The sequence below is a fragment of the Mauremys mutica genome, chromosome 2 (genome assembly GCF_020497125.1).
Source record: "Mauremys mutica isolate MM-2020 ecotype Southern chromosome 2, ASM2049712v1, whole genome shotgun sequence".
Lineage (NCBI taxonomy): Eukaryota > Metazoa > Chordata > Testudines > Geoemydidae > Mauremys > Mauremys mutica.
In genome coordinates, this window is record NC_059073.1 from 218,875,711 (window position 1) to 218,996,063 (window position 120,353).

The 120,353-nt window shown below is 42.7% G+C and overlaps 1 protein-coding gene across 3 annotated transcripts; it reads left to right on the top strand.

Moving 5' to 3' along the window:
• The first annotated feature begins 22,851 nt into the window (after positions 1-22,851).
• TRIM71 (tripartite motif containing 71) lies at positions 22,852-108,957 on the top strand. Of its 3 annotated transcripts, none has more exons than XM_045003055.1 (5): positions 22,852-23,112; positions 29,023-31,495; positions 88,247-88,414; positions 104,290-104,424; positions 107,206-108,957. In XM_045003055.1, the coding sequence occupies exons 2-5, from the start codon at positions 30,611-30,613 to the stop codon at positions 108,655-108,657; spliced, it is 2,640 nt and encodes an 879-aa protein (XP_044858990.1). In that variant the 5' UTR covers positions 22,852-23,112; positions 29,023-30,610; the 3' UTR covers positions 108,658-108,957. The 3 variants fall into 3 exon arrangements, with proteins under 3 accessions (XP_044858990.1, XP_044858991.1, XP_044858989.1); XM_045003056.1 differs by having other exon boundaries at positions 29,035-31,495; XM_045003054.1 differs by having other exon boundaries at positions 23,091-23,112; positions 28,951-31,495.
• Positions 108,958-120,353: the final 11,396 nt, after the last annotated feature.

Sequence of the window (120,353 nt, forward strand, 5' to 3'; positions counted from 1 at the left end):
GCATTGAAATAACGCCCTCCACTGTATGTTGTGCTGTGTTCCATCCAGTCCAGAGTGACATTTCTTCATCACAACAAATTAATTGCCTGAAGTGCCCTGCAAGCATTACCTTGTATGTCTCCCTCACAAAAGAAGGGCCACGAAAGCTTATGCTCAAATAAATTTGTTAGTCTTGTGGCACCTTAGAGACTAACAAATTTATTTGAGCATAAGCTTTCGTGGCTCTTTTTGTGGATACAGACTGTTCTTTTTGTGGATACAGACTAACACGGCTGCGACTCTGAATCCCTCATAAAGCTATCCTTTAACTCAGGGGTCTCAAACTCAATTTACTTTAGGGCCAGTGCCAGTCCTCAAATCCTCCCAGTGGGCCAATGTCACTCATGTCGCCCAGAACCCGCCCCCCAAAACTCTGCCCCCCACCTGCCTAAGGCTCTGGGATGAAGTTTGGGTGCAGGAGGAGGTCTGGGGTAGGGAATTGGGGTGCAGGCTCTGGGAGGGAGTTTGGAGGTTGGGGTGTGGGGATGGGGTGCAGGCTCTGGGAGGGAGTTTGGGAGTGGGGGGGTGTGGCTCTGGGACGGAGTTTGGGGGCTGTGTGTGTGTGGGGATGGGGTGCAGGCTCTGGGAGGGAGTTTGGGGGCTGGAGGGGGTGTGTGGGGTGGGGGTGTAGGCTCTGGGAGGAGGTTGGGGGTTCAGTGCTTACCTGGGGCTCCAAGGTGGGGCAAGCTGGGGGGCCTCTGTGCGCTGCTGCCCCCAGGCACCCCCCCCACCAGTGTCCCATTGGCCACAGGGGCACTCAGGGTGGGGTCAGCACACGGAGGCACAGCCCCGCCCGGCGGCCACAGGGAGGGGCCGGTAGCCACTGGAGCAAGCAGGAAGATGCTGCTCAGCTCCACTGTGCTGCCGGGGCCCCTGAGAGGGAGGCACCCAGGGGCGGCAGGTGGGGCCAAGGGAGAGACCTGGCCCCAAAACTGCTGGAGCCCCATGGGCTGGGAGTTTGAGACCCCTGCTTTAACTTATCAAGATAAAATTTGGCTCCAGTTGCACCCATCCTTTTCTTGGAATTTAAATTAATCTTTCCCATTAGAAGTTAATAATCATTGCCACACTCAGCACTTCTATACTTTCCATCATCCAACAGTGATGGTCTATGCCTTTTACATATAATAATTTGACTAATATGGTTTTTGGTTTGACCATCTGATGAATTCCATAGAAACCTTGTGCGTGTCTTTGTGAGGAAACCAAGTACCGCCAATAATCAAACTGTGCATCTCACTGCAAGTTCTTAACCTTTCCCCATTATTGTTTGCTGTCCCAATATCATTGGGTCAAACAGTATTCATTTGCTTATCATGTTCGCTACCAAGCTTTGCGTTCATGTGATTTTGGTAATGGGAGCTATCGTGATCAGGAACCTCATCTACAATGCTACCAATTGTTGATAAAATCTGTCCTTCTCGTCCACTTCTGCTGGTGAGTAACAGCAGATCACAGTTAGCCATAGTGCATTGTAGGCAATAGTAAACTTGGTTATAACCATCTTCTCAGACACTGGTTTCCAGCTGTTTATTTTCATAAATAAATAAAGAGCCATAGCAACCCCATACCTATGCTTTGCCTGTCCACTTGAAAGTCTGGAATAAAGGAAAGTATAATTTCCAACAGTGAACTTTCTTGTAACCAGCGAATGTGTCTCCTATATGGCAGCAAAAGAAACTTGTAACTTCTTTAACTCTTCCGCTAATAACTCAGTCTGGCCTGGAGCAAATAGCATTCTAACATTTCAGTTCACAATACGTGTAATATGTTTAGCTGTTATCCGAAATCCATGATCATTTCCATTTGCTAGGCTTGACAGACCTGGGCTGAAACCATATTAGTCAGTCTGGCTTACTGTACTGTTTGCATAACAAGTAAATTTCAGATGTAATAGCTTGTTAAGCCAATTCTCCCTATGTAGCTCATGGGCATGCCATGCTGGCCTGGTAGGAACAGGTATTAGTGGTTCCACCCTAATCCAGGGCCGCCCAGAGGGGGGGGCAAGTGGGGCAATTTGCCCCAGGCCCCGGGCCCTGCAGGGGCCCCGCGAGCCACTTTGGGTTTTCGGCAGCACTTCAGCGGCGGGCCCTTCACTCGCTCCGAGTCTTCAGCGGCGGGTCCTTCAGTGCAGCGGAAGACTCGGAGCGAGAAAAGGACCCAACACTGAAGTGCTGCTGAAGCCTTGGAGAGCCGCCCGGTGAGTACAAGCACCGCTAGCAGCAGGGGGGTGGAGGGGGAAGCCGCAATCGGCAGCACTTAGGCTGCTCTACTGCTGCCGCTTCATTCTTTGGCGGAAATTTGGCAGCGGGTCCTTCCCTCTGAGAGGGACCCGCCACTGAATTGCTGCCGAAGACCCAGCCCTGCCCCAGGCTACTCCTGGGCGGCCCCGCACTTAATCCTCTGGGCGGCCCCGCACTTAAAATCTACTTGCTTACAAAATCAGACATAAAAATACAAAAGTGTCACAACACACTACTACTGAAAAATTGCTTACTTTTATTTTATAATTATTTGATAAAAATGAAAATCAATTGGAATATATGTAAGTACAGTATTTTTCAGTATAGAGAGCAGTGTAAACAAGTCATTGTCTGTATGAAATTATACTTTGTATTGACTTCACTAGTGCTTTTTATGTAGCTTGTTGTAAAACTAGGCAAATATCTAAATGAGTTGATGTATCTTCTGGAAGACCTCTGCATACCCCCAGGGGCGTTTGTACCCGTGCTTGAGAACCACTGATCTACCACTGCCATGCTTTGGTGCTTTCATAAACCATCATTTCCCATTCCCCACCTCAAAAAGCTATGTGAACTGTGAAATGTGTTGGTCTGGCCACAACAAGAAAGTTGCCCAAGTGTGTTTGAAATAGTATATTCTGGAAAAATCTGGGCAGCAATCCCATACCGCTTAAGACGTTGTTGTCAGGAGCAGAGAATTTTGGATGTTTTTCTGAGACACACGCTTTCCCATGGGTGAACAATATTCTGGGATTTTTGTTTTAGAAGTCCCAGACTTTATCACCCTCACTAGGTATACTTTCCATCAATATCCACAATATCCTTAAAAGGAAAATGTGAACATCTAAAATGCATAGAATGTTTCCACTTCATAAGCAAAATGTTATTCCTGTGTTAGAGAGACGCTTTCATAGTTATGTATTAAGCTATACCAAAGTGAGATACAAACGTAACTACAAGAATTAAGATTCAGTCTAATGGGGATTCCAAAAAACACTCAGGAAGGAGGAAGATGGGAGGGAGACTGGCTCCAGATTATCATCACAACTAACTATTAGAAAATATTGCCTGCATACCAGATGCATAGAACCTCAATACCTCCAGAAGAATAAACATAATCTTCAGCCACTTTGACTGTCCATGTTGTTGTAGTGGGGAAGGCACCCTTCTTTACCTGTTTGAAGCATGCCCACATTTGGGGTTTTTTAGATCAGTGCTTCTCAAAGTGGTGGTCCGCGGACTGGCGAGTTTCCTCATAAGAGCATTGAATAGGATAATAATATGGCACCGGTCCCTGGCACATTGGAAAAAAAAACTGCTGGTCCCTCACATCAGATAGCTTGAGAAGCACTGTTTTAGATCACATCAATTAAAAAAAATTAATATCCTTCCAGATCCAAAGCTATGGATTTCTTGCTCTATATGGAATATGTGTGCACAAACAGGAAAAGGTAAGAGGAAGTTCATACACATCAGATCACTACCCACAAACATGTATGCTATTATGTCCTTTGCTTCTACTGGAGGAATATCTATGAGCAGTTGGCAGTTTCCTCAGATTTAGTTGTTTGAGAAATGTATTTAACTCTCTAAATTGACCATAGACTGTACTTGTCAAATTTTCTGGTTTGAGTTGTGTTGTGTTCTGTTCTTTATAGTTCTTACAATGTGCTTGTCATTGTGGCATCTGAGTACCTTTAGTAGTTAGTAAAGTTCCTTATTACACATTTGTCACTTGTGGTTTGGTCTTTCATCCTCTACCTTACGGGAGAAGTGTACAGTAGAGTGTAGGATCATAGGCATGTGCAGGCAGGGCCGGCTCCAGACCCCAGCGCGCCAAGCGGCTCCGGCGGACCTTCCGCAGTCATGCCTGCGGGAGGTCCACCGGAGCCACGGGACCAGCGGACCTCCCGCAGGCATGACTGCGGAGGGTGCGCTGGTCCTGCGGCTCGGGTGGACCTCCCGCAGGCATGCCTGCGGAAGCTCAACCGGAGCCACGGGACCAGCGGACCCTCTGCAGGCACGTCTGCAAGAGGTCCCCCGGAGCCACAGGACCGGTGACTGGCAGCGCGCCCCCCACGGCGTGCGGCCGTGCTTGGGGCGGCCGGATTCCTAGAGCCGCCCCTGTGTGCAGCACATTTCATTAGGGTGTGCACCCAAGGATTTATTTTTTTTTAAAGACGAACATTATTGAATACTCAATCATAAAGGACATTTTTTTTTAATTAACAACTAAACTTTACTTAAAAAATGAGACACAAAATACCAAATTTTTGCTGTAGTGATAACCAGGCATATACAAAGATACAGTCAATTTTCATGATCTTTATCTTTAACCAGATAATGCAAAACAGATTAAGGTTTCTTCATCTTCCTGTCCTAGAGAATGAGACGTCACTCACCAGGTGTTATGGACTTAAATTCCCCAATCACATCATTGTAATTAATTGACGAAGCCAATTCTTGTTCAATGTACAAAATCATGAGTGAGTTGAGACACTGTTGGGACATTGTACTTCTCAGTTTGTTTTTTTACATGTGCTAGTTTCGAAAAGGCTCTGTCACATGAACAGCTTGTAACAGGTAAGACTGCAAAGCATTGAATAGATTTGTAAAAGGCCTGGAACATGGAAGACCGATCCGATTCCTTTAGCCAATTAAGCCACTCTCTGGTGGTGTTCGTAGTGCTACCTTTAGGAACAGATCCATCATAACCCTGAAGCAATCCAACTTCAGCTTCCAACTCATCCAAGGACACTTTAAAGTTGTTGGCAATGATTCTCATATCGTCCCTGCCAATGTCTAAGCTGAGCAGTTTTCCCATTGCAGTCACAATTTTACAAGTCTCCTGTTCAAATTGCTGGTCAATGCTGGTAATCATTGAGTCTAGGAGTGGGTAAAATGAAGTTATTCTCTCCTGCTCCTCTTTTGTATCAAAGTGATGCTGGGACTCAAATGTGTCATCAATACGAGTGGACGTTTTTCTCTTCTTAACTGGGGGAATCGATATATCATTCTCTACACACATTTTCACACTGTCATTGAAAATAGATTGAAAATATTCTGGGCCACTTCTCATCGCAGCCAAAGAGTTATGCAAGCTTTTCACCCCTGTTATTGCAGTAAGTAAGTTGAGATCTGGAGCATGAAGAGCCTTACTCACTTTTACCACCATCTGGAGAATAGGGTGCATCATGTGAAGGGCAAAGATGAACTTGAATGAATTTAGTTCATGGATAAGGCCCCTGGCTTTTATTTTAGCGTCAGCAAGGTGAGTTGTTTCGATAATCTCTTGTAAAGTTGTAAAATGATGGAGTAGTTTTGTTTTACAGCAGCCACTGCTTTTGCTCTGCAGGCCCATCTTGTATTTTATAGTGACTTCAAAGTCTTAAACTGGGATCCTACTTCTTGTGAAATCTTCTCCATTACTGCATGTCACACAGGACTCCCCTCCATGAAAGCATAAAGAGTCTGAATAACACCAAAAAAATCAAAGACAGTTCTGTTTTGTTTACTTGAAGTGCATGCATCTACTAGGACGAGGTTCAAACAATGTGCATAGCAGTGTACATAGAGTATTTCACTGTTTCTTTCTTTACATTTCATTTGAACTCTCACAGTACATCCAGACATAGTAGATGTGCCATCAAAACAGACAGACATCACTGATGACCAGTCAATTTTAAGAATGCCAAGGACGTCATTTAACTGGTCAAAAATAGACTGAGCACCAACTAAAGTGGCTCGGGGTGGCAGCAGCGTGCTCCCTATCTGCCTGCCCTGGCCCCATGCCGTGCCACTCACCACGTCCCTGCACAGCCTCTGGGGGAGGGGGGACACAGGGCTCTGCACGCTGCCCTTGCCATGCCTCCAGGTACCTCACCCGAAGCTCCCATTGGCCATGGTTCCCCATTCCCGGCCAATGGGAGCTGCGGAGGGCGGTGCCTGGAGCAACACACAGAGCTCTCTGCCCCTCCCCCCCGGGGCCCCAGGGACGTGGTGCCGGCCGCTTCTGAGAGTGGCGCGGGGCTTGCGGCACCATGGAGGGTAAGGTAAGATTTGTAATGGTCCTTGGTGCCTGTGGGAATTCATGCCACAGTCTTGGACTGGCCCCTGAGAAAGTTCTGCCTCCCGCACAGATGAGCTTTATCCATATTGTAGAGAATTCCATTGTGCCAGAGGAGCATAGCTGTCAACCATGGTCTTCATCCTGGAGCCTTGGGTGGTCTTTTAAGATATCCTGGGACCAGGTTGTGGAAAGTTTTGAAGATCAGGAACTTGATTCAGTATTCTATGGGAAGCCAGTGTAGAGAAAGGAGGACAGACTTCATGCACTCTCAGTAGCCTGTGTTGCTGAGGAGACATGCTGCAGTTCTGCACCAGTTGGAGTTTCCTAAAGGCTGATGGCTTCACGTCGATGTATATTGCATTGCTGTAGTCCCGCTGAAAACTGACAGAAGTGTGAATAACTGAGGCAAGGGCATTGTCCGCTGAGTCTCCTAGCCAACAGAAGAGCATAGAGAGCACTAATCATGGATGCTGCTATGTGGGAGCAGCAAGGAATCCAAGAGTACTCCTAGATCAGACTGAATTGACCAATTGTGGATGTGTACCTTCCAACAGCAGAGACTGCACCCTGGCAGCAAACTCTTCAAAATGCTTTCCTCTGACCACCAGCCACTTGTTGCGCATCCATGAGCTGATCTCATCCAAGCACAGGGCCATCTTGTTGGTAGTGGTGTGGTTGTACCTGGTGAAAGATAGGTAGAGTTGAGTCATTTGCATATTACTAGCACTTGAGTTCATGTTGTCTGACCAGTTCACTTAGTGGTCATATGTAGATGATGAAAAGGACCAGAGAGAGAATTGATCCTTGTGGGACTCTACAAGTGAGGATTCTAATGGTAAAGGGCCAGTTTCCCATCACTGGCCATTGGTATCTACCTCTGTTTTAGCTCAGTACCATGGACCCCTGCTACCTCTCTCATGTGAGACAGCAGTAACTCAGTGTTGGTTAATTGTCATTGGTCTGCGTACCCTTTTTGGCCTGTGTGGTTAGCCAACGTTTGGGGCCTTGCCAAGTTGTTTCTATTAGGAGCACAAATTGATAATACAAGCCAGGTATTTTTTGGTGCAATCCTATCTGATTACAAAGAATGTATACCATGTCATATTTCCCTGAATACAGTAGGCACTAGAAAAAAGAGGGTTTAGGGGTTTTTAAGAAATCCAACTGTGCCTTTCCAATGAGTACTGTTCCGAAAGATGTTCTGTCTTTTGGCTTGCTCCTACTGCCATATTCATCCCTGCTTCTCTTGCCATCTGCTGGCTTTCTCTCACTTTCTGGTTGCTTCTGGCCTCTCTAATACAGCTGCAACAAATCAGTACCCCACCCCCTGTATTTGCAATCAGTCTCCTGGGAAATCCCTCGGCCCACATGGCTCAGCTTCTGCTCAGGCCTTTCCATGTGGGCAATGCCTTGGATGGCGACTTCTGTTTCAGTTGTCACTACTCAAAAGGCCATTTAATTGCTCTTTCCATTTAGCCTGAATGAAGGGTGCTTAATATACCTACTGACTTTAACCAGGTCTGTGATTGATCCATGGAATAAGGACTCACTTAATGGCACCTATTAGGATCTTCCAGCATAGCAGTCTGGTTAGTTTGGATTGGTCAACAGGTAACATGGCATTGTTTCTTTTTTTCCTGATGTACAAGCTCATCCCTATCCCTGCCACTCCATGGTGGGGGGACAGTAAGGACAACCACAGCTTCACATACATGGACCCGTGAGAGCCACAGTTGCAGTATGTGCAGGTAAAATGGACATGTACGTTCTTTCCCCTTGTTAAGTTCTGTTCCACTAATTAAGTTTTTAATGTATTTGTTTTTAACTTGGGCAACTTCTTCTTTGCCCTGATTATAAAATTCTATAGTTTGGAAAATAAATTAATCTTTATTAGTTCCCACCATATGCTGTAGAGTATCTAGTGGTACTGAAACCACCCACTTACTTGTTATTGTCCAGTGTGACACAAGTCATCGGATCAGTGAATGTAATAATCATAAATGTACAGCAAGCACCACAAAATAGATGCACTGACAGTGTTATAGTCACAGATATATACCAAGCAGCACACACTTCCTAACAGGCCCCAAAACATCAGAGCCAGCTAGATCACTGTGGTTCACTGTCTTTCAAGGCCTCCCTAATAGCCCTTGTGTCTGGCTGTTCAAACTTAGCAGACAGCTGCTCCACCTCCATCCTCCACCACCCCAGCAGCAATTTTTCCTCATTTGCTTCACAGTTATCATGCAGGATAGAGCAGACAGCTATAACTATTGGGATGCTTTTTCGCTGAGATCCAATATTTTGAGTAAACAACGCAGGCATCCCTTCAGTCTACCAAAAGCACATTCAACTGTCATTCTGCACCTGCTGAGTGGGTTGTCAAATCTTTCCTTGGTCCTGTTGAAATGGCTGGTGTATGGCTTCTTGGGCCCAGGAGGCAAGAGGTATGGTGGGTTCCCAGGATCACTGTTGGCATTTCAACATAGCCAATGATAATCTGCCAGTCAGGAAAGAAAAAGCCCCTGCCTGTAGCTTTCTGGACAGTCCTGTGTTGTTTAAAGATGTGAGCGTCATGCACCTTCCCTCACCAGCCAACAGAGATGACAGTGAAGCATCCTTAGTGATCTACCAATGCTTGCGTAACCTTAGGAAAAATAGCCCTTTCTGTTGATGAACTCTGGGGCAAGGTAGTCTGGTGCCAAAACAGGGCCGTGTGTGTGACGGGATCCCAGGGGTGCAACCTGAACTGTGGGACTGCTGAGCCCTCTGACTCACCAGCCTGGGATCCCTCTCACACTGTGATGCTGTATCAAGCTGCAAATCTCTGGCAGGTGCAGCTCATATGCAGATATCCGCAGGAAGGGACACACACAACTGAGTTACATGAATGATCTCCCAGCCAATCATGAAGTAACAATAGGGAAGCTTCAGCCACTTCCTCAAAACTCCTCAACCTTGTACCCATGCACTGTACCATCTTGCCCTGGTCAGAAGCTTGGCCAGTGTAAGTTTATTATCCAGTCTGCCCCTCCCTCAATATGGAAAGGACATGCACCAACCTTGTAAACTGAGCTGAGATTTCCCAAGCACTTCAAGCAAGATATACTGTTTTAGGTAAAGCATTAAACAGATTTATTAACTACAAAGGATAGGTTTTTTAATGGTTATAAGTGATATGCATAAAAGATCAGAGAAAGTTACCAAAGAAAATAAAATCTTAAACCTTCTTACAGGAGGCAGTATTTAGATCAGCAATTTTCTCACCCCACTGGAGGGGAGGGATAGCTCAGTGGTTTGAGCATTGGCCTGCTAAACCCAGGGTTGTGAGTTCAATCCTTGAGAAGGCCACTTAGGGATCTGGGGCAAAAATTGGTCCTGCCTAGTGAAGGCAGGGGGCTGGACTCGATGACCTTTTGAGGTCCCTTCCATTTCTAGGAGATTGATTGATTGGATGTTACAGTTCTTAATGCACAGGTTTCTCCTTAAGCCTGTACCACTCTCCTCAGACCTTTGTCATCTCGGTGTTCCTGTTGCTTCCAGTGTAGGTGGGGGAGGAGAAAGGCAAAAGCATGCAGCAACTGTTCCCTGTTCTATATCCTTAGTCCATGTGCCTAGAAAACACCAACATGGTGTTGAGGGTGCTGTCTTGAAGTGGATTCCATTATATACAGGGTTTACAGTTTAGTTCAATGGCTCTCAGTATCCCTGCTATACAAATTGGTCCAGCACCACTGCTTGCCCAGACATGTCCTGGTGGGCTTTGCTGAGTCACTTGGTTGAGCAATCTCCCTGGTGTGGTCTTGTGCAACTGAGGGTACGTCTACACTACGGGACTATTCCAAATTTGCATAAACTGGTTTTGTAAAACAGATTTTATAAAATCGAGTGTGCGCGGCCACACTAAACACATTAAATCGGTAGTGTGCGTCCATGGTCCGAGGCTAGCGTCGATTTCTGGAGCGTTGCACTGTGGGTAGCTATCCCGTAGCTATCCCATAGTTCCCGCAGCCTCCCCCGCCCCTTGGCATTTCCGGGTTGAGATCCCAGTGCCTGATGGGGCAAAAATCATTGTCGCGGGTGGTTCTGGGTACAGCCTCACCCCTCCCTCCCTGAGCAGCAGACAACCGTTTCGCGCCTTTTTTTGCTTGGTGAACTGTGCAGACGCCATAGCACAGCAAGCATGGACCCTGCTCAGCTCCATACCGCAATCGTGAATGTTTTAAACACCTCGCGCACTCTCGTGCAGTCTATGGTGAACCAGGACCTTCAATCCGAGGCGAGGAGGAGGCGGATACGGCAGCGCGGCGATGACAGTGATGAGGACGTAGACACAGAATTCTCTCAAACCGCGGGCCCCTGCGCTTTGGAGATCCTGATGGTAATGGGGCAGATTCTATCCATTGAACGCCGATTTTGGGCCCGGAAACAAGCACTGACTGGTGGGACCGCATTGTGTTACAGGTGTGGGACGATTCCCAGTGGCTGCGAAACTTTCGCATGCGTAAGGGCACTTTCATGGAACTTTGTGACTTGCTTGCCCCTGCCCTGAAACGCCATAATACCAAGATGAGAGCAGCCCTCACAGTAGAGAAGCGAGTGGCGATAGCCCTGTGGAAGCTTGCAACGCCAGACAGCTACCGGTCAGTCGGGAATCAATTTGGAGTTGGAAAATCTACTGTGGGGGCTGCTGTGATGCAAGTAGCCAAAGCAATCACTAAGCTGCTGCTACGAAAGGTTGTGACTCTGGGAAACGTGCAGGCCATAGTGGATGGCTTTGCTGCAATGGGATTCCCTAACTGTGGTGGGGCGATAGATGGAACCCATATCCCTATCTTGGCACCGCAGCGCCAGGGCACCCAGTACGTAAACCGGAAGGGGTACTTTTCAATGGTGCTGCAAGCACTGGTAGATTACAAGGGACGTTTCACAAACATCCATGTGGGATGGCCAGGGAGGGTTCATGACGCTCGCGTCTTCAGAAGCACTACTCTGTTTAAACGGCTGCAGCAAGGGAATTACTTCCCAGACCAGAAAATAACAGTTGGGGATGTTGAAATGCCTGTCGTTATCCTGGGGGACCCAGCCTACCCCTTGATGCCATGGCTCATGAAGCCATACACAGGCAGCCTGGACAGTGGTCAGGATCTGTTCAATTACAGGCTGAGCAAGTGCAGAATGGTGGTGGAATGTGCATTTGGCCGTTTAAAGGCGCGCTGGCGGACATTACTGACTCGCTCAGACCTCAGCCAAACCAATGTCCCCTATGTTATTACTGCTTGCTGTATTCTCCACAATCTCTGTGAGAGTAAGGGGGAGACCTTTATGGCGGGGTGGGAGGCTGAGGCAAATCACCTGGCCGCTGATTACGCGCAGCCAGACACCAGGGAGATTAGAAGAGCACACCAGGAAGCGGTGCGCATCAGAGAAGCTTTGAAAACGAGCTTCATCAATGGCCAGGGTACAGTGTGACTGCTGTGTTTGTTGATGAACACCCAACCCCCTTGATTGACTCAGTCCCTGTAAGCAACTCCCCCACCCCCTTCGAGTACAGCTTACTTATGCAAATAAAGTCACTCTCATTTAAAAAGCATGAATTCTTTATTGATTCATTATAAAAAGAGATAGAGAAGTAAGGGTGTGGTTTGGGAGGAGGATAGGAGGGATGGAGAAGGCCATTAAAAAAAATTCACAGTAACGACAGCCTTCTGGTTGGGCTGTCCACGGGGGTGGAGTGGGCGGGTGCACGGAGCCTCCCCCCACGCGTTCTTACACGTCTGGGTGAGGAGGATGTGGAACATGGTGAGGGATGAGGGTGGTTATACAGGGGCTGCAGCGGCACTCTGTGATCCTGCTGCCGTTCCTGAAGCTCCACAAGACGCCGGAGCATGTCAGTTTGATCACGCAGCAGCCCCAGAGTTGCATCCCGCCACCGCTGATCTTCCTGCCGCCACCGCTGATTTTCCTGCCGGTCTTCCTGCCGCCACCTCTCATCTCGGTTGTCCCTCCTGTCCTCACGTTCATCCCTCCTGTCCTCACGTTCAGTGGCCTCTTTCCTGTAATTTGAAACCACGTCCTTCCACTCATTCAGATGAGCTCTTTCATTGCGTGTAACTTCCATAATATCCGAGAACATCTCATCTCGCGTCTTCTTTTTCCTCCGCCTTATCTGTGCTAGCCTTTGGGATGGAGGAGGGATGGTTGAAAAATTTGCAGCTGCATGAGGGAGATAAATATTTAGAAAGATACATTTTACAGAACAATGGTTATACTCTTTCACAGTGAAAAGCAGTATTCACCTAGCACATGTGATTTCCCTACAAGGTCGCATTTTTCATCTTAATAGTGAGTGCCTGCAGCTCTGGAGTTACAGATCTCTCGGTCCAGGCATCAGAATTCAGCTTGCATGCGGCCATGGTAAGCCACTGTCTTTCGGCTTCTGCAGTGATTTACCCCTCCCCCCAACGCATGGCTAATACCACGCTAGCTCCCTGCTAATCAACACCCTTCCCACCCCCCACCCCCTGCGTATCTGGTAGCTTGGGGAAGATCGCTGGTGACCAAACACAGAAAAGATCATCGGCATTTCACTCCTCCCCTCCCCCCGCTTCGCTACGTGCAGGAAAGTTTTTTTTTAAGCTGATGCATTCCACGAACCCAGTAGAAAAATGGCCACCCCCTTACTTAAATTCCTGATTTTTAAACAGGTTATCCTGAACAATATCACTTTGCTGAGGATAACAGAACAAGATAAAGAACGGATGCTTCTTGAATGCCAGCAGTCACCGGGACCATACGCTGCTATGCTTTGCCACGCAATGATACCTGATTACTTGCTACATGCATGGCGTGGTAAAGTGTCCTACCACGGTGGGCGGAACAAGGCTGCCTTGCCCAGAAACCTTCTGCAAAGGCTTCTGGAGTACCTACAGGAGCGCTTCATCGAGATGTCCCTGGAGGATTTCCTCTCAATCCCCGGACATGTTAACAAACTTTTCTAAGTAACTATACTGTCTGCGAATGCATCCCAAGTCCTCAGGGCAAATCAATCATTAAAAAAGGCTTGGTTAAAAAAACAGTGTTTGCTATTTGCAAAGGTACACTCACCAGAGCTCCCTTCCATGGCGTCATTGTCTGGGATAGTGGCTTGTGAGGGCTGGGAGGACGGTAATTCCGCTTGTGAGGGCTGGGAGGACGGTAATTCCGTCAGGGTGATAAAAAGCTCCTGGCTGCTGGGGCTCACAGAGTGCTGTGTGCTCTCTGCTAGGTCTTCCTCCTCTTCTTCATCTTCATCTTCCCCGTCTGCATAATCCTCAGCCATGGAAGAGATTACAACCCCCACCTCGGAATCCACGATCAGGGGTGGGGTACTTGTGGCGCAGCCCCCTAAAATTGCATGCAGCTCAGCATAGAAGCGGCATGTTTTTCGACCAGCCCCGGACCTTCCGTTTGCTTCTTTGGTTTTCTGGTAGCCTTGTCTGAGCTCCTTAACTTTCACTCTGCACTGCACTGAGTCCCGGCTGTGGCCTTTATCCGTCATAGCCTTAGAAATTCTTTCAAATACTTTTTCATTTCGTCTTTTGGAACGCAGTTCTGTTAGCACTGAATCCTCTCCCCAGATAGCGATCAGATCCAGTTCCTCCCGTGCAGTCCATGCTGGGGCTCTTTTACGATTCTCAGGAGACTGCATTGTTAACTGTGCTGATGAGCTGTGCGTGGTCACCTGTGCTGATGAGATGAGATCTCCACGCTGGGGAAGCAGGAAATGAATTTCAAAAGTTCGCGGGGCTTTTCCTGTCTACCTGGCCAGTGCATCCGAGTTCAGAATGCTGTCCAGAGCGGTCACTGGTGCACTGTGGGATAGCTCCCGGAGGCCAATGCCGTCGATCAGCGTCCACACTAACCCTAATCCGATATTTTAATACCGATACTAGCGTTACTCCTCTCGTTAGGGAGGAGTACAGAAACCGGTTTAAAGAGCCATTAAAATCGATATATGGTGCCTCCTAGTGTGGACGGTTGTGGCGTTAAATCGGTTTTGCGCTCCTAAAACCGGTTTAAACGCCTAGTGTAGACCAGGCTTCAGTCATAGAGTTGAGCAGTCCCCATTATGTGGTGCTTGGGCAGCTATCATTGAATTGTAAATCTCTTGATTACAACTCCCCTGCTGATTAATGGTCGTTGAACACCTCCTAGGAAGGGTCCTTTGTATGTCATTAGCAAATTTACAGCATATTTCAGTAACAACCATACAACAAAATCTCATAACTTTATACACACTAATGATATGTATATTTGGACAGAATAATGGGTTTCAGCAGATCACGACCATTCATGTACTATCTTATATGGCGTGCTTTGTATGAAATATCACAACCATATGTGAATGATGAATATGAGGGTTACTGGGTGCCATTCTGAGGTACAGCATGTCACAGTGTACCATCTATTGCCCCACTGCAGTTCAGGAACCCCATTGCTGCAAATCCATCCACTATGTCCTGCAAGAGTCACAATCCTGCATAGCAGGAGACTATTAATAGCCCTGCACACTTGTATGACAATGGCTCTCACAGTGGATTTTCCAACTCCAAAATGATTTCCCACTGACCAGTAGCGATCTGGCATTGCAAGTTTCCACAGTGTCATCGCCATTCACTTCTCCACTGTTATTGTGTTATCTCAAAAAGAGTTTTAGGGCACTGATACAATAACCTACCTATTGCCTCTTTAATCTGTTCTTTCCAAAATACAAGTTCTCAGGGTTGCTAAGGAAACACTGAAGGACACAGATATAACCTTTTGATAAAGTAATTGACACAGGCATTATTCTTTCCACAATAATGTATCTTTTTATTAAAGTAACTAATAATCCCTAATACAGTATATCCTAAAAATCCTAAATAAGGTACAAAATCCCTGAGACAAATCCCTTTTTGCAAGTTAAAGAGCATGTAAACTACAATAGCATGCAGTTTAAATTATTCTAAGTGAAGCAATTTGTTGCAAGGGGCCAGTTTGCAACAAATTGCTGATAGCAGATCTTAAATTGCTTTCAAGTTTACATAGATATGGTGCAATTAATAACAGAATTGTATTCATTCTTATCAACACACACACACAATCCTATATATTCTCCTAAACTATACTTATATTGAACTATAATTAGAATAATATTAAGGTGTGATGCATGACCAGAAAGGGTTAAGCATCCTTCAGGATAAATGATCTAAATTCAACCCTTAAAGACATTTTGGTAGATAATGTTTGTGTTGTTGTGTATTTACATATATAGTGTTAAAGATTAACAATGTAATAAAAAAAAACAGGAGTACTTGTGGCACCTTAAAGACTAACAAATTTATTTTAGCATGAGCTTTCGTGAGCTAAAGCTCACTTCTTTAGCTCACGAAAGCTCATGCTAAAATAAATTTGTTAGTCTTTAAGGTGCCACAAGTACTCCTGTTTTTTTTGCGGATACAGACTAACACGGCTGCTACTCTGAAACCTGTCAATGTAATCAAACAGTCCCTGTCTATCCTGTATTCTGTTAATTCAGAGATCAAAAGGATATATTAACATTTAGATGAACTGTAAACAGAGGATATCGCTTTATTCATCTTTGAAATGTATAGCAAATCACCTCAGAATGATGGAAAACGGGCAATTGCCTTATGTTAATCTGTGTAGATAATTACCAGTGATGCTTAGGAAATGGATCTACTTCAGTTGTCTATTGTTTGCTGAAGGACTCCGAGCTGTCACAAGAAGGCCTGAAACTGTATAAAGATGTTTGGGTCCCAATCCTTTTTATCTCAGATCTGCTTGAAGCTTCATGCAGGGGAAGCCTAAGCTATAAGGACTGAGATCCCAGTCCTGACTGGACCACCCTGAATATAAACACTGGACTATAACCTAAGTCCAATGAAAGAACTCTTTGCAACTTCAAAGCTCACCATCTCTGCTATGAATCTGAATCTCAAGATTGTACTCATGTCTGTATGTACTCTGATCTTTTAACCAAGACTCTCTCTTTTCTTTTTAAATAAATTTTGGTTTAGTTAATAAGAATTGGCTGTAAGCCTGTATTTGGGTAAGATCTGAAATATTCATTAACCTGGGAGGTAATGTGTCTGATCCTTTGAGATTGGTAGAACTTTTTTATATGATGAAAAAGATTTTCAGTAACCCTCATCATATTTGACTTGGGTGTCTGGGTGGAGGCCTGAGGCTGGATTACTTTAAAAGAACTATGTTGTTGGCTTCTGGTAACCAGTGAGGTATTATAGAGGCTGTTTTGTGCTGGCTTGGTAAATCTAAGTATTGGAATATCCACCAGCTTTTTGGAGATTGCCTGCCTGTGGTCTTATTGGAAACCCTGGGGGTGGGCGGGTGGCTGCCTGTGGTGGGGCAGCTGCCCCACTCCTGGAGAACAGGGGAAAAGCAGTCAAGCAAGGCTGATTGGGGAAGCAGCCACAGCTGGGACCACACCCAATCAGGGTCCAGCTGGCCCTGATAAGAGGGCTGGGGGCCAGGAGCTGAGGATCCTCTCTCTAGCTGTGGAGAGAGAAGGACCTGGCTGCTTGGGAGCTCAGGGTACAGGCAATAGAGCACTGCTGGGGAGCACCAGCCTGGTAATTCCCCAGGCTGCAGGCCTTAGGAAAGACCAAACCAGGTACTGGGGTTGCAGAAGTGCAGCCCATGGTTAGGCAGAGGCAGCTGGTCCAATCCCCTTGCCAATCATGAGTGGCCTTTACAGACTGCAGTTTGCCCCAGTGAGTTGGGGCTAGAGGACGACTGGCAGTAGCCACTGACGCAAGGTGGGGGAGAGGGTTCCCCTGGGAGAGGAGACCCAGAGCCAGGTGGGGTACTTCTGGGGCAGAACCCCGAGGTAAAGGGCACCGGGTCTGGGAGGGACACGGGGCCAGCGGCAGGTGAGACACTGGCTGCAGAGGGCGCTCTGCATGCTGGAAAAGAGCTAATTCCCAGACGAACAGCAGGAGGCTCCGCACCCGTGAGTCTCAACCTTGCTACATTGCCCCATTCTTTGCAGTTCACCCTAACTGAATGACCTCAGTGAGCTCCCCTGGAACCTCAATCACATAAGCTTACTCTATAAATCCATTGCTGCTTTCTTCTAAAAATCACATCACTGCTGCTGTTCAGCTTCAAGTCAGTCAGCTCTTCTGCTCCTGCTTTCTTTTCTCTCTTTGCTGCAGCTTTTCTTTGGCTTTTCTTGCTGTCTCTCCGGCTCTTCCTGCACGCCTATCTCCTTTTCGGATGCAGCCTCTGCACTCCAAAATTGTTGCTGACAAAGGGCCTTTTATGCTCTTTCTTTATCTAGCTTCCTATTCTTAGAACAGTTACTAACTCGCACATGCACAGTCTTGACCATTATCTCAGAATTCTGATTGACAGCTCTGACCTTTACAACAAGCTGTGACTGGTATGAGTGGGTTCTGACCAGCTAGCTGCTTCTCTGACTGACCTGTCACCCCTTACTGCACATGCTCAATATTTGCCATTATTGCATATGCTCACTGTTGGCCTTTACCTCAGAGCTGTGATTCTGCCAAGCCATACCCATACCAATTTGGCTCTGTGCCAGGGCACTTTTTTTTTTATCATTTTTGTTTTTTTAAAGAAATCCTGTGTTCTCACTGAGCATTCTCAGGGTCAGCAGTGTCCATCTCACAATGGAGTGATTTTTGTTTATTCAGAATAGGGATCAAAAATACAAAGTAGAGACTGGAGAATTTTCTCTGGTAATAAGTGCCGCGCTCGTTCTGGTGTTCCTGCACTGCAGGGCTGGGGACAGTTCAGTGTACTGAACTGTCCCCAGCCCTGCAGAGCAGGAACTTATGATAGCATCCCACCAGTCAGTGCCCTTTTCTCAGGCCCGGAAGTGGTGCTACACCATCTGCAGCTGCTCTTTGAACACTACCAACAACCTTGAATTGGGTCTGACTATGTCCCACAGCCATCTGTCCTCCATGAAATTGTCATTTTCTCCACTGATTTGGTGGTTCTTGCAGCTCTGCAAATACCAGATGATCGTGTGTCTGTGCTTACAACGCTCATGACAATCAATAGTGCAGAGCTGTGCAGGCTCCATACTTCTGACAGAGATTGAAGACAGCAAGGAGGGCCATGGAGGTTCATGGGGAATTTTAGCAAAGGTGTGAGAATTATGGGATATACAGGACATTATGGAATGGAGAAAGTTGCATGCTGGGAAGTTGATCCCTTGTTCCCAGTCACCCCTGTGAGTCTTGTTTCTGCCCCTACCCCCATCCATTGCCACAACTTATGGCAAATTGCACTCTGGGTTACCTATTCATGGTGCACCACACACTGTACATCAACACAAGCTCTCCCGGTGAGTACACGCAGTGCCGATGCAAGGAGCCAAAGCATGTTCACAAGTGATGTACCAACTGTGGTGGCTTTATGCCAACATAAGTTGTGGGGGCAAAAGTTTGTACTGTAGAGCTGGCCTTGATCTAGTTACCCAGCACAGCTCTTCATGGCCTATGTCTCAGATGGAAGCCGCATTTTGCATTCCTTACACTCCTCAGATTGCACATGTGAGGTGATGCCATTGTCATCACCAAACTGTGATGTGCGAGTTGCAAAATTAACCTAGAGAACCAGGAATTCAAAGGAACTGCTCTTTTCCCTCAGTCTGCTGCGGGATACTGTATCTAAACACTTTCACCTGACTCAATTCTTCTTAAAGCCCGTCAGGAACCATAGTAACAAACTGCACCATCTATTGACTAAGGGCTAAATTATCCCTTAGGAAAGGAAAAGCCATAAATGGCCTAGAAGGGATTTAGGATGGAAAGACAGGGAAAACAGCACAACAGCATGGCTAGCAATTATCTGACATTCTGAGGTGTGGGCTAGATTTTGGTTCTATTGAAATCAATGGCAAAACTCCCATTGATTCCATTAGGGTCAGACTTTGGCCGTTAGTAAAGGCAATACAAACAAAAACTGCTTCGACTGAGTTATTAAAAAAGCAGCCTGTCTAGTGAAAAAGAGCAGAGCCAGAGGGAAAGAAGGGAATATGAGATTATTTCCAATGGCTCACAGAAGTATTTACGTAAGACTTCATCTAAATTAATGTTGGTAGAAATTACTTCAACAGGGTTTAATGTGCAACCGATTATCTGCCAGATACTTCAGTGAGGTAATATATTTTATTGGACCAACTTCTCTCTCTCTCACCAACAGAAGTTGGTCCAATAAAAGATATTACCTCACCCACCTTGTCTCCCTGATATCCTGGGACTTAACATGGCTCGAGCACTGTAAGATACTTCTGCAATCCTTAATGCCTTGAAATGCTACTATTCCTTCAAGAGGTGCTGAGATGGAATTTGGATATACAGCTTTGTCATCACAGTTGCAAGCATGGGGGACCCTTACCTCCAAACACAGTGGATTTATTGGGCTTCAGTAATTTCTACTACTGCTCTTGGGCTTTTTGCAATATATCTTATGGGGTTTTTGATAAATTTCACTCCTCAAACAATGGGGTCAAGACCACAGATTTTTCTTCCACTAACTTTAGTCCCCTAGTGAGGTTTTTCCATCCAATAGAATCTGGGCCTATATAATATAACCTAGCATAATGTACAACTTGTGGGAATTACTGTATAACCATTTATTTTAATGCAAAAGAAGTTGCCTGCATATTCCTGTTAAATTATTGTCAAGCTACTTGCAGAGGGCTCTACAAGGCCAGAGCTGCTACTTTCCTGATGATAAAAATAATCACTGCAAATTAATCTTTAATGATTTTTCAGCTCACTAAATAGAGCAAAAAAAATGTACCTTGAATATATCCAGTTCTACAATATACTCTCTTATTTTTGCTATACAGGAAAAGAATGTGGTGCCTACGGCACAACTTCCCAGTGAATTCCCCATGTGTCTTCTCTCTGGTTAATGGCAGAGATTGGCATCTAATCTATATATAGTGTAGCATAGCACAATAAAAACAATACCTGCATTCAGCACATATAGTTGATGTCAGCAGTTGATATTTCATGGCATCATGGGAATTGAGAAGAGAAAGAAATGGAGAAGAAAGAGAGAAGAGGCCCCTTGCCCCCTCACTTCACATAACTTCCTTTGCTGCCAGATGGAAAAGCATGGGAATCCTTCCCCTGAATCTTGAGATCGCCATCCTCAGATCCTGGCATAGTCACATCTGTTTCCCTGATTTCCTACTTTTCTGCTTTCCTTCACCTGCACTATACCCACTGTCTCTGTAAAGCTTCCTGAGATGCAGCTTCTGCCATTTGATTTTGCTTTGTGATTCAAAGCTCTCTCCTTCCTCATGAGTACTACTGATTTGCAATACCACCCAAAAGGTGCTAGGCACTTTTAAAGCACAGAGGAAGACAGTCTCTCTCCTGTAAAGCCCTCACAAGCTACTTAGCTGCTTTTATTTCAAAAACAACCCCCCTCCCACACACAAACAGCTATCCTTAAAGTTACTGGATAATAAAAGGGTCTGTCAGATTTTACATAACCCCAGGTCTCTCTTTTAAATAAAATAGATACAAACAATCTATAGCACGCCAGCAGATAGCCTTTCCTTTCAAAGGAAAAATAAATTTATGTTCTTCTTTGTAAATGGTGTAATCAATCAGTTATAGTTTCCCAAGATTGAAACTTGCAGCTGTGACCAGATAGCTGATGTCCTGGATCAGTAGCTGTAAAGTTTGCTTGAATGGGGAAGCACTGTCTTTCTTTAATGTTTTTGCACCTGAAATCTATACCTACAGCCCCCTACATTTTCAGAAAGTTTCCCTTTGTTTTTTCAAATAGCCTAGTTATACCTCCCATGCCAGGCCCAATCAAGGTGTTTCAGAATAGGAATATGGAATTATTTTATACCACTATTCCTGTTTGCATTTCTGTACACAGAAATTAAAAACACAAGAAACAGATGTTTAATATCTTCCCTAAGAACAAGTGTATACATAGGTGCTTAAAACCTGGGCCAAATCATTCACTTCAAGGGAGCTACACCAATTTACACCCACTGAGGATCTGGACCTTATGTTTTGGAAATCATACATGCCATCCTCTGAGGCATGCAAAAAGAGTTTTGTACTGTACATGAGTAATATGATTCCTTTTGAAATACCTCTGTCATAAAGGGAAACCATGCTGCCCACTCAGGAAAAGTAGTATTGAGGGGACACTGCCTGAGCAGGATTGCCTTGCAACATGGCTCCTTTGGAACCAAACTGTCAGGGAACTGAATCAGGGGCCAGGAGGAGGACTGACAGTCAGGGCCTCTACACAGATCATCCTGTATCTCCAGAAAACCTCTGGAGATCCCTGGGACTCAGGGGTGGAACCCCTTGCATCTTACATGGGTGTAAATACCTCACCCCATTCCCTCCCCAAACAGAAGAATCTGGAGGAAACTCTACAAGACTAACCTTGCAAAAACTTCTCTGTCCCCTTTTTCTACAGGAGCCTGATACTATAAGATTACACTGGAAGACTTCTGAGAAACTTCAGCTAACGCAATATGTGGCTCTCTGTTTATTAAGCAGTATTTCACTTAATGAGCATGTTACATTTATGTGCACTAGACTGCACTGGCTTCCAGTTAGTTTCCAGTTGAAGATTAAGGTGTTGTTTTTGACCTATAAATCTTTAAATGCTTTTGGACCTGATTATCTCAGAGACTATACCTCTAAGAGTATATCTTTGCTGCAGAGTTAATTTAGCTCACTCTATATTCAAGTTACTCCTCTCAAGTTGGCCTACCTCAAATGTAAGCAGCCAGACTGTGAAATAACTAGGTGTGGAAGGATAATTGAAATGTAGAACTTATTAAAATTTGATTTAAGGACATTTACTTTGTATATTTTGATATGTGATGCTGACAACTTGTGTTTTAATGGTTATAAAGCTTTCCCTCTTTGAATCAACATCTACTTTTATTAAATAATTGTCTAACTCTCCCCTCATGATTTCTGCAACTGTGAAAATTTAAATAGATAAAATAAAAATGACATACAATCCAATTTTGTGCAACTGAAAATCTAAATTGATAAAAATTGAAACAAATACTTGAAAATAAATATAGACATGTCAAAATTATTTTAAAAAAATCAAATTCTGTCAAGCCTAGAAATGACACTCAGGTTGCTACATCCACACTCACCCCTTCTAGAGGCACATCCCAGGATTGTTAGCACAGCAGTAAGCTGATCTGCACTGAATTCTTTCACAGTGCATTATGGGAGAATTAGTCTGGGCACACTGGGGTGGGAGGGAACAGTGGGAAGGCTTTGGAGGAGTAGCAGCACTTAGTAGAACTAGTCTGGATTCACATTGTGGTGTGTGGATATGTCGGCAGCTGATAAGTTGTATTAACTCACTGCTTTAGCCCGTAGCCCCTGATTGGACAGCCAGCTTGAGTTTAAAGCACCACCACACTCAAGTTAAGGATTTGTGTGTGTGAATAGGAGATGAGTTAGTGGCAACATTTGAGTTATAACTTGAGTTAACTGTGCAATGAAAGCAATCCCTAAGTGGGATACCATAGCAGTTGCAATCTCCTGGAGTGCTTCAGTTGATAGCCACCTCTGATCCCCTCCCCCTACCCCATGCACTTTAAACAGCAGGGGGCTGGCAGCAATACATTTTCAATTATAAGCCCTCAGTGCTGGAACCTGCTCTCACCTGCTGCCTGCCAAGAGCCTGGATTTCTTGACTTTCATGGTATGTTACAAGGCCTATCTTTTCTCCAAGCCTTTTCTTTAAGTGAACTGAAATGTGGGTTGATTGACATAGAGGGAGAGATCTTATTTGGGGTGACTATGATGTTTGTTGAGTGATATGAAGGGGGCAAAGTTTATTTGGGATGGGCTTGGAAACTTTTAAATATTAATCTAGTGGCATTTTTGTATGCATTTTATAAATTGTGAATGGCATCTAGTCAGTGGGACTGTGAGCAGTTGGTATCTGAAAACCAGGCCACTTATTTAGGAATCTAGATCTTAATTTAGCCATACTTATATTTAGGCACCCAAATTTGAAAACTGTGGTGGATTAAGTGATTTTCCCAAGGCAAATCATTGGTAGGTCCAGGATTAGAATTTAAGGAGTTCCCCAGCTCCGAGCTTTGAGCATAATTTGGAGAGGTAATGGCTACAGTGCAGTCACCTGGGATTAAAGCCGGTGCAGGTGTTCAATTTAACAGGATGCGCAGTTTGATCACAGATACATAGTAAGTATTAGAGAGGTTGTATAAGAGGAAATTGTGACAACAGAAATGCACTCAGTGTTAGAGATATCTGGGAACAGAGGGGATAGAAGTCCTTGTGAAATTAAATCACAATACATTCTCAGCACTGGATGGCACTCATTTGACAGTTCTGAGGGACTTTCTGAAGCATTAAAAAAAATCTGTATTTTCTCTCTCTCTCCCAGATTGTGTGTGTCCCCACCACACACACAGTAGTAGCAGAGCTGGAGGGTGGCCAATGTTGTTTTCATGTTTGAAAAAGGTGCCCTAGGTGATGCAGAAATTACAGCCCAGTGAGCCCTTTAGAACACACACAAATGCAGGCTGTTCACTTGCAGGAGACAGGAAACTGAGATTCTTCTCATTAAATTCCCTACGTGTTCTTAAGGGGAGCAAAGTTTTACTCTCCATGGAAGTGAGGAGAGGGAAGATTAATCACTAAAGCCAGTTGATTTTAAGGGACAAAGACATCAATTACCTGGATGAAGGCCCTGTGTCTCTGGACTGGCCCCTCTCTGCCAAGTCAGTATGACTTGTACAGGGGCCATTCTGAAACAGACTCCCTGCTGGCCCCTGAAGGGTGCACAGGGGGAAGGTGGATATGCTAACTTACCCTCCACAAAAGTGCCATAGACTTGGTGTGGGGGGAAGGCTCTGCCTCTCCAGCCATCCCTCTTTCCCAGCTTGCAGCCTAGCTCTTTCCCACAAACAGATCCCAAAGCCCACTAAATCCACCATAGAGTCTTGGATAAATCATGCTGAGTAGACAGTTCCTGCAGATTCAGGAGAATTATGTTATGTAGGCAGCACTTGCCATTTATGTGCCCCCTAAGTCAGGATCCACTGGAGCTTATAAAGGTAACTGGAAAGTATTTAGGGAAGTATCGCAGAGAAATATAGAGAAAGTTGGAGTTATTACTGTACTTGCTCATGGATGGATATGTAGCTGAGCAAGAATCAGTGTACAGATGGGGAAATCTTGTACTTTCTTAGCTGACACAGTAAACTTGGAATCTGGAGTCACTTTAGCAGTTGTGAGGATCAAGCCAGAAAGAGCTCAAACCAGAATTGGTTTTGCTGGATTTAGATGGTGCAGCTGGGACTATCAGTTGTTCAAATGGTGTGCAAGCCAAGCAGAGACCAGATACTTTTCATGATATTGTGCACTGTATCCACTGCAACCATACGCTTGCTATTTTGGATCTCAAAAATATTATCCCTGTTTAGAGTTAATTTTGAAATATGGTGTCAAATTTTATTATTTAAATCCCAAAAGATGATGCCAACTTTGAGCTCTTGCTGAGGCCTTTGGAAACAGATAATTTGGATTTAACCACTAAATATATTTGGTTGTTATAGCATTGAAGGAAATGATAAAAAGCTATGATTTGTCTGTCACTTATTTGTAATACAGTGAGTCAGGGGCATTCTTAAGGAGATCAAGACAGGCAGGTTTGTGGGCACATTGTGTTTCATGATGGACTTATTCACCAGGAGAGGATCTCCTAGAAGCTAGAAACTATTATACTAGAACTCAAAGCAGTGAAAGGCAAGCCTGCCTTTTATGTCTACAATCTTATCTCCAGGGATAGATAATATGAAGGGGTAAACATTTCTGGGTCTTTGGAGGTAGAGAAGCAAAAAACAAAAACAAAACCAAAAATCAGTATGCTTGTAGATGTATAGAGATCAGATTCCCCAGGCTACAGCAATTACCATTCACATGGTTTCAGTGCTTTGACTCTATATACTGTCTTGTTGCTAAAATAAGAATTGGTCCAGTATGGCAGTGTACAAATTGACAATCAGCTGGACTGCTTTACATAGGTGTTGAAGGAGGAGGAAAAGGAGAGCTCCCTATATCAGTGGTTGCCTCTAAAATTACAGTTAAATGCCACCAAATCCACAACAAATTACAGTGCACATTCATGTTTACAAAAGCTTTTAACCAGCAGGTAATCTGCCTTTCAGGATGTATTAGAATACAATAATAATTGTCCTGTAACATGGCAGTGTTAGAACATGGGCTTTCCATGATGACATTAATCAAAACAAGTCTCCGCATATATTGACAAAAGCATACTCCAAGATGTGATGCAGATTCTAGTGAATAGCTCAAGTGCAGTTGCTTCCCAGCCCCATCGTGCTATTCTCCACCGGTTTGAAGAGGGAACGGAACAGAACATTCATAGACACAGTTATGATGAGCACGGGGGGGACAGCACAAATGGAGTACTAGACAAGTGCTATTGTCCATTCAGTTGGAAATCTATATCTGACATTAACTCTAATATTGTTTAGGTATTAGAATTTGTACTTTAATTCAAAATAAATTATTACATAGTTTCAATTCTAACTCATGGTCTCAGACTAGTATTGGTAATGATGTTTTAATTTATACTTAAGTCAGGACAAAATAAAATTTAAGACCAAGTGTGAGTCAAACACATTAAAAAGAAAAAAAAGCGGGGGGGGGGAAACACTGGCACAATAGTCTAAAAGAGAATTAGCAGAATGCAGAGAAACATCTTTAGACAAACAGAGAAGCATCAATATTTCATTTTAGCTTACAGAAGAGAATGAGGCTGTGGCCTGAAAATTAGGACAATTTTCATAAGCAAATTTTAATTACCTGCCCATGAAAAAATTAATAGAAAAATTTTTCCAATCCTGTTTTCTACCCATGAAAGTGGAGGTTCTTAAGCTGCAGCCATCACCTTTAGACTATTACATCCCCTTTTGCAAGATGAGGGTTTTAGTGAACAGTAGATGATTTAACACATTAGGGAGAGGAAGTGTTTTTTAACGTAACAAAATGTTGCTGATTCAAAAATGTAGGGGCAAGCATGTTCAGCAGAAAAATCCATTAAGCTATTAACTGTGCAGTTACAGATAGATGAGGTGTATATGAATGATCAGTTAGCTAATACTGGAGTGTGGATCTCACCACTTTTAGAACTAAATGCAAAACTAAGTTTAGCTTTACTTCAATATTTTTTGTACTCAAAATAAAAACCCACCCTTAATCAAAACAAGTAACTTGCTCTGATCTTTAAAGGGTGAGGGGGAGATACAATTTCAATTTAAAAAAAATTGTAGATGTTCAGCTCTGAAGGTGATGATTGTAGCATAAGAAACACTGTAGATAGCTAATTGTTTACAGCAGTTTAACAGCTCTGTTGCTGAAACAGGAAGAAACAGTGTGCTGTAAGGCTTAGAAGGTTTAGCACAAATGCAGTGGATCTTGTAAGTGTTGAGGAGTTTACAGAATGTGTGTGTAACACCGGGACCCTATTAAAGGCACTTGGAGCATGGAGGGGCAAAATTCTTTGTTCAAGTTTGTTAGCTGAAAAAGCCAAATAGTGTCAATGTGCAAAGCATGGGTGAAAGCTGTACATGGAAATAGTCCACCTTGGAAATTCTGTCTGATTAGATGACTATTTCTGAATGAAGAAGCTGACAAGATCCACTGAGGAAGCTGGTGGAAGCTCTTATCTGAGCAACCAAGTGACCATGTTAGCAAGTGTTAGCTGTTTGGTGAGCCAGTGCACCTTGCAGTATGAATCAGTCAACTAGCTCTACATTAAACAGAACAAGCTCCCTAGTAGTAGAGTCCTCTGGTGGTCCAGTAGACCTAAACTTGTTCAAATTTTGGGGGAGACAACTGACTTTCAGATAACAGAATTCTGGTCAACCAGACTTCAGATAACAGAGGTTTGACTGTGGCACAATGATTTTGTAATCTCCTCTGGTCAAGCCTGTAGTGTGTTTAACCTGTACACAATTGATAGCTCAATATTTTTCCTTTTATTCCTTTGGGTGAAACAAAACAAACAAACAACAAAATGGATGTCTTCTGCAGTATTAACTCAACCACATTGGACATTTGTATATGTAGTATAAATGTATATAGCATCAGGAAGTCCTTTATAAATAGGTCCTTTATAAATATGACAAATCCCTGCTCTGAAGATATTACAATCTAGGGCCATGATCCTGTACTGCAGTGTAAACATTTGTGCCTATACATAGATTAATGCATGTGAGCAGTCCCATTGACTTTACAGCCCATTCCCATAGTCTGATCTGTATGTGTGGACTTTTATGTTCTCAGGGAGTCCCACTCTTGTCAATGCGACTGTGCAAGAGAAAGGGTCCTCATTTTGCAAATCTCTTTGCAGCATCTAGGACCATACAGAGTAAAGCCCCTGTTCTCCAAATACTTAAACATGTGCTTACTTCTTGGCACAAAAGGAAAGCATGTGCATAATATTTGCAGGACAGAGCGAAAAGAGGAGGGAGAATGATCTACAATCTGTTTACCCTGTTTTTCTTTTTCCTATTTTGCTAATTTATTTTATTAGCTTTTGCCTTTTAGCTGTTTGTTTCATACCCTGTTTATGTCATGATTTGACTGTTTCAGCACTTTCTTAATATTTTCATTTATATATTTGTACCCTTTTTGGCTTTGTAGCTCATTTCTAACTCTAACCGTACCTCATTTTCATTTTTTTAAATCTCGTCAGTATTTTGTCTCCCTTATTATTTGTAAAACATCATGTATCTTTTCATGTATGGTGCATTAAGCACACCATATATACAGAGGACAAGCAATGTAGCTGAGTTAACAGTGAAGCAGCAACTTCAACTCTTGGAATTTCCTGCCTTTTGAGAGCTTGGTTAAAACACTAAACCTTTAATTTTTTTTTGGGTGCAATCTTCATATTACATTAAGGCTAGTTTTGTGTATTTACTTATCTTCTTAAAGAGCTCTTAAATACTAATCCTAGAATCCTTTCACCCACCCCTTACATTTTGATACAGGATTCCTTGTTGTTTTAATTTTAAACTGGACCACAGGTATGGGGTTTAGTCAATAAATAGTTGTCCAGGACATAACAAAAGGGGTTATTTAAACGGAGTGATTTAAGGCTTTGAACTATATTTTAATTAGATGTTTTCAAAATGTAATCAAAGTTGTATAATTGTTCTCTCCATAGCTTTTAATATCAAGTCGCTCCTTCTTTACAATTGAGAATCACATGATTACACGTATAAAAGACAAAAAGTAAAATAATCACAATTAGTACATATAAACGTATCTCGCAGTTATAGGACTAATTAATATAAAGACGGACAGACAAAGCATTAGAAGCCTTAAAATAATATAAGCAGCCCTCGCAGTCTTAAAAAGCCGAATTACTAGAAGATTCAGGAATCCACGGCTGCTAGGGAAAGAGGCAGTCCAGAAAAGCCAGCACTAGTAAGAGGGTTAATGTTTCCTGTTTGCCTTTAAACCCCCCTCCCCCTAGCCACCCCCTCAGAGCTCAGGCGGAAGTGAGTTCGCTCCTTTGGAGATTAAAAGGATTCCGAACTCTGATCAGTTTCAATAACAGGCGTCCAGAGAGAGGGAAAAGGAGAAGGCGCGTACCCAGAGCACGAGCTGCCCAGAGCCCCTGCAAAAGCCATGCTCTCAAACTCAACCTGAGGAGAAAGCAACCACCCCAAGCCCCACCGCGACAAAGAGGGGAAGGGGAGAAGCCACCCATTTCCCCCCCCCCCCTTCCCCGTGCGATGGCTCTGCTGGAATCCAACATTATCTGTATCACTTGGGATTCTGCTGCTGCTGAGTGAGTAATTGCTATTGCTGCCGCTGTTGCTAATTCAAACCTGGTGCCAATTGCTAGTGGATTTGGTTGTGCAAATTGCGGGGGAAGCGCTTTTTTTTTTACTTTTGTTTCTTAATATAACACTACACGAAGAGGCGAGATGACAAAGGAAATGTGATCCCAGTCGTTGCAGAGGCTCAGGCGAGCGAGCGAGAACCGGAGAGGACGAGGGGGGTGAGCGTGGGACTCTCGGATAGCATTGCACAGCGGCTCCAATTTGTGCAAGCGAATATAATACACCCCCCATGAATAATTCAGGGCGGCCGGCGGGGACCTGCCGCTGCTACTCTACCCGGCAGCTACTGCTGCTGCTACAGCGTGTGCGAACCACCCCGAGCCTGCCCGGGCTGCGCGTCTAGAGGGGAGACCGCGTGCTGGAGCGAGCGGGTCTGGGGCTGACCCCGAGCGGGAGAGGAGCCAGCCCAGGAGGGCGTGTGGGCAGCAGCTCAGAGCGATCCGGGGCTGGGGAGAACCGAAGCGACTTGCTGCAGTGCTGGGTGTCTCTCTTTATTGCATCCCGCCAGCCTGAGTGTCTCCCGGGGGGGGTCCGGCACCAACACCGCCCTCCATCCCCATCCCCCAGTCATGCGGTGGTGGAGCAGGCGTCGGCGGGGGAGGACTGGAGCCGGAGGAGTCTGCTTGGCCACTGTGTTTCAGTGTCTCTGCCTCTCCTAGAGCTGGACTGAGCCGCCAAAGGGGGAAAACAATAACAAATTTTTTTTCTCCCCACCCCCACGAGAGGAGCTAACTTGGAAGCCCTTTGCCTCGCCGCCCAGCAGCCCCTCGGGGTCAGAGGGGGGCTTGCCCCGCAGACCCCCCGGCGCTATTCTCCTGCTGCTGAGGAAATCGGAGCCGAACCTCCCGCAGCGCTAGGTCCAGTTCACACTGGATTGGGGAGGGGGGAGGTTACAGGAGTGGCGCCCATGCACTTGAAGAAGAGCAGAGTCACCAACCACGTTGTAGAAGTGCCGACCCCAGGGGGAACCAGGCAGACTCTGTGTCAGCCAGTGACTAGTTTTGGGGAATCGATACAATTTGTCCAATGCCGACCAGGATCGGAAGCTAAGTACGGGTAGGGAAGGCAGACTCCATTGGCCAGCAGCGAACGGGACAACCGCACCCAGCGCTCCCCACCTCTTCTCGGGGGCGAGGCGCTCCAAGGATCCGGCTCCCTGCAGCCACCGACTAATAATCGATGCCAAGCGACTTGCAACCCGGCTTCTCCATGAGTCCCTGCTGCTGAGGCGCTTGCACCCCGCGGCTCGTGCCCCCACCCCACCCCCGGCAGCCAGGCCGCTTGCAAATGGCTTCGTTTCCCGAGGCGGACTTCCAGCTATGCCCGCTGTGCAAGGAAATGTGCGGCTCGCCGGCTCCCATCTCCTCCAACTCCTCCACCTCCTCCTCCTCCTCGCAGACCTCCAACTCCTCCTCGGCGGGGGGCTCGTCCTGCGCCCCGTCCCGCCGCCTGCACGTCCTGCCCTGCCTGCACGCCTTCTGCCGCCAGTGCCTGGAGGCGCAGCGCCAGCACCCGGGCGCGGGGGACGCGCTCAAGCTGCGCTGCCCCATCTGCGACCAGAAGGTGGTGATCTCGGAGCCCTCGGGCATGGACGCGCTGCCCTCCTCCAACTTCCTCCTCAGCAACCTGCTGGACGTGGTGGTGGTGGCGGCCGCCGCCGCCGAGGAGCAGAAGAACAACGGCCGGGGAGGGGGAGGCGGCGGCGGCAGCAACAACCGGCACCACCACCCCCGCCCGCAGCAGCAGCAGCACCGCGCGGCCGGCAGCGGCTCGTCCCCCGCCGCCGCCGCCTCTGCGGCCGCCCCGTCCCCGTCCTCCTCCGGCGGGGGCGGCTCGGCCTCGCTGCTGCTCCGGCGGCCGCACAGCCGGCAGGGCGAGCCCCGCTGCAGCTCCTGCGACGAGGGCAACGCGGCCAGCTCGCGCTGCCTGGACTGCCAGGAGCACCTGTGCGACAACTGCGTGCGGGCGCACCAGCGCGTCCGCCTCACCAAGGACCACTTCATCGAGCGCTTCGGCGGGGCGCCGGGCGCCAGCAGCGCCGCCGCTGCCGCCGCCGCCCCCGGGCCGGCCGCCCAGCTCGCCCTCGGCCAGCCCTACCCCGCCGCGCCCTACAGCATCCTCGCCTCCGTCTTCCCGGACCGGGCCAGCTACTGCCAGCACCACGACGACGAGGTGAGCCCCGCCCGCGCCCCCCACCCCTCCCTCCCCTCCGGGCGGCTCCGGCCCCTCTCTGGCAGCGCTGGGCTGGAGCCCGCGGGATTTCACTCCCTCGGGGCTGCCCCGTCCCCCTCCCGCGTCCCTGCTCTCGTGGAGCTGTCCGAGCTCACCCGGCTGAGCCGCCTTAGAACCGCCCCCCCTCTCAGGGGAACGCCGGGCTCAAGTGTGCGCCGGCCGCCTGCGCCGAGCTGCCCGCTCGCCCTTCTGCCTGGGGCCCCTTCCCCCAGCTCTCCCCGCTGGGTGCCATGGAGTCCCACCCTGAGCCCTGCTGGGGCTCCAGGTTCCCTCCGCCTGCACCCGGACAGGGCAGCCGGCTGCTACTTTGCCTGGACTCTGTTCGCACCGGCCAGCGGGTCCCCTTGATTCCTTTCCCTTCGGCTGGCTAGCCCTGTTAGCCCGTGGAAACCCAGCCGGGACTGTTCAAGGGGGCTGGGCGGGAGCTGGTTAGAGGGGCTTCATTTCCCCACCAGAAACAGTGTCACAACAAAGCGTCTCTCGTGTAACGCTGGCTACGGTAAACTGGGAGAGGAGATGTGCTTGTTCTGAACGCAATTCCGAATGGGCCTGAAAGCCGGATGAGCCTTAAGTTCTTCCTCAGAAACGTGTTTACTGGTGGGCAGGGGGAATGGGCTGGTTTGCTTTAGACTGTCCTGTATGGGAGGCTTCCCGTCTCAACTGCACCCTCCTGCCTTAATCAAAGGGCGGGGAAGAGAGGAATTCTAAACCTTCTTCCACTTCCATTTGGTTTCACTTGGAGATGGGCTCATTGTTTCTAGTCCCCATGAGTGTGGTTTCATTTTTTTTTTGGTTCGATTTGTTTAAGAGCACTATCTATAAACTTTTATTGTTTCATTGGCTCCGAACTGCTACAAGACCCACCAATGTTCTTTTAACAGTTCACTTGGTATTGTAAATATAAATATTTCAGAGGAAGAAGTATTGACTTTAGGGATCTAACATCTATTTTTGCTAACCTAAAAGTAGGTGAAAGTTGTCATTGGGTCCCATTGCTTACTTCAAAAGATGGTGTTGCATTTTTTAAATTTTTGTTTTTGTGGTGGGGAAATTAGTACACATAGGCAAGGAGTATGATTGTGACTCTGAGACCTTCTGGTCAGACTTGTGAGATGGGGAATGTGTATAGCTTTTTTAAAATATGCAGTGTTGTAGCCCTGTGGGTCCCAGGATATTAGAGACACAAGGTGAGTGAGAGAGTTTTTTATTGGGCCAACTTCTGTTGGTCTCTCTCACCCACCTTGTCTCATTTACTTTTTTGTGGAGGAGAGGGGTGGTTGGGGATGAGGTGTGTGGAGAATGTATCCTTTCCACAGCACAGACTGCTTTTATAGGCTTAAATGGTTTGGGTAATGGATTTCCCCTAGAACTTGAAAATGCATATAGTGAAATTAGAAACAGGGTCTTAGTCTCTGAATCTCAAGTTTATAGCTGATCAAAATTTTAGAATACATGGTAAGCTGGCTTGAAGGGATGGGGAATCATACACTTTTTTTCCCCCAAAAGTTTAAAAACCAAATAGCATGTAGAACTGCATTTTTAAAGATCTGGAGAGATTTGTAGGAATGCAGAGAATATTTAGATAGTCAAATTTACTGTATTTAACTCCAGGAGTAAGATTCCTTACTGTCAAGACTGAACACCATCAAAATGGATACTTAACAGTAAAGATGACAGACTTGTCTACAAGATATTGATATTGATGTTAGCAAGACTATGAATACTCCACTGTAGAAGCAGAAAACCATTAAAAGGTATTGGGAGAAGTGAATGTGATGTAGCAGGAAAAACAAACTTTCAAAGGAAGTAATCAGTTTTGGCAAATGTATTCATACTTGTCTACATACTCCTAGTTAAGATTATAGCCATATCTTTATAATAGGAGTTTGATATTACCAAACTCTTGCTTAATCTAGTCTAATCTTTTTTTTAAATAATCTCCTTGTATTATAATTATTTTTGGTGGCTATATTTTCTTTCTTAAAGGCGTTAGTTGAAGGCAAACATTTTCAACATACAACTGAAATGTCTATGCCTGTTCTAAAATAGTAGCAATGTGTCAGCTTGGACTGACTTAATTTAAAAATGGAAAATGGCACTCCTCTCTTTTCCTTAGCGTGATGCCTCAGTGGAATTTTCCATTAACTTCATTGTTCAGGATGATTTACTCCCTTCTAGTTATTTTTTTGTTGATTCTGTACTACTTTTGGAGATAAGATCCCTGCCTGAAGACTGAATGAGTGCAGAAAAATTCCATGGACGCTGCTGAATAAATATCTTTTCAATTGGTTGAAAAACTGGATGTGTTAGGAAGTGTTAGTTCTATTTAGTAGGGACAGCTAGGCTACTAGAGTTTATGCCAATGCAATTCTAACTGATTTATTCTCTAGTTCCAGTTTTTTTTTAAATAAAGTTGTCAGAGGAGCAAAGAACAGAACATTTAAATTGAATACAATGAGTGTTTTTAAAAAGGCATGTTTTGGAGAAGGGGGAGGGCCAATGAGAGGAAATGCAAAAATCTCCTCATTAGCACTTGGACCTCCTGTAGTGCTTGCAAAATTCCTCTCTGCCTACTAGTGGATGTCCTAAATAACTATCAGTGTAAAATCCAGAATGGGGTAGCTGATGATTACCCTTTGAAACAATACTTGTTCAGCGTTAAGGGCCAGATAATTTCCTTCATTTTAAAAATTGGCCCATAGTGCTTTAGTTTAGACCAGACTTATTGGTAGTGTGATAACTGTAGTGAAATTCATTCACTCTTTTAAGTGTTCTTAAAGTTCTTTGTCACAATTTCCTACCAAAGCACAACCACATGCAGTAAGACTATGAGAAGAGTGGTTTTACAGCTTCCAAAGTGAGTGCTCCATACTCTCCAGGAACAAGCTACGGGCAGTTCAGGAGCTCGAGCTCCCACTTGGTTAAATTCCAAGGGAGGAGTAAGCCATCTTGCATTCGTCTTATTTTTATTTTAGATGTATGTCCTTTTCTACATAAAAACGTTTTCTGGGGTACTTTTTAAAAATTTATTACATGAGCAATGGACCTCCTCCTGTGGTGATCTTCCTCTTTTATAAAACTTCACTCTGACTTCTTTGTAAAATGTCAGATGTTTTATTTACATTACAGCTTCGAATGTAGGAATATGGATCTATGAAATTAGTAATATATTTGTAGCATTTCATTATTGAACAACTAATTGATTAGCTAGATGGTGTGGTGGTATATTAACTGGTGTACACGTGGTTTCTGATAAATGAATAATTAGAACTTTGAAAATACTAAGACCGTCTTATGGTTGAAACCTCGTAATCATTCTACAGAAACATAACTGACCAAGAACTAAAAATATATGGTAGCAGAACTATACTGCATGGGGAAGAGTGGCTGAGAAATGGTGAGAATTGTCATGTTAACAAAATGCATTGTTAAATAAGGGTTTTTACTTTTGGTAGCCTCTAATGGCAAAACAGCCTTCGGAGGCCACTTTTTAAACAATCCACTAAAAAGAAAATATTCATTCAGATAGCTAATGATGTAAGTGACAAAAGTCAGGAAACTCCAAAGGAAGGCTAGAGTGGCAGTCTCATCTTGGAATCTTCTTGCTCTAACAGTGGTTTTAAAACAAACAATACACATGCATTAGAGTTAGGATAGAGGTGAGTATTATGGATAGTTACATCTTCTTCAGTTTCAGAATTGAAGTACCCAGGTTCCTTTTGACTGGAAGTTAGTTACAAGATCAACATAGTCATTCAGCCTTTTACTGTAGATACGTGAAGTTTCTTGTGGTCTGTTTGGGAGGGTCTCCTTAGATAAGTTGGGTTTTGTTCTGCTCTGTGCTGTTGGTGCACAGAAGACTACACAGCTGTGTTGTGTACTATGACTATTTCTATACAGTTATTGATAGGGCCCTACCAAATTTATGGCCATGGAAAATGCATCATGGACTGTGAAATCTGGTCTTGTGTTTTTTTTACCTTATAGTATACAGATTTCACGGGGGAGACCAGTGTTTCTCAAATTGGGGGACCTCACCCAAAAGGGCATTGCAGGGGGATTACAAGGTTATTTTTATTTTATTTTTGGGGGGGGGGGGCGGGGAGTATTGCCACCTGTACTTCTGTGCTGCCTTCAGAGCTGGGCAGCTAGAGGGTGGTAGCTGCTGACTGAGGTCCCAGCACTGCAGGCAGCAGCACAGAAGTAAGGGTGACAATATCATACCATGTCATTCTTATTTCTGCGCTGCTGCGCTCTGCTCTGAAGGCAGCGCCGCCGCTAGCAGCAGCACAGAAGTAAGGGTAGCAGTACTGCAACACCCCCCCCCCCCCCGCAAACACTTGTGACCACCACACCATTCCCCTTGCGTCAGGACCCCATCAATTACAACACCATGAAATTTCAGATTTAAATAGCTGAAATTATTAAATTTACTATTTTTAAAATCCTGTGATCGTGAAATTGACCAAAATGGACTGAATTTTGGTAGAGCTCTAGTTATTGACAATTCAATGAGACTTTATGGCAACACTGAAAATTGTTTAGAGCTCCATTTTCTTTAATGTTTTAATGTGATGTAATTAAGAAAAATGAAGCAAACTGGGCTTTAATCTTGTTTACATAGACTATTTCTGTTCAGGACTAAGGGTGTGTCTAGACATGAAGTTAAGCCAAATTAACTACAGGTGTGAATTTAAAGTGCATCAAATCCCTGTGTGAATGCACTCATTAAAAGTAAAGTGGCCTTTGTTTAGCTTAATTCACAGGTGAACTAAAACCACTTTCTTTCAGAATAAAGTGTTCACATAGGGGCTTAATGTGCTTTGCTTTGAAAAGTGCCTTGAGATTTGTGGCTGAAAGGTGCTATGTAAAAACCCAATATTAAGCAAAATTTAGTGTCTGGGTTTGTTGACAATATCAAATTTTGAAGAATTTCTTAACTATAGTAGTTTTGGGCATTATTATAATTCTAAGCGCTGCACCCAGATGCATCCTTATTAAATATGGCTCTACTTCAAGAAGTAACTTTTAACAATGCATTGTGGGGTTCAGTGTTTGGGTCCCAATGATCACTATCAAGTGAGCCCAGCTGATATTCCTTAGTTGGCCTGCTATTTAAGAGACCTTTTACATTTTTTTTCCCCCACATAATTGACAGTTGTTAAAGTTCTTCACCTCAGATCAGAATCTTGGCTATGCTTCAGCTCTCCATTGTCTCCTAGGATTTGCAGAGGGCTAACTAAATTGTCACTTAAACCATTCTCATGAAGCACAAAATTGAAGTGGTAACCACACCTCACTCTTAAGAGTATCTACACCAGGGTTGTTTTTGTTTCATGCACAATTTTTAATCACTACTACCATGCGTTCAGTGGTGTTGCTGGTAAGGATAGGCGGGTTAGTGTAGACAATACCATCAATTGCCAGGAGCCATCTACATTAGTGTCCCCATTATTACTGGCTTTGTTGCTCTCTGTGGCTCAGCTCCATCTGAAAATGGGTCTGGGAGAGAGAGGGGGAAGCCCAGTGTAGTCAAGGTCTTTGCAGTGTTGGCTCTTTGATCACAGGTGCCTTAAGTAGTGTTTAAAAAAAATAGCAATATGATTATTACTCAGAAAAATTCATTTTTCTTTTGTTTATCAGAAGATCCTATTTTAAATTTGCAATGGAACCCGCCCCCCCTTACTTTCTGTAGTCTATCATGTTTTCCCTTATTTTAAGACTCTTTTCCCCCAATGTTTCCACATGGGAAGTTACTCCAAATTAACTAAAGATATGACTTTTAAGCACATTTAAACCCTTGTGTGAACACTTTCTTTCAGAAGAAAGTGGTGTTTTTTTTTAAATTCACCCCTGGAGTTCATTCGGCTCGTCTTCTCATGTAGACATGTCCTTAATCCTGAACAGAAATATTTTACATAACACGATTGTAATCCACTAGGGGCAAATTTTTGTTTGTTTGCTCAATACGTACTTTAATATAGAAGAATACTAAACCAGGATACTGTAGGCTATTCTCTCTCCTCCCAGTGCACATGTTTAGAGCAGTGCTAACCCTCTTCATTTTACAAGTGTAGAAGTAAATATCTTCGGTCGCCCACTTTTGTAACATAATGCACAAATTTTACTTGTTGCAGAATAGTGCTCTGATATTACTATGAAAGAATCCTCTGTGTCTGAGGATTAGATGGATATGTATTGGACTGCTGTGTTGCTTGCTGATTCTTCCAGAAGTTTCTCTGCTCCCAAACTTTTCATATCTATCATACAGTGACTTCAAATGAATCTTTTGTGTTTTAAACATCAGAGGGGTAGCTGTGTTAGTCTTTAAGATGCCACCGGACTCCTCATTGTTTTTGTGGATACAGACTAACAGATTTATTTGGGCATAAGCTTTTTGTGGGTAAAAATCCTACTTCTTCAGATGCATGCTCCTCATTGTTTTTGTTTTAAACGTGTAACTTTTCCTCTTTCATGCTTCATCACACTGAGATTCTTACTTTTTACTAGTAAAATGGTTTTTTTTTTGTTTTGTTTTTTTTTTTAAAAACAAACCATGACCAGTTTGCTTTCCTTGTTATGGTAGCAAGCACCATATAGTCTTTGTCCAAACATTCCTACAGTAATGCTCAGCATTTTTGGCTAAACAAACTGGAAATCTTATTATTCTGGTGTCAGTAAATTCTGATATCACTACTTTATTTGCCTAATCAAGCATGACTTCAGACAGTTTCCACTGAAACAAAACTTGAAGAAACTGTCCCTGAAACTGTTTCGATAAGTGTGTTTTTGTGTGTGTGGGTGGCTGTGTGTGTTTGTGGGTTTTTTTTTGTTTGTTTTAAAAGACCGAGTCTGTCTCTTTTAGAAGCTGGCAACACTGGCTAGAAATTGTATGCAGACTAAACTACAAATTGCGAGTATGTAATAGATTACACAAAAAACACAGTGAAGATATGCATATTGTGTGCATGTACAAGTCACTCATTGGTGTATATTGAAATTTTTGCTTCTCTGGCAATGCTTAAATTCTGCAGTTCTCAAGAGATCAAAAATCATGCGTCAGCCCCCCTTGTTCCCCCCCCCCAAATTATGCTTTATTTTGTTAAAGAAAATTATATTGTGGGTTTTTTAGTCTCTTGAATTTTTAAAAAATTCTGTTGGGTGTATGTGAGAGAGTTAGTGTTGCTCTTCTCCCAAGTGTATTAGGAAAGGTGGCTTTTATTTTATTGTATTTTTTTTTTTTTTGGCCCTGCTGCAGGAGCTCTCATCCCCACATCTGCCCATTCCCTGACCAGCAATTCATCGTGTCCGCCATTCTCTCTCAGTTCAGCCCCCAGCCTCATCGCTCCTCCTCTTAGGGTTCTTTGGGTGCAGAAGGGGAGGAGGAGAGGCACTGTCCGGTCCATGTTTCTCCAAGTAGGGGAATAGGGAGTGGAGCTGTGCTGAGCTGCTGGTTTGTTCTCCCAAGAGGGAGCAAAGAATGAGCAATGGGGAGAGACTGCCAGCTTCCAGCAGGGCTGAATTTTGTGGAGAGATCAACTCCTGCACCCTCTGAAATTCTGTTGCTTGCAAGAGTTGGCAACGCTACATATTTACCACACTCATCAAAACCGATTGCTTGCAGTACAAATCCTACGCTAGATGGACAATGCATGGTGACATCAAGACTGATGCGTACATGTGTAAGATGTAAGGGACCATCTACTATCTGGGCTTCAGTATGGCATGAGTATGCAAGCTATTTTTAATACAATGTTAATTATTTAGAATCTTTGTTTTTTAAAAAAATCTCAATGTATTTGTAAAATGTTTTTAAATATTTGACTTTTTATAGATTTGATCAGTTATACAATGACAAATCCATATGTTTAAAATACAATTAATGTAATCATAACTGCAAGTAGCTAGGTGTAATTTTATTATTCTTGTTTCCCTGGGCCCTCCCACAGCTCCCTTTCTCCTGCTGCCATGACCCTCTGCTCCTTACATAGGGATGAAGGCAGGGCAGTGGCAAGGACAGGTCTGGTCCTCCACAGGGTCTCTTGCCCACAGCTGTGCACCCCTGTTTTCAAACTAACTCTGAAAATCACAGGAGCAAAGGAGCTTTTTGCATCTTCACAAGAGCTCCTGCTGCAGGCTCCAAAACTGTGTGACTCATAATTAATTTGCAAGAGTTGGCAACATTAATATCAACACTGAACTCCTGTCTGATTCAGTACTGTTTAACATTAAAACCTGTGAGTTCAGATGCCTTTCTTACAATTGTTTTTCTTCTCTTCAAAAGAGAAATGAAGAGATGTCAGAACTGTGGATTTTGTGGGGGTTAGGTTTCTTTTGCTGTAGCAGTTAGATCTTATATTGCATTACAGCAGAGGTAGCAACCTATGACACGTGTGCCGAATCCGGTACATGAGCTGATTTTCAGTGATTTCATGCTGCCCGGGTCCTGGCCACCAGTCTGGGGGGCTCTGCATTTTAATTTAATTGAAGTTTCTTGAAAATTAAAAAAAAACGTATTTTACATACAATAGTTTAGTTATATATTATAGACTTATAGAAAGAGATCTTCTAAAAACGTTAAAATGTATTACTGGCATGCGAAACCTTAAATTAGAGTGAATAAATGAAGACTCGGCACACCGCTTCTGAAAGGTTGCTGACCCCTGCGTTACAGTTTACCTTTTTAAAGGTTGTTTTCATACACAACTAGAAAACTCAAATGTATCTGCATCTGCTACATTAACAGCTTAACACCTTTTAAAATTGTGCCAGCTGGTTGTGTGGCGTAACTTGGGCTCCCCCTAGGACATACTACAACCAGATAGCTTATGTTAAACTATGCCTATACTAGGTGCTAAGTTGTTTCAAATTTAACTTGAGTTAAATAAATTTTAAAAACACTTTTTTCCCCTAGCCTACATAATGTCAAGAGTGTATGATCTTCAAATGGCTTGCTATGTTGCTGTTATGTAGGCTTGGCAGTATTCAATTTTTCTATTTTTTATTATTTTGATGGATAATAGAGGCTTATTCTTAAGCAATTTAAAAAAAATCTCTTAAATTCACAGTTGCAGGAAATTGTGGAGGGGGCAGACAATTTAATGATACATTGAGATTCAAAAAGTTAAAGCTTCATACATCCATTATAATGCAAATTGTCACATCACATGACAAAATTTACAAAGTAAATATCCTAAACTCAACAAATCATACCTGTTTTACTAGTAATTCACTGGTCCATTTCGAACCAGCCTAATTCAAAAGTCTATATCACTGGATTTTGACTAAGTTCTGAAGCAGCATTTTTTGGTCTACATTTCTGTTTATTATCAGTTTGTGTGTACAGTGAAATTGATGAGTACCAATTAAAAATATGTAATCCTTCCAAGCCTACTGTTACTGCTTTCCTACCAGATCCATTGCTTATCTCTTTTCAAAAATAATGCACACACATGCTGATAAACTGCAGGAACTGTTGCAGGGTTTGTTTGTTTTTTCACCCCTGCTCTTGAATATGCAAAGAAACTGTGTCTTGGGATTTTTGCCTAGGGTGGCAGGCTGATGCAGGTAGACTTTTTTACCCCTTCTATTTAGTTCTTAGTTTTCTACTATCTAACACTATTCAAGTTAATATAGCTACAAAGTTTAACATTCCCCCCCCGAAAGTAGCTTTAAAAATAAATATATATTTAACACCCCATCACCCAAGCAATCTTTAGAATATGCTGCACTAGAGAACCACTTATTTGTCTCTGAAACATAAATTATGACTACATAATACAACTTACTATCGTGTCAAGGGACCCGGTAACATTGTTTTCTTACAGTATGATTCGTTTAGTAGTATGGATGGATTATGAGTAGCCATTGGACTAGTCAGTATTGGTCTCTGTCATGGGACAAGCTTAATATTAATCTTCTGTGATCTTGATCCATGTCATGTCCGGTAACTGGGTGCAGGGTGTCAAGATAAAGACCTTCTAGCACTTCTGTGTTGCAACTTTTACATGGTACTGGAAGTAAACTATATGCTTACAAATAATAGAGCAAATGAAGCCACCTGACTCTCTCACTGTGGAAGGGAACTTGTTAGAGCTAGTATATATCGAATTTTAATATGCTCATTGCTAGGGCCCTACCAAATTCACAGCCATGAAAAACATGTGACGGACCGTGAAATCTGGTCTTTTTGTGTGCTTTATACTATACAGATTTCACGGGGGAGACCACAGTTTTTTCAAATTGGTGGTCCTGACACACAAGGGAGTTGCAGGGGCATCACAAAGTTATTTTAGGGGGATTGTGGTATTGCCACCCTTCCTTCTGCACTGCCTTCAAAACTGGGGGTGGAGAGCGGTGACTGTTGGCTGGGTGACCAGCTATGAAGGCAGTGCCATGCCAGCAGCAACTCAGACGTAAGGGTGGCAATACCATACCATGTCACCCTTACTTTTGCGCTGCTGCTTTTAGAGCTGGAGGGCCATAGAGTGGTGACTGAGGGCCCAGCCTTGCAGGCAGCAGTGCAGAAGTAAGGGTGGCAATACCATACTATGCCATCCTTACTTCTGTGCTGCTGCTGGCGGCGGCTCTGCCTTCAGAGCTGGGCTCCCGGCCAGCTGCTGCTGCTCTCCGTCTGCCCAGCTCTGAAGGCAGTGCTGCTTCCAGCAGCAGTGCAGAAGTAAGGGTAGCATTACCACAACTCTGTTCTCGCCCCCCCCCCTTCCAAATAACCTTGTGAACCCCACCACAACTCCTTTTTGGGTCAGGATCCCTACAACTACAGCACCATGAAATTTCAGATTTAGATATCTGAAATAATGAAATTCATGAATTTTAAAATCTTATGACCGTGAAATTGACCAAACAGAGCCGTGAATTTGGTGGTGCCCCTACTCATCACAGTAACTACAGGAAACCATGCAAAATAATTATTGAAACCATGAGATCCTTGAAACTGCCTTAGTCCAAGGTTGGCACCAATCTAATTTTTAAATAGGAATGATTACAAGTGTCTTAATACTTGACTATTTTTGCTTTCCTTTGTAGAAAGTGTGACCTTCAATGGCTTTGCCACATGGGCAAAAAGGTGGTGGCTATTGACAAACCTTCAATAAGAAGCAGCAGAATATATCTACTTTGTTAGAAATTCAGGTCATCTGTCCTGATCTCCATCTTAGATGCTCCTGTGTGCACTTGTATGAATTGTCCGTATTTAGTTTGTGGTGGGTTTTCTTTCTCCTGACTCATAATCTACTGGTTTCCTTTCTAGGGACTGTACAGAGATTCTTAAGGTATTTCTACACTGCAATTAGACACCTGCGGCAGGCCCTTGCCAGCTGACTCAGGCTCATGGAAGTCGGGCTGTGAGGCTCTTTAATTGCAGTGTAGACATCTGGATTCAGGCTGGAGCCCAGATTCTAGGACCTTTCGAAGTGGGAGGGCCCCTGAGCTTGGGCTGCAGCCTGAGACCAGAAGCCTACACTGCAAACAGACAGCCCTGCAGTCTGAGTCATCTGGCATGGGCCAGCCACAGGTTTTTTTTTTTATTGCAGTGTAGACATACTCTCAGTAGAGAGAGGTGCTGATGAATGGCTGCAGGCAAGCTCATTTGCTTGGCGAAGGCTTCACTCAGGTCTCTTAGGTGTTGTCATTATCTACTAAAATGAGTAATATTTTCATCTTCAAACTATCCATTACAGGGCTTACTTTAGGAGTGATGAAGTCGGTCTTCCCTCGCCATACATGCCAAACAGCAGGGTGTAGTGACTTTGAGTCAGATTTTTCAAATATATTTAGGTGACTAAAGATATGGATACGTGCCTAGTGGGACTTTTAAGAAGTGCCTAACGCCAATCTGAGTTACGCTTGTAGGTGCTTCTGAAAATCCCATCTGCCTCTTTAGGCACCTAAAATGCCTTTGAAAATCTGGCCATTTGTTCCTGAAATGGTAAGTAGTCTGAAATGAAATTTCAGTCAGCAGAACATGTAAAAAAAGATGAGTGAAAAATTCTTGAGTTGAGAATCTTTAGATGAGGCTTAGATGAGGAAAAACTATTAATCTCACTGGAGAAAGAATTCATCTACCTTCCTTCCTTGTGGGCAGAGATGACTTGAAATCTTTTGGAGGTTGAACTCCTAGTTCCCTATTCTAGCAACCATTGGCAACAATCAGCCACCCACTGCTGCCCCTCACAGATTATCTGTCAGTCTGAAAAAAGTTAAAGAACATTGGCTGTATGTCTGATAAAATGCTTAGCAGTCAGATAATTACTGGTGCTGACATTTTATATTGTCATCATTCGACTTCAGAGTTAAAATGAATGGGAGTAGGTCAGGACTGAAACAATATTCCAAGAGGTAATTTGTAGACGTGAGCAGATGGGATAGCAGCAGTCAGAGTCGGAAAGTTATGTTCTTGGGCTAGAAAGCTTAATTTTGTAAATGAGAGCTTCCGATGAGACAGATTCTGCTTACTATTCTGTGGCAGGATAATTACAATGAACATAGACTCATTGCCCATCTTGGTATGGGCCTTGTGGCATTGGCTGCATATTGGTGAGTTCAGCATGTGCAACCTAAATAATACTTTGTGGTTGGCCACTTAAATTTGTAGCGACATGCTGTACACAAGGGTTTGGACTGGTTCCAAAGACTTTTCTTACACTTATCTGTTCTTTCATCATTGTGTCATGTCCATGATGGCCAGTGATGTGAGATGTGTCAGAGATTGCTCACAATATATACTGGTATTCTGACTTTACGTTCCTTGATAAAGCCACACTGAGAGTTGTAGATCTTTTTGGTGTAAGAAAGGGGGAATCGTGTGTGTATGTGTATATATAATAAAATAAGCTTAATGTTGCCATCAAAATGAAAAATGTATTACACTTTGAACTAGGCTTAAACAATTAGACTAATGAATATCCTTGTTTTCATATCACAATTCTGTTCATTAATCATGCATGTGGCAGGGTAATTGCATACTGCATTGTATTAAATGGACCCTTCTGTTTGTTATAGTCTGTTTGATTTGGAGGTCATTCAGGGTGTCAAAACTGCTTTCTAGCTTTATTTCATTACAAATGTGATTCCAGCTGTTGCTTCAAGCCCATACTTATACAGAGCAACACAGCTAGGACCAAGACCTAAGACATAGTAAACAATAAATTTCTTGAGACCCTACATTTAATTCTGGCATCTCCAAATCAAATACAGTTACTCACGAAAAGCTTCATTTTGTAATAACTAGTGTCCATGCTTAAATCTATAGTGTAACCCTTTGATTGCGTCTTTTCCAAACTGAAAAGTCCTAGAAAAGAGGAGACTAGGGGGGATATGATAAAGGTATATAAAATCATGAGTGGTGTGGAGAAAGTGAATAAGGAAAAGTTATTTACTTGTTCCCATAATATAAGAACTAGGGGCCACCAAATGAAATTAATAGGCAGCAGGTTTAAAACAAATAAAAGGAAGTTCTTCGCACAACACACAATCAGCCTCTGGAACTCCTTGCCTGAGGAGGTTGTGAAGGCTAGGACTACAACAGGGTTTAAAAGAGAACTAGATAAATTCATGGAGGTTAAGTCCATTAATGGCTATTAGCCAGGATGGGTAAGGAATGGTGTCCCTAGCCTCTGTTTGTCAGAGGGTGGAGATGGATGGCAGGAGAGAGATCACTTGATCATTACCTGTTAGGTTTACTCCCTCTGGGACACCTGGCATTGGTCACTGTCGGTAGACAGGATACTAGGCTGGATGGACCTTTGGTGTGACCCAGTATGGCCATTCTTATGTTCTTCTTGACTGGCCTGATTTTCCTAGCCAGTTCTCCCCTCTTACATTTACCCAATGGGGAGCAAAGGGAGCAACTGCAGAACTAAGGCTGAGGGAATCTCTGCTAAGCTTGCAAAGTTGGAAGACTGGGTGAGGAAAAAAGATAAAGTGCAGTATTCGGACAGGAAGTTGAAATTAACTGACAAATGTCTCTGAGCAAGAAAACATTTTGCTTGCTTTGATTGCTATATAAAATAAAAGGTAAAGGTACCAAACTATAGTTTCCTTCCTCTCGTTCACCTCTTCTCCCCATCCCCCAAATTGAAACCTAGTCCCGGAGGCCAGGAGAAGGGAGTAAATGACTCAACTATTCTGAAATAATTTTTGGACAAAGGAGCCATAGCTTCCATTTTTCTGTCATCCTTTTTTTTTTTTTAAAGTGGGGAGGCATATTACTTTATGGGATCAGAAATCAGCAGAAAGTCTACTTGATCTTTACTGAGTACTTTGTTACTTCTGTGTCCTCTCCTTGCTTGAGCAAATGACTGCAAATTGTTTGGTATATTAGAAGCTTCAGTCATGGACCAGGCCTTCATTGCACTAGGCTGTGTGTACACAAACCATGCATGCTCCCTCTCTCCCTTTAACCCCAGTTATCTTTCCATCCCAGCTATCTCCCCCCTCCCCCCCTTTGCAGCCCAAACACAAGACGTCAGCTCAGACAGAGACCTCCAGGAGGCTCTGGAAGTCCTATTATGACCCGTACTATGGGGTTAGGGATCAATGGTACCCTGCCGGGGCCTGTATCTGTTCCCTTATATACCTACTCCCTGGCCATATGTGGGCTCATGGAATCTATACATTTTGGGACCCAGACTATGAGGACCCTGGGCATTGTCTTCCAAAGATCACCTCCAAGGGAGGAGTCTCAGCCCTCTGTTGCTTAACAGCAACAGTTGGTATTGTCAGATTCACTGACAGCATCTTCATTTTCGTGTGAGGCGGTGGCATCAGTCTCTCCTCTTCCCCCAGATGATTATAGACATGCCAGGAGCTCTTGAGGAGGATTATAGAAACTTTCCAGTGGGATCTGGAAGATGTTCAGGCTCCTCCCACCCATAAACTTCTAGACATTCTCCCAGGGCCGCCCAGAGGATTCGGGGGCTTGGGGGAAAGCGGTGGAGCTGCGGTGCTTGTACTCACCCAACGGCGGTTGGGTCTGGGCCTTCGGCAGCACTGAAGGGCCCCCCGCCACCAAAATGCTGCTGAAGACCCAGACTGCCGCTGGTCAAGGGCTCGCGAGACCCCTGCGGGGCCCAGGGGAAGTTGTCCCACTTGACCTCCCCCGTCCCCCCGGGCAGCCCTGCATTCTCCACTCTATGGCTTCTTCTAAAGTGGTGCTCACAGTCCATGAGTCCATATGGGAGCTTGCTAAAGCTGTTTGGCACACACCAGCCACCTGTGCCCTGTTGCTAAAGAGGGCTGAGAAGAAGTACTTTGTGCCCTCTAAAGGGACTGAATTCTTATTCACTCACTCTATCCAGGCTGTAATGGAGCGACAGCGGCTGTATCAGTCCAGTCCCGCTCCCTTGGTCCATGTGACAGTTGAAGATCTCCCCTTTGAGGGTAACAGCCTGTTTCGTGAAAAGACTGTGTTGCTTCACTCTCTCTCAAGGACTCTCATGCCCATGCTCTGCTCCTTGGGAACATACACCCTGGCACCTTGCAAGAAAAATTCTAAGCTGTCACCTCATAGGTACTACCAGCCCCCAAGGACATGCCAGACGTCTCACACCATCACAATCCCCTCTTCAGACCCCAGCCGCCTATCAAGAAGGCATTTTGACAGGGCACTTGGGCCATCAACCAGTCCTTGCACAACCAGTGTCCCATGTCCCCTTTGATGTCTCCCTGATCTGTTTTCTTCTAATGTGTCAGCATATAACTTCAGGTAGAGCAGTCTTGTACATTTATTTTAATCAGCTACATAGTCAAATTCCTGTCTCTCCTTTCTCCAAAACTCCCTTGCCTGTCTCTCTTCAGGGGCCCCACTCATGAGACGATTTCCAAACAGGAGGTGGGCTCCTTCATCCAGCTGTTGAGCCTGTATCGCCTCAACCCAGGCAGAAGAGCCCTTAATTCAAATACTTCCTAATCCCGAAAAAGAAGGGGGTCAGGAGGCCTAACCTGGACCTAAGCAGCTGGATATCTTCATCCGTCATTCAAGATTCAGGATGATTACCCAGGCTCCTATAATCCCTTTCCTGAATGAACACAATTGGTATGCAGTCCTTGGTTTGGAGGATACTCGCCCAGTGCACAGGAGATTCTTCTGCTTTATGGTGGACCTGGAACCCTTCAGCCTATCAACTGCCCCAAGAGCCTTTCCAAAGGGTCTGGCTGTGGTAGCCAAGCACCAGCTCTGACAATGCAAACCAATATTTCCTTGCCCAGATGACTGGCTCTTCAGGGGATGGTTGTATCAGAAGTCTCCTCCTTACTTCACCTGTTTCACTCCTTGGGACTCCAGATAAATCCAGAAAAGTCCACTTTAACCCCTACAAGAGTTTTATAGACTTTATTTGGCATGAATCTGTTCTCAGATGAGCCAAGGCATACCAGCCTCAACCAATTCCTCTCCATGAGTGACCTCATGACTCAACTTGAACTCAGTCTGCAATGAGAGTTTGGTCCTACTGAGCCATGACCCCCTTTGCCAAGGCACTGCCTCCAGTGCCTCTAGGCATGGCTGGGAAAGGTCTGGGCCCCAAGCAGAGACCCCTCTGGATAAATGGGTCTTGCAACATCTGTCATCACTAACCTGAGGGGAAATAAAGAACAATGTCTGCAAAGGGGTTCCTTTTGTTCCGTTCCACCCGTAAAGACTGTCATGATGGATGCCTCCTTACTGGGTTGGGGAGTGCACCTGGACAACCATACACCTCAGGGTTCCTGGCTGCACAAGAGTCTGCACAGCCAGATTTCTGCCCTTCATCATGTCCCCTCATGTCCAGGTACTGTCAGACATTTTGACCACTGTTTTGTTATAAACGGGTTGGGTAGGGATGCAAAACCATGTTCTGAAGTGTCCCTAGCCTCTGTTTGCCGAAAGCTGGGAATGGGTAAGAGGAGATGTATCATTTGATGATTACCTGTTCTGTTCATTCCCTCTGAGTAGCTAATGCCAGGTGCTTATCGGAAGACAGGATACTGGGCTAGATGGACCTTTTGGTCTGACCCCCAGTATGGCTGTTCTTATTATATAAACAAATAAGGGGCAGCACCTCTTTTTGTAGAGAAGCAATGAAGTTCTGTAATTCTGTGTCCAGCATCAGAGCCCCATTTCTGCAGTGAACGCTGTGACAAACAGCCTCTGCAGACACTTTCATGAAGATCACAAGTGGGAGCTCTGTTCTTTTGGTGGTCCAATAGAATTTTGGGGCAGTGGGCATTCCCATTATGGGACCTCTTTGCAACCCAGGGAAACAGGAAATGCCTGGCCTATTGCTCTTGGGACACCTGGAGTACAATTCCAGAGGGGATGCCTTCCTAGTGCAGTGGCTGGACTTGTTGATGTACATCCTACCTCGCATCCTTCAGAAGATCAAGCATGACATGGTGCTATCAGGATTACTGCTGCTACAGTGGCCAAGCCGTTCTGGTTCTTCACTATCCTGCAGAGGCTTCTTACCCATGCATACACCTACAGCCCTTCCTGTGTCTACTGTCCCAGAACAGAGGCAGAACAAATCACCCCAACCGTGTGTCCCTCCATCTGGTAGGCCTAGATTTTTGGATGGGCAAAGGCCTTGTCTTGCTCGGAGGAGGTTCAATCCATCTTCTCAATAGGGGGAAATCCTCTACAAGGAAATGCTGTTGCCAGGTTGAAGAGGTTCTCCCTATGGCCTCAGCAGTATCACTTCCCTCCTATTATGGAATATCTTCTCCTCTTGAAGTCACTGGGCCTATCCATCAGTTCACTGCAGGTACATTTTATCAGCTATTAATATTAATCCCTTTTATCTACCAGTGGAAAAACTGCTCGGTTTTCACCCATTCCACAGTGGTAATGTTCTTAAAAGGCATCAGAACATTTCCGCTGGCATTGAAACCTACGCCTGTCTGGGACCTGAACCTGGTGCAGTTGACACTTATGATCCCTCCATTTAAGCCCTTAGCCTCCTGGTCTGTCTTACACTTATCGTTGTTTTGTTTTAAAGTAGCCTTCCTAACTCCTATCACCTTGGCCAGGTGAGCTTGGGGCCCTTGTGACAGACCCGCCTTATGTTTTCTTTCACAGAGCTGCCCGAGATTATACTCCAGGGCTTAAAAAGACTCCTTTTGATGTTTTTTTTTTCACTAGAACCAAACAGCTGACCTCTTAGTATTCTGCCCAAAACCTCAGAGTAGTAGTGAAGACAGGAGCCTCCATTCCCTGGATGTATGCAGAGCTCTAGCCTTCTATCTGACCAGGACAAAGCCCTTTCAAAGATCTGAGGCTATTTATCTCTCTCTGAGAGAATGAAAGGGTGAAGCAGTCTCTTCCCAAAGACTTCCAAAATGGATTTCCAACTACATCCTCCTCTGCAATGAATTTAAGGAAGTAATTCTTCCCTACTGCCTCTCATGCCGCTGGTTGGGAGCATGAGGATGCAAAGAGTGCAGGCACGGACCAACAACTGACACTGCTGTTGAAGAGTTTCCAGTCTCAAGTGTGTGCACACCCACAGTGAGTACCCAGAAGGATCATACATCTCAAAGAACTCTAGTTAGTATGACGTAAGTAACCTTTTTTTGGAAACTGATTTAGCAATTTTCCAGTTAATTGTGTAGCGAGCTGTGCTGTGGGTGTTAATGGTCTAATAGCAGCACCTATGCTAGCTCTCATTGGAGGAGGTGGAAGAAATGTCCATGGTTACTTCTAAGGTATGGGTCCAAAAACCAATTTTTAAAATTTTTAGTTTAAATTATTACATGTAAGTCCTTTAAGCAAAAAATGGATTCATGGCCCTGAGGGGTGGGTGTGGGGAAAGAAGAATACTATTTTTTTTTAAATGAATTGAGAACTAGGAAAAGAGAGAGAGCATTAGATATTGATCATAGCACTTGCTTGACAGTGTTGCCTGTTGCCCCGTGGCTAGACAACAGGAAGGCTGTTTTTTGCCTACAAAAGTACTGCACAGCTTTCAGTTGTGTGCTCTCACTCATGTTCCCGGGGGGTGGGAGGGAGAGAGAAGGGAGTTTTAAGTTCTTGCTGAACATGAGCAGTGTAGCTGAGTTACTATAGCAAGCTTTTGTGGTTCTCTTTCTTTTTTCTGAGCAAGTAAGGTAGAACTTTTTGAATGGGAGCGTACCCATTTTAAACACTCTTTTAAAGCTCCCTCCCAGTCCAAGAAACTGCTTTTCAGAGTAAGCTGTCCTGCCTGTCATGTTCTTTTTCCCACGGGGTGTTCTAGAGGGACCCCATTCCTTGAGGTCTGGGGTTCTTCTTTGTTAAATATCCCTGTTGCCATGAATTAACGCTTCCCTAAAATGTTTCTGATCGTGGTGTGGCAGGGCTTGTGACCTTGAAACCTATGGCTGAACATGTGAATTGAAGCTGCATCTTCCAATATATGGTAGCCACATAAAAAATGTAGTGGTAAGGCAGTCTTGGGCTTTCCCTAGGCTAGCTGTTAAAGGTTGGGTTTTTAATACCTGTTTACACTACTGCCCTTTCCTTCTGTTTGCCATCCCAACCGTAAGCCACAAGGAAGAGAATTAAGGGAAGATAAACTTGAGAGAAATGTTTTTTCATAAGGTTAATTGAGAATTTTCCTTGTCTATCAGACTGACATTCAGATGATGTCCTGTGACATTCATATTTACTAGACACTCTAAGGAATAGCAAATTGCTGTCTTTATCTTAATATACTGTACTTGTGTGTTACTGTTATTGTATATACTTCTTTAGAAACAAGGAAGTTGAAGTTCTGAAAAACACTCGTGTTCATATTGTGGTAATGCTGTTGTACTGATGCATTGTCTAAAAGTGCTGCAATCTTTTCTAGCTGTAGCATAATCTAGGTTTAGAAGGGACAAAAGAGGGTTGAAAACTGTCTCATCTCATGTTGCATCCAGCTACGTTAGATTAGATAGTGGTATTAATTCTTGTCTAATCTACTATAAAACATGTAGAATTCAGTAATACTGTGGCAGGGCTAGTGAAGGATTTAGCTCCTTGTTTACAGGCTAGCAACCACGACCCCTTTAGTTGTTTGTTACCCACGGTGGCTCCTGAATGTACTTCTGTGACTACATTTCATGTCATGAGATGGGACTGTTCAGAGTCTTGATACCAAATCTTGTTCGATATTGGGTAAAATTTTCAAAAGGGCCTAAGTCCTGTTACCCAGAATAAGATTAAGTTAAATGTTAACGGGGGAGGGGAAGTGCATTGCCTGTTTTTGGTGCATCTGGTAGAGTGAGTGCTGGAAAAGTTCCATGTGGACCCTGAGAGGATCAAAGATATAGGTTGAGATAAACTTCTACAGTGGCTAGATTAGAGAACCAAGCAGGGCTGTGTGAGCAACTGACCATGATCCTGGTACCATGAAAGTAATAAGGGATATCTGGAATGAGCTAGCTTGTTCACTGACCACTAACAAAGGAGTATTGGCAGCAACTGGCTACAGTCCTGGCCACCCCAAAATCCATTGTCAAAAGCCCCTGCACGTTGGGTGATTGAAGGCTGATAATTGACTGTTTCATTTTTCCACTGTGGTGTAATTGAAATCAATATATTTAAAAATATGGAAAACATCCAAAAATACCTCTACCTCGATATAACGCCACCCGATATAACACAAATTCAGATATAACGCGGTAAAGCAGCACTCTGAGGGGGCGGGGCTGCATGCTCTGGCAGATCAAATCAAGTTCGATATAACGCAGTTTCACCTATAACGCGATAAGATTTTTTTTTGGCTCCCGAGGACAGCATTGTATCAAGGTAGAGGCGTATTTTAAATAAATGGTTTTCTATTCATTTTAATAGCACTGTTAAACAATATGATTTAATCGTGATTGTCTTTCATGGTTTGACAGTCTTAATTTTACAGTAGGAAGCAGGGGCGGCTCTAGACATTTCGCCGCTCCAAGCATGGCGGCGGGAGGCGCTCTGCCGGTCCCCGGTCCCGCAGCTCTGGTGGACCTCCCGCAGGCGTGCCTGCGGAGGGTCCACTGGTCCCGTGGCTACACCGAAGCTGCGCGGGACCAGCGGACCCTCCGCAGGCACGCCTGCGGGAGGTCCACCGGAGCCGCCTGCCGCCCTCCCGGTGACTGGCAGAGCGCCCCCCGTGGCAAGCCGCCCCAAGCACGCGCTTGGCGTGCTGGGGTCTGGAGCCGCCCCTGGTAGGAAGAACAGGATAGAGTGGGATGGTTCAGGATGTCCACACAGCAAATGGAGTTGTGTGTGTGTGTGTGTGTATAGCCACTTAGAGGAACTAAACACTGTGCTACAAGAGACCTCTAGCAAGGACAGCACACAATTAGAATCCACCAGTTATCAGCTTTGGAGCTGCAGACAGCTGGGGAGAGTGGTGTAAGATTCTCCATGCCTGTGAATCAAAAATCCTTAGCATGGATACCAGTAGTAGAATTCTAGGCTATGTTCCTATCTTTTTCACTGATTCACTGCTTTGGGGGGGAAAGGCTTTTTACTATAGAGTGAGTAACGCACATGAGCTATCCTGAGATGATGACAAACCCAGAAAAGGCACTTTAGTTTTACTCGTGAGGTCAACCCCAGGCTGGTGTATAGCACTGACTTTTTGCCTACTTTTATTTCATTAGTAAAACCCCGAAGTGCTTTGTCTTCACTGTGGTTTTTTACCTTGGGATAGCTTATGCGCCTCAGTTACATTGAGGTAAACAAAACAAAAATATGCCGCGCCCTCCCTCCCGTCCCCCCCTTTTTTTTTTAAATTGCAGTGAAGGCAAGGTGTTGTGTGAACCTGGGAAAGTTGCTTAACACCACTGTATCTTTGCTTAGCATCCGTACACCTCTTTTCTTACAGATGGAGATGCGGCAGGGGGAATAGAGGAGTGGAGATGATACTGTTTTAAAACAAACACACACAAAACAAAAGAAACTTTGCTATACTTTTCCCTCAGTTTTGACAGTTTTCTGACCAGCTCAAACACTTATCCACCTTTTGAAGCACTTTTAATTTCAACATGCTGTGAGAGTGCAAAGTATTTAAAACAGAGATATAAGCAAGTAGCCATATTCCTGATTTTAACAATCCCAATTTTCTTCAACCAACAGTGCACAAGTACTCAAGTATTACATGTTTTCTTCCACAAAACCAAGAGAAAATAGTAGTGTTCTTTTAAGAATCTGTTTTTAAAAAATGAGTGTTGTATTGGAGTGCTGTATTTGTCTTGCTGATATTTGTCTTTAACAATATCACTTCTTCCCAATGTCTGTATTCTAATGTTGCTGAGGCTTTCACATAGTACAAGCATTATAAACGTCACTTTCAAAACGGGGTTTGGTGGGGGATGAAGGATTTTAAGGCTGATGTTTAAATCTCAAGCAAATCACTCAAAAAAAAAATCCATATTCTCCCAAAAGATGTTTCCATAATGAAACATTTGTTCAGTAGCTGTGTAAATGGATTATCTTTTCAAATTCTCTAAGTATCTATCTGTGGTGGATTTAAAAATGCAAAATGTTCTTAAATCTGTAAAAAGCAACTGAAAGTAGCTTTGAAACTATTTTGAAGGGGAGGGGTGGGGGGAAAAACTAACTTCTTGACAAATAGAAGGACAGGAGTTTAACTCTTCAAACATGTCTGACCTCCCACCCCAAAGCCATTTTGACATACATTCCCTACTGAATTTGAAAGAAAGATCCTTTTTAGTAGCCAAATGGCTTCCTCCTCTCTCCCCTCCCCCAGTCCCTGCTCAGTGTATTTGCAATGCTCAGCCTTCCGTTGTTGCTGCATGGTTGTATCTCTTACGTTGATGCTTAAATGGTCCTAAGGAAAACTTAACTGTACAGAATGTGGCTGAAAGAATTATCGCAAATGTTTCATGTAGTCCAAAACAGAGTTCTCTTGCCTCTCTTACTCTTCCCCCTTTCCTCCCCCCTTTCAAATTATGTGAAGTCCTAAACCTAGTAGTCATACATAGAGCTGGTTGGGAAACATTTCCCATTTGTTACTGCAAAAAATTCAAAACCTTTTGTTGTTCAAAAAAACCTCCAATGAAAAGGTTTTATTGGGATGCCAAAAATTTTATAAACTGAAAAGCCTTTGCGTTTTTTTTGTTGTTGACAAAAATGCAGTTGAACTTTTCTACAGAAACTTCTGTTTTGATGAAAAAGGAGTTCATTGGGGGGGGAAAAGCTTCAAACAAAATTTGTTCAGGTTTTTGTTACGGATGGCTTTTCTCTACTGCTGGTGGTGGTGATTTTTATTTAGTTGCACTTGCATTTATGAAAGCAAGCTAGGTCTTTTTAACACCACCATTTAGGGGGCTGAGATTAAAATTTGTTTTTCCATAAATTTGTTGTTTTCTGATCCGGTGAGGAGAGGCTTGCCTGGCAGTCATCTACTACAGAGAGGGAAAGAGTGTGACAGGATATTGGGGACTGGGTCTCAGGCCCTGATACTTCTGCGGATTGACTTCTTGTTTAAAGTATGGGGATGAGAGGTTATTGGGATTCCATTTCTGACTGTCGCAGACTAGTTACTCAGTTAACCTGCCTGAGTTTGCACCATCTGTAAAATTACAGGAGTTGAGGACTGGTTTGCTGTTCTAAAAGAGTTTGGCAATCTAGAAGTGCAAAGCGTGGTGTTCTGACCTGGCACTTGTGGCTGCTTGCTCATGCTCTCCTTACCTTTAATGGGCAGTCACTGTTGTGAGCCCAAAAGCACTTTGCACATCTCATGAAGTGTGTGAGTGACAATGGACCTTGGCCTGTTGTGAACCCCAGTCACAAGACAGGGCAGCAGAGCTACTAGCACTTGTGCCAGTTAAACCAGAGTACTTTTCCTCCAACGAATGCTAAGACTGATAGATGGAACTACAGGGAACAAATGGGAGAATATGAAAGATAATGAGAGGAGAAAATTTATTTTGTACAAGGAAATCGTGTGTTGTCCTGCCACCTTCATTTTAAAGTCACCTTTGTCCGGCTTGTCGCGGTCCCTCCACAAACACAAGTTGATGCCCCACCTTTCTGTTTTGTTGCGAACACGTTCTTTCCATTTCTGGCCAAAGAGTTTTGTCATTTTAAAGTGGTCACTTTGAAAGTACAGCTTAGATCTTTCAGAATGCATCTGTGAACCTATAAAGTTAATACTATAACCTATTCGAAGCAAGATAAGACCTCCATAACTATTACAAATACACTGACACAGTTGGAAGCTAATTTTTAAAAAAAAAAAAAAAGCTTGATGGAATGAACATGAATTATTGAGTATGTGGGGCCTGTGGGTTAAGCCTCAGTTGTGGTGACTCAGCTGTCTGGAAATTTCAGTGCTGTGTGTCTAGTCTAAGGACTTGCTAGCTTGGGTCCTTTAAAAAAAAAAAAGTATTTATAAGTCAGATGTTGATTCTCCTCAATAGCAGTGCTGCTTATTCTTGGCTGAAATCTGCTTCCTTTACCAATGGGGAGGGAGGCAGAGCAAAGTGAGTTTTATGTACTTGAGCGTGTGTGTTGGAGTCAAGGGTGTCTGGATTTCTAATGTCCCTGTATTTGGCATGCCAGGTCACAATGCCATGCCAGTCCTGTGCATCAGCACATTGAGACACAGGAGGGGGTAGGGAATTCTAGTTATCTGGTCAGTTTACAGATGCTTTAGCTTTCATTAACCCCCTGCTGCTGGAAACTCTTCTTCTTGACACTGCAGAGATGGAGAACTAGCTCCAAGAAGCTTCACAAGAATAAAAAAAACAAATATCTGAATACACCATAGATTCTGGGATTTGGTATGCAAGAGATCTGTGTTGCATTTACTAAGGCTGTCTACACTATAGCCTATGTTGGCAAAACATATGTCGCTCAGGGGTGTGAATATTCCACTCCCAAGCGACATAAGTTAACCATTGTAAGAGTTCCCGTGCACAGCACTATGTCAGCGGGAGAGCTTCTCCTGCTGATATAGCTTATGCCACTTGCAGAGGGTTTGTGGTGTGTGGTTTTTAAATGCTAACTGGAGCTTCCATTGGCATAGAGCATCTTCACCAGACACACTACAGTGGCACAACTGCGCCGCTGCATCATTGTAGCTATAGAAATACCTTTAAACTGCCTATATTCCTTTACACAGTCTCTCTATCTTAAATTGGTCGCCTGTGTATGTGACTGAGTTAGGCCTGAACAGCTCTTTCACAGCGAAGACTTAAAAAGGAGATGTTTTTTGTTTGTCACTAGCAAAACCAATGCTCTTCCCTGCCTTAAGTTTTAAAGGTAACAATGAAAACTAGAGGGAATAATTTTTGTTATAAAATTACTGAATTATAAATTCTTAAACGTTTTATCAAGTGACTTGGAGTTAAATTGATTCATAGTGAATTAAACATCAGTGCCTTGACTTCTTGTTTTTGTTTTGTTTTTTGTTTCCAGGTATGCTGAGCCCCCATAGAAGTCCCAAATTAGAATGTTATACTAGTATAACTGTGCCCACCTTAGGTGGTTTTTATTTTGCCTTAGTAATGCTGACATCAGAGTTTTGCCATTTTAACCTAACTGTAAACAAGCCATAAGTTTCCCTTCAGAACCATAAAAGCTGTTGACCCTTCCAAACGTAAATAGGATGCAGTGTTGTCGTCTTCAACCAGGAAATCTGCAGAGTGTTCCAGAGGTGTGAACTTCCCCAACTCCAATATTAATTCTGAAGCACCCCCATACCCATCTGCCAAAGGCTCCAGCTTTGCCTTGCCCCCTGACAACTGCTCCAGTGAGCTTGTATTTGGAATGCAAAAATCTGGAATGCTGAAAATGTTGGGGCACCAGAAAATGAATGCACATCACAATAAATAACTGGAGGATTACTCTACTGTTAATTAAACAGGAAAATGAATAAGGTTAAAACGTGGGTGCTCTGAAGCTGCCACAATCTTCTCTCTAATGTTGCACAACCCCCCCCCCCAAACACACACACCAAATACAAAAATCAAGGCTTTCCTGTGAATTTTAGGTCCAGCTTTCCAAGGTCGTCATCTTCATATTTTAGGTAGTTAAAAACAGTGTTGACTCCTGTTGCTTGGAGTGGTATGATACAATATTCAGGCTAGGGAAGGAGTGGAACAAAAAAAATGTAAGCATTCCTAGGGCTTGTGAAAACAGAATTTTCTGAAATGATCTCACCTTCGCTCTGGCACCATTAAACCCTACCAGCATGCACATTTGTGTGGGAGCATTAAATGGACCAAGCCTATAAGTTGAGACCTATAAGTTTCCAGTGACACCTACAAAGACCAGACGTGTCACTTCTGAGGTTTTAAGTGTGTGGTTTTTTTAAAGCACACACCTTTTTTGCAAGTCATCTTTTAACTATTGTCTGCGTTGAATGTTCTTTAAATTGTTTGTTAGATACCACATATATTTACCTAAATAGGGAAGAGTTTCTATTTCCCTAGTTTGCAGTCACTTGTTACTCTTCAGTATGCAGAAACATAACAGTTGCTTGGAACTGAAAGTCCAGATGAATTATTTTAGCTACTTCCTTCTCTCCTGATATTTCTGCCTGATTTCAAAGCTTAAAAAAAAAATGCAGCAGTTAATGTACTTTAAGATTAGTAATGATACAGTGCTGACAAAATTATTGCAAACATACCTTAACTCTTCTAACTTGCTGGTTGCATTTGACACCAAGTTAAATTTTGCCTTTCAAAATACCTATCTTCTGATGATAGCTGGATTCAAATAAAACAAGTCTTTTATTCACTACTTCCAATACATGTAACTGTTGGGGATGAGAAGAATATTAGTGTACAGTGTAACCAAGGCTTCTGTTCATTATAAGGGTCTTTTGACCTATGTATTAGTGAGGGCATTGTTTGGTAAGCTAGTCCAGGACCCATCCCGCCAGGCTTCTGCACTCGAGTAATCATTTCCTCTTGACCTTCTGCTCTTTTTTTTTTTTATAGCAAGCTGCATTGATCAGAATCCTTAACTCTCAAGCTTGCTGCTTTTTTTTTTTTAAAAGCAGAACGCCAAGAAATCATCTAATAAAAGTTTCCTGCTATTAACATTCTTAGTAACTTTCCTTTAGCCACTCATTCTCTCCCCCTTCCCTGTCTGTATCAGCTTTTGCTCAAGAAGCATTTTGGGAGCTGTTGTCTCACTGGATGGCTCCTTTAAATAAGTTCAGTTTGAAGGAATCCTGTATGCTCAAAGTAGCAGCATTTTAAGGCCTTGTGTACCCTGGGGTTTTTATTTACCTGTATAGTTGTATAGGGACTGTCTTCATATTGCATCTTACACATACTGCCAACACTTAATAGTAATAACTGTGTATGCCAAAAATTAAACCATTGTCTGGAGTTCTTTACTTCTGTATAGGTGCAAAGAGCTACCAGGATTGAAGGATGGATAGTGCCTTCAACTGCAAAAGACTTGCAAGTTGTTCTCGCTAGTAACCTCCTTACTATTTCTTTATCATGGTATAAGGCCCAGGAAGCTAGGGGCAATAACCAGGTCTATTTGTCACCAGCACACCTCTAGTTTTATCTGCCTCTCTAGTGGCTGACAGCTCTGCTGCTGAGTTTTTCTGAGGGCGATTCCAAGCCTTGCATCAAATTCCAGAACATTTTTGGCTCAGTAATTTGTCTAATTCCCAGCTGTGTTCTAGGTCTGCCTTTGCCTTTGGGAGAGAGTTGTTTTTTCAGCTCTGTTCCCTGTCTGAAACATTTGCCCCCTGCAGGATTTGGGGGAGGTGAGGCAAAAGAAGGGTCTGTGTCTCCTGCTTCATTCCTCTCTTTGGGGAGCTCAGCTGGCTTTGGGCAGAGGTAGTCCCAACCCCTTCCTCTATCAGACCAGGCCCGATGAGATTGTCTTGGGTCCCTTACCCCAGGCCGATAAGGAGCCAGACAAAATTGGGAATAGGCTGGCTTTAGGAGCTAGCAGCTCCCCTTTCCACATCTCCATGAGAGGAACTCGGACAAAGGGCATGCCAAATGGAAGATGGTGCCTATGTCATCAGCAGCCATGTTCTGGGCTAGGGAGCTAGACACTGCTGATGCGAGTGTGTGGCTAAAGGGCTTCAGTCTCAGCTCACTCCCACTTCTGTAACAAGCCTCCTGGGGACCTCTGCTGATCCCAGGCTGGGGCCTCCAGGGGGGAACATACCATCTGCCCCATGTAGATCCCAAGAAGTACAGAGAGGTAGCGCTTCTGGGGAGTCCATCCTTGAGGCCCAGAAGGGACCCCGGTGGGTGTGAGGGACACAAGTGCAGCCTTAATAGGGAAATTGTTAGTTGCTTGAAATATACATGGAAGGAATCTGTGCCCCATTTCACACTCTCACTCCCCAAAGCAGAATTATCAGAACAAACTCCCAAAGGGGAAAGAAATAAAATAGCATTGTTTCACCTGCAGCTTGCAACAAGGCAGATCAATTAAAAAAAGACAAAGCCACGAACTTGCTGATAGTTCTGGGCATGGGCATAGCTGCATACTTCCCGGGTGAGCAAAGCTAGCTGTCTGAATCAATTAAGACCTAACTGATTGGGGGGGTCAGATAATAAATACCTATTTAAAAACAACTCCCATCAGAGGATAGACACTTTCAGGCAGAGTACTCAGTACTGTGAAAAACAGCTTGGGAGATCTGCATTTGCCTTAGACAAGCTAGGTAGCTATAGATCCCTTCCCATACCTGCTGGGAAAATGTAATAGCAGGATGGGAATTTCCTCCCACGTGTAAGACTGTGAAAACATTGGGCTTTTGTTCCCAGCTGCTGCTGTGGGTCACCAGGCCTGAATATCTAGGGTATTGTTCCAGCTTCTGCTGCAGGTTGCCATTCATTGACACCACCTCACCATAACAGCTAGCGAGTGAGGGAGGAAAGGAGCAATACTCAGTGGTGGAAGAACAAGTAGGCAGTAAGGCACCATTTATTTGTTGCCCCTCAGCTTGCATTGTAGAAGGCCATAGGTTTCCCCATGCTATTAATTGGCATTAGAGCAAACCCCCCCTTTCCATCCCCAAAAATGAACTGTCCTCTGACACCCTAAGTGTCTTAATGTTGCTTGTGAAAGCATGCAGACATGGGTGGACAGCATTGAAAGTATGGTCTCTCACAACCTAAATAGCACATGGCCTATGGGCTTCTCCTGGGAACAGATGGTGGGATACAAATCTTTTATTCGCGTGCACAGCGGGGCCTTTGAGATAAATGCTCAGGCAAATCCATTCCCAGATCTTTCTGATTCAGTGAGCACCTTTGTGGAATGAGGCTATTCACAGTTACCTGGAAAATCAACTTTGAAATCCTGGCTCCTACCAGATAGAAAGGAGTAACTGTTATATGGCACATTAAAGCAGACCATGAAGTACAACCGGAGAAAATATCACTCTGCAACTGGTAGCCAGAACAAGGGCTGTGTGCTGAGGCGATGTCACTGGCTGCCTCAGGGCTGGTTGAGAGTCATCCAGGTAATCCTATCTGAAGTTAGACCTCTGATTGGTGCCAGACTGTCATTTTGTGAGATCTGGACAAAATGAGGTGACTGGACATTACCTGGTTGGTGGTGGGAGAGAAGAGTACTCTATATGGAACTGTGTAAGAATCAGAGACAGATTTGTCCTATTCCTAACTCAACCAACTCATGGGAATGCTGGGTCATGAAACTATCCATCTCCTTCAGATTGGAGCAATACAACCTCATTCCAGATCCTGTTTCTAGCCTCAGACAGTCTAACAAAAAGAACAGGGGTCTGTCTGAAACATCTGAATAAATGCCTATAGTGGAGGATATTCCATTCCCATTTTACCATTCTACAAACAGTTCTTCCATTTTGAACATGGAGGGCTGTTTTTTGTTTTTCCAGTTGTAATTGTTGTCACTTGATCCGACAGGTTATCTCAGAGTCTCTTCCAAGATTATGGGAGAATTAATATTGACTCTAAGAAATTCACTTCTTTCTTCCTGGACCATTTTTCTGATAAGGGTTTTCAAAACCCTTAAGGAAATGCACAGTTGTATTGTTCCTGGAGTACCTTGGATTCATAATAAACAGACGAATGGCACTAAGGTAGTCAGTCATAGGCCTGGGCTGAGAGTGAATGCCGTCAGGATACAAGGCTTCATCTCAAGAATGTTAATGGACAATGAAAATGGCCTCGGGAAAAATAAGTGTCAGAGAAACAAAAATCCAGTTCCTACTGGAGCCTGTTGGGAATGCTGATCTTGTACACAGACGTACTTCACTGAACCAGATGGCTCATAAGCTACCTACCCAGTAATTTATGTTGTCTCTACCTATAGGGCCAACAGAGTGAAATGTGATGGAAACAAGGTCCCATTGTATATTCTCTGCTCTCTCAACTGTGGTGCACACAGTCATACTCTGAAGAAATCCACTCGTTGGTGAACCAGGCAGAGTGATTCTTCTGTCAGATGCCATCTAGGGATATTGGAGGTGGGTTATTCAATTCCCACTCCCTATTAGGGAATACGTACCAGAAAGAGAACACAGCATCCATCGGCTGGAACACAGTGATTCATTAAGGTCTCATAGCACTGTTCCTATCATGGATATAATAGACTTGTTTTGGTTGTAACAGTTGTCTTTGAGGTTTTTAATAAATAAAATAGGAAAGAACATGATCAGCCTGATTCCAGAGAGAAAATCAACTTCTCCTGCCCTCGGGGGAGCAGAGTTTCCTATCTTGCTGCACTGCCCATACCAGGGGTGATAAATGCTAAGATTTACATGTTGGATTAAGCAGAGTAGAACCTGCACCCAGAAATATTTCCATTGTAAGTCAATTTGGGCTGATGATTGACTTAGCTGCATCTGCAAATAGCAATAAAGTGTGGTCTCTTCTTGTGCCAGGATATGGAACATGAGGTGGTGAATGGCCCTCCAAAGCTGGGCCATGTCTCTGCTGTATGCCTTCCCACCTTTTCCACTGCACCCCAGGAACATACAAAAGATAAGAAAGCGATGACTTCTGGTCTGAAGAGGCTGTAGCCTTCAGGTCTGATTAACCTAGCATTGGACTTTCTTATGTTCTCCGTCTCTGAGGAGGTCTTCTATTGCAAAACCAATCCTCCATCCAGGACTAAACCGGTCCGAAAGGATAATTGGATGAAGTGATTATCCTCAGAGAGACGTCAGATAGAACTTATTCTACTATAGTGAACCATTGCCTTGAGTTCTTCTGGAAGGGCCTCAGTGCGGGTGTCTGAGTGCCCAAGAGAAAAGCTCAAGTCGCTGTAGTATAAGGTTTGTGTCCAAGCAAATGAAGCTTGTATACACCAATGTAAATGTTTCCTTAGAGGAACAATCCTTATTCCATCTCCACAAGGCCATAGAACACCACCTCATTCTGCTGCTAGCAGTCCCACTTCAGGAAGTGCCCTTATGTTACTTATTCATTAAAGTAGACTTCCCTACTCTCTCCAATCAGATGAGTTTTTAGAAGTTGGGAATTTCTTAGATGAGACACAGCATTTTACTTTTAATTCAGATAAGTAGCCCTTACACTGTCCTCACTTTGATTCCCAAAGAAAATTCAATAAATATCCATCCTTCTGTTAAGCATCAAAAGTCCAGTGTTTGGGAGCACTGATAATTAATTCCAGGGCAGAGAAATCATGTCTCCTGTATTGAGATGTATTACGTGGCTTCTGGGTCAATACATAAATTCACCAAGATTCTCCAGATTGTACTCTTGGGGGGAGGGGGGAATTCTGCACCACTGTGCAAGCATAGAATTAATGCCCCCAGCGGATTTTACTATTTCCCCGCAGACTAATTGATTCACATGCCCCTGCCAGGCAGTGGCCTTGAGCAGATGTGTCTGGTCTGGGCTTCAGGAACAGCCAGGGGGAGCTGTAAATCATTGCCTCGGGGAGCAGGGCTGTTTGTGCATGCAAGACTCTGTCCCTCTTGCCCATTATCATGGTGTGCCTGGGGATGGACAGGGCTGGTGCCCCCTACAATGCTGGGCTCCAGCTGCTAGTCCGAGGGGGTGGGGTGGGGGAGGGATGGGACTTCCTCTTTCCCTGCACAGGCTGCTCACGGAGACTGGTCAGATCCACCCCAGGGAACCTCCCTGCAGCTGCAGGAAGGCTCTACATCCTACCCAGCACGGTTCCCGGTTCCCTATCACTCCCCAGTGGTACAGGGAGGGGTCAGTGTACATGGAGCTTCACCACCACCACCCCGCATCTGCCCAACTTTGTGCATCCCAATCCCACCAAGCTCCACCCCTGCGTCTGGACCCCCTACCAAGCCCCACACATCTGGATCCCCACCCTGCTGAGCCCCACACACCTGCATCCCCACCCCACTGAGCTCCAGTCAGTTGAACCCAGACCCCCACACTTCCCCATTGAGCCCCATCCCCCTGGATCTGCACCCAGACCACCATCTGCTGAGCTGCGACCACCTTCACCTGGACTCTTCTCAGAGGCCCATTTGCCCTGTACCCAGAATCCCCAATGAGCCCCTAGGCATCCAAATCCCCCCTCAACCTGGACCCCCCACTAAATTGCTCACACCCAGATTGCCTCACACAGAACCCTCTCACCCCACACCTGGATCCCCTCCCCACTAAGCCCCTCCCCACTTGGATCCTACGAGGCTGACCCTGCCTGCCTGCCTACACCTGGATTTGGGGGAAGGACTGGGCATGCAAGCAAGACTCCTGGAGGGGCAGGGCCCTGGGGTGTTCCTGGGGCTGACATGGTCCTTGCGCTGTGCCTTACTGATGAGTCTCTGTCCTGGGAGGGCGGGAGAGAGGGGACTGCAGGGTGACCTGCACTCCTCATTGCTGTGCTAGAGCCTCTACTCCCATTGCCTTTCTAATCTATCGTCTGTAACGATTTCAGTTCTAGTCCAGTGACTGTACAGTGGCATGCTAAGTACTAGTAAGTCTATACTACGTGTTCGATGTATCGGGGATCGATTTATCGCGTCTCGTCTGGACGCGATAAATCGATCCGCTAATTAATGCCCATACTCCACCTCGGCAGGAGGAGTAAGAGTAGTCAACGGGGGCGCCATGGCAGTCGACTCACCGCCGTGAGAACGGCCAGGTAAGTCGAACTAAGATGCTTTGACTTCAGCTACGCAAATAGCGTAGCTGAAGTTGCGTATCTTAGTTCGAAACACACACACCCCCTCCAGTGTAGACCAGCCCTTAGTCATGCTATTCACTAAAGCCCCAATCTGACAAAGCACTGGTTTCAGTGTGGATACTCAGGTGCTGAACTTTATGCACATATTTAAGTGCTGTGCCAGATCATGGCCTAACTTCACTCCTATGGATATGCTTCCCTTTAGGTTAGGTGACCATATTTTGAAAACCAAATCCAGGGAGAGACAGGGTGGGAGCACAGCAAAGTTGCCAACACTGGATCATGTAAGTTGTGGAGCATAGTGAGGAAAATTTTTTTTAGCAGTTACTATTTTAACAGTTGCACATATACACTAAATACAAAACAAATATGCATATAATCACCCACAGACGTGATATCACACTAAAGATATGCTTTCAGACACTGGTTACAAATAATACGCACTATTCAGGAAAAAGAATACTTCATCCCATCTGCCACATACTGTGATCATTGTAGTTGTGTCATTGCATTCATGTGGTTTCCCTGTCACAAACTCATTTAACAGAGTTTCATTATCAAACAGTGCATCCTCATTAATTGTCACATTCGGGCATTTCTTCTGCAGTAACTTGACTACTGTTCAAATCTCTGATCTTAAAGGACATCTATTTAAAAGCAGACGCTTCAAATTGCCAGTATGCTTTCCCCATGCACATATGTATTCTATGGATGTATCGAAGAAAGATTTTGATACTTTAATATAGCACTGATGTGTCTCGACCCCCACTCCTTCTAGGTCTCTAAGTAGTTTTCTGACTAAAACAGGCACAAAGTATTCATACCTTGCAACCAACTTTTTTGAGATTAAGATATCGGCTAACCCTACAGCATAGCAATCATCTCCCTCAATCGATTTGATTGTGTCATGAAAAAGTGTCATGTTTGCATGGATAAAAAGCAAGCCAGGGTTTGGTACATGGTTCTTCAAATATTTTGTGAAGAACTGCTGGGCACTTTTCCTCTGACAACAAAAATGACTTCAGTGACTCAAAGTTGAAGGATTCTCTCTAAAGCAGGTAACATCAGCAGCAATCTGGCATTACGGTATCCTAGTATATTCCAATATTCTTGTCCCATGTACTCTCAAAAACTTTTCTGTCTTTCCACACAAACAGTGAAATATTAAAATATCCAAAAATCATAATTAGAATCCTCTCAATGTCTACTAGGATTGTATCCTTTGCAGTTCGGGCATAGTTGTGCATGACGTGAGCAGGGAATCCAAGGCCAATTACTTCCCTTTTTAAACTTGTCATTGGTGTGCAAATTTTCTCTTCCATGTCTGCACAGGCCACCAAAGTTTGTGTTCGTATTATCTGCTGAGAATGCTGCAACCTTATTTTCAGTTCCTTATTGATAACAGAATTTATTGTTCTGATGTCTCTCCTTCAAGTTTGGTAAAATCCACAGTTTAATTTGCACACATACACTGCTGTCATAAGCCTTGAAATAGTGAAGCAAGACAGGAAGCAACTTTACATGTCTGTGAATCGATGCATCAGCAGTATCTTTCCAGTCATCAATTTGTTCATCATTTGTCCATGGAGCAAAAACATTTATAACAGTTGCTTCACACTTTGTCCACATACGTGAGAATTTTGGGTTGCTGAATTTTATTGGAATTGGAAGTAAAGTCCATTGACCTGTGAACTGTGATTTTTGTCTAACGGTATGATATGTACATATTTCTTTTTGCAAAGCAAGGTCATACTCTGTTGGGTCAACCTTGCCAAAAAAAAAAAAATCAGTAACAGAACTTGAACTACCATGTGCTATACAAGCAACTTTATGGTTAGTGGTACCTTCGTGTTCTTTTGTAGATGTCTTCCCTCCACTCAAAAGGGAATATACTAACTGGCATATTGAACATAATACAGATGTTTCTTTTCTGGTTCATTGTAAATATGGAAAATCTTTTTGAAGCTGGTTGTTAAAGCAATATTTATGGTTCTTTGGCAATGCCATATTCACTTTGCACTCAAAGACTGCTTCAGTGTCTCTGGTGCAGCCCGTAGCTCTGTCAAGCAGCAGTATTATAAAACTTGGCTGCAGTGAAACTGCCCACTACCTAGAACCAGGTGGGTGGTAGTGGAACTGACAGCCATCCAGCACAAAAACAAAAAGTGGAACCAACTACAACAACTCCACAACCCACAGAGCACCACATCTGGGAGAAACCGTGACACGAGGACCCACCACATGGATGCCACATGACAGCCCAACATCATCACTTTATCAAGACTACCCCTAACCAGAGGTGAATTATCTGTACTCCCCAGATTTCTGCCCCACCTCAGAACCTGATACCATATGAACATTTGGAAAACTAAAAGAATTTTCGCCAACTCTGCCTCAAAGAATTCTTTCACAGCAATGAGGACATCACCTACAATTACCACGTCCCTACGACAGTCATTATTCACACTCGGAGTTGCAGTTAGCAAGAGATGTTAAGAGTAACAAGAAGGGTTTCTTCAGGTATGTTAGCAACAAGAAGAAAGTCAAAGAAAGTGTGGGTCTCTTACTGAATGAGGGAGGCAACCTAGTGACAGAGGATGTGGAAAAAACTAATGTACTCCCCCCCACAAAAAAGCTTTTTTATTTTTATTTTTTTATTTTTTTATTTTTTTTGGCCTCTTGTCTTCACGAACAAGGTCAGCTCCCAAACTACTGCACTGGGCAGCACAGGATGGGGAGAGGTGACCAGCCCTCTGTGGAGAAAGAAGTGGTTTGGGACTGTTTAGAAAAGCTGGATGAGCACAAGTCCATGGGGCCGGATGCGCTGCATCTGAGGGCACTGAAGAAGTTAGTGGATGTGATTGCAGAGCCATTGGCTGTTATCTTTGAAAACTCCTGGTGATCGGAGGAGGTCACGGATGACTGGGAAAAAGGTTAATGTAGTACCTATCGTTTAAAAAGGGAAGAAGGAGGATTTCGGGGAACCACAGGCCAGTCAGCCTCACCTCAGTCCCTGGAAAAATCATGAAGCAGGTTCTCAAGGAATCAATTTCGATGCACTTAGAGGAGAGGAAATTGATCAAGAACAGTCAGCATGGATTCACCAAGGGCAAGTCATGCCTGACTAACCTAATTGCCTTCTATGATGAGATAACTGGTTCTGTGGATGAGGGGAAAGCAGTGGATGTGTTATTCCTTGACTTTAGCGAAGTATTTAGCACAGTATTCTTGCCGGCAAGTTAAAGACGTATGGGCTAGATGAATGGACTACAAGGTGAATAGAAAGCAGGCTAGATCATCAGGCTCAACGGACTGTGATCAATGGCTCCATGTCTAGTTGGCAGCCGGTATCAAGCAGAGTGGCCCAAGGGTCAGTCCTGGGGCCGGTTTTGTTCAATATCTTCATTAATGATCTGGAGGATAGCGTGGACTGCACCCTCAGCAAGTTTGCAGATGACACTAAACTGGTGGGAGTGGTAGATACGCTAGAGGGTAGGGATACGATACAGAGGGGCCTAGACAAATTAGAGGATTGGGCCAAAAGAAACCTGATGAGGTTCAACAAGGACAAGTGCAGAGTCCTGCCCTTAGGACGGAAGAATCCCATGCACTGCTACAGACTAGGGACCGAGTGGCTAGGCAGCAGTTCTGCAGAAAAGGACCAAGGGGTTATGGTGAATGGGAAGCTGGATCTGAGTCAACAGTGTGCCCTTGTTGCCAAGAAGGCTAACGGCATTTTGGGCTGTATAAGTAGGGGCATTGCCAGGAGATTGAGGGATGTGATCATTCCCCTCTATTCGACATTGGTGAGGCCTCATCTGGAGTACTGTGTCCAGTTTTGGGCCCCACACTACAAGAAGGATGTGGAAAAATTGGAAAGGGTCCAGTGGAGGGCAACAAAAATGATTAGGGGGCTGGAGCACATGACGTATGAGGAGAGGCTGAAGGAACTGGGATTGTTTAGTCTGCAGAAGAGAAGAATGAGGGGGGATTTGATAGCTGCTTTCAACTACCTGAAAAGGGATTCCAAAGAGGATGAATCTAGACTGTTCTCAGTCATACCAGATGACAGAACAAGGAGTAATGGTCTCAAGTTGCAATGGGGGAGGTTTAGGTTGGATATTAGGAAAAACTTTTTCACTAGGAGGGTGGTGAAGCACTGGAATGAGTTACCTAGGGAGGTGGTGGAATCTCCTTCCTTAGAGGTTTTTAAGGTCAGGCTTGATGAAATCTGGCTGGGATGATTGAGTTGGGGATTGGTCCTGCTTTGAGCAGGGGGTTGGACTAGATGACCTCCTGAGGTCCCTTCCAACCCTGATATTCTATGAAAGTCAAAAGAAAAAAGAATCATCTGACTGGATGCTCCACAGTGGACAAAGCCACACACTTGATTATTCCTTTGCTTAAGGATTTCACAGATAATATTTCTCCTGAACAAACATTACGTCCATCACAGTTTCTCCTCCACTGAGAAGACCGCTGTACAGTCTCTGAAACTCAATCACCGGATAGTGATCAAACTAGCAGACAAAGGAGTGCCAATGTAGTTCTCAACCTTGATGACTACTACATCAATGAGGCTAACCAACAACTTTCTGACTCCACCTACTATAAAGAACTCGAATACCCCATAGCATAGCTCACACAGAAATTTAAGGATATCAGATCTTCCCCAGACAACTTCAAGAGAAACTCTACCACCTCATCCCCAATGAACTCACCTCAGGGACCTTCTGCACACTTCCCAAGATGCATGAACAAGGAAATCTAGGTAGACCCATCAAATCTGGCCAGGGCACTCTTACTGAAGGAATATCAGCACTCATAGAAACCATCCTCAAACCACTGACCACACAAAGGGCCAGTTTCCTTCAGGACACAGCGGATTTCTTCCTGAAACTCCACAACATTAACATCCTGCCTCTGAGTACCATCCTTGTCACCTCCCTATAAGACATCATCCCTCATGATGATGGCATCACTGCCTGCCTGAAATATCTACAAGACAATGAACACCCTCAGATATCCACCCCAGACATGCTGCCCAACTCATCCATTTCATCCTTGCTATAACAGTTTTACATTCCTCAACACATGCTTTGTCAGTACCATGGGAACAGCCATAGGTACTGGGATTGGGTCCCCAATACGCCAACTCTTCATGGGCTACCTTGAGGAAGAATTTCTGGACAATTGCACTATGAAACTAATGATATACTGAGATGCATCAATGATATTTTCATTCTCGGACAGGTGATGTAAACTCCCTCATAGGTTTCCACCACACCTTCAACCACCACCACCCATCCAGGAAACACTCTCTAGTACACTCCCACACCAGCATCAACTTCTTGATCACTGCAATCAACCTCAACAAGGAAACCCTGCAGACAGTGATGTTCAGGAAATGCATGGATCACCTCCCTTACCTCCACAGATGCAGTAACCATGCCAGATGCCCCAAGAAATCTGTTATCTACAGCCGAATACACAGATACCACAGAATATGCTCTGAGAAGAAAGTCTGGGATATGCATTATAACACACTTAAAACAGCCTTCAGTACACAAGGACACTACACCAGAGTAGTAGACTGCATCATGGAACGAGCCACCCAAATACCCTTAAAGAACCTGCTTCAATACAGGAGTTAAAAAAAAATAAATCTCACTGCCCACACTAGAACCCGTACAGGGCCTCATTAAACAATTACAACCCGTACTCAATAGATCTTGAAAGAAATCTTTTCGAGACTCCTCTTCTGGCCTTCAAACAACTCCCCAACTCATCATCTGAAGCAGTCTCTTTGCAGACCAGAACCCACCAACTCAAAGCATCATCAGACCCTACCAAAACAACAGATGCAAAACCTGCAGACGTATCTCCACTGCTACAATGATCAATGCTCTTCACAACGCACCTTTCAAGATCCATGGGTTCCCTCTCTCTCTTTTATATTTATATGTTTACAACATGTGGTGTACCTCATCCAGTGCACTAAATGCCCCAATAACAACTATGCGTGTGAAACCAGACAATCATTATGCTCTCAAATGGACGTTCACCTAAAAAATAAGACAAGAACACCATATAACCTGTGGGGAACACTTCGCAAAATGATCACTCCATATCTGATCTCTCAAGATATGCCTTAGACAGCCACAGTTGGCTGATTGCAGGAGACTTGAGCTCGAGTTAAGGGGCTGTTTAATTGGACTGCAGTCCGAGCCCAAATGTCTCCATTGCCCGAGCCCTGTGAGCCTGAGTCACCTGGCACAGGCCAGGCACGGATTTTTACTTGCAGTGTTGACATACCTTCAGTCTTTATCCTGAATGAAATCTGCACAAGACCTTCAAAAGAGCCTGGGAGCTTAGTCATAACTTTGCTAGACACTAAAAATCATGATTTTTAATAAAGGCACTGGATTTGGGGCTTATTACAGCAGCCTGAAACCCACTAACCCTCCTTTTGTCCTATGACTTTTTGTCCTATGTTAAGGAGACATTTCTCCTTGAATGGTCTCTTAGAATACGTTAACTATGCTAAATAATCTATTCCAGCTTGTATTTAGCTGTGGCACTCTGAGGACTTGTCTACACTTAAAATGCCGCAGCAGTGCTGCTGTAGTGCATCAGCATAGACACTACCTACACCGACCGACAGGAGTGCCATTGGTGTAGGTAATCCACTTCACCAAGAGTCAGTAGCTAGATCAACAGAAGAATTCTTCCAGCCACCTAGTTCTGGTCACCACCTAGTTCTGGTCTACACCAGGGGTTAGGTTGGTGTAGTTAAGTCTCTCAGGGGTGTGGATTTTTCACACTGCTAAGAGACATAACTACTTTGAAATAAATTCCTAGCGTAGACTAGGCTTGAATACCTTTTCCAGACCTGAAGAAGTCTCAGTGTAGCTCAAAAGCATTTCTCTTCCACCAACAGAAGTTGGTCCAATAAAAGATATTACCTCATCTACCCTGTCTCTAATATCCTGGGACTGACACAACTACAACACCTGAACAACTATGTCAATGCTGATGGTTGACAGAACTGTGAATAACAGCAAAGACAGGCATTGTCGCTATTCCCAGGAGAGGGGACCCAAAACAATAGAAGCTAGGAGAAGGGTAGAATAATAAACTACCCTTCCTTTTTTTGACTTCAGTGTGTCCCAAGTACACCACTACCTCGATATAATGCCACCCGACATAACACGAATTTGGATATAATGCGGTAAAACAGTGCTCCGGGGGGGGGGGGCAGGGCTGAGCACTCCGGTGGATCAAAGCAAGTTAAATATAATACGGTTTCACCTATAATGCGGTAAGATTTTTTGGCTCCCAAGGGCAGCGTTATATTGAAGTAGAGGTGTATATGAAAAAATGCCTGTACAGAGGGACTAGATACAATGTGCTGGTTTTCCACTTAATTTCTTGCACTTGCATTAGAATTAGGTGATACTTGTAACAATAGTAGGTTTAAAAAAAAACGGAAGAGACTGTTAACTGTCATTTTTATACTCTTTTTGAAAGATTAAGAAAAATCCCCACCACAAAAAATTGACTGCACAGGAAATCTAAACAAGCATAGTTACTAAATTTACATTCTGCCCCGTGTTTCAACTATGCTGGAAAAAAGACAATCCCACAAGAGTGGTGACTTATTTTTACATGTAACTCTACCCCATGAATATAAAGATAGTAACACACCTTAATATGAGGCACATGAAAGATTGGTGCCTATGTGTTCGAATGGAAAGGTTATAGTTTAATTTGTGCCTTTAAGGCTTTTCCTTCCCCCACCCCCACACTCTGCCAGATTGTCCATACTGCCATCAGAAAATTGCTTGGGCCACTTCTTACAAAATCAAAGGTCATCTCTGTGCCTTGGTGGCAGCTGGGAAACTAATGATTTAATGCTGCTTTGACCTTTTGGCTTTCTAGTTCATTTGAATCTGACCCAATGTTTTAATTTTCCAAAACTGCTGGGCATTTGGCTTTTGTCTGTTTCCAGATGTAACTTGCATTTTGACTTTGTAACAGATGTAACTTTGCGTTTCTGAATTGAGGGCAAAACAACAAAATCCTCTTAGTTTAAAAAAAGGAGAGGAGCAATACAGAACTTTGACTCATTTTTGTAGCTACAGATTCATCTATAGTCTCACTGGAAAGATGCATTCTACCACCTAACTGTAATTCCTGGTATATGATGGTAGGATTTGAACACCTGCCCTGCATTAAAATCCAGACTCAACAATGCATCTTAATGATATCTCTTTAAAGCGCCATTTCTTTTACGTCTGTTTAAAAACAAAACATAACTGAATGTAAAAACCTACCTTCCATTCTCTTGTTTTTAAATAAAATGTCGTAAAAACTATCTGTAGCTTTAAACTCTTCTGTGTTTAAACTTGTGGATGAAGGATTCTCCTGTTGGGTGTAAAGGGTATTTCTGCACAACGTTTTAAAACCCAGGGCAGCAATTCTCAGAGCCCAGGGCTACAGGCTGGAGCCTGCCCTATGGATGGAACATGGACTCTGAAGCCTGGGAAGGGCGGTTGGGTTTCAGAGCCTGAGTCTGAATGTCTACACAGGTGGTTTTAGGTCTGTAGCATGAGCCCTGTGAGCCAGAGTCTGTAGCCGTGGGCTCTGAGACTCACTACTGCAGGTTTTAAAATGCAGTGTAGACATACCCAAAGGGAGGTGATCTCTCATCGTGAAGAGTGCAATCTTGTGTGATTCTGTGGAGGGTAAAGGAAGTGTGAGGTGGCAGAAAACTGTCTCTGAGAACTTGCAGTTGAGCCGGCAGTTCATGTTGTAAACATTTTTCTGTTGCTATGTTTAAAAGGACCAGAGTTATGCATAATGGTTTTCCTTTTAGGATTAGAATGGTATACACTCTGCATATTCTAAATGTGAGCTGAAAGTTGCATCAAGTTGATCCCTAATGATCATAAAATCTATAACTTGAGCCTGCTATTAAAGGGGTGATAATGGAAGAGGGAAAGCAGCCTAACATGACCAGCCTTTATACTTGCTGTGAAAAGACCACTTAGGGGTTAGATAGACAACCCGTCTCCCCGAGCGCTATATTCACGTGAAATCTTTTTCTTGTTTTCTTAGTAACACAACTAAGTAAATTTGCCAGAATAAATTGGCAGACTGTGCTTGGTCAAGGGACCCAGGTTACATGGCTCCTTGAAGACCCACAGTGTGACTCTGAAAGCTGGGTTCAAACTTGATCCTTTAAATAAGCATAGGACGCTAATCTTGCAGAACAGATGGGCTTCTAAAATTTTTATTGGTCTTTTTTATGGCCTGTGGCTATATCACCTCAAGCTGTGATCTTGTTAAGTCTTAAGTGAATCAGGATTGGGTCTGATTATTACTGGGAAAGGGGAGTTTCAGAAAACGATGTTGCTGATTCTGTAGCTATTCTTTCTGACGAAATAATAACAAACTAGTGCCCTAGTATGGTTTTAGAGAGCAGAGAGCCACAGGAGCCTGAGGGTGGGGTTGTTTGTTTTTTGGTTTGCATTGGTTACTTTTTAAGTGAGATGTGGTTACTTTAAAACTCAAAATCCTCTTCCTCCCCTTCGTCACCTATGTTTTTTTTCTTTAAAGGTATTGAATTTGGCTAGAATGCCTGCCTTGGTAAACTGTTGGTAGGATTTAGATGAGCTTAATGTAGTTTGGATTTAATAGCTTTCCTTACCTCAACTGTGTACTGTTTTTGCACTGTAGAGTGAGGCAAAATGATGCTGGTGTTTAAATATATACGATTGTAATACTCAGTTTTTAAACCTTTTTGTTGTTTTTAAAACAACAAATCTTAATTAAAAACTAGGTGGCTAAAGGGACTGCAGGAGAAGAACTGCCAAGATGTGGGGAAGAGGATAGCTGCTGTTTGCAAATTCTATTCAGAGACTCTTATGCCAGATGCAAGAATGGTTTGAAACAAGGCAGGTTGCATACTTAAAGGGCCTTCAATGAGGGGACTTGACTCAGTAGCTTAATTCTACCATGCTGGGGAGCCTGGTTTATATGTGTGGCTATCCCCTTTTCAAAACCCAAAAACCGTTTGTTTTTCCTTTTCCTTTGAATGTAAACTGCTAACAAAGCATTTTATATTTACACATTTAAGCCCATAAAGCTTACAGCTAGTGTTCTCATTAATTTACACAAACTATGTCCATTCACAGTAAAATACACTTAAAGTATCTAAAGTAGTAAATGCAAATATGTGCAGGGTGGGAGAAATAATGTTGCTGTGGAAGCATTTAGCATTTCCTGATAATATCTCCCTCTGGGGTGTGGAAGTTAAATAGATAATATTAACATTGCACTAATAGTATTATTTTTAATTAAAATATTGTTAGGATTGGGCTTCTGGCCCACCTTATATCATATGCAAATATAGATGTTTGACAAAATAGCTGGACCTGTAAACCTCTTTTAACGCTGAAAGGTGTATGCTGTTTTCTTGTTAAAAATGTTAATACTTTTGAATACTATAACAATAGAACCACTTTAAACAAGTTAACGCTTCATTGTTGAGACTGCTTACAGTAACAGATTGACATTAAACCCACATTTGCATTTTCTTTGTACTAATCAGAGGCCATGATAAAACTCCTAAATGTAAATGATTCCAGTTAAGTTGACTACTGCCTCTTCCCCTTTTCTAAACAAATAAAACAAACTAACTCCGGGCTCCCTCAGATTAGTCTCCAACTGTTTCTAGGGTGGAATTGTTCTACAACCTTATCTGTGCCTCTGAAGAAGATACTTGTTGATGACAAGGGTGTCAGCAGTGGGTGTGCTTGAACTGTGCTGAACACACATCTGATGCAGGAATTACTGAGTGAAATTCTCTAGCCTGGCTAGATATAATTGTCCTTCTAGCCTTTAACAGCGATGACTAAATTGTCCTTGCCTACTGTTGCAGATGAGCTCAGCACCATTTTAGCTGCACTTATTGCTGATCCTGTTGTAAGCAAAAGGTATTTTGTACACTAGACAAGGCTTAAGATCAACAAAAAATCTATAGTAAGGTCTGAGGTGGTATAAAGGCCATTTGGGGGCGGGGGGAGGGAAACACTTTTTAAATCAAGGGAGCCAAAGAAGATATTCCCGAATCATGCATTATTGCTGTTTCTAAAAACATTGTTCAGCAGGAATTTTTTTTCCCTTGCTGATTCAAAATACATGTAGGAGTTCCATCCCCCCCCCCCCCAACCAACTTCTTGATTGGTGTATGTGTGGGATATATTTTAGGAACACTTTTAAAAAAGTAGTTGAATGGGTTTTTCAGTTTACTGCCTATGAATGACAGAGGGAAGGCACTACAGCTATCTGTAGAATGACTAGTTTCAACATGCACTAAATTTTTATGGTGGTATATTGAGGGGGGTGGGGGAAAATCTGTAGTCCATCCCCCCCTCCCCACCCCAGTCCAAAACCAAAACTGCCTTCACAATAGCATTATGAACAAAGTGCCAAAATCCAGGCACAGCAGTATTGCTAGCTTATTCTCCTTGACAGGGAATGCTTGCAATAAATATCTAACTTAAAAAGTTTGAGGAGGGAGGAGATGTGTAAGATTACATGACTGTACTAGAGGAAAGTAGCAAAACTGTAACTCACTCAAAGAAATATTTTTGTTCTGAGAAACTTTGACCTCACCTTGTTTAAATCTAACTGCCTACTGTTTGGTCAAGGGAGGGTAAATTATTGCTGCTAGTGTATATTTTACAGTTCCTCTTATCAGAATATCTCCAAAGTACTTTTAAGATTAATGAATTAAGATTTACAACTCCCCCTGTGGAGTAGATGTGTTAATTTGTATAGATTCAGGCCAGAAAAGTCTACCTAGATGATCAGAATACAAACAATAGACTGAGGAGTCCTTGTGGCACGTTAGAGACTAACAAATTTATTTGGGCATAAGCTTTCGTGGGCTAGAACCCACTTCATCAGATGCATGAAGTGAAAAATACAGTAGTAGATATAAATACATGAAAGGATGGGGGTTGCTTTACCAAGTGTGAGGTCAGTCTAACGAGATAAATCAATTAACACCAGGATACCAAGGGAGGAAAAATAACTTTTGAAGTGGTAAGAGAGTGGCCCGTTACAGACAGTTGACAAGAAGGTGTGAGTAACAGTAGGGAGAAATTAGTATTGAGGAAATTAAGTTTAGGTTTTGTAATGACCCAACCACTCCCAGTCTTTATGGTATCCATAATTTGCAAACTTCAGAAGTTATTTTTCCTCCTTTAGTATCCTGGTGTTAATTGATTTATCTCGTTAGACTGACCTCACACTTGGTAAAGCAACCCCCATCCTTTCATGTATTTATACCTGCTCTTGTATTTTTCACTTTATGCATCTGATGTAGTGGGTTCTAGCCCACGAAAGCTTATGCCCAAATAAATTTGTTAGTCTCTAAGGTGCCACAAGGACTCCTTGTTTTTGCTGATACAGACTAACAGGGCTACCACTCTGAAACCATAGAATTTCACTTGGTAATACCTGAATTTTACAAATTTGGAAGCAGTCACAACAAAAGAATAAAGTGACTTGTTTGGTTTTGGCATTTCTGAAACTGACACCTCCAGACTCCCAGCCTTTGATTTTTATTTTCTATAGTTGGATTGTTCAGGACATTGAGCTCTTCAGCATGTACCAATTCATCTTTAATATTTGTTTTTTTTTAGAAGCTATTAGTGTTTTTTCCACCAAAGACCTTTTGATCCAGTATTTATAGTCAAACAACGCCAATATTTATTCAGTATAATTGCTACATGGTGATGGGGATGAAGATGTTTGAATAAACAATTGGTGATTTCTGTGATTAGATCTTTTTATTCTTAGATCTGTTTTTCCTTTGATTTACAGTACCTTCTTGGCAATAACCGTATGTTGTGCCATAAAATGATAGATGGACAAGAATTCGCTCATTTAGTCATACACAGGGGATTAAAGAATAAACTGCAGTAATGCTTGTTGTATGATTGTTGAAATGCCCTTCTGGCTGCTGAGACAGCTACGTCTACCAAAACAAACATTAAGTATAAGAGCTCGCTTAGAGGGACTTGAGCACAGTTGCTCATCACCCAGAAAATGCTTTTGTGAATCATCCTTCATACAACACACAAGTATAATCCTCCGAAAAATGAAGAGTAACAAGCATATTAATCAGAATAGATAAGCGTGGTCTTGGGTCTCTTTTACAAACACTTGTTCTCAAAGGAGAATATCTTAATTTCTCTTCCAGGAATAAGATGCTCTGTGATAAGTTAAAACCCAATATTTATTTTACATGGATGGTATAATTCAGCATTGATCTAAGCAAGCAATTGTGATGCAATACCTTTATACTGTATGACTGTATGCTTTTGTATTAACTGCTGCTTTTCTCTGGTGCACATGAAGTCATCACAGAGATTTTGTTTGAGGATATAATTGCTTTGTTTAAGTGATACCCAAACTATACCATTGAAGCCTGTTGAGAATAGATCTCTCAGGCCAGGTCTGAAGAGCTCAATTTGTTAGCTTATCAAAAAAGAGTGAGAGGTGATTTGATAACCATGTAGAAGTATTTTCATGGGGAGGAAATACCTGGGTACTAACATGCTCTTTAATCTAGCAAAGAAAGACAACCAACTGCTGGAAGCCGGACACAGATTTTTAACAATATAGGTGACTAACCACTGGAACAAACTACCAAAAGAAGTGGTGGATTCTCCATCTTTTGATCTTTAAATGAAGACTAGACTTTTTCTGAAAGATCTTCATTAGCCAAAAACTGGCTGTTGGACTCAGTACAAGAGTAATTAGATGAAATTCTATGGCTTCTGATAGACAGAAGTTCAGACTAGGAGATCTGATCACCCCTTCTGTCCTTAAACTCTATGGATCTTTAACTGGAGACTGAGGCTATGGCTACACTTTCACTTCAAAGCGCTGCCGCTTTGAAACGCTAAGTGTAGTCAAAGCGCCAGCGCTGGGAGAGAGCTCTCCCAGTGCTGTCCGTACTCCACCTCCCTGTGGGGAATAACGTACAGCGCTCCCAGCGCTGGGGCTTTGACCACACTGGCGCTTTGCAGCGCCGCAATTTGCAGCGCTGGAGAGGGTGTGTTTTCACACCCTGTTGCAGCGCTGCAAATTTGCAAGTGTAGCCATGGCCTAAAAGAGCATTATTTTGCTCTAAGTTGCTGAGCAGCACTAAATCATTAGCTGGTATCCCTCCTGATGCTTCACTTCTCTGCATGTTGGCGTGTCTGGTTTAAGAGTTTTAGCATTTCCTAAGATGCTGCCAGTATTCTTGTAAAAATCCTATTGGACAAAGATTAACCCTAATTTTGGAGTGAATGCTCTATAGATCTGGTATTCAATTTTAAAAGCAGACTTGAGCTCAGCAGTTATTGAGGAACAGCTCACCTTGGGTGCAAGACAAAGACTGTTTTTTAAATTTTCAGGTGTCCTGTCATGGATTTCATGATATAGTTTTCTGTGGAGTTGTTCTGTATTCACACTAAGTAATTCCAAGGTTCTTAGTTTTTGGTTTGTGATGTATGGTTCTTATAATGATGGTATAGAAAATACTGTCTTAACATCAGAGTTTTATTGTCAAACTAAATATTTACATTTCAAAACATTCAGACATACAAGCTAATAGACAGGTGACTAATAAAATTATGTACTTGAACATAGAGCTCTGGATATGTGTGTTTTAACAGCTTTAAATTCTGCTAAACTGTATTTAAAGAAGATTGGACTGTAGCTTACAATTGGACACTTCCTTCTATAATGCCAATAAGGTAAACTAATCACCCACCAACAAGCTCAGCACCTTCTCATATTATACATGCATATAATTTATTTTAAAAATATAGTTTGAAGGTTGCTCCATTGAAAAAGTTAAGGACCTACAAAACCAGCTTTACCACTTTTTTATGACTTAACAGTGTCACTAACTGCCAAATATACCACAAGTGTAAACTTTGAGGGCCATGTTCTCTCTCTAACCTTCCCCGGGTGTATAGAAACATCATAGCTAGGGCCAGAATGGACTTCACCAGGCCATCAAGTCTGGCCCCTGTGCAGAGATAGGACCAAGTAAACCTAGACCATCCCTGACAAATGTTTGTCCAACTGGTTTTTAAAACCTCCCATGATGGAGATTCCACAGCTTCCCTTTGTAAGCCTGTTCCAGAAGCTAAGTTAAAGTTTTTTTCCTAAATCTCCTTTGCTGCAGATTAAGCCCATTACTTCTCATCCTACCTTCAGTGGTTGTGGAGAACAATTGATTATCATCCTCTTTGTAACAGCCCTTCCTTACCATATTTAAAGACTGATATCAGGTTCCCTCTGTCATCTTTTCTCAAGACCAAACATGCCCAGTTTTTTAACCTCTCCTCATAGGCCAGGTTTTCTAAACTTTTTTCATAATTTTTGTTGCTCCTCGGGACGCTCCAGTTTGTCCACATTTTTCCTAAAGTGTGGCACCCAGAACTGGATGCAGTACTCCAGCTAAGGCCTCACCTATACTGAGTAGAATTAATAATTACCTCCTAAGTCTTGCATACAACATTGTTGTTAGTACACTTTAAAGTTATATTTAGCCTGTTTTGCAGCTTCATGTTGTTGTTGACTCATATTCAATTTGTGATCCACTGCACCCCCCAGATCCTTTTCAGCAATACTACTGCCTAACCAATTATTTCCCATTTTGTAGTTGTACATTTGATTTTCGCCCCTTTCCTAAGTGTAGTACTTTGCACTTGTGTTTATTGAATGTCGTCTTATTAATTTCACACTAATTCTCTAATTTGCAAAGGTCGTTTTGAATTCTAACTCTGTCCTCCAAAGTGCTTGCAACTCTTTTCAGCTTGGTGTCATTTGCAAATTTTAGAAGCGTACTTCCCAGTCCATTATTCAAGTCACTAATGAAAATATTGGATAGTACCAGACCCAAGACTGGCCCTGGAAAGGAACCCACTGATACGTCCTCCCAGTTTGACAGTGAACCATTGATAACATTTTGAGTAAAATGTCATAGCTCTATTGACTGCAGTTGAGCTATGACTATTCACGCACATTTGAGTATTGGAACCCAAATCTTCATTTTTCACATAGTTCGATTTTTATTTTATATATATGCTGCTTTTTTCTCTCCCTCCCCCACAAAGGAAGGGAGGATGGAAAAATATGCTTCTGAAGTCACACAGCCAAAAGGACTTTTCTCAAACTCTTCTAAAACATTGTTCTTAAACAGAAACCAAACACATTTTTAATTGGAAAATGTGTTTAAAATGTTTGTAGCATTTTAAAACTTCCATAGTCTGACAACCTTAACTACTGCACTTGCTACCGAGCAAGCAACAGCAGTAATAGATACAGTAGTCAATACAGCTAAGAGAAGTGAAATGCTTTTTGCTCTGTGAACTTCCAGAGTTCTGGGCTGAATGGAATAGGTATTCTTTTTGCCTTTTTAAATTGATATTGGACTCCGTTAAAGTATTGTTGAGCTTGTTTCAAAAGTGTAAAACCTGAGGTGCTTCATTTCTTCCCCCCCACCCCTGCTGCTATTTTTCACCATATATTTTGTATCTGTTCCTAGGGCAGAATGAGAAATAATGTGTAAACATTACAGTAAACTTTAGAGCCCTAATGTCTGGCTTTCTTTAACTTCCAAATATTTTTGTCCCCATCAGTAGGTTCTTAATGTTGTAGTTTTAAAAACTATTCTTGTCTGTCACATTCAGTGTCAATATTGTTTGTGCATATGATGCTGGGATAGCATAAGAACTTGAAGAAATCTATTTATTCCCTCTTAGAGAGAGAGCTACATGCAAACACATTTTTAAAAATACACATTTTTTACAGAGAGACAAATCCAAAGTTTTCAGTGTGAGCTGTGGGGCGAAAAGGCACCCATTGGCTTCACCAAGAGGACACTTTTAACTTGTGTTTAAAGAGACGGCTCCTCAACTGCTGTTTTCACTGAATTTTCCTCGTGGCTACTACATTCCAGTGCTTTTGTCTGTGCCTGGTATTTCGGAAATTTTGGTGAGGGGAGGTAGGTGGGTGGGGCATTCTGGAAGCTGGTCAACAGTAAGAAGGGGAGAGCTGGTGTGGGAATTGTAGAGTCGGGTCAGAGTTTAACTTTAGTAGCCATTCATCAGATGCTGATTGATTGCTGTGGAATCCCAGGGGACATTTAACAACATCTCCGCCCATCCCCCCATCCCCTTTGAAAACAGAGGGACCAAAAAATGGGGAGGACGACACCCAGGAATCTGCTGTTGTAAAATGTTTTTACAGTGCACTGTACAGCCTTTCCTGAAGCAATCACGTTTATTGTCTTGCTGTCGTATTTCTTGAGCTCCTGTGGCTGTAAAAGATGAATAGCCCTCTGATAGGGTTCACTGACTCTGTTTAATTTGAAGTAGGCTGCCTTTATTGTTTTGTGTGTTAAAATTGTATGCCACCAATTTAAGGAAATATTTTCTATTTGGAAATAATCAACCCATGGTTAACTTCTTTTGAATAAATCACCATTAACCATCTTTAAAATCATTCCCATCAACACCTTCCTGCCTTTCTCCTTCTCAGGATGATGTATTTTTTTGAGGGAGCCTCTTAAAATATTAATTGTGATAATCTGGAATTCTCAAAGTGATAACATTTGTTACTCTTCCTTTTTACATATTTCATGTCCATCTTTCCAGTAGTCTTACAGTTAACTGATTAAAATTGCCCAGAGTTTAACAAAGTGGAGAATGGTATATTTAAAAATAAAAAATAAAATCTCTTATTCCTTAGCTATCTTTAGAGCAGAACAGCCTAGTAATAATTACAAAACCAAAAGTAAATCCAGTAAACATAGTTCATGTGATCCCTAATTAATTTTTTTTTAATTTAGGAGGAAAGGGGTATCTTTTATCTCCTATTTTCCTTTTCTACACTGCCTGCCCCACACAAGATGGCTGTTTATTTCTGAGGCTATATTCACGTAATATTTGTTCTTAAATTGGGGAACTGCGGATGAATGGGCAGCAGTTAATAACGCTATCATGGCTTAGAGGTCATTCCAAAATCCTATCCGTTAAATTACAATGTGGCAATCTGCCCCTGCCATTTCATTATCTGTGTATCTTCAAGTGGGACAAAAAATGAAGTCTCAAGGGAAAAAAACAATCGTATGCTTCCCGCCCTTACGGTTTTTAAAAACAAGAAAATAACAATTTAAGTGGAAGGCACCCCCAAATATACACCAAGAAAGATAACTTTTTGCAAGGTAGCTATATATGTTTGGTTTTAGGGGATGCAGTTGAGAACTTGAAATCTTTTGAAACTTGTCTGAGGCAAACGTAAAACCTAATTCTGTTCTTAAAAATTAGATTTAAATGAATACATTTTGTCATGATAGAATGCTCTTCTGTAATGGAAGATTAACGTTTTATCCTTCTACAGACTGTTTTTATTAATCCAAGATTAGTCATAGTTTTTTAAAATGTATATGATGTCCAATAATCATGAGCCAAACCCTTCCGATTTCAGTCTGGTACTCCAGAAATGGGAATTGGGGGTGGGGGGGCAGCAGATTAGGAGGGTCTTTTATATGTGGTTCTCTACAAATTTAGTACATATTTGTCTGCTTGAAACAGAACCCTTATATGTATCTTTCTACTGCAAGAAAAAACTGGCATCTCTACTGTTTTGGTGCAAGATCTGTGTTTGTTTAGATCTTAATCCTTCCCACTTAGAATCAATACAAAACTTTATTCTGAGCTACAGATATCACAGTCCATTAGATTTATTGGTCTCAGGTGGCCCTGTTTGGTGGGGGGGGGAAGCAAAATAAACACCACCAAAAAACAAGCAAGGGACAGGAAACTCGGCTGCTGGCCCTGAACCTTGGGGTTGGGTTCAGAGAAGGAGACTGTGAATAATAAATGATGGCAGTCAGATTTCTTACTCACTAATTCATTGTGGAGTTGGCTGTCGGTGGGCATGATGCTATGCTTCTGCCCACAGAGCCCTGCTGACACAACTCTCTTCCATCACCCAGATAGATCTGAATTTCTTACAGTTACGGTAACGAAGGGGACAGTCTGGCCCTCTGATTCTTTGCAGGTACATTGGGATGTATACAGACTCTAACACTCAGATAAATAAAGAAACTAGTGCAGCTAAATTGCCTCTAATATGTTGCATTATGTTGTATGAAGGTATAAGTATTAAAACTGAAGTTGGCTCCAAAAGAGTAATGTACTTTTTGCCTTTTCCAACTTGTGCTTAGAGCAGGGGTTCTCAAACTTCATTGCACCACGACCCCCTTGTGACAACAGAAATTACTTCATGACCCCAGCAGGGGGTCTGAGCCTGAGCTCACCCAAGCCTCACCGCCTGGGGAGGGGGGGGGAACAAAGCCCAAGCCCCACCGCTCCAGGCATGGGGGCCAAGCTGAAGCTCAAGGCTTCAACCCCAGACCAGGGGGCCTGCAACCTGAGTCCTGCTGCCAAGGGCTGAAGCAAGTTTAAGCCAGCCCTGGCAACCCCATTCAAAGGGGGTCACGACCCACTTTGGGATCCGGACTCTCACAATTTGAGAACTGCTGGTTTAGAAGATTCTAGCAGGTCATCTTGAAGTTGACTACACTCCTCTATCCTCCCCCAGCTGCCTTCACTGTCTAGTCATCTTCATTGCAGAGTGAACATATGTTGTTCTCAGGGGACATATATATATATATATATATATATATAAAGCTTAACTTTATTAAAGGGTGGTGGAGCTGGAGTAAGCATGGTCATATTAAGTGATGGTCCCCCGCTGATTCTCTTTCTCCGTACCGGGTCAGACCAAAGGTCCATCTAGCCCAGTATCTGTCTACTGACAGTGGCCAATGCCAGGTGCCCCAGAGGAAGTGAACCTAACAGGTAACGATCAAGTGATCTCTCTCCTGCCAGCCATCTCCATTCTCTGACTAACAGAGGCTAGGGACACCATTCCTTACCCATCCCGGCTAATAGCCATTTACGGACTTAGCCACCATGAGTTTATCCAGTTCTCTTTTAAACACTGTTGTAGTCCTAGCCTTCACAACCTCCTCAGGTAAGGAGTTCCACAAGTTGACTGTGCGCTGCGTGAAGAAGAACGTCCTTTTATTTGTTTTAACCCTGCTGCCTATTAATTTCATTTGGTGACCCCTAGTTCTTGTATTATGGGAATAAGTAAATAACTTTTCCTTATCCACTTTCTCAACATCACTCATGATTTTATATACCTCTATCATATCCCCCCTTAGTCTCCTCTTTTCCAAGCTGAAGAGTTCTAGCCTCTTTAATCTTTCCTCATATGGGACCCTCTCCAAACCCCTAATCATTTTAGTTGCCCTTTTCTGAACCTTTTCTAGTGCTAGAATATCTTTTTTGAGGTGAGGAGACCACATCTGTACACAGTAATTAAATCTAGAGTGCAAAGCCTCTTGATACATCACCTTAAAACAGTGGTCCCCAAACTTTCTACCTCATGTACTGCACCCCACCCCATCCATGCTCCCTCACTCCCTCCAAGCTGGGGCCAGAAGTGGGGTCACAGCTCTGGAGTGGGGGAGTGGGAGTACACGGACGGGGTAAGGGCCTGAGGCTGGGGGTGGGAGCAGAGCTGAGGCTGGGGCCCCAGGCATGGGGCCGGCATGTGGGGCCTTGGCCCAGGCCAGGAGTGGGGCTGGGTGGCGCTTCCTGCCTGCCCTCCCCATGGGGGCTGGCTCAGGCCCCTGCCGCAGCCCCTGGAATGTTCTTCCTTGCCTCTTAGTGGTGCGTGCCCCACAGATTGGGGACCTTTGCCCTAGAAAATTGCCAACAGCTTGCTCACTCGAATGAGAAGGTTGGCTTTTCAATTCTGCCTTAAGACTTTACCATGTTCCCTATGTAATCTGCATATCTGAAATAAAATTGTCAGCTTTGTTAGTTGGTTTCATTAAAAATGTGATTACTTTCTTTGCATCTATATTCTGTCAGGAGAGGGAGGGGGGGAGTGGGTTGATTGAGCAACTGCTTGATTAGTTTCTCTATCTGTGGCCTGAATGACTCCTACATTAGGCATTGTATTCTGGGCAGCAGCAGCATCTGGATCTGTGTGACAGGACAGTTCCCTGGCCTTTGCCCTAGCTTTGCTTCTGGCATTAGCTATTTGAGAGAGCTAATGACAGGTTTAACTTGCTACTGGACTCTTGCTCATATGATCGCCATTTTTTTTTCCGCTGTCGTCCTTGATAGTGAGATACATAATCCATGTTGCATGTTTTTAAATAATATCAGATTCATTTGACTTGATACCTTGCATGGCTTTTCATCCTTTTTTTTTCCCCCCCCTAGTTGTTTAAAAGTTGGATGGCCCAGCAGTATTTAATGTATGTTCTTTGAAAGCTTACATTGAAAATACAGCGCTGCAAGAGAAAACTATAATATAGTAAACTGACATCACATTATGCACAAAAGGAATTTTCTAGTACAGGAAGATGCACAGTTCCAAATTTAATATTTAGAACTTAAAGCTGCTTGATATTTTTCAAAATGTTCAAAATATTTAGAATGTTTGAGGTATCAGTTTTGTTCAGATGCTAATAAGGATGCTTTAATTTCTCTAGCAGAACAGTCTGTGTCCAGAAATGTAACTAATTTTTTAAAGGCTTCAGAGTAGCAGCCATATTAGTCTGTATCCGCAAAAAGAACAGGAGTACGTGTGGCACCTTATAGAGACTAACAAATTTATTTGAGCATAAGCTTTCGTGGCATCCGATGACGTGGGCTGTAGCCCACGAAAGCTTATGCTCAAATAAATTTGTTAGTCTCTAAGGTGCCACAAGTACTCCTGTTCATTTTTTAAAAAGGTTTTGTTGAAAACCTCCTTCAAAATCTTACCCAGAGATAAAGATTAACTACACACACACAACCTTGTTTGCTGCTACAGATATGTTCCTACATAATATGTAATGTGTCCACACGAGGTGGAGGAATGAGCATAATAAGCCAGGCAAACAGGATCAATAAATGGAGTAAATTTTAGGAAAAGGAAATCAGGATGGTAGTCTCCTTCCCCCGAGCCACTGCCTCCAATAAATAAATAAATCAAGTTGGTACAGAGAGAATGTTGGTTGCCATTAGATTTGGTTGCCTTGCCTCCCACCCCACCACCGCTCCATGCTCAGATGAACATTACCTGGTTCTTGTTTCTGTTTTGCTCTTGGTCATTCCTGTGGAGTAGATTTTCCATCATGCGATGGAAAACCTGACTTATGGTATAAGACTTTACTTGCATTATACAGTGGATTTGGCTTTTTGACAGCGTTTTGGATTTTCTAGGACTTTTTATGATCTACTACGTCAAGAATGCTTTGTGTAGGTATAAGTTAGAGTTTTAGATTTCACTTTGAACTTTCTTGTTCTGAGGTTGTTTGGTGGTTTTTACACTCCTCCACAGATCTGTTTTTTTAAAGCTCAACTGATTTAACTTCTAACAAAACACAAATCTGTATAGGATGCTACATCTGTGTACCACTTCCCTCTGTTGGGTGGAATGCAAACATGCAAGCAGTTACTGCTAGTGAATAAATACATTATATGGCGTACAGAGTTTCACTCTGAAGTGAATGTGGGTTTGGGATTTGGTTTAGTTTTATTAACCAACATGGTTCCATTTGTCTTAAAAATGCGGAGAGGCTAATCTTTAAATTCTGTAACTAATTTACAGTGTATAGTTTCTTCCTCCTAATTCCAGCTCCTTCCCTGAAGTTCCACTGACAGTAAGGCCATGGCTACACTTGCAAATTTGCAGCGCTGCAGCAGGGTGTGAAAACACACCCTCTCCAGCGCTGCAAATTGCGGCGCTGCAAAGCACCAGTGTGGTCAAAGCCCCAGCGCTGGGAGCCGCTGTACGTTATTCCCCACAGGGAGGTGGAGTACAGACAGCGCTGGGAGAGCTCTCTCCCAGCGCTGGCGCTTTGACTACACTTAGCGCTTCAAAGCGCTGCCGCGGCAGCGCTTTGAAGTGCAAGTATAGCCATAGCCTGAGAGTGCTGGCTGGCACAGGAGAATTGCCACAGTTCTTGGCTTTGACACCACCTTTGATGATGATGGCAAGCTTTTGCATCCAGTTTGCCTTGTATGTTCTGTCTTGCAGACAAACTGAAAGATTAGAGAGAGGATTGTCCTTGTTTTTTTGCTTGATGTGCCCAGTGCAACAATAGTACAGTAAATGTAAATGGCTCAGTAACTTTATGCAATGTTTGTATATTCAAGAAAAGTTATCCGAAACATGCAATAGGTGACATACCCAAATGGGTGAGTGTTGGCAGATGGTTTCCGTTCTTGAGAGAAGGGTGGGATGGACATCCTGGTATTGTATTGCAAAGAAAACAATAACACTTCTAGTTTATTTTTGTCCACATATGAGTGGCTGCTTACAAGAGGGATCGCTTTTCCTCTATAGAAGCTGTTGTGAACATTTCATAATATCTCCTCTTATGGTTAAGATATGTATTTTCTTCTGTGGGTGGCTTAGTGTGTCATACAATTTTTTTTTTCTGTGTCCTTTTCCAGGTGCTGCATTTCTACTGTGACACTTGTTCTGTCCCTATCTGCCGGGAATGCACCATGGGACGACATGTGGGTCATAGCTTTATCTACCTCCAAGATGCCCTCCAGGATTCCAGAACCCTCACCATTCAACTGCTAGCAGATGCTCAGCAAGGACGCCAGGCTATTCAGGTAAGTCGCTCAAGTGGTTAAGAGAATCTTCCCTTTTGTCTACCACCAGCTGTGCCTGCTGCTACAATGTCCCCTGTGTGTGAAGGGCAAAAAGCCTCTCCTTTCAGCATCCCCTATCCTCTACCCCACCCTCTCCCTTGTTGCACTAGGTGATGTCTTTTCATTATTCAGGAAGGAACTTCCTTGTCAGCAGCAAATCAAAGGAAATGCCAACACTATTCGCATGCATCTTTGTTGCATCATCCTTTCATAAATAGGGACATCATGCTGTTTCCACGTGAGACTGTGCACAATTTGACATGTAACTTGTTCTAGGCTCAAAGTTCTAACCTTGTAAAGCTATCTTGGTTTGGAGGTGTAACATGCCTCATTGCTGCTGTATAACTGCCAACAACTATCTCCATCTTTTCAGAACAGGGACTGTCTCTTAGTATGGCTCTGACCAGTGCCTAGCACAATGGGTCCCCAAGTATGGTTGGGAGTTTTGGGCAGTGCCACGTGACAAGTAGTAAGCATCAGCTAGCAGAATTCCACTCTGTGTGGGTGAGTGGGGATCTATTACAAATATAACCATCTCAGAATAGGAACACGGACGAATTTAAGCAGAGTGTGGGTGAAGGCATTTCTGCATTCAAGGATCATAAAGCATTTTGTATGAAAGGTGTTACAGAATTAAATAGTGCCACTTCTATGGTAGAATGCAGCAGCTGTTCAACAGCGCACAACAAGTCTAAATACAGGACAAGGATGGAAGAAAATTACCATACCCCTTCAAACTACAGGAAGAATTTTGGTAGGCAGAAATGAATTTGACCAGATACACAGGTAAGGACCCAATTCGGCCATCCTTACTCTCCCTGAGTAGTACCTGACTCTGCAGGTAATCCTGCTGATGTCAGTAGAACTTCTTGCCAAGTGAAGTACTGGTCAGCGTGAGACACATGACAGAATCAGACCCTAAACTACTATCTTCTCCAAAGTTGTAATAAGTAACACACCACTTATACAGCACTGCCCACTTTCAAAGCTCTTCAAATATTAATCTTCATAACACCCTTGTAGGCAGTTTAGCCAAACTCAAACATTTAAAAGTCATAAATCAGATCTTAAACCAGATCTTGAAAATGAGATTTAAACCATCCTCCCTAACTCCCCGAAAATTGAGTGCTTTTGATTTGCCTTCTGTTTTGTTTTAACCTTTTAGAGTATATTCAGTTCATGTTTTCCTCTGGAACTCTGAAGGCTAGAATTTTTTTTTCTTTTAAATGAAAGCCAACACTTGCATGTAATCATTTGTCTTCTGTAGCTAGGACTTTAGGTATCACACCAAATATTGCAAAACTCTCAATAAAATCAAGAGATTCAGCAATTCTTGGTAGTTGTATTTTGTTTGCCCCCATCTTACAGATGGTGATACCGAGGTTCTGAGGATAAGTTGCATTTTCAAAGATGGTCTCAATCTGAGTGCTTAATTTTAGACATCTAGAATGTGATTATCAGAGGTGCTGAAAACCTACAGTGTGTAAGTGAGACTTCAGTTGGAACTGTTGGTGCTCAGGACCCTCTGAAAATCAGTTCCTGGATTTTTGCCATTGGGCACCTGAAATCCTCAAAGCACAAACTTTTATGAATGCCATGAATTAGTAGCAGAGCTGGGATTATCATTTTATATTCTACTTCTGAGCCTCTTGGCCTGTGCAGTAAACCTGCTGCATTTCCTTTTGGAGATCACAGCTCTTGTCTAAGATACCAAGGGGAGAAAAGCATAATGCTTTCACAGTAAAAATACAAAAGGAAGATAACAGCTACTTAATTAGAAACATATTAAAACTCTTCAGTTTATTTTAAATATTAATGAATATAGTTTAACTAAAGGTAAGTTAAAAGTAAAAGCAGAAACCCCATCCTAAATGCAGCTGATGGCTGAGGTATTGGAAGGATCTTTGAAATCTGGGTGTGTGGAAAAGCCACGTCTGGTTCAGTGACTGGGTTTGAAGAGAACATTAAGAAATGGCTGCAGTAATACTGTGAATAAATATATTCTGCATGTTTAACTCTGATCTTATACATTCCTTGTGTTGTTAGGAACACAGGTTACAAATCAGAGGTTGTTTGGTATATGCGGAATTTAACTCTTGATTTATTATTTTTTTAGCGCGATAGTACCTAAGAGCCCTAGTCATGGACCAGTGCCCATTGTGCTGGATGCTGTACCAAATGCAAAACAAAAATACTGTCCCAGTCCCAAAGAACCATATGATCTAAATCTGTTGTAATTCTTTTAATCTAAAAATAGACTATTATGACTTACCATCTTGCATCTAAGTAAACTGAGTAGCAGCATGAAAAATCTTTAACCAAAAAAACCCAATAACCACCACATAGTAGAGCAGCCAGAGCATACCAGTGAATCTTGACATGTTAGAATTTTTAAAAAATTAAAAAAGGTTGATATTACTTGTATTCAATTCAAATCATTACAGAGACCACATGGTAGTATTTCTTTCAGTTCCTTGTTTGGTGCTAATGTGTGAGGTTTTTGTCTGGGAACTCTTTGTAATTAAAAAACACCCACTAAGATGGAGCTACGTTTGAGAGTTTGGATTGACAGAATTACTGATTTATCTATGTCCTCTTACCAAGGGCTACAAATTGGAGTCTCTCAGCTGCCGCTGCTGGTCATGAGAGGGAGGGATTTATGTGTTGTGTTGGGAGAAATCGGATGGGAAACTCTAGTTCCCTTCTGTGCCATAGGCTTCTTGTGTAACTTTGAGCAAGTCACTTAGTTTCTCTGTGCCTTAGTTTCCCGACTGTAAAATGGGCTAATACATTCCTACCTTTTAGGGGTGCAGTGAGGATAAACACATTAGATTTTGAGGCTCTCAGTATAGTAATGGGGGCCATATAAGTACCTAAGCTAGAGAAATACAGAACAAAACTTCATAAATATGCTAATTCAGCTCTCTAGGGCAGCAGCTATCACTTTTACGTTCATACTGTGGGTAGCACAAGAAGTACTGCTACAACATAGATATTAAATTGTAGGCTGTTTCTCTCTCTCCCAGTTTCTGGAGGCTCATTCTTGGGGGTTGTACACTGTAGTCCTCTACAGTGAGCCAGAACACAGAAAATCATTGGGGTTTCTGGAGCTCAGAGATGAGTGGCTCATGTAGGGTCTAGTACATCACAACTCCTTCCAGGCCTGCTTAGGATGTCAGCTTTGTTCCTGAGCCAAGAGTTGTCAGATGTCAGATCTGTTCCATAGAAACCATGTAGAAATATTTAATGTGCCCCAAGTTTGAGCAAAGAGGAGGATATGGTAGCTAATAGAATCCCAGTAGTACAGTAACGTTGAATTTCTTCAAGCTGGCATGCACAAGGGTCTGTTTTAGTAATTAGATTATTGTTTTTTACTTCCGTTGATGTTGATGCTTTATTTGCACCAGTTGGATGATTGAGTAGCAGACTGTGCCTCAACTTTTTTTTTAAAGCAGAAATTAGCCACGTGGCTTACAGTGCCAATCTGCAAAGAGTCATATGTGTATTATCACATTCAACCTTTTCCTCCTAACTCTGCCTCATTCTTTTCTCGGCTTCTTTTACTTTCTCTCACCATTCCTTTCTAATTTTTTTCACACTTAAAACAGCTGGCAGAAGACACCTGATTTCATGATGAGTGAACCTGTTAATGACCATTCTGGACTGGGGAAGCACAAAAAGTGTTGATCTGTAAGATCTTGTAAATGTGAATCCTACAAATAATTCAGAATTGAGGGGAAAATTATATATATATATATATATGAAAAAAGCGAAATTTAGAGGGTGAGGGTTAAGCTGAAAGGTTAGTGATACTGCCACACAGGAAAGCCAGTTATGGAGGAGAGATTTCTTATTTCCAGGCCATAAGGAAAATGAAGCTATGGGTTCAGCACATGGAATAGGGAATGCTTCCCACATCTCTAGCAAATCCATATTGACAGGTCTAGAAGAAGCTGCATTCAGACCTTGTAGACTAGCTTGGTTGAGTCTCTTTTCTAAAATGTTGATACAAACTGCTTAAATGATTGGTTTTTGAGACTAACCCAGTTGTCTAGTACATCTCTACCCCGATAAAACGCTGTCCTCGGGAGCCAAAAAATCTTACCGTTTTATAGGTGAAACCGCGTTATATTGAACTTGCTTTGATCCGCCGGAGTGCACAGCCCCTCCCCCCCCGGAGCGCTGCGTTACCACGTTATATCTGAATTCGTGTTATATCGGGTCGCGTTATATCAGGGTAGAGGTGTATCTAAATAGCACAGGGAGGGCTGTGGAGGTGCAGTGCTCAATCCTTGGAGAATCAGTTCATGTTCCCGTTTTAGCAATCCCGCTAGTTGGCTGAAGGATTGGTGTTGACAGGCTTTAAAAGGAATGTTGCCATGATATTGGAACTTAAGGATAGATAGAAGTGGTAGGTTTCTGCCATGCTGATGAACTTTATGTAAAATTTAGCAATTTCTTAGAAAAGAGAAGATAAACTCTGCTTAAGTGGGGATAGGAGTTAGGATATTGAGCCCCCTATGTTGAGTTGTCTCGAAAGCATGCAAATAACCCCAGTAGGAAGTTTTGTAGAAAGGGAAATTTATTTAAACTCTATCTGAGGTTTTGGAGGAAACTCAGTTAAAAATCTGAAAAGGATGTTGTAAATGAGTTAATTCAGTCTGCCGCTCCTGCTGACCTGCATCTCAGGGTATGTCTAGACTAGGATAAAAGAGGTGTGGGTTTTAAAAAATGTGTTGGTGAACTTGTTTGTAAAACCCTATCTCAACAGGGTAAGTTGTATTTTTAATAGATATTTGAGGTGGCCTCCAATGTGTTAAAATACAATTTACACCAATCTACAGTGGTTTCAAAACATGTTGATTCAAATAAGTTGGATAACGAGATTTTAGGAATACACCACCCTGCTTAGCCTAGGCAATCCCTTAGTTGCCTTTGCTGTTGTGTTTGACAGTAAGTTGTTTACAGCTGAAGACTGTAACAGGCCTCGGTCATTAGCAGAACACAGAGGAAGTGGTTCTGTTATCTTCCAACATCAAAGACTTCAGTGTTGGTGGTAGGCAGGGCCATTAGGGCAATGCCTTTTTGTCTTACTGAAATAAATTGAGGATTGCTGAGGGGATTGCCTGTTGGCGAGGTAATAAGTAGCACCCAGCTGGGAAGCAGATGGGGTGGAGTCTGACCACCTAACACTTAAGAAATTTAAAGGAATCTAGAAAGACCAAAAGCAAAACAGATCAATCTCCCCCCCCCCCCCCTCCCCAACTCACCAGTGAGTCTGGAAGGCCACCCTAAATCTTTACAATCTTATCTTGCATTGGTAGGAATTTAATGTTTGAGAGGTGTGGAACAATACGCTAGTTGGTGAGGTTTTGGGGGAGAAAGGGATTTTTTTTTTTTTTTTAAAGCTGGAATTGATGTCAGGTCAGCGGACGTAAATTTTAAATCTGAAAACTCTAAAATGCTGCTGCCAATCCCTTGATGGAATAAAATGAGACTGATTTATCAGGACAATATTATCAAATACAGTTGCTAACTTTTTTCAGTTTGATATAACATACCGGTAATTATAATTTGATAGAGAATTGTCTGCACTACCGCTGCTGCTGCTGAACTGATTTGAGTGCTAATGTAGACAAGACAACATTTGCTCACCAGCACTGTTGCCTAGACCTACTCTGAGCTGTGTAAAATGTCAAAGGGGGTGAAAATACTGGTGCCCTGTCGCACCTAGTGCTCTTGTAACTTTAGCGCCCTCGTGGCCAAGATGGAGTCTGCTCTGCAGGCAGCTCTGGCCAAGAGACAGCGCGCGCAGGAATGCAGCAGGAGAAATCCCTTCCACCCCAGGGGCACCTGTTTCAAACCCCCCAGAGTGAACACACCCACCCACAGGAAAAGTACAATGGACATAACAAAGGGAGATATTTATTTACAGAGGGCTGGGAGGAGAAAAACAACAAGGAGAAATATAGGGGGAGCAGTAAAACAGGGCTGCATTCAAACCAAGGCCCCACGGACCCAGTGGTAGCACAGTCTGAAAGGGCAGACACTAAGCAATGTGTCTGCACACAGAGTTCAGGAGGCCTGAGCAAAGTTCCAGTGCGGTGGTGAGTCTTGGGTGCTCCTGGTCGTCTTCGGCGCCAGTGAACTCTCCCCAGCAAACCCCTCCGGTGCCCTCTTCTGCCGCTCTGTGCAAAGCCACACAGAGCGACCACCTCCCCACTTAACTATCTAACAGCCTCCCTCCTTATTCCCAGTGCAGAGTCACAAGCCCCAGTACTCACAGCCCCAGACAGCTCCGGGCAGCCGTGATACTGGGTCCAGCTCCGGCCTGTCCTTCTCGGGTGATTTCCCCCCAGCACAGGGCTCCTCCTGGCTCCTGTTCTGGGCTGTCCCCAATCGGGCTTGTCCTCCTCAGGCCAGGTTCTCTCTGCTTCCTTTTCCAGGGCCAGCCATGCTGCTTCCCCCCTCTCTCTCTCTCCAGCTCCAGCCCTGCCCCCTGGAGTTTCCCTTCTTTTTCTTACTCTCCCCCTCCCCCTTGGGAAAAAAGATTTAAAGGGGCCATGCTCTCTAGACCCCAAAGGGGTTACACTCTCACCAGTGAAGCTGCATAGTTAAATATCCAAAAAAAGGTCCAGTATCCTCAAGGCCTGCTGGGTGTATCTTTTTTCACCACTGTTTTTACACTTCTCCTTATACTTCTCTTTTGCAAGGTCCTGCCTTGTGCAGGCTCTGCACTAGTACTAAGCTAGTCACTATGTAAGAAACAGGCTTTTATTTCTAAGTTTTAAGATGCTAGGAGCTTGTGTGTGTGCTGTAAAAGGACACTGCAAACAACAGCGATAAACATTTATTATAGGTCAGCCTGTTTCTGGTCCAAAATATAACTTTTTGGCAAACTGGAGCTCCTTTTAAAGCCTAAGGACAAATAGAAACATGTCAACAATTTACAAATAAATCCACTTGAACAGCTTGTTTTTTAACTGCCGTCCCCATGCACTGAGAACGTGAAACTGACACTGATTTCGCCAGTGAAACTGGTTTGATTTTTTTTATTGCCGAAGCTGAAAGAAATGTAAAACTGTAAACTCCATAAATAGTGTCAGGTCAAACAGATTTATTCAAATCACTCTTAGATTTAAGATTTTACTTATAAAAGTGGTACACCTCTATCCCGATATACTGAGACCTGATATAACACGAATTTGGATATAATGCAGTAAAGCAGTGCTCCGGGGCGGGAGGGGCTGCGCACTCCGGAGGATCAAAGCAAGTTCGATATAACGCGGTTTCACCTATAACACGATAAGATTTTTTTGGCTCCCGAGGACAGCGTATCGAGGTAGAGGTGTAGAAATGTTTGTTTACCACATTAGGCTGATTGAATCCCTTCAAGTATTTAATATTATTCCTTGTCCTGCTGTGTTTGCTAAATTCCTTGAATTAAAATTTTAGGGTGGGAGGAGCGTCAGGAAAAATGATTGTTGCTAATGCTGGCATTTCTGCAAATTGCTCATGCCTAAAAGTTTTTTGGGAAAAGCTTATATGTAAAAAATACAAACTAAAGTTGTGTCTGCTTTCTGCTTAAAAATGGAGCTTTGTTGCTATTTCTAGTCTGCCAATTTTCTTGCCTTTTTAGCCTTATTTCCATCAAAACTCCTCCCTGTTTTTGTTTTAGTCCCCTTTCCTTCAGCTCCCCTCCCAACTCAAAACAATTCCCCCCCATCTGCACCCCCAATTTCCGCCCCCCCATCTGGCTGGTCTCTGGTCACCAGCGCTTTAACGTTGCTAGTGAAGACGTGCCCTAAGATGCTGACCGCATAGGGGAGCCACCATCTTAGTTGACGCCAGGTTGGCTTCACTTGTGTTGGGAACAATGGGAAGCAGTAGGCATCTTTTGAAAGAGAGCACCTTTTGCAATGGTCCACGCTGGCTTCAGTCCCTCTAACTCCAGTATGAGATGGCAGCCATTTTGGAGGAGGGCAGTTGTTAATATAATTATCTGTAGGATACCTTTAACTGTCAATAGAAGCTGAAGAATACACTTTCCATTATGAAGGATTACAAAAAATGTCCATTAATCCTAAAAAGTCTCAAACTACTTGTTGCACCAAATCTATGCAGTGGAGTGGGTAGAAGGAAAAACTGTGGTGAGGTGAGTATGTGCACAAAGAAAAAGAGGAAAGGGAAACTGGCTGCTTTGCACTGCTCCAGAGTGGGATAAAGCAACCACGTGGCACTGGTGAAATTAGCCCTTAAAGCTAAAGTAAAAAAGGCTTAAAGATGATGATGCATATTGCCAAACCATTAGAAATACAACGTGTAACATTCTCTGGCATTGTTGTTTGGGGTTCATTTCTGAACATTTAAATAATCTTTTAGAAAAGGAAACTTCCCAGACAAAACTTGCTTAAATTGGACCCAAGGTGGAGGGTACGTATCTGTAGTTCACAGAATAAACACATTACAGGGGATGTTGTTGTAATCATCACTGAAACAAGCGTTACTAATTCAGGAAATTCAGAGTTAGGGTCAAGGTGTAAAATTAAAAGAAATGTAAACATTAAAATTTGGAAATGCTGTAGTAAAGGCACTTAGAAAACGTTGTGACCATGAGTCAAAAATGAAAAATGAAAAATGTTTTTTAGAAACCAGTTTAATTTAATCCAGACCAGCGAATACCATAATATACTAATGATAACTGTAGATTTGTTTTGCATGGTGTCATCATAGGCTAGAAATGAAGTTACTTGCAAATGCACAGTTAAGACACCTATACCTTAACATGTTTGGATTCCTTCTAAGTTTCCTGGTCTTGCAATGCTTTTTGTGGTGATAATTGTGACATCCCTGTAAGGATTTTACTCTTGAATTACTGATCCATACTTTCAACCTTAACTCTATTTAATGTATTTTTTTATATTCACAGATAACATCTACATTAGCCAGATCCTTGACTTATGTAAACTGATATAGCTACATTAATTTCAGTGGAGCTGTGCAGATTTACAACAGCAGAGTATCTGGCTCTTGAGTGTCACATATGATTCAAAAGGGACTGGAGCAAGTCCCTGTCTTTGAAAGATGCAAATTGTTTTCATGTAGTTCGTCAGTGGGATTATCAGGTAATCCTTTTATGTAGAATTTAAATGGCATATCTCTGTCAAATCTTGGAACAATAGGGAAAGAATGGTTCTAAAAAGTCAGTCATTTTTATGCAGCTGATGTAAAAAAATAAATCAAGATGGAACTGTTTTTTGGAAATTTATGCCAGCATTTGGCCCAGTTTCTAGTTTCTAGTATATTGATCAGAGAGAAGTAACAACTTGGTGCAGCATAATTTGTTATAGCATTTTATAATGATTGGATATTGTTTTCTTCATATAGTCATCTTGCCTCCTAAAGAGTGGAAAACAGATGTGCTCTGAGCTACATGTTTGAATAATCCTAACTGTACGCAACACACAGTTCATAAGCAGCTCTCTAATGTTCCTTTTGTCTTTAAAGAAACGCACCTCTTTTACTTTGAGTGTCAATCAGTTTCTAGTTTCTTCCGCCATCCAGCTGTGGCACCCTTGCTTTTATAGCACGATGAATGTAACTGATAACACCCCTTTAATATCAAGACATCTCTGAAGTCCTAGTCCCATGGTCTCTGGAGTGTCACAATAGTAGCCTGTCTCCTATTAAATTGCAGAATGCACTTCCTCAGTGTATGCAATCTAATCAGAAGATGAACTTCTTGGCTAGAGCCTGGAGTGTCCTTGAATCCCTCTGATACCAGTTTACTGTTCCCCCTTTTTGTGGCAGCTCCACTGAGCTCCACTCTGGCTATGGAATATAGGAACTGGTTGAGCAGGTCTGGATCTGTTGTCTCACCTTGGAATGGAATGTTTGATTCAAGTATTACACATTGGGCTCCTGAGCGCAGATCCTGCCTCTCACTATGTTTGTATATGCTGGGGTGTTTGTATAGCACAAGTGCTTTGAAAATGTAAAGTGTTGTCTGTGTAAGTACTAAGTAATTATGCCTATTAATAATAAACTGAAAAATGACACATCCTCTTAAAAGCTCCCAGGTACGTGGAGAACAAAGACTATCCAAATAGAAGCTATTGCAGTGTATATATCAGAGGTAGGCAACTTATGGCACCGGTGCCGAAGGCGGCACGCGAGCTGATTTTTCAGTGGCACTCACACTGCCTGGGTCCTGGCCATCGGTCCGGGGGGCTCTGCATTTTAATTTAATTTTAAATGAAGCTTCTTAAACATTTTAAAAGCCTTATTTACTTTACATACAACAATAGTTTAGTGTTATATTATAGATTTATAGAAAGAGACCTTCTAAAAACATTAAAATGTATTACTGGCACACGAAACCTTAAATCAGAGTGAATAAATGAAGATTCGGCACACCACTTCTGAAAGGTTGCCGATCCCTGGTATATATAATAATATGGGCTTTGAAATCTGAAAGTATGAATAATACAATATGCCCGACATTTCCTCTGATACTAGAGTTCTGTACACTTTGCACAGTTGCTACTATACAGGTAGGTTTGTGGCAGAGAGCTGGCAGTATTGAAAGGTTGCTGGCAGCAATAGCTCAGTGATTGGCAGTGTTTCAGTGCTACAGCCATCCTTCATTGAGACTATTCTCATTTCCACAATCATCTGGGGTTTTGGACTGACTACTTTTTACACCCGCACACGTTTTATTTGTATGTGGTGTATTTTAAGGTTTAGGCTATGAAAACAGGAATAAAAAGACGACAAAATCGGAGGCAGGTCAAATCCTGAAAGACCAGTCTTTGTCTTTGAGCACTACATTTTCATCATCTAGGTAGATCACTCCAAAATAACTAGAAATGATCAATAAATAGTACGACTCAGTAAACCTCATTTTGGGACTCTCTGTAGGAGGCGATGTGTTCTATGGATCAATATTCAACCAAAAATGGAGCTTATTCTTTTGTGGCCTTAACAGTAGAGTATTCCTGAGGTACTTATTGAAAACCAAGCTGAGAAAGAAACTAATACCTGAAACGAAGACAGATTTAAAAATGGAGCTTTGTGGCTGCCTGAACTGATTTCTAGAGAAAATGGAAGTGTCAAAACAGTGGGTGGCAGAATTTTGAAGTCTATGGAGAGCTAGGAGAGTTTTATTCAGATAGAGTTAAAAAGATTTCTACTTGAACTGGATAATTAGACTACAGAATTAGCCTTGATTGTGTGGAGGATTCATTTTGTCTTGGATTTGTTCCTTGACTATCTTGAGGAAAGGTAACCTGTTAGAGGAAAATACAAAGATCCACATTTATCTTAATTATACACCATGTTTAAAAACAACAACAAAAAACCCACAAGGCTCCTAGCAGTATTAAAGTGACAGTTTTTAAAATGAGATTACCTCTTGCTGTAGCTGGTGAAGCTCCCGTTTCAGAAACACTCACCTTTTCACTGCAGCAGAGGAAGCTGATAAATATTTAGATTACTTGGCCAAATGCGGGTGAGGTAGAAGATGAGCAATTCATTTTGCACACCTCAGACTAGGACTGAATGAATCTGGGTCTGCCTCCGTAGCTTCACAGGAGAGTTGTGTGCCTTCTGCTGAGCACTTGCTTTCAGATCCTCTTTAGTTTTATTGTTGTGTGTGTTTGTTTAAATGCAAAACTGGAATAATCATCTTCTAAACTATTCAGCTGGCCAGCACAGCTGGTTCTTAGAACAAATGAGCTGGTTCTTAGTTCTCAGAGGCCACTTGGAAGTCTATCTAAAGCAGACTCCTAAGAGGAAGTAGAACTTGCTTCTCATCTAACTCACATATTCCAGCCCTTTCATTGAAGGGGAGCTCTGTCTTGTTTCTGTGGGAGAGCTCACAGACAAGCAGACTGTGATTACAGGAATAAAAATGGGCTGCTTCCATCTCCAGGCATCTTTCTCAGAATCCTCCTCATCACTCCATTCTCTGAGGCTGCAGTTCCTTGACCAAAACTGCTGAGCCACAGAATCTCCACTGTTCCTACAACACAGACTATTTGTTAATTTGGTCTAAGTTATCCAGGCTTTGAGAGACTGAGTTTAGGTGCCTGGAACGTCAATATCCCCTTTTTTTTCTTTTCTTTTCTTTTTTTTTTTCTGTTTCCTTTTTAAAGTAACTTCCTCTCTACTCTTATCAAGGAGATCTTCTACCAGTCAGGAATATTGCTCCCCGTGTCTTAAATTTAGATGTTACCCACATTTATAATCAGATTATAGATTTCTAGCATGACAGTCTTTTACTGAAAGTGATGTTCTTAAAAGTTCGTAACCCAAGTCAGATTTGATCCAGATGTCATAAGATTCTATAAACAACTTCCCTACCAGCCCATCCAGTGATTGTTACCTTAAGACTCTATACCTAGTTTGAAGCCCTTACTAGATAGACAGCTACTTACAACACTTTCTCTCTGTTCTGTTTCTCAGAATTGCATTTCTGAGGATTATTAGCCTCAGCTGTCAAAACACAAGGCCCTAACCATACAACCCTGGTGTATTGCACCTTCCATGCTTCTGAAAATGGTATTTAGAAAGAAGTTTACTCTTATTGTGAAATTGAACGGTCTTTCACAGATAGAAGGAAATTGCCTTGCCTGCATTCTGACTATCTTTGTATCCCTAAGGAAAAGTAATGATATCTAGATGTTCACATGGCCTTCAATCTGTACATTTTTAGAAAAATAAACTCTTAATCTATCACACAGTGATTACATTTTTTTAAAATGAAAGTGGGTGAAATCTTTGATTGTCAAGTTGCTATAGTGATGTATATTGGAGGTCGGCAGGGCCACAAGTGCCAACTCTGACCATATCTATGCAAAAACTTGGAGTGATCATAAAATACCAAAACTACAGTACTGGGTAACAGAAGGCAGATTCTTTTGATTAGGATAAACAAGGCGCATTGTAGTTTCAATTGGGTAAACTTAGAGCCATGATTGTCAGAAATTAATACATCTTCATTATTGCCTTATTGATTTGTTGTCTAAAAGCACTGACCATGTTAAAAGAACTTCCAGTCTTGGGGGAAATATATGGGTTTTTGCTTGTTAGTGTAAAATATAAGTGAAGAGGCACAAAATAAGTTTCTGAAAACTACTGTGGAACTGATATCTCCATGATAGGTCCCTGCCAAAAGTTTGACCAAAAAAATTATCTTTTTGCTTTATGCAGGAATGGGAAAAAATAGTGGTGGTGAGTGGCAGAGTTAGGGAGAAAAGGGGAATAGTCATTTTAATCACACAGCTGAGAGTAGTGAACTTTTAATATTGTGATCTTTAGGTACATACAGGAATAGGCTTGGAGGAAAATAATAAACTGGAAAAACACTTCTGAGCATGCTCAGTGGGCATTAACTTTCTTAAAGCAACGCCTAAGCTAGCCCTAGCCCTTTGACAGAACGATGCATGTTTCCCTGTGTACTTCAGTAGTGGCTGATACTTTCTGACATATGCCAGGATTTTTCTCTGTATGAGAGTTTGTACAATACTTTTATTCTGACCCAAAGCAAAAACTCCCCTATCTGCAACAGGGACAAATTGTGAGCATAGGAGGATCTGATCATAATTTTTTGCTTCATTTTGCAATATTTTGCAAATGCTCAGCTTTCATTTAGATTTTTTCTCCATTGCAAACCTCCAGCTATCACAGTGCAGAGATGTTGCTGTCTAGTAATCCAGCCTAGCAGAAAACTATCTCCAGCCAAATAATAGAAGCCCCCAGGTTAAGAATGTTCCAGCCCTACCACCACCACTGTAGTAGTTCTCTTTTAAGGAGCCTGGATTTTAAAAATGCAGACTTGTAATTCATGAACTTCTGGGTCTACTTCAGGCTTTGCCACTGGCCTTGCCTATGTTACTTTAGATCAGGCGTCCCCAACGCGGTGCCCGTGGGGGCATCTAAATGCACCCGCGTCCTGGCCGGTGGTGGAGCATCCGCCAAAATGCTGCCAAATTTCTGTAGCATTTTGGTGGCGACGCGTCTCGATGACACCACTTGCTGCCGACAAGTGACATCATCGAGAGGCGTCGCCGCTGGAATGCCACAGAAATTCGGCGGCATTTTGGCGGGTGCTCCACCGCCGCCACGGTCCTTCATCTGGCGCCCGCCAGACTAAAAGGTTGGGGACCACTGCTTTATATGACACAGCCTTATGGCTCCTGACTTTCCTATTGTAGATGCAGCCTCTCAGTCTGACTTCAAGCATATCTTTCAGCTACTGTGATTCACCACCTAGCTTTAAAATTGGTACTTAACTTCCTTGGGATGGGGTTGGGTGATGTCTCTGTGAGTTAATTGTGTGAGGCTTAATTTTTAATTTAATATAGTCAAATTAACTTGTCTGGGGATTTTGTTTTGTTTTTCTGGTACTACAGATGCCCTCAAGTTGCCCTGCCAATTTTTATTTTTATATGTTTAAAGATACAAACCCTCTTGGTGTGTGAACAACAAATAGGGAGAAACAACTGACCTGCTATATTGGGGAGACATTGAAATGGACTTAACACAAAGTGCTGTCAAATGCACAGATAAAACACATTTTTCCTAAATTTTCAGTTACAATAATTTTTAGGTGTCACTTGTCTGAATTTTTTTTTCTATCTCCTGTGGGCTCCAAATGTGCCTTCTAAGTTGACTCTCCTTTTTAATGTTTGCACAACACTTCTCTGACTGCATTGTATAAATGCTGATAGTTGACTACACTTGTGGCGAGAGGACTTGAAGTTTCAGTCTCTCTGTAAGATTTGCTCATGTCTCTCCAGTTTTAAAGTGTCAATAGACTTAATTTTATTTTCATGTGCCACCACTCCTTTCTCCAAGTCATATATAAAAAGTATTGCTGTCTACAGACAATTGACTTGCATAGAAATGGCATACATTAGTACAATGGTCCCCAAATTTCTGAGGGGGTCAGCCCCCTTTACCCCTGTCCGTGCTCCCACCCTGCCCAGGGCCAGGAGAAGGGCTGCAGCTCGGGGTGGTGGTGGGGGAAACACGGACAAGGGTAAGAGGGCTGAGGCTGGGGTTGGGTCTGGGGCTGTGGCCAGGTGCCGAGGTTGGGGGTGGAGCGGAGCCAGAGCTGGGCTGCGGTGGGGGCCAGCAGTCTGGCCTGCGACAAGGTGCAGCTCCACTCCCAGCCTTGCTCCCAGCCTCTGCTCTGGGACAGCTGGGAGCAGGACCAGAGCAGAAGGGCAGGGGAAGGGCTGGGTGGTGCTCCCTTCCTTCCCCTGTGGGGACTGGCCCCGGGCCCACTGCACCCCTTCCCCCCCGGATGTTCCTTCATGCCCCCCTGTGGGGGTGTGCTCCATACTTCAGGGACCTCTGCATTAGCGGAAAACAGAAGTCTTACTAGAAGACTAGACTTGTATCCTGTAGCAAATGTATTGTTAGTCTAAAATACTTGGGGATAAGAAGGTCATTTTGGATTCTCAACATACATGTCTAAAGAATGTAGGTTTGATATTGGACTTAATCAACATTGTACATACTAGACCAAATTGTACATTAACTTGAATCCTGGTATCAGTGGGGTTTGCACAGGCTATGTTGGGAAATAATTTGGTCCTATGTAGTGAATTTCGTATAAATTCCAGCATCTAATATGTGAAACTGACATGCACTCAGGAAAACTACATGAAAACAACTGCCTTGAACTTTGTCCTACAGCAACATTATGAGAGCACATTGACCTGTTTCTGTTCTAGTGCTGGAGGCATTGGGTTAAATGTAAGAGCCATCACCTAATGCAATTTAAATTGGTTTGACTAAGCAAGATGTGTGTTCTGTTTGTTCTCCAGCTGAGTATTGAACAGGCCCAAGCTGTGGCAGAGCAGGTTGAGATGAAAGCAAAGGTGGTACAGTCTGAAGTCAAAGCTATGACATCTCGACATAAGAAGGCCCTGGAAGAACGGGAGTGTGAGCTGCTGTGGAAGGTAAAAAGCTTTTTATATAAGTATATTTATCTGTTCTAGTTACTAACAATTAACCTTTAAGATGGAAATCTGACCTGTCTTTAAATTAGAATAGGGCCATGTTATGATGACTTGTATTTTGAGTGGTATTTACAACACAGGTAGTCCCATTTTAAAATCGAGTTGAGGATTAAGGTATTTTCACCATGAATGAGGATGGTAGAATCTGGCTCATAATAAATTAGATAAATAATTTAGATTCTAAATGTGTACTTTTAAGAACAAAAATTTACTGTCACAGCGGAATGAATAGGAAATACAGTAGCCCTGATTATTGCTGGTTCCGCAACAGCTGGCCAAAACACAGGATTTCTGGTTCACAGTGAAATTTTGAAATTTGGTTTCTGTCAGACTTCTGCATCGCCCTGCAGCAGCACTGCACAGCTCTGGGAACAGGACTTGTTCAGTTATTAAACAGAGGAATTCTGACGACTTCTTCGAGTGATGGTCCCTATTATATTCCACTGAGGATTTACGCATGCGGACCATGCATCTGCAGCTGGAGACTTTGAAATGAATAGTGTCCATTGGTCCGCACTGAGCCCTTGTCTTGCCTCGTGGTTTCATCCAAGGTGATAAAGGGCGGGGCGGACCGACTGCATTTCCAGTTCCTTCTCGCTGCTGCATGGTCTGGGTTGGAACTATTAGTGTCCTCTTTTATGTGTGATGCACTTAAAAAATATACAGTTGTACATAGCTACTTTGAGGGGTTTATTGTTTTTATAGTCGTGTTATAGTTTTAGGGGTAGAATTGGTTTCGGGGGGGGGGGGGAGTTTTGCTCAGCATGAGTCATTTCTCTCTCTCTGTCTCTGTCCCCGCCCCCCCAATGAAGGTACTGGATTATGTGGAAACCTCAGGCTTTAAAATATGCGCCTCCTGCCTGTGTTCCTTCTCAGTTCAAGCCTCCAGGGTGGTCACAGACAATTTAGTGGAGGACTGTAAATGACACAGTGATAAAATTAAAGACTTTGCTCAACTAACTATTTTATATGAAATAAACAGGCTTCACTATGTAACCATTCACTGCTTTTATACTCCCGTTCTAAGGTGAAACCATCCATCCAGAGGTGATCAGTCCCTGAATGAGAAGAATGGGTATAAACCTTTCTCTGCTGGATGGGTGTGCCTATCTAAAATCAGTGTAGTATTCTTTTTATAATCAATTATAACAGCTTAATTAGCATTACATCCACCTTTTTTTACCATAATTAAATATTTTCTATTTTCTCATCGGCTATTTAACATTAAACACATTAATTAGCATCTGAATAAATACATATCAATAACTATCAATATAACATTTTCCAAAATTTTAGCATTTTATCTAAAATACTTGTAAAAAAAACAGGACCAAAACATGTTTACAACATGACCTGGGGTTATTTCCTAACTTATCTCCAACTTGCTTCTGAGCTGTCTCACTTATTTCACTCAGCATTACTCCTCACTGTTGTCAAGCCCCAAACTTAGGCCCAGCAACATGTTCTTCACTTACATTTTAGCACATTTCTATTTCAGAAAAACAAACATCACTTCAATAGGCCACACGTCTCTAAATTTTGAAAGTTGCTATTGTGACATAAACTGAGATTTTGGTTTTCCTCATTTTAAAAAACTAAAAAAAAAAAAATGGCAGAGAATATCTTTTTACCACTTCCCAGCACTCCTTTGTACAGGTGGGATTCTACATGTTCACAGACACCAGATTTATTTTCAGAATTAATTTTAAAATAGCCTCCTTTTTTAAATGTATCTGTAAAAGAGGAAATGACCAACTGCTGACAGCTTTGTCAAAGTTTTTCTTTTAACTCAGTACATCCAGAAAAAAAATACAAGTAGCGTTTTAGGCCTAACTTTTCAGAAGTGATTAGTGACTTTCTAGTCACTTTTGAATATTAGGCCTTAGAGAGCTGTTCTAAGGCAGGGATGAGCATCTTGTTAAAATGTCCATGTTGAAAACACACTTGGCAGAAACTGCATGCCTTGTAAGTTTAATAACACATGTCCACACTTCCATTGCAGAACTTCTTCCTTCATCTGTTAAACAGTCAAGCAAACATATAACTGCAGTCTTCAAACATGATGCACATTGACCAGAGGGACACACTAGCTGAAATTTCTGAATGTTTGCTTGACTGCATAACTGATGGTGGAGGTACACTCTGTAACAATGAAGTGATTACACATTTCATTAACTTTCCAAGGCATGTGTTTTTGCCATTAACATCTTGAATGGATTTCTAAAGTACCCCACCCCACACCCACACCCATACAAACTGGAAAAAAAATTGTCACTCTGCCTATAAATCCTATTATGCCAGACACTTAGTGCTCCCTGTGACTGGAAGATGGGACAATTGCAAAGCAAGGAGACTATTTTTAGTTAATAATGACCTTTCTTTTAAATAGCAAACTAATGCAGCAAAACTTCATAGCAAATGTGTGTGTTGCTTTTAAGTAAGGCTATATTTGTCAGAGGAGGGACCAATGATTCTCAGCAGGTTCATTTTGCAATAAGTATCCACATTTCCCCTAATTATTTTCCTCACATGGACTACATCTTCATAGAGAGTTTGTCCTGTAGATCACGTCCCCTTTCATTCATGATCTCCTAACATCCCTGTGGCAACTACACTACAATTTTATGTAGGAATTAGGAAAGCAATACTAGAAAAATATTTCTGAACTGCTAGCTGTCTTTTAATATAAATGTAATGGGTTTGTTTTGTTTGTTTTTTAAGGTGGAAAAGATTCGTCAAGTCAAAGCCAAGTCCCTTTACCTGCAAGTTGAAAAGTTGCGTCAGAATCTAAATAAACTGGACAACACTATTAGTGCAGTTCAGCAGGTCCTAGAGGAGGGTCGTAGCATGGATATTCTCCTAGCTCGGGATCGCATGCTGGCTCAAGTGCAGGAGCTGAAGAATGTGAGAGGCCTTCTACAGCCGCAGGAGGATGACAGAGTCATGTTCACTCCTCCTGACCAGGCTCTGTATATGGCCATTAAATCAATGGGGTTTGTCAGCAGTGGGGCTTTTGCTCCTCTAACCAAAGCCACTGGGGAAGGTCTCAAACGTGCACTACAGGGCAAAGCGGCCTCCTTCACAGTGATAGGCTACGACCATGATGGTGAACCACGCCTTTCGGGGGGCGATATGATCTCTGCAGTGGTGATGGGCCCAGATGGAAACCTGTTTGGTGCAGATGTCAATGATCAGCAGAATGGAACCTACCTGGTCAGTTACAGACCACAGCTGGAGGGAGAGCATCTAGTCTCCGTCATGATGTGCAACCAGCACATAGAGAACAGTCCGTTCAAGGTCATGGTAAAATCTGGGCGCAGTTACATTGGCATTGGACTACCAGGGCTTTCATTTGGCAGCGAGGGAGACAACGATGGCAAGTTGTGTCGCCCCTGGGGAGTTTGCGTAGACAAAGAAGGGTACATCATGGTTGCTGATCGCAGTAATAACCGCATTCAGGTGTTTAAGCCCTGTGGCACCTTTCACCACAAATTTGGCACTTTGGGTTCCAGGCCTGGTCAGTTCGATCGCCCTGCTGGTGTTGCCTGTGATATCTCGCGTAGGATTGTCGTGGCTGACAAGGATAATCATCGCATCCAGATCTTTACATTTGATGGGCAGTTCATTCTGAAATTCGGGGAAAAGGGAACCAAGAATGGTCAATTCAATTACCCATGGGATGTGGCAGTCAATGCTGAGGGCAAAATCCTGGTCTCTGACACGAGGAACCATCGGATTCAACTGTTTGGACCTGATGGTGTGTTTCTGAATAAATATGGCTTTGAAGGGGCACTCTGGAAGCACTTTGATTCTCCAAGAGGTGTAACTTTCAATCATGAAGGTCATCTGGTAGTGACAGATTTCAACAACCATCGCCTCCTGGTCATCCATCCAGATTGCCAGTCAGCACGCTTCCTTGGGTCAGAAGGCACCAGCAACGGCCAGTTCCTGCGCCCACAAGGCGTGGCTGTGGATCAAGAGGGGCGCATCATTGTGGCTGATTCTAGGAACCACCGAGTGCAGATATTTGAGTCAAATGGTAGTTTTTTATGCAAATTTGGCACTCAGGGAAGTGGTTTTGGTCAGATGGACCGACCTTCAGGTATAGCTGTCACCCCTGATGGCATGATTGTTGTGGTTGACTTCGGAAACAATCGAATTCTCATCTTCTAATCTGTGTTATCTGAATTAGGAAGAAACTGTCTCAGGGAAATTCTTTTTAAGAGAACGAAAAAATACAACGTTAATTCAAACCTACCTCATCTTTAATTTTTTACAGATGAATGTACTTATCTTTTCTGCGGGGAGTGATCCTGTAAAGTTATAAATTCTATCTACCTCATTATCTTTGTGTTCTCCTCCTCTTCCCCCCTACCCCCTCCCTCCCCCAGCAGTAAGTTTTACCTCTTCCCCACATGGGGCATCATGCACAAACATGTGTTGCTGTGCACATTAGGTGGTTGCGTGATACATTCTGTAGACAAAGCCAAAAAGGCGCTCTATAATTTTTTTTAATGGGGGGTGGGGAATCAGTAGCATTAGATATTTGTAGAGGATTTGTGTTCTTGATCGTACTGTAGTTTCGTGGGGGGGGGTTGTTAGGTTTTTTGTTGTTTTTTTTTTTAAATGCTGCTGCAGCAGAGAACTTTTTCCTGTTCTCCTTTTTATACCTCAGTGTGTTTGATTTATCGTTCAACATAGTGTCTTGTTCCCAGAAGACTTTGATCTTTTTGTGGAAGTGGGTGGGGTTCACTAGTCAGGAAAAGCAAGTTTGCTTTTTTGCATATGTGTTTTGAAAAATGCAGTAATCCTACAGCACAAAGTGAAACCCCTGTGAAAATGCACAAATTTCTTGGGGGGGGGAATCATTTTTGGTGACTTAGTGTAGTTGTCATAAAAAGTTTAATGAAAAAAGCAGGACTTTGTGTAATGTGTTCTCTATTCTATAATTTCTTTATAGCCTTTTGTCTGATTATTAGTCTCATTTTAAAAACAAGGTTCCATTCTTCCTTCCATCATATGTATGTCACTGTTATGTGTATCGATGCCTGTTACAAGGAGCATCAAAACATGGAAGAATTGACCCCTGGAGTTAAAATTTGTTTCATGTGAAATGGCTGTGGTTTTGTTTTGTTTTGTTCCCGTAAAGGCTTTAGTTAGGGGAGTAAAGATTAATAGGTTTGTCAGGACAAAGTAAATTTTCCCCAAAATAAACATAAAGCACAACTTTGGAAATTCAGGGTGCATTTCAGAGAAGTCCACATTTTTAAAAAATCAGATCACAAAACCAGTCAGTGACATCAGCTGAACTTTTTTGTTTTTTTCCCCTCATCCCTCCTCCTTAAATTAAAAAAAAAAAAAAAAGTTGGATTGAAAGGTTCGAAGAACATTTTTTAATGTACAGGCATTCTTAATGGCCCCTGGTGAAAGGTAGCCAGCATGAGAGAAAATGGAGCCATATAAAGCTCTGCATCGTCATTCCATGGCATCACCGAAAAACTGCATTTAAAATGGGGACAGCATCTAAAAACTACACTAGCCAGATTCTTTAAACACTATAATCTGCAAAACTTGGCTCCAATGGGGATAGGAATTTCTTGTTTTTCTGAGAAGCTGAGATATTGAGGAGGGGCTTTGGTTACCAAGCCATGAGAATTTGATTCCTTAGTGGATTACAGTCCACATTTCAATAGCTTGCATCTTAATATGTTAGCTATTGATGTTGACATGGACTCTTGAGAAATTGCCTTGCCTTCTGGATGGGACTGTTATTGGCAAACCATAAAGGCTAATATAGGGGCTGGAGAGTTTTTGCACTGTGCAGAAATTGAAGAGTTCATGCATCAATTTGATTTTTTTCCTCTGCAGTGGTGTAAGATTAGTGTTATCAGTTCCAGCAAGAGAAGAGCCCTGGCTGAGAAGCAAGGTTATTAACTAAAAGGCTGAAGGAGAAAGGGTTCATCTCTTCCCCCAGCCACCACATACGTAAGCAACCTGAAAAATTGAAGCCTCTTTTTTCATATTAATAAGAAATTTCAAGGTGCACTTTTACTTGCTTCCACTGCTTTACCTATTACCGTAACATCTCCAATAAATTCATTTCCTGTTTTTAGAAATCCTAATCATTTGTCCAGGCTAAGACAGCAGCCACTTAGGAAGGTGAGGATTTTAAGAGGTGGACAATGAAGAGGGAGTCAGTGAGATCACAAGAACCCTTTTAAAACAGAAAAACCCTAAATTATACAGGATAATGTAACCGTGCTACTTTCAGCTAACACCTCATGAAGCAAATGCTCAGCAATGGGTATCAGCTGGGCTTAATTTTAGGGATAGTGTTGTTTTAAAAAAAAAAAAATAATCCAAGATAATCTTTTAGAGAGATCTGTCATTAAACTTGTATATGGCTCTTCAGAATTTGTGTGTAATAGAAAGCAAATTACTCCTTTTAGCTTTCACAGCCCACTTTCCTTCCTTTTGTGATAGCCTGTGGAAGTTGATATTGTTTGTTTGTGTGTTTTTCTGTGTGTTTCACTGAGAGAATTATTTGTAACTTGGCTGTGAAAACAAATTAGACTCAGAGACCTAGATACCAAAGATAACCGGTTGAAAGCTTTAATTTGACAACTTGCAGAATCCTTTCATTTCACCTCTTTGTCTTATTAAAAATGCTTGGCCATCTTTTTTACCTTGACCTTTGTGGTTGTCACTGCTGGATTATGCCAGAAAAGCTATTATGCTTAATGCTTGTTGATGTTGCCCTTTTGTATTTTCTGTTCTCCCTGCGCGCCCCCCCCCAACCCCCAGGCATTTTTTTAAAAGTATCTAGCTGCTCCTGGCATGCTTTGAGTTGAATTGCAGCAAAATGCTTCTTGACTATCTCCATCCCTATATAGCATAGAGATGTGAAGGCTGGTGGAATTTCCATTGACTTTCACCATGTCATATTATGTTGCTGCACAAGACTGGAGAAGGCCACACACCTGTCTTTATTTGGGGGAGGCACAATGTCTTCCTTTACAGTTGCTGTTTACTTAATTCACTGGCTCTGCTTACAGCACAAACAAGACTATTTGACTTTGAAGTGTTTCACGTCACGTTGGGAGGCTTTTGTTTTTTAAAAAAACGGCTGTGTGGCTACCCAAACGATTTCCTATACTGTTACTGTAATAGATAGTGCTAAGCACACTTGCTCTCATTGGAAAATATTAGTGTAGCTTATAAAATGGAGTGCTTATAATGCAATGAGAGTAAGTAGTGTAATATTATAGGAAAAGTTTAATGCCAACATCATATACCCCATAGGGGCTTGTTTATTTGGTATATAATTGGTAGGATTTCAAATCTGGCTCAACGTTTGTTCTATGTATGTTCATGGACAATTGTTGGATAATGCCTCCGGTGTCCTGATACATGTAGAAAATAGGCGAATTGACATACAGGACCGGAGTGTAGGAAATGTAAGCAAAGGTCTGACACTGGGTTGCAAACGCCTGAATTTTCTTAAACTGTTCAGTATAATCTCCTGAACTGGTAGAAGTGGATTAGGGGAAGGAGAAGGTTGGTTTATCTCTTCACCCCCACCTCCAGGCTCTAGCTTTGGAGAAGAATAACAGATTTGGATCTACAGACTTGTGCACTAAATGCTCCCAAAGGAATTTAACTGTGCCAGGTTAAACCAATGTTGGCTGTCAGTAAATTTTCGCTTTGTGAAATGTTATCATCAGTTAACTCTCATCATCTCCTAATTCAGCCATATGAAGCAGTCCTGTTATTTCAAAACTGTTTTAGTGAGAGTTTCAATGATGTCCTGGCTGAGGGCTTATGAGGCAGCCATGGTGCTAGATGATGCAGTACCCTCCGGTAAGTCACTCCTTTAATTTGTACCCTTTAAGTATAACTTATATGGGGAAGCCCACAAGTGCATACCATAAAGAGGGAAAAACCTAAAATTTGGTGTATATGAGGGCCAAAAATAATCAAGTTGGAAACAGAAGAAGGCACTTCGTTGTGGCATTCCATTGGAATTGCTGGCGATCGACTCAGTCTGTTTAGTTATAGTTAAGCCAAATTAATTTATTTCAAGAGCAGTCTTTAGGCTTGATCCAGCCATATGTTTTATTTCTTTTGAAGATCATAAAATTTCTATGTTCAGTTCTGGTTTTTAAAAAGTGCCAAAGTGTTTTTATTTTTATTTGTTAAAGGAGTGTATCCAAATGGTGCCAAAAGGTAATAGGGTATTTAAAAGAAAAAAATAGAGATGTTTAGACAAACAGTTTGGAGCTGTCTAAAAAATTAAACACTGGTACCTTGCGTTAGACAAATATTGTACCTCAGGTCCTTGAGTCCTTTGGAGATCAGTGGAACCCAGTTTGCTGTGGTACAGAATGCACAAATAGAGACCCAACTGTTTTTGTTTCTTAAAGTTCTACCTCACCATGGAGAAGTAAAGCATCTACCTCAATTTCGTATCAGGCAGGTCTCAGAAGAAAGTGTTAGTCTGCATGCAGGAGAAGGGTACATCCTGCCTGTAGGATACACATTTTTGTTTAAATGGAAATATTAGATGTGTACAAGTGGCTATTTTTGGTTGTTGTTGCCTCTCTGTGGAAATATTAGGCTGCCCTTGCTAAAGAACTGTAAATAAAACCAAATATTCGTACACTCAGGCAAATTAATTCTAATCATCCTCCTGTAAATTTGACTCATTTTCACTAGAAATTATGCAAACTGAAACTAATTTTTTTTTCAGTATTATGACGCTACTGGTTGACATAACATACTTTGTGTCTTTATTTGCAGAGTTCTTATGTCCTTAAGACCTTTAGGTCTTCTCTCTACAAGAGAAAAATATTTTATCTATTTTTGCATGCCTACAAATGTATCCTGTCAGAAAAGACTCTAAGGGTATAATTTCTTTAAATGCAATGCTATACCAAATGCTTGAAGGGAATGAGATTGATTCTTTGACTTGGTGATTGTATATGTAGTTTTCTTGATGCAACAGGATGTTTTCCACCATGACAGTGCAACCAAGTTCCTATTCCTGGAAGGCAATTCAGATTGAATGTTCTTACCAGAGGCAGTTGGGTTTTTATTTGACTTTAATAGTGGCATTCAACAGACCCATTATTTTACATGCGGAGTAAAGTTTAGAGAAGCACATTATCAGATTACTGTATTAAAAATTCTTGGTGTTCTCCCCTAGTCATTGTTGAGTGACAAAAGTTAGAAGAGTGGGTACAGAAAACCACTAATGGTTATATGCTGTGTTGGGTTTGGTAAATGTTATGGTGGAAAATGTACCTTGATGTCTTTTTAAGTGATCTTACGGGTTAACAAGCCAATTTGGCATCTTTTTCCATCATGGTTTAACCAATAATGGTTCTAAAAAAGATTTGTGTACCTGCATGGTCTTAGACCTTCTCTTAATGATTGTATCAGCTTACAAACTCAGGTAGATATTTTTGTTTTAAAGCTCTTTTTACAGAGCCTTACTGACTGAATGTTATGTGTCTATGTAGTGAAGTAGGGTAGATACCTTTCTTTAAACTACCAGACCAGTAAACTCCTTTATAGGTTTATAGAATACTTCTCAGTCTATGTAGTAGTTTCCTTCAGAGAAAGATGTCTTGTTTCTGAGTTTTGCTTTTTTTCCTCCTAAAATGACTAAAAAGTTTTTAACTAGTTTGTAAGGTGTGTTTAGTCACCCAAATTGGCGGGGGGAGGGGAGGGTTCTTACTGTATGTGACTATTGTTTGTATTGTGCATTACTTGTCATGCCTATCTTGGTTGGTGGTTGATACATTTTAAGGAAAAAGAGTGAGGGCCCATACATACCATTTAATTTGGTCCTTTGTTGAGGCATAGTTTACAGAAATTGGAAACATCAAAAACAAATGGAAGCTCTGTCCAATTAAGACCAGTGTAACAAATTCTGTAGACAGTTAAGACCTTGCTTGATTTACAGCAGATACAAGCGCATCTTATAAAATGTAATTACTAAATTAGAAGTACTGTCATCTTGACCTAGCTCAGCACAGTAATGCCATGGAGCTTCGAGAATGATTCTGTCAGTTCTTGGAAGTTGTGCATCTTGAGTCAATTGCTCGTGTAGTTTCCTGTTCTGCTGCACTCTACGTTTCTATTTTAGTGATTAATCATGCTGTTTTTCTAATAAGAAAAAATGCTCAGTGGGACAGACATTGTTCTGAGCAGCTCATTAAAAACAGAGCATTTATAACTGTTAATGGAACAGGTCATGTCAAAAAACCCCTTCCATTAACACAACTCCTACCATCCAAAAAAGGGTTCACTTGTCTATTTAGACAAAAATTGCTGGGCTTTGTAACTTAAAATGTTACGTACTGCAAAGAAGAAAGCATGACCTGTTATTGGCAAACTGTTATGTAGAACAAACTAACAATGTTAGAGAACTCTTGTGTTAATGGAGGCTTCTGAATGTATCTTTGTGGTCCATAGAGAAGGCTGAAGGATGTAGCAAGGAGATGGATGTATCAGCTACTGGCAGCCTTAAAACAAAGTCAGTGTCTCTCTGGACTTTAAAATGTTCCTATGCAGTTTATTTTATTTTTGTTTAATCAAATAAATGTGAGTTTTTCATGGCAAGCTTGGGTCTCGTGTGTGTGTGTGTGTGTTATCCATTTAAAAAAACTTTGTTGCATCCTCTAAGAAAGGACAAAGCACATCTTGGAGAAAGTGAAACTGGTTCTCTGTAAATGATAAAGCTTCTAAAACAAAAATTGAGGAAGTGTATGTCGTGTTCTGAAAGACCAGAGCAATAAAGTATAGGAAATATGAGACCTTTGTTAAAAATACACCAAATTCTCTTTCCCAATAATATGCAGGTAATGGTAATTTGTTGCAAGGCTAAAATGTTTTCAATTTAACAAATAGTTGGTTTTGCACCGCGCCTTTATAAATCAATATCACTTTTGTGAATGAAGGATGGTCTTTGGTTAAGGCATGGGCCTTATGTCAAAATATATCCTCAGTTCTTCCAGAGAGTTCCAGTGTAGCCTTGGACAAGTCGATTCATTTTGATGCCTCCATTTCTTCATCAGTAAAATGTGGGTGATATTTGGGTGCTTTACCTCTCAGAATGCTAAATTTGTTGTTTGTGAAGTACATTGTGGATCCTATGGCAGGCACAAGTGCCAGGCAGCACAATTTAAAGATTGCATAATAATTGATCATGCAGGCAGCAGTCCACTGTAGCTCACACGGCTTTGGACAAATGTTGAAAGAAAATATGGGGAGGGGTGTCTTCAATAGACTTAGAGATGCTCTTTCTTCCCTCTTGGCTTTGACCCCCCCCTCCGAGTCAGGTGAGCATTACCTCATCGTAGTCCCAAACTGACCAAAGAAAGGGGGGTGACTCACTCAAGAGTTCAAGAGATCATTTGTTGCTGCCTAGACCAGTGTCCTTTGTTCCTGTGAGGCTGGGCTGGGTTTGTCTCATACCTGCCCTGATGAAGTATGAACTGCCCCTCTGCTCTTGGAGATGTTTTGCCTGGGTTTGTGTTAAACCATGAGGACACATTTTCAGCCTCATAACTATATACATGAAATTACAACCTATAACATTACTATAATAACAAGGCTCAGTACATCATGACTCAGTACATCATGAGCCTTCCGAAGACACCCAACATGACAAACGTTGCATTAGATACCACACAATCATAATATAAGGATGAACATGGGGGAGGGGCGGGGTGTAGCGTGTTTCCCCAAGGTACAGAGCGTCACAGTGGGCGTACCATGGATTTATACAGAGACATTGTTATATTTTCTGATTTTCCCCTTTGACTTTCGGGGAGGACTGTTACTGAAGTAATTGAAGAGCACTTCTGAAAATTCCCAGCTTACCTCAAATATTCTGAAGTTGACTTTTCTTGACTTGGACCCCTCAGCACAGCAATCCTTTCCTTGAACTCTCTTGCAACCCACAATGACTCAGACCACTGCTTTTGCAGTAAACTAGACATGGTGAGGGGCTGAGGCACTTAAGTGGATGCTAGTGGTCTGAGATGCACTAGCCAGCAAGTGAGCCTCAAGCTCTTAGTGACTAGTCTGTTAGCGACCCTATATTAGTTAATGCTTTAAGGTCTTGCCTATTCTTGGCACTTTTGTTAAAAACTTCCCACCGCTACTACCACTAGTTTAGTTCCACCACTGCTCACAACTATGGAAGGACTAGTATAGAGTAGAATGCCAATAGCCACTGCTGTTTTAAGGACCTTGTGGCTTTGACTTCTCTGAGATCTGGTAGGTGACGGGACAGTAAAAACACTGGTGGCCAACTGTAGCTCTGTTTATACCAGACATCGCTGGAATGCTGAAATGCTGGAAGCCCTCTGTGCCATCATAGCCCTTGAGGTACATTGATTTGAAACCATTGCCTGTTCCCCAAAACCCAAGCAGATGCCATTTGCCAGCAGGGGTCTGCCAGGAGAGGGTGAAGGAGTGATCATTTCAGAGTAGCTCTCTGGATGAGGCAAGAGACTTGCTTCTTTTCTTTAGTACATGTACTTACTGCTGTGAGGGAGGTGATCAGATTGAATCTTGCACCACTGACTTGAATGGGAGCAGGATCAAGCCCTTACTGAGTGACAGCTTTGTTGGTTATAGGATCTGTGTGACTGATGTCCCCACATCCCATTCTTGGTCCTGAATCCTGGAGCATTTGCTACTGAATCTTACAAATAACTGTTTATTACATTGGTTAAATTAAATCCTCTTCCAAATTCTTTCAGAGCTTTAGCTGGACCAGGGGACCCAACAGCCTTCTTGTCTGCCTGCCTCTTGAAGCACTTTGGTAAAGAGACTAAAATAATGAGGGGAAAGTAGGTGTTGGGAAGCAATACTAGAGAGGAGGGATATTGCTCAGGAGATATGTCATGTGACTATTAAGGAGGAGCAGGACATCTTCAGCTTTCTGGAACTGGCTAATCAGTCAGTGTTATGTTAAGGCTAGGAAAAAAATTATAAAATGGATGTGTGTAAATATTAGAGCTGTTAAGCGATTAAAAAAATCAGTCGCGATTAATCATGAATACCATTTATTTAAATATTTTGGATATTTTCTACATTCTCAAATATATTGATTTCAATTACAACACAGAATACAAAGTGTACAGTGCTCACTTTATTTTTAATTACAAGTGTTTGCACTGTAAAAAGAAAAGAAATGTATTAGGTGAATTGAAAAATACTAAGTACTCTAGTGGAATCTCTTTATCATGAAAGTTGAACTTATAAATATAGAATTATGTACAAAAAACTGCATTCAAAAATAAAACTATGTAAAACTTTAGAGCCTACACGTCCACTCAGTCCTACTTCTTGTTCAGCCAATTGCTCAGACAAACAAGTTTATTTACATTTGCAGGAGATAATGCTGCTCGCTTCTTGTTTACAACGTCACCTGAAAGTGAGAACAGGCATTCTCATGGCCCTGTTGTAGCCGGGGTCGCAAGATATTTATGTGCCAGATGCGCTAAAGATTCATATGTCCCTTCATGCTTCAACCACCATTCCAAAGGACGTGTCCATGCTGACGGGTTCTGCTTGAAAACTATCCAAAGCAGTGCAAACCAACACATGTTCATTTTCATTATCAGAGTCAGATGCCACCAGCAAAAGGTTGATTTTCTTTTTTCGGTGGTTCGGGTTCTGTAGTTTCCACATGGGAGTGTTGCTCTTTTAAGACTTCTGAAAGTCTTGTCCCTCTCAGATTTTGGAAGGCACTTCAGATTCTTAAATCTTGGGTTGAGTGCTGTAGCTATCTTTACAAATCTTACATTGGTGCCTTCTTTGAATTTTGTTAGATCTGCAGTGAAAGTGTTCTTAAAACGAACAACACGTGCTGGGTCATCAGCCAAGACTGCCATAACATGAAATGTATGGCAGAATGCGGGTAAAAGTGAGCAGGGGACGTATAATTCTCCCCTAAAGAGTTCAGTCACAAATTTAACACACTTTTTTTTTTTTAACAAGTGCCATCAGCATGGAAGCATGTCCTCTGTAATGGTGGTTGAAGCATGAAGGGGCATACAAATGTTTAGCATATCTGGCACACAAATACTTTGCAATGCTGGCTACAAAAGTGCCATGCAAATGCCTGTTATCACTTTCTGGTGACATTGTAAATAAGAAGAGGGCAGCATTATCTCCTGTAAATATAAACAAACTTGTTTGTCTGAGCGATTGGCTGAACAAGAAGTAGGACTGAGTGAACTTGTAGGCTCTGAAGTTTTACATTGTTTTGAGTGCAGTTATGTAACAAAAAATCTACATTTGTAAGTTGCACTTTCAGGACAAAGATTACACAACAGTACTTTTATGAGGTGAATTGAAAGACTATTTGTTTACAAATATTTGCACTGTAAAAAGGATAGTCAGAATATTTCAATTACAACACGATATATATTAAAATGTAGAAAAATCAAAATATTTAATAAATTTCAATTTGTATTCTCTTAACAGTGCGATTAAAACTGCCATTAATCTTGATTTTTTTTGTTAACTGCGATTGACAGCCCTACTAAATATTTCACAACTGAGATCAGATCATTAGTTCTTAAGGTTTTTTTTGTTTGTTTTTAAATATATAGCCATGGTTTTGAAATAGTGTTTGTGCTGCAGGAAGATATTGAAGTGAAACTACAAGTCCACATTAGCATTCAGCCTCCCTTAGGCTAGAAGAGCACTCTTATTTGATGGAGAGTTAAGGATGAATAGTTCCGCTCAAGTGTGATTAGATATGTGGTATCTGGGGACCAACAACTCCATGCTTTTTCAAACCAGTGAGTGTAATATTGCATGCCTTCTAGCTGAGCTGAGAAATGCTGAAACAATACATTCGCATTTCTGCATGTGAATACTCTACATTCCTAGGAGGGGGAGGGAAAAAACCTTTATTCAGGATGAGACCACACAGAAAGCATCTTTAAACCTTTTTGTGTTTAATCAGTCAATGTACGGTGATGTGACTGAACCCTTTTATAAAAATAATCAGGTGTCACCTTTCAAACATTATTTCAGAATACTTTAGGCTGAGTTCTGAAGTTAAAGTACATAGGATAGGGGGAAATATACTTGCCAAACAACTGATCCTGAAACAACATAATATGACAACATGGAAAGATGCATTTGAAATATTACCTGGCCAGCCTGGACTTCAAACACCCTGGAGTGAGAGGGCGTAGAAGCTAATTAGCTCTCCACTAAGCAAAAACAGAGTTGTGACTTTGGCACCAGCTCCTGGGTTTCACAGTCCTGGCCCATCACTTCATTTGAAGGCTTCTGTATTAATCAAAATACTTCTCCAGGGCTTGGTATCGTAGCCTAGACGTTTCCCACTTTCACCCTTTCAGTAAATGCTATTAGCTGGCTTGCCCTAAGTTACTTTTGTTTGCCAACATTTTCCCACTGCTGGAGTTAAATACAAGCAGCAATGACCATTCATGCACTCAAGAGTACTTGCACTGTTGTGTTCACAGGTGGTCACATCACTGTTTAAATTAGGGCTTGGCTACACTTACAAATTTGCAGCGCTGCAGCAGGGTGTGAAAACACACCCTCTCCAGCGCTGCAAATTGCGGCGCTGCAAAGCGCCAGTGTGGTCAAAGCCCCAGCGCTCGGAGCGCGGCTCCCAGCGCTGTACGTTATTCCCCACAGGGAGGTGGAGTACGGACAGCGCTGGGAGAGCTTTCTCCCAGCGCTGGCGCTTTGACTACACTTAGCGCTTCAAAGCGCTGCCGCGGCAGCACTACCGCAGCAGCGCTTTGAAGTGCTAAGTGTAGCCACAGCCTTAGACTTGCAACAAGCAAGGCAAGTCTCTAGAG

What these genes read in the sequence shown, in the direction of transcription:
- TRIM71 (XM_045003055.1), top strand. Translation starts at nt 30,611, where the DNA reads ATGGCTTCGTTTCCCGAGGCGGACTTCCAGCTATGCCCGCTGTGCAAG. An exon ending in GCCAGCACCACGACGACGAG is followed by an intron (nt 31,496 to 88,246) that starts GTGAGCCCCGCC and finishes GTCCTTTTCCAG; the next exon opens with GTGCTGCATTTCTACTGTGA. An exon ending in AGTGTGAGCTGCTGTGGAAG is followed by an intron (nt 104,425 to 107,205) that starts GTAAAAAGCTTT and finishes TTGTTTTTTAAG; the next exon opens with GTGGAAAAGATTCGTCAAGT.